Source organism: Brachycentrus maculatus, unplaced genomic scaffold, assembly GCF_059751285.1.
Source record: "Brachycentrus maculatus isolate JH-2025_06_01 unplaced genomic scaffold, ASM5975128v1 h1tg000053l, whole genome shotgun sequence".
NCBI classification, from domain to species: Eukaryota; Metazoa; Arthropoda; class Insecta; order Trichoptera; family Brachycentridae; genus Brachycentrus; species Brachycentrus maculatus.
The window spans coordinates 76,067-197,962 of NW_028280807.1; the positions used below are offsets into that span (position 1 = coordinate 76,067).

Genomic DNA, 121,896 nt, shown 5'->3' on the forward strand with positions numbered 1-121,896 from the left:
TGACGTCATTCGTAACCAATTTACGAAAACAACGTTTTTACGAAGGGGAATTTTGCAAAAGAAAAATATTGATTATATCGGCTGTTATAAACGCAAAATGAGTATTACACAATCCTTTATAGGTTAAGTATGTTAAATTAAATATTCAACCAGGGTAATAATACCCTATGGATGAAATTAGTTTCAAATCACAATTGAGATTGTATCCAAATCCTTGTTCACTAATATACGTTTCTCTACTTATTTTTTAACCTTTTTTAGCATTTCAACATAGATGAAGAAGAATATGGAAATCTGAGTATTTACATGGCTTATGACCTAGGCTATGGAAGTGATCACTAAACACACATTCATTCATTCTACCTATGATTGACAACCACACTAATTTTTTGGAAAACCTACATATATGATCAAAAACGTGACCATTTTTACACTTAATTTACATCATATATACATATATATATATATATATATATATATATATATATATATATATATATATATATATATATATATATATATATATATATATATATATATATATATATATATATATATATATATATATATATATATATATATATATATATATATATATATATATATATATATATATATATATATATATATATATATATATATATATATATATATATATATATATATATATATATATATATATATATATATATATATAAATATATATATAAATATATATATATATATATATATGTATATATGTATATATATATATAAATATATATATATATATATATATATATATATATAGGAGGTTAAAAACATTGTTAACTTTGTGGCACGGTATACTAACTTTAAACATGCAAAAAACAGAGCGTTGAGGTTGTCTACCATCTCTGCCTACCCCTGCGGTGAAGTGGCGTGATGGCTAGTTAGTAAGTTATTTACAACGTTTTGAGTGTGTCCAAATACTTGTTCACAAATCTGGATTATCTCCAATTGTAGGAGTTATAACTCCTGTAATTGGAGATAATCCAGATTTGTGAACAAGAATTTGGACACACTCAAAACGATGTAAATAAACTAACTGGGCAAATTATATATACTAATAATAAAACCCTTATCCGCACCCCAATGGTGCAACGAGGACTGTGTCATATAAACGCAGTATTATCTTGATCATTTACACATGAAGGAAAGGTGATCAGCCCTCCGCTTCAGGTACCAGTCCATGTTAATATTGAATAAATATTACAGTGAAAAAATCACTTATATTTATTTTACCCCCCTTGGGAATCGAACCCGGGACCTCCAGAACGGTAGCCGAGCATGCTGACCATTACACTACGGAGGCGGTCAAATTATAAGCTTAAATAATAATGATGAAAATGATATTTTCTGGCGTCTCTCACGTATGTGATTTTAATCCAGGATTCACTTACTAAAAAGAGATATTTTTCATATAGTTATTATTTTCTTCATCTTTGATGAGATCGAAAAAAAAATAGTATGTTAGTTAGTTACTTGCTAACTAGTATTTGATTTAGTTTGAGACCCAGTCCAATGCCTTTAGGAACACCGCGAGTAGCGTGGTACGTACCTACTCACATTGTTACGCTTTGAGCGCACAGACCAAGGTCTATACATTTAATTTTACTTTGAATAGATTTGAGTAGCATTCATTCATAGATTTAACAACTGGACCGTACATGTTACGTAAAGCTTACTTCATATACATACAACTGCAAATTAATTCCGGTTAAGTAAATTCAGAAAAAAACTAAACGTATAGTCGTAGAAAGAGAGATTGTAAAGACAAACATTGTACTAGATACAGGGTTTTCACTGCAAATTGGACGTTCAACAAAAAAGATTAGACTTTATATTATAAAGAAAGTTAGAATTGAAAAAATAAATTTTAAGTACCAAGTACTCATTTCAATTCAATTCAATTTTAATTTCAATTTATTCAATAAAAAAAATAATATATACATAACAAACAATATTCAAGGCGTACATATTAAAAGTAAAAGTAAGCAAGAAGACTTAAAGGTGTAGAAGAATCCCGCTTCGGAAAACTCCTTCGGACACATGGAACAGATCAATATCCAATGTGATATTGTTCAACATAGCGGTAGCTCTTCCTACAGGCATAACCATCGGCAGGTTGGTCCTGTGTATAGGAATGTGAAACAATCTATGCCGACGCTGTCTTAGGTAACTATCGGGAACATACAGACCAATGCTCCGGATAATTTCAGGATTATCGATCATACCGCGCAACAATCAATAAAAATGCGTAATTAAATACACATTCCTTCTAGTCTCTAAACTATTGTAGCCAAGCATACCCTGGAGAAACTGGGTCGGGTAGAGCCAAGGATAATAGCCGTACTCTCTCATGTAGAGATACCTCAAAAACTTCTTTTGGACTTTCTCTACCATAAGAGAGTACTTAAGCTCGTGTGGCCCCCAAATCATGGAGCCACTCTCGAGTCTACTTCGCACCAAGGAGTTATAAAGAGTGAGAGAGTCATGATTCCAAGTAGTATTGAAAATATTGTCTGAAAACTTGAGTACATCGCGCGCACTAAGACTGCGGGCCGCGCAGGCTTGCCAACTTGACGACTACGGTCCAAACAAAATTCTTTTTAAAAAAAAATCTGATTCTTATAAAAACCGCCCAAAACTGGCATAAAGGTATATTTTTTGTAGTACTTTTTTTGCATTTTTGGACTGAGTAGATTCTATTTAGTCCAAAATGCAAAAAAAAACATACTACAAAAATGTCCCTTACTGTGTTTTAAGTTTGGACAGCCGATATGGCCAGGACAGTACATTCATCTCTTCTTAGTGAAACCCTATTGAAATTAGAGTAATTACTACTCAGGTTGGAATGCAATGGTAGTCGGGTTATGATGAGCCAGTAAATAGTACACAGTCTACAGTCTACACCATCGAACCTACTGACCCAATCACCAACTCGAGGAATGAGAGTGAGAACATAACAACACAGCAGGCAGGACCGAATCAGCTTCTACAATAATTTTATTTCCTTTTTTTGCGTTTGAAGTGAAATTTCTTTTCCCCTAAGGTAGACAGTCGACTCCCGGGCAGACCGCTAAAGAAATGCATTGACAGCTGGGAATTGACATCGCAGGAGGCTAATATCTTTAAAAAACAGGCCACAAGGCCTACACCAAGAAGAAAAATAAGGTTTACGAAAGAAAAAAATAGATAATACGGAGACATAAGAGATGTATATATATTATTTTTTGACATCTCATCAAAGATGAAGAAGAATATGGAAGTCTGGGCATTTACGGGGCTGACGACCCTCATAGGCTGGTTCAAGTGATCACTTTACACACGTATAACATTCACCAATTCTACCCATTATTGACAACCACACTACTCAAATTCTTGGAAGAATTATATATATGAACCAATTTAGAAACCTTGTTCTTGAATCACAAGAACTTCACTACAGACATCTATTGGTGAGATGTAAAGAAGCTTTTAATTAAGCAGAAACTCTTATATTAGTATGTGAGGTCCGAATTCTGGATTATAATCACACACATGAGAAACGCCAGAAAATACCACTTTCATTTTTATTATTTAAGCTTATAATTTGACCAGATAATTTATTCACAACATTTTGAGTGTGTCCAATACTTGTGCACAAAATGGAGCTCGTTGGAGATAATCCAGATTTTGTGAACAAGTATTTGGACGCACTCAAAATGTTGTAATATGTATATGTTTAACTTTAACGTGTGGGTAATACAATAGACGTATTAATTTGAGATTTAGATATTTTGAACATATGTATATTATTTGGAAAAATAAAAAGACTCTATTTTTTTTTATCCACTCACTTTAAAAAAATCAAAAACCTAGTTACGGCAACAACGTATTGCCCTCACCAGGGTTTGTTTTATAACTAAACAGACATATAAAAGAAACAGTGAACAAATTATTGGGTTTCGACAAGAATAGGGGTCGGGGTAGTTGTGTTTTAAGTGGGGTAGGAGCGGTGAAGGGGGTAATTGTGGTTTTAGGCTGGGTTTGATTTTAGAGGAAAAATATTAAAAATGTGACTTCGACTTAAATTTATTTGATTACTGATTATATTTATGTTCTGTTTAACTGCTTTTTTATTTTTAAATCTTCCAAATTATATTTATTTTTACTTTTCATTGCTTGTGTATATGATAATTTTATTATTTATTGACTCGGCGTTAACTTTGTGGAATAAAATGATTATTTTATTAAAATTTAACACTTCAATAATCCACTTTAATGAATTTTATTTATATATACGACTAGTTTCGAAAACGACAGATGTTTTCATCTTGTGGTACAAATTAAAACTAACAAACGAAAAATATATTTAGGTGTATATATAGGTTAATAAATATAGGGAGGGGGGTTTGTATATACACCTAATATATACCTAAATATATTTTTTGTTTGTTAGTTTTAATTTGTACCAGAAGATGAAAACATCTGTCGTTTTCGAAACTAGTCGTATGTATAAATAAAACTCATTAATGTGGTATATTCAAGTGTTTAATTTTAATAAAATATGATAATTTTATTTATTTATGTTTTTGGATCATCGCTTCTCGTTTATTTTTCTAGTTCCAGTTCATCTCTGTAACCTTTATTATAAAACGCATACCTCAAACCTGTTCCGCGGATAGCGGTGTCGCCGTACATATAATACCATACAATCCGCGCGGTACAACGCGTAACCTTTCCGCGGTATTTCCAGACACCTCTCGCACTATGGTCTCCTGGCAGCCATCACCATCGGCTGCCATTATCCGCCATCGATCCATAGTGCCGGTGACGTCACTCGGACGATATATCATCGCTATGGCCTTCGGACTGCCACTTACTATGGATGCTAATCGATACGCACATGTATTTATCACATGTGAAGTGCATACCATGTGAGAACACACCTTCAGTTTAAGTTGTATTGGAAAATTGCATCGTATCTACAATTATCACAAAAAAACTAGCTGACTAACTAACCATCATCACGCCGCTTCTCCGCAGGGGTAGGCAGATGATAGAACGCCACACCAATCTTACTTTGCAAACATTCTTCGCTTCATTCACATTCATGCATTCTCGTCGATTATTCCAACTCCTGACCTGTACGCTTTAAAGTATTTGAAATATTTGATAATGCAAAGTTTTTTTTCTTCTCTAGTTGTTCTACTACCATTACAATTCGAACATCTATTTTACAACGTTTTACCGCACATTCGTCTGAGAGAAGGCATTTCGACTGCATTCAATCTACTTAAATCCATCTTATTCCCATGCTTCACTTCCAAACATTATGGTTGGAACCAGGACTCTGTTGTGTATGTCAGTTTAGCTTTTGCTGATAGTAATAATAATAAAGCCCTTATCCGCACCCCAATGGTGCATAGGGCACTGTCTCATATTAACGCAGTGTTATCTTAATCGTTTACACATGAAGGAAAGGTGATCAGCCCTCCGCTTCAGGTACCAGTCCATGGTAATATTGAATAAATATTACAGTGAAAAAATCACTTATTTAATTACCCCCCTTGGGAATCGAACCCGGGACCATTACACTACGGAGGCGGACAGAGTTGCTGATAGAGTTTGACTATCTATAACTAAATTCAGTGCACTATTCACTCTGTTCCCAGCATTCTCTCTCTCTTTTTTTTCATTATCAATTTAATCCCCAGAAAACATACTTCTCATATATATACGAAATCGTTGGGTAATATATCCAAAATAAAACAAGGTTTTTGTTGGATTGAATTCGACATTTATTTATGTATATCTTAATATTAAGATATACATAAATAAATGTAAAATTCAATCCAACAAAAACCTTGTTTTATTTTGGATATATTACCCAACAATTCAATATGGAATTCTACCAACTGTCTGCAGTTACAATAAATATACGAAATTATCTGCCAGTCCCAAAGTTTTTCCATAATATATATATATATATATATATATATATATATATATATATATATATATATATATATATATATATATATATATATACATATATATATATATATATATATATATATATATATATATATATATATATATATATATATATACATATATATATATATAAATATATATATATATATATATATATATATATATATATATATATATATATATATATATATATATTTATATTTTATATAAATATATATATATATATATATATATATATATATATATTTATATATATATATATATATATATAAATATATATATAGAAATACATATATTTATCAATATATTACACGCGTCGACCCTGAATGTCAAATGTATCAAAAAACATCTGATATTAACGCGGTTTGTAATTGATACGAAGTTTGTATATATTAACATTTAAAACCCTGCGCGAATCTGCCAAATAAAAAACATTGACAGTGTTTACAAAAAGCATACTTAAAACATATTTGAATACCTAATCGGTTTTTTACGGGTTGGATTAGGCTCGCAGAACTCTGTCCAAATACCAACGAGTTTTTTGTTTGCGTTTAACGTATAACAACACATTCAACCTTCACGATATTGACAAAACAATGTTTGGTATTTTTTGTATATACAAGGATTGTTGCCATCAAAAATAAGGGAGACAGACACTCCTTTGAACAACATCAAAATTTTTCAGTTGTGCACGTTTTCGGAATGCCCTGAAAAATACTATATCACAGCAAAAGAGGCATATTTTTAACTTAATATATACCCGCTACAGGGCAGAAAGTGTTGTTTTTGCATTTTGAAGAAAAGGTATTGTTTAATTATTTTTTAATAATAATAATAAAACCCTTATCCGCACCCAATGGTGCATAGGGCACTGCGTCATATAAACGCAGTGTTATCTTGATCGTTTACACATGAAGGAAAGGTGATCAGCCCTCCGCTTCAGGTACCAGTCCAGGGTTATATTTAATAAATATTACAGTGAAAAAATCACTTATATTTATTTTACCCCCTTTGGGAATCGAACCCGGAACCTCCATAACGGTAGCCGAGCGTGCTAACCATTACACTACGGAGGCGGACACGGAATTATTTTTTAAATAAACTAAATATTTTTCAAATGGAGAAAAAACATTCAGGTTTAGCCTAAAAAGATCTGTTGCACAGTAAAAAAGTTCTAAAAGTTGCTTGATATTTATGTTTAATACATTTTATTATATCTTTAAACTTTAAAAACAATCTCCTGAAAAATCTAGTTTTTTGATATATGACGTTGTTGAAAGGAGTGAGCGATATATTAAGGTGAGGAAATGCAATTGAGATGGTATGAGCACGAACAGAACTTGATCATGTTGTGGACCAGATAATAACTGTGGATTTACCTCGAAAGAATTCTAGAGGAAGACCAAAGAATTCATGATAACATGATAATGTTATGAGAAGTTAACGGTTAAATGATTTGGGACTCTTGCTAGAAGACATGGGTTATTATACCTGTTTATTGTTTTTTTTATATTTTGCCATGTATTAGTTTTGGTTATTTTTAAAAAATCTTTTTGGTACTTTATTATTTGTGTTCCAGTCTTGTTAACCTTAATTTCATGTCCCAAAATGAGAAATAGAAATTACTCATCGGGAATATAATATATATATATATATATATATATATATATATATATATATATATATATATATATATATATATATATATATATATATATATATATATATATATATATATATATATATATATATATATATATATATATATATATATATATATATATATATATATATATATATATATATATATATATATATATATATATATATATATATATATATATATATATATATATATATATATATATATATATATATATATATATATATATATATATATATATATATATATATATATATATATATATATATATATATATATATATATATATATATATATATATATATATATATATATATATATGACTTATGTATGTAATATATTTTGAAAAATAAAATAATAAACCAGCCAAATGCCATTGGAACATCTACCATACATGGTTTTGCCACACTGGGAGATCGCATTTCGACTGCATTCAGTCTACTTTCATCCTTTTGTCACTAACTTCACTCTTTTCTTCCATACTTTATTCTAAGTCCATATTAATATTCCATTGTTTGCAAAGCACCCATGTCTGCTAGCAAGAGTCCCATATCATTTAACCATTAACTTCTCATTATCATCAGAACCATTTGTCATCAGAAATGGCCGTAATTGCGGGAAATAAATTACGAAGACAATCGTTTGAACTTTCGAAACGGCAGATGGACCTTTTCTATGGATGCGCAGAGAACATAGTAAGCTTCTCACTTTTCAATATAGTCATTAGGTTATTGCAAAAGTGGTACAACGATCTGAAGTTAAAAGTGATTTAGTTGCTTATTCGTATAAATGAGAGGTTTTTTAGGCCCAGCATTCGTAAAGTCGCAACTTATTTTTTTCTAAATCCAGGTAACATTTTACGTGATGAAAAAACGAAAAAATGAAAAAACCGTGTTTTTCACAAAACAAGGTTTTTTCATTTAAAGAAAAGATTTTATTCGAAATAATTCTATGGTTTTAAAAAGAAAAAAGCAGTTGAAAGGTTTGGAGTTAAAAAAAATATGTAAAAATATTTATTTTTGATGCTTACCTTCCGAAAGCAGAAGTCATAAATAAACTCAAGTGGTATAAAAACAATTGTTTTCTTTAATAATTTTTTTAAATATTTATGTTTATAATTTTTTTAAATGTATATTCTAAAAAACAAAAAATATATATCCTAATAGTTTTTTTTAATTGGGCGTGAAGAGACATGTGACCGCTCCGGTGGTCATCGGAGCGATGAATGCGATTTAACGAATGATGGGCCTTAATCAAAACTTGAAATTGAACGAGCAAAAATGCAAATAGCGTTTAAAGCTAAAGCTTTAAGCAATAAATTGTCATGAATTACAAACAAAAAGCAAATTTTGTATTTGATATATCGCTCACTCCTTTCAAGAACGTCATAAATCAAAAAACATGATTTTTCAGGAGAACGTTTTTAAAGTTTGAAAATAAAATACAATGTATTAAAAATAAATATCAAGCCACTTATCGAACTTTTTACTGTGCAACAGATCTTTTATGTAAAATCTAACGGTTTTTTCTCCATTTGAAAAATATTTAGCTTATTTTAAAAAATTATTAAACAATACATTTTTTTCAAAATGCAAAACCAACACTTTCTGCCCTGTAGCAGGTAAATATTAAGTTTAAAAATATGCCTCTTTTGCTGGGATATAGTACATTTTCTGGGCATTCCGAAAACATGCACAACTCAAAATTGACGTTTTTTGATTTATGACGTTCTTGAAAAGAGTGAGCGATATGTGAGCAAAGTTTACGAATGTCATTTATTATTCCTATATACTCGTTTATTTATATAGTTTTTAATTAATTGCTTCAGCAGTCACTTGGCGATAATTTTTATCAATTTTAAATCTAAGTTTTACTTGTTAAATACCACTATTTCATTTAAACAGTGTTCGAAAATGACCATAGACTACAACAAATAGAGCTGCCAATAATTCGGCAATGACACCAACACTAAAATAACTCCATCGTTTCTGTGACGTCATTCATTGCCAACTTACGAAAATAACGTTTTTTCGAAGGCGAATTTTCCAAAAGAAAATTATAAACAAAAATATTAATTATATCGGCTGTTATAAACACTTCACGAGTCTTATACAATCCTTTATAGGTTGAGTATGTTAAATTAGATATTCCTCCCGTCTGACAAAGATCCATTATTTTGCGTTTAATACATTTGGCAGTTTCTCATTTCATCTCTGTCAACCTATGACTGGTGTATATTATATACAGTGGCGGTACTTCCCTAGAAGCCCAAAAGCCCGGCTTGCCAAACAACTCCAAATAAAAATGACTAAATCTAGACCAAATGATTAAAAATACATAATTAATGTATGACTGTTTTTCAATTATCGCTCGCTTATGATTATTAAACACTATGCATGCCATTATATGGCGATGGTACTTATTGGTGATGGTTGATATCTGGGGAAGATATTTTATTATAGTGAACATTTTCTTTATTCAAAGTTACATGTACCTTACAAAAGTTACATGTAATACATACACATAATAATACGTACTTATTTTTACAATGATTACAATACATTGTTTATATTTATAATACTTTCTGGGTGCTTACTATACTGGGAATGATATCGCTCACTCCTTTCAAGAACGTCATAAATCAAAAATCGTCAATTTTCAGTTGTGCATGTTTTCGGAATGCCCAGAAAATGTACCATATCCCAGCAAAAGCGGCATATTTTTAACTTAATATTTACCCGCTACAGGACAGAAAATGTTGTTTTTGCATTTTGAAGAAAAGGTATTGTTTAATTATTTTTTAAGCATACTTAATATTTTTCAAATGGAGTAAAAACCTTCAGGTTTTATCTAAAATGATCTGTTGCACAGTAAAAAGTTCAATAAGTGGCTTGATATTTATTTTCAAAACATCATGTTATATTTTTAAACTTTAAAAACGTTCTCCTGAAAAATCAAGTTTTTTGATTTATGACGTTCTTGAAAGGAGTGAGCGATATGAGGTGAAGAAATTATAGGTACATCATATATTCACGAATGTGAAAAATAATTCGTTTGCCTTACTGGTTAACTCTAGGCACGCCACTGATTGTATACAATGCATTTTTTCCATAGACAGATCATTTTGAAAGATATCCATAGAAGGAAACCATTATTGACATTTTCAATAGCAAAATTTTACATTACAAAAAACATCGTGGATTTATTATTATATGTTAACAGTGTGCACAAATAATATGAAAAGTCTAACTGTATTCTATCCGCCTTCATGGTGTCGTGGTTAGTGCATTTGGCAACTGTGCTGGAGGTCGCAAGTTCGAATGGTGGTAATATTAAATGATTTTTATCTTATCTCGCCAATAGATGTCTCTAGTGAAATTCTAGTGATTCAAGCACTATGTTTCGAAATTGGACCATATAACTTGAAGTTCCAAGAATTTGAGTAGTGTGGTTGTCAATCATGGTGAATTGTTGGTGAATGTTACACGTGTGTAAAGTGATCACTTAAAGCCAGGTCTTAAGTTCTGTAAATGCCCAGACTTCCATATATGTTGTCAAAAATGTATCTCTTAATTGGAGATAATCCAGATTTGTGAACATGTATTTAGACACACTCGAAACATTGTGTTATGTCAGTGCTGAAATTATTACATGATTGATATTTCATTGTCTTTGATTTCCGCCTCCGTGGTGTAATGGTCAGCGAGTTTAGCTACCGCGCTGGAGGTCCCGGGTTCGATTCCCAGGGAGGGGGAGTTAAAATAAACATTAGTAATTTTACACAGTAATATTTATTTAATATTACCCTGGACTGGATCCTGAAGCGCAAGAGTTATCACTTTGCCTTCATGTAAGTAACGTTCAAGATTAATAATAATAATAATAAAACCCTTATCCGCACCCCAATGGTGCATAGGGCACTGCGTCAAATAAATGCAGTGGATCGTTTACACATGAAGGAAAGGTGATCAGCCCTCCGCTTCAAGTACCAGTCCAGGGTAGTATTGAATAAATATTACAGCGAAAAAATCACTCATATTTATTCTTACCCCCCCTGGGAATCGAACCCGGGTCGTCCAGAACGGTAGCCGAGCGTGCTGACCATTACACTACGGAGGCGGACAAAATTACACGTTCAAGATTACACTGCGTTAATTATATCCAGTGCCCTATGCACCATTGGGTACGGATAAGGGTTATAAGTAAGTATAAAGTAGTAAGTAGGTACTAACTATTAATATCAAGCAATATCCTATTAAACACAGTTTTTACGACACATATTTTTTCAAATTTGCATTCAATTATGATTGAAATCGTTTTGTTCGCAGTGTAGGAGTTCAAATTCTGATATCGACTGCCCACCGAGATCAATTTATTACTGTTTTACATATAAATTAACAAAAAAACTAAGTACCTACCCAGTTAGATTATCAAATTTGTTCTTAACCTTCATCTGAAATAGCATGATCCCACGACGAGGTACTAACAGCGTCATCTCAGAAGTAAACACAAAATTAATACAAAAATAATCTTTTTGTACATATAACACAAAATTTTGCATGTGTCCTAACACTTGTTCACATATCGCTTACTCCTTTCAAGAACGTCATATTTTAAAAAACTTGATTGTTCAGGAGATCGTTTTCAAAGTTTAAAATATAATAAAATGTAATTAAAAATAAATATCAAGCCACTTATTGAACTTTTTACTGTGCAACAGATCTTTTAGGTAAAACCTGAAGGTTTTTTCTCCATTTGAAAAATGTTTAATAAATTAAAAAAAATAATTAAACAATACCTTTTCTTCAAAATGCAAAAACAACATTTTCTGCCCTGTAGCGGGTAAATATTAAGTTAAAAATATGCCTTTTTTGCTGGGATATAGTACATTTTCTAGGCATTTCGAAAACATGCACAACTGAAAATTGACGAATTTTGATTTATGACGTTCTTGAAAGGAGTGGGTGAAATGTGGATTATTTCCAATCAGAAGTTATTTTTACATAATTTTTTGACTTCATCTCAACATAGATGAAGAAAAATGTGGAAGTCTGGTAATAGGTTTGTTTGAAAGTGATCACTTTACACACGTGTTACATTCACCAATTCTACCCATGATTGACAACCACACTACTCAAATTCTTGGAAGTTCTATAAGTATATATGATCCAATTTTGAAACATTGTACATTAATCACTTAGGATTTCACTAGAGACATCTATTGGTTAGATGAATAAGCTATTTTATTGAGCAGAAACATTTTCATTAGTATGTGAACTCAGAATCCTGGATTATAATCACATACACGAGAAACGGTAGACTCTATCCTTTTCATTTTATTATTTTAGCTTTTAATTTGACCAGTTTATTCATTTAAATCATTTTAGTGTGTCCAAATTCTCGTTCACAAATGTGAAAAGTTGCTCCCTTAACGAGCGACATTTCGCATAACGAGTAACAGAGAAAGGACAATTCCCCTTTTACGACATTCACTTGTGAGCCGGGACTTCCGAGCCAGTCAACAAAAAATGTTTCGCTTAACGAGTAAGATTGCTGGTAACGAATTGCGCTCGTTATGAGAGGTTCCACTGTGATTGGAATTAGGAACAGAGAGAGACCGATGAAAACTTGGCATGATCAAGTATGTCAAGTGCTTGATAGTGGTCAAGTGAGGAGTCGGGATGATTGGAATGTCGCTCACTCCTTTCATGAACGTCATAACTAAAAAAAACTGTATTTTCAGGAGAACGTTTTTAAAGTTTAATAATTTTCAATTTCAATTTCAATTTATTCAATAAAAAAATAATATATACATAACAAACAATATTCAAGGCGTATATATTAAAAGTAAAAGTAAGCAAGAAGACTTAAAGGTGTAGAAGAATCCCGCTTCGGAAAACTCCTTCGGACACATGGAACAGATCAATATCCAATGTGATATTGTTCAACATAGCGGTAGCTCTTCCTACAGGCATAACCATCGGCAGGTTGGTCCTGTGTATAGGAATGTGAATAATACAATTTATGAAAAATATTTATCAAGCCAATCATTGAACTTTTTACTGTACAACAGATCTTTTTCGGTAAAACCTAAAGGTGTTTTTCTCCATTTGAAAAATATGAAGTATATTGAAAAAAATAATTAAACATAACCTTTTCTTAAAAATCCAAAAACAACACTTTCTGCCCTGTAGCGGGTAAATATTATGTTAAAAATTTGCTTCTGTTGCTGGGATATAGTACATTTTCTGGGCATTCCGAAAACATGCACAGCTGAAAATTGACGATTTTTGATTTATGACGTTCTTGAAAGGAGTGAGTGATATATGAGGAGATGTATGAATGTTGGTGAGTCAAAGATTATTTGCAAAGATAGATTGGTGAGGCGTTCTATCTCTCTGCCTACCCCTGTGAGAAAGCGAATTGATGGTTGGTTAGTTAGTTAAGTACCATAAAGTGAATGAAAAATACCTAATATGATAATCCGCGATTACCGAAGCGAAACTTTGTGACTAGTTTTTAATATCACTATTATTAATTACACATACTTTTACTTTAATTAGCTAGAATTAAAACATTTAATTTTAATGTAAATACGGTATTACAAAAGGCGACCGAATGCTGTAGAAATGCGATCTCTCAGGCTAATGTGCGGTAAAACGATGTATGATGTTCGATGATGCTAGATGTTCGAACGGTGATATAAGGAAGGAATGCAAGGCTGTGATAAGCATTATACAATAGATAAAATTAAGGAAGGTGTGTTGAGATGGTTTGGGCATGTAAATCGAATGAGTGAAGAAATAATAGTGAAACAAATTTATGAGGCGAATGTAGTTGGTTATAGAAGCAGGGGAATACCGGGAAAATCTTAGCATGATAAAGTATTCAACCCATTATAATCGTCATTAAGAAAATATTTTAGCTACTCACATTTTTTTAAATAAAAAAATACTTATAGCTATATCGTTGTACGGGGAAAACCTCGTTAATTCAATAGATGCTAAATAAATTAAATAAAATATTATATGGAAATAAAAAAAAAAATGAAAAAGAAACATGCAAGCATTACCGATGAAATTTATTTATTTATTTATTTAAACTTGTACAGAAAATAAAAAGTACATTGGCGGACTTATTGCTAAAAAGCAATATCTTCCAACCGACCAAAAACGGACCAGTGATATTGATCAAAACGTTTGATACCATATATAGCCGTTTGCAATCAGTGGGCAGATAGTACTAAATTAATTTAAAATTAAGAAGTGCGTTGAGATGGTTTGGACACGTGGAACGAACGAGTAAGGAAATAGCGACAAAACGAACTTATGACGCGAATTAAGTAAGAAAAGTCGCAGAGGAAGACAGTGAAAAGTTTTTCACTGTCTTCCTCTGTGACAGCATAATCAGGTATTTTACACACTTGAAAATGGTCAGGTAAGAAGTCGCATAATCGGCGCGTGTGTATGAGAAGTTGCACAAATCGCTCACTCCTTTCAAGAACGTCATAAATCAAAAATCGACAATTTTCAGTTGTGCATGTTTTCGGAATGCCCAGAAAATTTACTATATCCCAGCGAAAGCGGCATATTTTTAACTTAATATTTACCCACTACATGGCAGAAAGTGTTGTTTTTGCATTTTGAAGACAATGTATTGCTTCATTATTTTTTGAAATAAACTAAATATTTTTCAAATGGAGAAAAAATCTTCAGGCTTTACCTAAAAAGATCTGTTACACAGTAAAAAGTTCAATAAGTGGCTTGATATTTATTTTTAATACATTGTATTATATTTTTAAACTTTAAAAACGTTCTCCTGAAATATCAAGTTTTTTGATTTATGACGTTCTTGAAAGGAGTGGGCGAAATGCGTAAGAGGCGAAGAATATTTTCAAATACAGTGGTGAGGCGTTCTATTCTCTCTGCCTACCATGTTAAAACAATAATTTAAAAAATCTCATATCAAAACAATACAGTTTATTTAATTTTTTTATATTTTTTCTATGCAAATTGTAATCGGAGATGGCCGTTTTGTCGTTTGAGCCGAAGCTATATGTATTTCCTGTGAAGTATCACAATGGGATTTTAAAACCCGATGAAAATACAATGGGATTAAGAAGAAATAATAATATAATAGGAAAATACCATTATATTAATATTCCGACACGACGTTTTGTCATATCGGAAAAATTGACCATTTCTTAGAAATGTATTGTATTTTATAGCCAGGCATTTCAAAATTAAGAATTACATATTGTAACGTTAAATGAAATAATATTTCTAAAAGACACATGGAAAATATCAGATATTTAGGTGTTTTCAAACATCAATATTTTTATATTATTTTTTGACATCTCATCAAAGATGAAGAAGAATATGGAAGTCTGGGCATTTACGGGGCTTACGACCGTCATAGGCTGGTTTAAGTGATCACTTTACACACGTGTAACATTCACCAATTCTACCCATTATTGACAACCAATAGATGTCTCTAGTGAAGATCTAGTGATTCAAGAACAAAGTTTCTAAATTGGTTCATATATATAGAACTTCCAAGAATTTGAGTAGTGTGGTTGTCAATAATGGGTAGAATTGGTGAATGTTACACGTGTGTAAAGTGATCACTTAAACCAGCCTATGACGGTCGTAAGCCCCGTAAATGCCCAGACTTCCATATTCTTCTTCATCTTTGATGAGATGTCAAAAAATAATATAAAAATATTGATGTTTGAAAACACCTAAATATCTGATATTTTCCATGTGTCTTTTAGAAATATTATTTCATTTAACGTTACAATATGTAATTCTTAATTTTGAAATTAACTAAAACTTCTAAAAAAACACTCATAAAATCCTCGATATATACATGAGTATTAAAACACCATATTAAATTAAATGTCACCCAATATTTCAAGGTTTTAAAGGTTCCCAATTAAAGCATGGTAATAACGTATGTGATACGATCAATCCGGTAAAGGGTTGAGGAATACCTGAGATTGGTTTAAAATATTGCTACGAAAGTAAAAGTTACCTGAGAATTACGGTTTTTCAAATACAATATTATAAACACAGTAAAAGTATCACATATTTAAATATATAAAACCCTTAAGGGTTGTCACATTAAAAATAAATGTCACCTACTACTCGAGTGTTTTCATATTCAATTGAATGTCACACAATATTCAAAAGTTCCCAATGAAACTTTGACAACACTGCGATTATATGACGCAGTGCCCTATGCACCATTGGGGTGCGGATAAGGGTTTTATTATTATCATTATATTCAATAGTTCTCAATGAAACGTTGACAAATTTATACCTAAAATTGGTTTCAAAATATCACGATGAAAGTAAAAATTAAACGAGAATTAAGGTTTTTCGAATATCATGAACACGGTAAAAATATCTCATATTATAGTGAATTCAAAATTATGTTAATCTAAATATCACCAAAAAATTTATACCTATAAATTTATACAAAAAATACTTGAAAATGGTCAGATTAGGAGTCGTAACAATCGGCGGGTATTTATGAGGAGATGCATGAACGTGGAAGAGGCGAAGAATGTTTACAAAGACAGAGTGGTGTGGCGTTCTATTCTCTCTGCCTACCCCTGCGAGGAAGCGGCGTGATGGTTAGTTAGTTAGTTAGTTACCAAAAAATTCAAGGTTTCAAAAGTTCCCAATGAATGTAAAAAGTAGGATTTATATATATTAAAGTATCTCAAAGTATATTTATCTTCAATATTCTTATAATATTTTAAAGTATCATTAAAGCATTTTACAATTATCAAATTAAAATAAATGTCACCCAATATTCAAATGTTCCCAATGAAACGTCGACATATTTATACCAGATATTTGTATGATATTTCATACCTGAAATTGTTTTCAAAATATCACGATGAAAGTAAAAATTACCTGAGAATCAAGGGGTCCAAAATACCACAATCGGAGAATAATCGTGACATTTAAAGGTTTCACATGACTCACTTCACGACCAACACGAACTAAAAATCACTTCAAAACTTTTCCAAACACCAACTGATATGAACAGAAATGCGTCGCACTGACGTACAAAATTCCCAACAACGTTACAACAATACGTCGAGGTTTTCTTTAATTTACAGCGATGATTCCCACGAATATGAGGAAATTTACTGGAATTATCGGAAAACGCACTGACTGTTTGATCGATCCGCTGGCAGTCGCGATAATTTAACGTAAACTAGCGAAAGCAAAGCCGTCGACACAGCCGCACACTTTGAATATCCGCGGTCGACTGGTGACGGTTGAAAACACACTGAATACTGCATTTGCCAGTCCTAATTAAGCTCGATGCACACAGGTGTGTACAGGTAACCGTCGTCTTACGCCGGGGTTCTGTTCCGAACGCCAGTTAAATAATATCGGCGTAAAATGAACACATCGTGAATCAGCGTAAATCAAGCCGTTTACCTGTATTTCAATTATAGATTTGACATCAATTGTATGGAATAAAATGATAAATTATTATAAAAATTAAATAATTTCTTTCATTAATTGATTCGGCACTATGTGGTCTTATCTATAAATTTTTAATTTATGTTTTACCTGGTTAATAAGATTTTTTTAAAATCTATTGCGACACGTGTTCTATGCATCCCGCATTATTTTGAAACACTATATTATTTATTTAATTTAACCATGGACTGAAGCGGAGGGCTGGTCACCCTTTCTTTCTATATTAACGATCAAGATAACACTGCGTTTACATGATCCAGTGCCCTATGCACCATCGGGTGCGATAAGGGTTTGCATATTATGAAGCTATGAATTTTAGATATTAATATTTAAGTTTTCCTTAGTAATTACTAAGTAAAACATAAATTTTAAATTTATAGAGTTGTGTCCTTGGGGCGTTGAAGGATAAAGAGGGATGGGAACTGTTCCATATTTATATTTATTTAATTAAATAATAATAAACTCATAATTCACATAGAGATTACTTATAACTAGAGCGAAATCCAGAATTTGTAAAAAAAAAATTAGACACTCAAAATACTGCAAAGAATGCAGGAGAAGAGAGATTTTTTCCTCCTTTCTCCTTACATTTCAAAATACTTTTTTCTTCTCAAAACCATACATTTATTTCGAAGAAAAACTAATTATTTCACTACAAAAACGGCGTTTTAAACAAACAAAAAACTTCAATTATGTCAAATTTTACCTGGGTTCAAAGAAAATTATATTGCGGACCATCGATTATCCCGCCTTAAATAGTGATGATAAAAATAATGAATGGATTTCATAGGTGAAAATATGTCATTCGGATGAAGGCCAGTCCTAAGAATACCGAGTATGGTTTTATTTCAAAGATACGAGATTTATGAATAAAAGCCAATCGAATAATGAATCAAACTTTTCGGAATTTCTCCGCATCATAATTTTTCTATTTTATCAGCAATACTGTTTATAATATTTATCAATAATTAGACGAGTTTCGTCAATTTTATCGTGGAATTATCAGTGATATTTATCTGTCATCGATCTGCTCCAAAAATATATTGACTCATATTATATATATATATATCCGTAGCGTAATGGTCAGCACGCTCGGCTACCGTTCTGGAGGTCCCGGGTTCGATTCCCAAGGGGGGTGAAATAAATATAAGTGATTTTTTCACTGTCATATTTATTCAATATTACCCTGGACTGGGTACCTTCATGTGTCATCCATCAAGATAACACTGCGTTTATATGACGCAGTGCCCTATTCACCATTGGGGTGCATAGGGCACTGCGGATAAGGGTTAAAAATAAATAAATATATATATTTATATATATATATATATATATATATATATATATATATATATATATATATATATATATATATATAAATATATATATATATATATATATATATATATATATATATATATATATATATATATATATATATACATATATATATATATATATATATATATATATATATATATATATATATATATATATATATATATATATATATATATATATATATATATATATATATATATATATATATATATATATATATATATATATATATATATATATATATATATATATATATATATATATATATATATATATATATATATATATATATATATATATATATATATATATATATATATATATATATATATTTATATATATATATATATATATATATATATATATATATATATATATATATATATATATATATATATATATATATATATATATGTGTGTATAATATATATATATATATATATGTATTTATATATTTACTATATAATATTTATAATATATGTTTCAATAATACTAATAAACTATTTATTCTATAGAAACAATTACTTACTTACAAAAATTTCTACTATACGTTACGCTGTTCCTCTCCAATAAAGACACTAGTGTTTATATACTCTTGTGTTTGTAGAAGGACTTCATTGTTTATTGTTTGTACTTAATTAATGATAAAATTCTGATATTTTCTTAATTTAAAACAAAGTAGTTTAATATCTTGCATCTTTTTATATTAATATTCTTAAGGAGGTCATTGAAATATTTATTTCCCAAATATTTTTAATTGTGTTGGAACTGCTGGTGTTGCATTTAACAAAAAACAATTCTAAAATTATTTTGAAATATTTAGGATCCTTTTTTAGGAATCTTAAGGATAATTGAACAATTTTTATATTTTAAAATGGTTTCCACATGAAGGAATGAAGTATCCATCCCCGAACAAGACAAAGGATTTGTTAAAACCGGTTGAAAAAAATGTAATTAAAATGAAAAAGTGGTTACAAACAAGGTTTGCGCTTGATTTTTTTTTTTAAATTTGTTAATTGCAATTTATAAATAATACTGCTTTATAAAACAAGAATGAACTTTGTAAAGTATAATATTTGGAAGTCCTAACAAAAAGTTACATTTCTAATATTACCTACAATAAAAAATCCTTTTAATGCAAATCTGTTCTGTTTACTGTATTCTATCGAAATTTTAATTAAAGTTGTAACAAAACGTGACCAATCCTGTGTTAAACCATATGAAATCATTAAATCGCACCAAAACGTAACAATTTTACAAGCTAGAATTCCTGATTACTTAAAATCATTTATAATGGAAATGTAACGTTTTGGTGAAGACCTTCACATATCGGTCACTCCTTTCAAGAACATCATAAATTAAAAATCTTCAATTTTCCATTGTGCATGTTTTCGGTATGCCCAGAAATTGTACTATATCCCAGCAAAAAAGGCATTTTTTTTCTTAATACTTACCCGCTACAGGGCAAAAAGTGTTGTTTTTGCATTTTGAAGAAAAGGTATTGCTTAATTATTTTTTTGAATATGCTAAATATTTTCAACACGAGAAAAAAACCGTAAGGTTTTACCTAAAAATATCTGTTGCACAGTAAAAAGTTCAATAAGTGACTTGATATTTATTTTCAATACATTGTGTTATATTTTTAAACTTTAAAAACGTTCTCCTGAAAAATACAGTTTTTCGATTTATGGACGTTCTTGAAAGAAGTGAGCGATAAAATAAAACAAAATACAGATATTTTTGTATTACAAAAAAGCAGTCCGATGTGATGGGGCCCTAAGGTTACACATGGGCCACAATAGGTATTAAGTGGACTTAATTCTACCTGCGAGGTACCTGCAACTGCTCTACACATGCACACAAACCTAACATGTACAAATACCATTGTTGGGGTCATATATACACACACAGGTATTTTACTCAAATCCTCGCTTCTCGGGTCGCGGAGTGGCTACAGCAAGGGTCACCTGCGCTATACGCAGCAAACAGCCATCTTACTTGGAACTTTGACCCCGGTGGTGCATAGGGCACTGCGTCAAGTGATGTCAGGTGGTTTCTATATCCAAAATTTAAGGGTACTTTTCTCATTACTTTTTGACAGCTCATCAAAGATGAAGATGAATATGGAAGTCTGGGCATTTACAGGTCTGACGACCGTCATAGGCTGGTTTAAGTGATCACTTTACACACGCGTAACATTCACCAATTTTACCCATTATTGACAACCACACTACTCTTTTTTTTTTTAATTACCTAACGTCCAAGTGACACTGATATCTAGCTACGGCTTATGCAACACCGATTATCATGTCCCTACTCAGGCTTCAACTTTATAAGTTTCATAGCCTATGCCCTACTCGTGAATAGATTTGTACGGTAATTATAATATAATTTTAAATTATAATTTTGATTATAAAATAATTATAGTTTATAAATAGGACGTTTGCCTCTTGTAACAGCCTTCATTACACATAACACATTACATATTACACATACACAAATGATTGAGTAGGTACTCATAATAGGTACCCAGTATCAATATCTCCATTCGCTAGAGTTTCGTAATCACATATCTGCACTTTCTCGAGTTGTGGACCAAGTTTCGCAACAGCATAACTCCACGCGCGATATTTTTACTGCCAACAGCGCGTGTTCTCAGTCGGCTTTAAACTATGACCTCGAGTTGAAAAGTACATAGAAAAAGGCATTAATATGCCTTATTAGGTCAAATGTGCAAAGGCAAATAGCCGCAAGTTAAAAACAGTAGTTTTGAGATAAAAGAGTTCATAGTTAACTTAAAATGATGCTTTTTGCCAACACATGTCGTTCACTCCTTTCAGCAACGTCATATATATATATATATATATATATATATATATATATATATATATATATATATATATATATATATATATATATATATATATATATATATATATATATATATATATATATATATATATATATATATATATATATATATATATATATATATATATATATATATATATATATATATATATATATATATATATATATATATATATATATATATATATATATATATATATATATATATATATATATATATATATATATATATATATATATATATATATATATATATATATATATATATATATATATATATATATATATATATATATATATATATAAAGATTTCTCAGGAGATTGTTTCAAAGTTAAAAAAATAAAATAAAATGTATTAAAAATAAATATCAATCCACTTATTGAACTTTTTACTATGCAACAGATCTTTTTAGGTAAAACCTGAATGTTTTTTTACCATTTGAAATATATTAAGTATATTTAAAAAAAAATAAACGGTACCTTTTCTTCAAAATGCAAAAACAACACTTTCTGCCCCGTAGGGGGTAAATATTAAGTTAAAAATATGCCGCTTTTGCTGGGATATAGTACCTACATTTTCTGGGCATTCCAATAACATGCACTACTGAAAATTAACGATTTTTGATATATGACGTTGTTGAAAGGAGTGAGCGATGTATGCAATATGTTTTGAAATAAATAAATATAAAAATATAAATAATCGTTTACAACTTTATATGCTCTTATGTCTCTTATTCATTGTCGCTGAATTGAATAATAATACTCGTATTGTAAAATATGCTTAGTTAATTGGTATTCATAGTGCAAGGGGTTCCTTGACTTGGTAGCATCCTTTTATGGCTGAAAACTTACAAGAACAGTTGGTTCAGTAGTTGTCAACGTGTTTTTTTTACAAAAAAAAAAAATTGTAAAATAAATTATCTGTTTTTTTTTAATTGCCTAACGTCCAAGTGACTCCGAAATCTAGCTACGGCTTATGCAACACCGTTTATCATGTCCCTACTAAGGCTTTAACTTTTAAGTTTCATAGCCCATGCCTACTCGTGAGTGGATTTACTCTTCATGTTTAATAATAATAATAATAAAACCCTTATCCGCACCCCAATGGTGCATAGAGCACTGTGTCATATAAACGCAGTGTTATCTTGATCGTTTATGCATGAAGGAAAGGTGATCAGCCCTCCGCTTCAGGTACCGTCCATGGTAATTTTGAATAAATATTACAGTGAAAAAATCACTTACATTTATTTTACCCCCCTTGGGAATCGAACCCGGGACCTCCAGAACGGTAGCCGAGCGTGCTGACCATTACACTACGGAGGTGGACATGTTTAAAGTTACTATAATTTCATGTAATTCATGAGTGAAAATTCCAGGCAAAGACACTCGCTTGATCTGAAAAAATACTTTATGGAAAGATTTATATAAGTCAGTAATAGAGGCAACAGCGGTCAGTATTATGAAATAATCCATTTCGAATAGGTCAGTATTGAATACAAAACCTTTAACTGTTTATTGCGTGGATTTTAATATATGCACTTAACTTTTGACTATTATTTTTTTAACTTTGTAAGGATAAAACTATTCCATTAAAAAATAAAAATAAATTAAAAAATTTATCAAGCTGTTTTAAAATTAAATCAATATGTTAAAAATATGGACCGGCTTAAGACAAAAACTAGGTCAGTATTATAGCCACTTACCTTATAGTGTTTAGTCATATTTCATTATATTGTTTTCACTCATTTTTTTTTATATTTTCTCATTTTTTTAGTATCTCATTTGCTTATTTTAAATATCTTCCGTTAAATGTTTTTTTTTTTATATTTTGCCATGTATTAGTTTTAGTTATTTAAAAATTCTTTTTTGTAATTTTATTATTTGTGTTCCAGTCTTGTTAACCTTAATCCCATGTCCCAAAATCAGAAATAGAAATTACTCACCGGGAATATTATATATATATATGACTTATGTATGTATCATGTTTTTTATTATGTTTTGTCCGCCTCCGTAGTGTAATGGTCAGCACGCTTGGCTACCGTTCTGGAGGTCCCGGGTTCGTTTCCCAGGGGGGTTTAATAAATATAAGTGATTTTTTCACTCTAATATTTATTTAATATTACACTGGACTGGTACCTGAAGTGGAGGGCTGATCACCTTTCCTCCATGTGTAATTGATCGAGATAACACTGCGTTTATATGAAGCAGTGCCCTATGCACCATTGGGGTGCGGTAAGGGTTTTTTTTTATTATTATGTTTTATGTTTTGAAAAATAAATAAATCAATAATATTTTTATCATGCATATTTTATAATAAATCATAAAATCATACATATTTTATAATAAAACATACACAATAAATCATACATATTTTTTCTTCAATGTTTCTTGCTTTGGTGACACATTTTATAAAACTTTATAAAATAAAACCAAAACTTTGTTTTTAACCACTATTACTTTTGGTACTTTTCTCTAACCGGTTTCGGCAAGAGCCTTGTCATCTTCAGGGATGTATATGTCTATCCCTGAAGATGAAAGGTTCTTGTCGAATTCGAAAAAAATCGAAAAGTGAGTTGTTTTGCCCTCAAAATATTGCGAAAATTGATCGCTGTTTCTCCCTCACAAATTTTTGCATACTTCGAATTTTGGTTGGTTGGAATATATTGCTTTTTTAGCAATAAGCCCGCCAATGTACTTATTTTTTTCTGTACATAATGTTTAAATAAATAAATAAATTTGATTTCAAATCAAACGGCGTACAAAGTGTACAAACACTGCTTTAAACTCTTACTAAACTAGACCAAAACTTTTAGGAAATTTAAGATTTTGAGCACACATACACACTTTACCTCAAAGCTTCTAATATTTTTAAAAAAAAACATAATTTTTGATTATAAATAGTTGACGACACCTTCAAATACAAAGGTAGGTACATTGGGTAGGTATTTGGTCGTAGCGCGTGGCTAGCTGCTGGCTATAAATAATTAAACGAATCAACGCACACACAAGTTGCAGTTGGCGGGAAGCCTTGCTGCTGCGGTCGGTTCCGGCCGCCATGTTTTCGTACCGGAAGTCGACGTTTTACGAATTTGGTGCAAAAAAAAAACTGCTTAGAACTCTTAGAAAATTAAATATTTTATCGATATTTCATTTTTTTTAATGACATCTCAACTAGATGAAGAATATGAAGGCGTGAATATCATTGGCTGGTTTGAGTGACCACTGTACTGTAAAATTCACCATTCTATCAATAATAACTTAAATTTCTTATTTAAAAAAAACTACTTTTCGTTATATCATATGGTATATTTGGTGATCTGTCCTGCTTAAGAGTCGTCTTCCTTGGGGTTGGTCATGCAATGCAATGTGGGGGAGTCTGGATGGATCCATTCTCCTCACACGCGCATACCGTTGTCTCCTTCGTTGCCTTCCCCACCTAACGACATCTTCCATCTCGCATATTTCCCTTATCCTGGTGTTCCTTATTCTATCACGTAGACTCTTGCGAGATATGCTCCATAGAGTCTTCATTTCTGACACTCTTAGCGCGTTTTTGTTACTGCATTCAATCCATATCTTATAATATTAAAATGATAATAAATTAAACGCAGTATCTTTTAAAGAGGATATCTTTATTTTAACATAGTATATACATCGTAACAATACAATTAGATTAGCATAAATAATATACACAAACCACACAATTAAATGCTTAGAATTTCACATAAATAACTTACGAAGGTGGACACAGTACCATTTACATAAATACAATATCAACTAAACTTGACCAGACACGGTCACAATCACAATATCCCTATAGAGTAGCTAACTTTATTATAATACACACACAAAGTCAGTAAAATATTCAGCAAATAAATATTTACAAATTAAAATAAATTGAGCATTTTTTTATAAAGTTTGTTTGGCATACGGAAGTATTTAAAGCCTTCTACAATTCTATATAAATAAAGAGTTTGTTTGTTCAAAATCTTAATTCTTCTTAAGTTACTTAGCAATCGCCTTGAAATTTTGACACAAAGTTGCATTTATTTTATATATACACATATATTTATACATAAAATAGTAAAATAAATTTACAAGGCGAATGTGGAGCGGACATATCCCGAATAGGAGCGGAGGAAGACCACGGAAAACATGGCAAGCTCCCACATATCATTTATGCTTAGAATATAAACGCATACATCTGTTTCAAATTTAACCCTTAGTCGTCATTTATATATCAGGTCAGGAGTTTGAATAATTGGCAGGTTGAATGAATGAATGAATGAGGAGATGCACGAATGTGGAAGAGGCGAAGATTGTTCGCATTTACATAGTGGTGTGGCGTTCTATTTTCTCTGCTAGCCTCTATAGAGAACTTATATATATATATATATATATATATATATATATATATATATATATATATATATATATATATATATATCATATATAATATATATATCATATATAATATCATATATCGTAGTCATACAGGAGAAAGTGACCAAGTGCATTTTTTACAAAAACGTGATCATTGACTATTTGATATCTTACTAGCTTAATATTGCCCTGAAAAACATCCCAAAGTATTATAAACTTGGAAGTATAATATATTGACTTGGTAAAAATGACTAACTGCATTCATGTTTATTTTCTTGCCAAGCAAAAGTGACTTAAATGGCCCTCCTGAACATTTTACGTTGTGTTAGTTGGTCACTTTCTCCTGTACGACTACGATATATGAACTCTTTCTCATTCTATTCTCTCTGCCTACTCTTTCGGGAAGCGATGTGATGTTTAGTTAGTTAATTGTAATGCATATTTTAAAACTATATGGAAAACCCTGAGATGAAGATCGGCAGCAAGATCAAGATATACAAAACTTGTGTCCGACCCATCATGACGTATGGAATCCAAAGTAGAGCAGACACCGCTGCCACAAAAAACACGCTTAGAGTGTCAGAAATGAAGACTCTGAGAAGCATAACAGGCAAGAGTCTTCGAGATAGAATCAGAAATGCCAGGATCAGGGAAATATGCGAGATCGAAGATGTCGTTAGGTGGGGAAGGCAACGAAGAAGACAATGGTATGCGCATGTGAGGAGAATGGAACCATCCAGACTCCCCCACATCGCATTGTACGGCCAACCCCATGGTAGACGACTCCCGGGCAGACCACCAAAGAGATGGGCCGATAGCTGGGAATCGACGTCGCAGGAGGCGACTAATCCCTCTTAAAAACAGGCCGTAAGGCCTACAATAAGAAGAAGAAGAAGATTTCAATTTAAATAGATTTGTTTCAAAAGTAAAGTGCATGTTTATTATTTGAAATGTAAAAATAGATATTTCTCTAACAGTAACATACGTATTTCCCAAGTTTATATATATATATATATATATATACATATATGTAAGAACGAAGATGTATCGAAGAGATGGAAGGGTTATCTAAGTATGTATATAATTGTTAGCGGGAAGAAGAAAAGTCTGGTTGGTTATACAATTTTCAAACCCAGCTATAATAATAACAATAGTTTTAATTCGGGCTTGACTATGCGGTTAATGCAATACTTTGGTATAGATATAGCCATATTTTGTTTACAACTACATAGTAATTGTCTTGTCTCTGGCCAATATCTGTACCCGACGGATTCTCCAGTTCTTTGGACACGTTGCACGTGGCAACGAGGATAGCCTGGAACGACTAGTTGTGATCGGTAGTCTGGAGGGAAAGAGAGGGAGAGGAAGATCCCCCACACGATGGACCGATCAAATTAAGGCAGCAGCAGGCACCTCAGTGGTTGGAGCGCTACGTGCAGCGCAGTCAAGGGATAACTGGAGAAGAGTCATTGCTTCTGCAAGGGTCACAACCCTCAGCAATGAGGATTAAGACGGGGAAGAAACATAGTAATATAAAATAATATAAAAATAACAAAAAAATTCAAATATTAATATTGTAATACTTCAAAATTAAACTATTTGTTTATTTATTGATTTGGCGTTTAATTTGTAGAACTTCATTTTAATTTATGTATTAATTTTAAATCAAACACAGATTTTTTGAGTCTACTAAGTTGTATTTTATTAACAAAAACACATAAAAAATTATATTGTGACAATTGTTTCGCCTTGTTCGACATTCGTTTGATAATGCCCTAATAAAGGCGAAACAATTGTCATTTTATAATTTTTTATGTGTTTTTATTAATAAAATACAGCTTACAACATTTTGAGTGTGTCCAAATATTTGTTCACAAAATCTGGATTATCTCCAATTACAGGAGTTATTTTCATATTATTTTTTAACATCTCATCAAAGATGAAGAAGAATATGGAAGTCTGGGCATTTACGGGGCTGACTTAAACCAGCCTATGATGGTCGTCAGCCCCGTAAATGCCCAGACTTCCATATTCTTCTTCATCTTTGGTGAGATGTTAAAAAACAAAATACAACTTTGTAGACTCCAAAAATCTGTGTTTGATTTAAAATTAATACATAAATTAAAAGGTTTATTTGGTTGAATTCTACATTTATTTATGTATATTTTAATACGTGACGCGTTTCGTCTTCTAAGGACATTATTAAACTATACATAAATAAATGTAGCATTCAAACAAATAAACCTTGTTTCATTTTGGATATATTACCCAACAATTCAATATGGAATTCTACCAACTATCTGCAGTTACAATAAATTGAAATACTTGAAAAAGTGTGAAAGTTGCTCCCTCAACGAGTGACATTTCTCGTAATGAGTTACAGAGAAAGGCCTAGTTATTTTTTACGACGAATAACTGTGATGCTAAACCCAGAATTTGTGAACAAAGATTTGGAGACACTTAAAACATTGGAAGAAGAGACATCATATGACATTCTCAAACAATTAAATTGACAATCGCCAGGATAAGCATTTCCTAAAACAATTTACAACTAACACACATAACAGTGATGCCTCGTATCACGAACCATATATGGTATATATACAACAAAAATTCTATTCGATTATTACGTGACTCACACAACGAACCTTGCTTTATACAGCGGACTGTATGGTATTTCATCATAATACAGTGCACATATTTAATTTTTGCCCCCCTTATAAGAGACTTTCGGCTTTAACGGACTTCCCCTCCCCTCAATTAGTTTGTTATATGGAGGTTTAACTCTGTCTTTTTTATGTTACAGCACCATTTTGAATTATGTTGGGCTTATGGCAAACTCAAACAGATTCTGCAAAATAAGGAGATTCCGACATGTCTACAAAGAAAAGTGTGCGAATCCTGCATACTGCCAGTGAACACATCGCTCACTCCTTTCAAGAACGTCATAAATCAAAAATCGTCAATTTTCAGTTGTGCATGTTTTCGGAATGCCAAGAAAATGTACTATATCCCAGCAAAAGAGGAATATTTTTAACTAAATATTTACCCGCTACAGGGCAGAAAGTGTTGTTTTTGCATTTTGAAAAAAATGTATTGTATTTATATTTACATATTAAAAAAAATAAATAAACCTTATCCGCACCCCAATGGTGCATAGGGCACTGCGTCATATAAACGCAGTGTTATCTTGATCGTTTACACATGAAGGAAAGGTGATCAGCCCTCTGCTTCAGGTACCAGTCCAGGGTAATATTGAATAAATATGACAGTGAAAAAATCACTTATATTTATTTTACCCCCCTTGGGAATCGAACCTGGGCCCTCCAGAACGGTAGCCGAGCGTGCTGACCATTACACTACGGAGGCGGACAAGGATATATTTTAAATAAACTTAATATTTTTCAAATGGAGAAAAAACCTTCAGGTTTTACCTAAAAAGATCTGTTGCACAGTAAAAAGTTTAATAAGTGTTATGATATATATTTTTAATACATTGTGTTATATTTTTAAACTTTAAAAACGATCTCCTGAAAAATCAAGTTTTTTGATTTATGACGTTCTTGAAAGGAGTGAGCGACATGTGCTCTAGAGACTATGGCTCTGACAAAGAGAAATGCAGAGACGCTCATGTGCACACAGCGATCCATTGAAAGATCCATGCTTGGCCTAAGCCTGATGGATACTAAAATAAAGGTACCAGGAAAAGGACCAAAGTAGAGGATATCATGGATCGCGTGGCAAAGCTCAAATGGCAGTGGGCAGGACATATTGCAAGAGGGACCCCAAAAATTTTACGATTAAGAACAAAAGAGGTGTCAGAAGACCCCAAAAGAGATGGTCCGACGACAGGGTCGCTGTGGGGGGTAGAAACTGGCTGCAAGCAGCAACTGACCTTAGGGAATGTAAAGAAGGGGAAAAGGCATATATCCAGCAGTGGAGGGCTCATGGAGAAGAAAAAGAAGATAATATTTTATGCTAAAGAACGAATAAAACGTAGTGTTGTGAGAGAATACATTTCACATAACGAACTTGCTCCTGGAACGGATTAATACGTTATATGAGGCATCACTGTATTAAAATATTATATAAAAAAATATGGCCTCTATAAACATCTACTAAGTCTACGCTTTGAGCATTTTCAATGCAACATTTTAAGAGTATTAAGAAGAGTTGTTTGAGCAAATAAGATTCAAGTCAAAGTAATAGGTTATCTGTTACGATTGAGGAAAAACTATTTATATTCACTTACGAATCCTAAATAAACTTTTTACATTTTACGTACAATTTGAATAAGTCTATTATGTAAATATTTCTTTTTAATTTTGTGCATTTCTTTACAATATATAATTTATAAGTACTGTACACATGCACGCACGCACACAACACACATGCACACATACACACACACACACACATATATATATATATATATATATATATATATATATATATATATATATATATATATATATATAAATATACTTATAGATCCGGCGGACGTTGTTTGCGCAGGCGGGCTTTTTGGTAATAAATGTTTCTGTAAGTTATTCAAACAATATTGATGTTTTTTTTCAAAGAATATTATTGTGTATGATTGCGCCATATATGCTCAAAAAATTCATGTTTTTAAAATAATTACTCTATACCAGCGCCATCTATTGATTCCCACCGACAAACCTGCTTACGAAGAAACCTGCTTACAGCCAGGACAAGCATATATCCAAAGTCTGGAGACGATTGGGCACGTAGTTTTCAAAATAAGTGGTATCGAACATATGCACCAACTTTTTTTTATTACATTATTTTTATATGTAGATGGTAGCGCAAAATAAATCACCCTATTGGAAGATGTCATCATTTTGGCAAACGGCGTCCTACGTTTATCATATTTGACATTTGTGAACTAGACAGCTGCAGTATACAAACAGTTTTAGAGTGGCGAAAAATTAATCACCCAATTTCATTTTTGAATAACTTTTTTACATTTTTTTATTTTTACAAATATCTTTATTCGGACCTTTACAATTTTTTTCTGTTAAGTGTAAAACATGGTATCCGTCAAGTGGCCAGTGTTGATACACATTCGTGGTCGTTTTATCAATCTGTTTGTATATTGTAGCTGTTTAGTTCACAAATGTCAAATATGATTGACGTATGACACCATTTGCAAGAATTATAACATCTTATGATAGTTTATTTATTGTTTCGGCATTTACTTTGCGGTAATATATGATTTGTCTGCCTCCGTGGTGTAATGGTCAGCGTGTTTAGCTACCGTGCTGGAGGTCCCGGGTTCGATTCCCAGGGGGGGGGGTAAAAATAAATATTAGTGATTTTACACTGTAATATTTATTTAATATTACCCTGGACTGGTTCCTGAAGCGCAAGAGTGATCACCTTGCCTTCATGTAAATAATGATCAAGAAAACACTGCGTCAATTCGATGCAGTGCCCTATGCACCATTGGGTGCTGATAAGGGTTATAAGTGAGTAATAATACATGATGAAATTGTCAAAGAAAACACTTGTTTTTGTACCAATTGAGTTTATTTTATGACGACTAGTTCCGGAAGCTAATCTTCCATCTTCAGGTCTAAATGTAAACTACATTTAGACCTGAAGATGGAAGCTTAGCTTCAGAAACTAGTCGTCATAAAATAAACTGAATTGGTAAAAAAACAAGTATTTTCTTTAATAATCTAACGATAGGGTGATCAACTTTGCGTCACCCTGTATTAATCACTTGGAGCTTTTGAACGAGCAGTGTTTGCGGACGACGTATGTATGAATTGTGCCAACACTCCTACTGCTCTAATTGTTTGTGTTACATAAGATAACAACCCAACTGATCTCGCCAGTTACGATTTGACGCTTTTTATTAGAATTTATTACAAATTCTTAAATAAATGATACAATTTTATCTTTCTACATTGATTTTTTTAAATTATAATCATAATAAATAATAATAATAAAACCCTTATCCGCACCCCCATGGTGCTTAGGGCACTGCGTCATATAAACGCAGTGTTATCTTGATCATTTACACATGAAGGAAAGGTGATCAGCCCTCCGCTTCAAGTACCAGTCCAGGGTAATATTGAATAAATATTACAGTGAAAAAATCACTCATATTTATTCTTACACCCCCTGGGAATCGAACCCGGGTCCTCCAGAACGGTAGTCGAGCGTGCTGACCATTACACTACGGAGGCGGACTAATACTGGATAATCATAGTAAGACTTGTTTTTTAACACATTGTTTGCAGGAAACGCTTAAAATAATTTTTTATATACTGTTGGTAGAGAGCTGACTTCCATATTCTTCTTCATGTATTGCTGGTTCAATGCCAAAGGGCCACAATGCAAAAAAAAAAAATAAACTCTTTATTCCAAAAATGGTATCTAAATACAACATTTTGAGTGTGTCCAAATACTTGCTCACAGAATTTGAGTAGTGTGGTTGTCAATAATGGGTAGAATTGGTGAATGTTACACGTGTGTAAAGTGATCACTTAAACCAGCCTATGACGGTCGTCAGCCCCGTAAATACCCAGACTTCCATATTCTTCTTCATCTTTGATGAGATGTCAAAAATAATATGGTATCTAAATAGTGGTCAACATTTTCATGTTCGAAAAACACACCCATGATTCTGAATCAAATAGATATTTCTAACGCTAGAAACATGGGTGTCTTTTTCGAATGTGAAAATGTGTATTGCAACTGTAGACAGTTGGTAGAATTCCATATTGAATTGTTGGGTAATATATCCAAAATTAAACAGGGTTATTGGATTGAATTCTACTTTTATTTACATCTTTATGATAATATGAGACGCGTTTCATCTTATTAACCCGTAAGCTGCGGATCGCATCTATTGTCGTTTTTTATAGAAGTACCGTTGACTGCGGATCGCATGCATAGTCGTTTTTCAGCTTTACGTACTTATATCAACACCTATGGATAATTTTTTGCACTTAAATTTGGTTCGAGGCATGGATAAATTAGTTCTCTTTGATTTATTGTCATAAAATATCAAAATTATTTTAATTTAGTGTCAACTTTAACTTTAAAACATGGATTTCTCACATCAGTAAGGCAACAAATTCATTTAACCCGTAAGCTGCGGATCGCCCCTATTGTCGTTTTTTATAGAAGTACCGTTGATTGGGGATCGCATGCATAGTCGTTTTTCAACTTAACGTACTTATATCAACGCCTATGGATAATTTTTTGCACTTAAATTTGGTTCGAGGCATGGATAAATTAGTTCTCTTTGATTTATTGTCATAAAATATCAAAATTATTTTAATTTAGTGTCAACTTTATCGTGAATACTTCCGGTCGGCTCGTGCTCCGCAGATACGACAGCCGCGTCTTCTATACAGCCGCCATACTTTAGGCCGCGAGTCCGTAAATGTTAATATTTTTGTGTAAATACACCATAAAAACATAATAAGTAAAGTGCATTGTGTACTGTGAACATCTATGATGGATATCCGAAAGTTTCACTACAAAAAATAGGCAAAAATATGCATTTTTTGTCAAAAATATTGTAATGTAAAATAATCCAGCACGGGACGGAAAGTTTGACACTCGAAATCGAGCAGCTTAGAGGTTAAGACATTATCAAATACTCTTGAGTATTGATGTCTTTATAAGATGAAATGCATCACATATTATCATATATATATATATGTAGTAAATAAAAGTAGAATGCAATCCAATAACCGTGTTTAATTTTGGATGTATTACCCACCAATTAAAGTGTTGTACGATTTAGTTATCATTTTTGGAATAAAAAGTATGATTTTTTTTGCGTTGTGGCCCTTTGGCATTTAAACAGCGATATGTTTATATCATGCACCTTTCCAGCAGCTTGAATTCACCCTTGAATCTGAGCCATTGTATAAGAGTCTATGTGAAGCATTGCCTATCTGGATTTAGGTTTGATTCCGCCACCTAAATGTTTCAACATCTCCCTTCTAGCCTCTTCTACCGGGCTCTTCTCGGTAGACCCCCGGAACATGTTGGACAAATCCTTCTTTATCGATGGCCGGGAAGCTGCCATCCGGGCAGACAGACCTTGCGTTTTGTCCTCAAACAGCTCAGAGTTGAGGGTTTCTTTGGGTGTGTGCGTTGGCGAAACAGCTTGCCTCGCGAGTACGTCTCGTTTGACGTTGCTCTTGACAGTCGACAGCTTCATCCCAAATAAGCTGGACGGAGTGGTGCGCAACCTAATCGACTGTTTTCTTGTGGGAGTTTGATATTTCGGCGTAAGATTGACTCTTTTTGGAATATCGGCAACTGTTGGATGCATTACAATGTCCGATGGCCGAAATTCTTGGCTGGCAACAAACATCTTATCGTTTTCATCAAATTTGTACAGCGATTTATCACTCGAAGTGACTATACTATTAAAACTTGATAAAGAAGGTATTGTAGTATCTTCAAAAGCCAAATTAGTTGCAGCTAAGAGGTTCTTGCTGATTGTAGACTCCGGTTTTGGCAATTTTGTAAACAGGGTGTATTGCGACAGTTTTGTCGGCTTCGTGGGCGCTTGCTTGAACTTTTGGCTCTGTTTTGTGGGGTTGGGTGATTTTTTTGTCTTTTCAAATGTGGGGGAAGACGAGGTTTTGACGATGATAGGATCCGAGGTGTCGGAGTACGTGAGAGGATCATCGTTCAGCATGACCAGTTGGTTGGAGTCATCGCCGCCGGTGAAGGTGTCATTGCCGATCGGGTCCCGGGAGCATATTGGGATGGCGTTGGACCATTTTCCGTTTCTGTGAAAAAGAAAAACAGAAATTAAATAACATATTTTTACAGTTTATTCTATCAGACACTGGATAATTCAACCGTATGGATGATATTTCTATTCAATAAATGAATAACGTACAAACCTTCTTCTTTTAGAGGCTTACCGACATCATCAGACTGATGTCGGTAACGACGAAACCCGGTCGCTGGTCAAATAAAAAAGTGTAAAAGCTAAAAATATTGGTTTTAATCTAATAATAAATTAAAAATGCAATTCCATCACGAAGTGTCAGTGGATAATATAAATCTTTTAGAGGCTTGTCTGCAGGTAGGATAGTAAGACTAGGGGAAGGTAAATGTAAAAAATACATCATAAACACCCATACTAATTGAAAATAAATCTTTCTCTAAAAAATTTTGCAATTGGCGGGAATCGAATATGCAACACCAGTTTCGCAGTCGAGCATCTACCCAACTACTCTTACCCTTATTCGTACCCAATGATGCATAGGACACTGCATCATATAGAACTAGTGTTATCTTAATCTTTAAATACATGAAGAAAAAGTGATCATTCAAGTGAAAAATCACTTATATTAATTTTGACCTTCTTAGATGTCTCTCGGTATGGAAAAACTATCCGGTTAGGAGCTTGAATACATCGAAATAAAAGAGTCTCGGTATAAAACAGTCTGATAAAAGCTTTCTCAAACCATCCATAGATGGCTCCAGTGAAGTCAGACTCAAAGTATTATGTGTGTAGAAGTTACAAAAATTTGAGAACATTGCACATGTGTAAAGTGATCGTTTAACCAGCCTATGATAGGCCACAAGCCTCATAAATACCCAGACTCCCATATCCTTCTTCTATGTTATTGAGATGTCAAAATGTACATACATACGAGACTGAAACATGAGTCACATCACTTTACCTTAAGCATCGCAGCATCGGAGTGCCCCTCAGGATGAGTCCAGATTCACAAGTGAAGGAGATGGTCTCCCCGATTTTGTAATAGAACTTCACGGAAGACATTCTTCCTGATATGGTCGTGCCAGGATACGAGCAAGCTTGGATACCTTTGAAAGAAAACAGAAATATAAACATGACATTACAACAAAGGCAAAATAAAGGAATGGGTAAATGATCAAGAGTCAATTCTATGAAAATTGTAAGTTTATATTCTATTCCATTTTTTTTTCTCTTTTTTTGTGTGTATATTAGGTTAAAATGGATAAAAACAATACAAAATGTATGTAAAAAGAACTCAAGACACACGACACACAAGGTCGGTGGTCAAAGACAACACCTTTACGAACAACTAACATAGTAACTAAACTTTTGTCAACCGGATGACAATATGGCTGTAGGTCACCTTCTAATTATCGTGCGATTGCAATCGCGTCACCCGATGAACTATTCGCACCAATCAGGAAGGTAAACAAAGCGTGCCGGATGCAGGGAAGTAAGTGCACTTGACTTTCTCGGAGAGGGTCATAGTCACATGGATGAAGGTTTAGTTATCTAGGGATAAAATGATTAAACCTTATTATACCTTTGATTAAACCTCATCATTTAGATAAAATAAATACAATATCCACTCCATTCGTTGTACCAGCGAGAGCCGAGGAAAGACGCGCCGACATACGCAGAACGGCACCAGATCTACCTCTACAAGTTAGTACTGGGCTCCACAGTCCGGTCTCCTCATTATGCTATACACGCTGACAGCGTAGAGAGAGTACAACACAAGTTCCTTAGATATATTAATTTTAAACTAAATATACCCATTGTTGAGTTAGATTATAATTGTATAATAAAGCGGCTTAAACTGATAAATATTTACAACATTTTGAGTGTGTCCAAATACTCTAAAATCTGGATTATCTCCAATTACAGGAGTTATTTTCATATTATTTTTTGACATCTATCAAAGATGAAGAAGAATATGGAAGTCTGGGCATTTACGGGGCTGACGACCGTCATCGGCTGGTTTAAGTGATCACTTTACACACGTGTAATATTCACCAATTCTACCCATTATTGATAACCACACTACTCAAATTCTTGGAAGTTCTATATATGTGAACCAATTTAGAAACCTTGTTCTTGAATCACTAGAACTTCACTAGAGACATCTATTGGTGAGATGTAAAGAAGCTTTTTATTAAGCAGAAACTCTTATATTAGTATGTGAGGTCCGAATCCTGGATTATAATCACACACATGAGAAACGCCAGAAAATACCATTTTCATTTTAAAAAGCTTCTTTACATCTCACCAATAGATGTCTCTAGTGAAGTTCTAGTAATTAAAGAACAAGGTTTCTAAATTGGTTCATATATATAGAACTTCCAAGAATTTGAGTAGTGTGGTTGTCAATAATGGGTAGAATTGGTGAATGTTACACGTGTGTAAAGTGATCACTTAAACCAGCCGATGACGGTCGTCAGCCCCGTAAATGCCCAGACTTCCATATTCTTCTTCATCTTTGATAGATGTCAAAAAATAATACAATTTCCTTAGATATATTAATTTTAAACTAAATATAGTCATTGTTGAGTTAGATTATAATTGCATAATGAAGCGGCTTAAACTGATAAATCTTAGTGATAGAAGGGTAATTACTGATCTGGTTCAGTTATATAAAATTCTTAACAATTTTTTGGACAGCCCTGATCTCCTAAATCAAATAAAGCTTAGCATGCGCCAAAGAGGTACTAGGCAAAAATCTGTATTCGCAGTATTTGTACATAATGCAAACTATGCCATGTTCTCTCCGGTTCCGCGGCTTCACATGTTAGCCAATGCTTTTGAAAGTATAGATTTATTTAATATATTGTTACCCTCCTTGAAATCTGTACTTTCTTAGCATTTCTTCTCCATGTTATAATGGATAAATTTAAACGTTGTGTTTCACTCTCTCTTACTGCTCGCCGATAGTGTTTGAAGGAGATGTGTATTTACTAGTGCTTAGTACTTGTTATTTTATTTTTTTAAATTATGATTTTATGTTATAAGGTTATTTGTTACAAGACTTTTTGTTTCTCTATTAGTGAATTCATAAGTGTGTTTTTTATTTTTATATTAGATACTGTATATATGTATTATATGTATTATCTTAAAGGCTTCAGCCGTTCGATAAATAAATAAATAAATAAAAGTAAAATGCCTTCACATGAGGTAACATGAGTTCATTAACAAGAGGGATAGAGTGTTCTGGCTCACATTTAGGGGTTTCCCCGCTCCAACGGGCGTTGTCCTGGCAGGCCACGATGGGCTGGCCCTGCATCATGTGCGCCGGGTTGCAATTGAACTGCACCACGTCTCCCGCCCGGAAGGGGGCCTTGCCCAGCAGGAACCCGTTTACCGGCGGCTGCGGAGCGGGACACGACACTTCTGGAAACGGACAGCGTAACAATCATATTAATATTAGATCTGTAACACTAGGTTAGAATAATACAAGTAGGGTAGGTTGGGTTAGATTGGGTTTGTTTAGGTTAGGCTTATGTCGTGTTAGATTAGTATGCGTTTATAAAGAGTAAGGATACATTAACACAGTGTTCCGCAAACATTTTTTATTCAAGGTACACCTATCAAATTAAGAAATTTCAGAGGTGCATATGTTACCATATTATGGTAACATACTATATTTAACATATTATGTTTTATGCGAAATGTGAGCCTACTTAACTGAGCACAGGTAATCGAAATTTGGAGCAACTAATCATCACAGTACACCAGTGTCCCGTGGCACACACTTTGCAGAACAATGCATTAACACACTATGTAAAGTAGAGGGTAGGCACAAAAAACGCACTTAGAGTGTCAAAAATGAAGAGTCTAAGAAGCATATCTGGCAAGAGTCTATGAGACAGAATAAGGAACGCCAGGATAGTGGAAATATGCGAGATCGAAGATGTCATTAGGTGGGGAAGGCAAAGAAGGAGACAATGGTAAGCGCATGAGAGGAGAATAGAACCATCCAGACTCCCCACATTGACCTACATAGCCAACTCGAAGTTAGAAGAAGACAAGGTAGAATGTACAGATGGATTGATAGCTGGGAATCGACATTGCAGGAGGCTAATCCCTCTTGAAAACAAGCCACAAGTCCTACAGTAAGCAAAAGAAGAAAAAGAAGAAGAAGAAGACTAAGAATGGGAAGGTATTTCTACCCGTTCGGTCGCTTAATGCTTAAGGACGGGAAGGGTATTTTTACCATCTGCTTACAGCCTCATTTCAAAGGCAGAAAAGAAGGAATTATTAATTGTTTTTATTTGAATATTATAATATATACTAATTATGCATTGGTTACCTATGCAGGTTGGCGGGGGCGGAGACCACTCGCCGGTGGGGGAGCAGACGGTCTCGGAGGGCCCCCGGAGCCCCCAGCCGGGGGCGCAGCTGAAGGCGGCGCGGCCCCCGACCCCGCGGGACACCACCGACACGCGCGGGCGGGACTGGCTCGACCCGCCGCCCGGGATCGGGACTTCTCCGCACTCCACGCCTGAGAAAATAATGACAGATGCGACAATGATTGTGAAGTATTATCGGAAAATGAATCTAGTAGTTATGATGAGGACATACTAATACCTAAACAAATTTCAAAATTATCGATTTTACACTCTAATTTTTATTTAATATTATCCTGGACAGGTTCCTGAAGTGCAGGAGTGATCACCTTGCCTACATGTAAGTAATGATCAAGTGCCCTATGCACCATTGGGTGTGGATAAGGGCTAGAAACAACATTTTGAGTGTGTCGAGATACTTGTTCACAAAATCTGGATTATCTCCAATTACAGGAGTTATTTTCATATTATTTTTTGACATCTCATCAAAGATGAAAAAGAATATGGAATATTTTCATCTCACCAATAGATGTCTCTAGTGAAGTTCTAGTGATTCAAGAACAATGTTTCAAAATTGGTTCATATATATAGAGCTTCCAAGAATTTAAGTAGTGTGGTTGTCAATAATGGGTAGAATTGGTGAATGTTACAAGTGTGTAAGGTGATCACTTAAACCAGCATATAACGGCCGTCAGCCCCGTGAATGCCCAGACTTCCATATTCTTCTTCATCTTTGATGAGATGTCAAAAAATAGGTTAGAAACAAATTTATAATTTTGCAAAATACATAAAACACGCCCTAATTAGCCCGACAACAATGTGTTTATAAAATATTTTTAAAATGAGTTGGAAAAACCCTGAGATGAAGATCGGCAGCAAAATCAAGATCTACACAACTTGTGTCCGACCCATCATGACGTATGGAATCCAAAGTAGAGCAGACACCGCTGCCACAAAAAACGCACTTAGAGTGTCATAAATAAAGACTCTGAGAAGCATAACAGGCAAGAGTCTTCGGGATAGAATCAGAAATGCCAGGATCAGGGAAATATGCGAGATCGAAGATGTTGTTAGGTGGGGAAGGCAACGAAGGAGAATGGAACCATCCAGACTCCCCACATCGCTCTATACGCCAACCCCATGGTAGACGACTCGCGGGCAGACCACCAAAGAGATGGGTCGATAACTGGGAATCGACGTCGCAGGAGGCTAATCCCTCTTAAAAACAGGCCGCAAGGCCTATAATAATAAGAGGAAGAAGAGTTGGTCACAAAGCTCACTTTCACAGAGGGGCAGGGGGGCGCTCCAGTTGCCGCTGGGCAGGCAGAGCAGCTTGGCGGCCCCGATGAGGGCGTTCCCGTTGGCGCACGAGAAGGTCACCTCCGCGCTCAGACGCGTCGACTGGCTGCTGGATATCAGGCCTCGCCGCAGCGGCAAGGGGGGGCAGTGGACCGCTGAAATCAAATTATTTTAACTTAAATTTGACTTAAATACCACTCTGAGTTGAATCATGAATTCTCAAGATTAGCACAATGAATCTCTTATTCTTCTCCGTCTTATTCCTCATTACTGAGGGTTGTGACTCTTGTGGAAGCAATACTCTTCTCCAGTTATCCCTTGACTGTGCTGCACGTAGCGCCCCAACCACCAAGGTGCCTGCTGCTGCCTTGATTGGTCCGTTGTGTGGGGATTTTTCTCTCCCTCTCTTCCCCTCCAGGCTACCGATCACAACCAGTCGTTCCAGGCTATCCTCATTGCCAAGTGCATTGCATACATTTTTGAAAGACGTGTATGTATGTATGTACCCCTTATGTCTTCCAACCCCGAGGATTCCGGCGCCCCGGAAGGCCGCTGATGACCATTCACCGACTATACTCAGTGGAACTTCGAGACGCCGGACTGACCTAAGAGGAAGCCAAGAAGATGGCGCGTGACAGAGTGACTTGGAGACGTCTGATGTTGGCCATATGCTCCACCTAGGGAGCGAACAAGGAAAGAAGGAAGTATGTATGCACGGTTGTCGGATTCCTTTCGTGTGTTAGTTGTAATTGGATAGATGTGGAATTAGGATTCAAGAGGATGTCACCTTCTACGACGATGTCAACTTGATGGAACTGCCGCGCCGGAGTGACGCATGTGAAGAGTCCGGAGTCGTCCTGAACGGCGTGGAATATGCTGAGCCGGTACTCCAACTGGCTGTCTCTTCCCGGATCACTGGACCACCCCTCCGGATACTTCCTGCAACAAGGACACAGGATATACCCTTCCAGTTAGGACTTTCTGTGTAAGTCTTCCGGTTTTACTAAGAGATGGTACTACCGTGTATGAATTTGACACTGTTGAATAAAACAGTAGCACATGCAATACCAAATATTGCTTATAGCGGTCAGCATGCTGCTTGACAGCTTCCGATAGCATTATTGTTTCAGAGACCTGCGGTCAGGTCTTTTTGATTTTTTTTATATTTCCATTGCTTCACAAGCACTGCAAAATTAGAAATGTGTGCTTTTGTTTTTCTTCCTATTTCATTTGCCCAGGTTGGACCACAGGAATGCATCATAGGTAGTTACTATTAAAAATATCTTAAATTTGATTGATAATATGTAGCATAATTTTAAAAATCAATTGTGTTTTATCAAAACTTGGCCTTTGCAATCAATTCCTTTGAATTGAAGGCAAAAAATTAACCTTGAAATCTGAACGGATGACCAAGACCTACCTGTACTCGTGGCTGACATTCCACTTGGGGTTTCCAAACTTCCTCATCCACAGGCACTCCATGTGCAAGATGGTGCCCGGGTAGACTATGAGGCGACCATCGTTGCTCTGCGCTATGGGCCCCAGCTGATGCCGGAAGAGTATGGTCGGCGGCTTCTCCACTTCAAAGCGAATCAAAACAAATTAAAAATTAAAGAGGAAAACATTACTCCCAGTGCTTACATATGGGTTCGAGATATTCATTCCTTCATTTAAACCCTTATCCGCACCCCAATGGTGCATAGGGCACTGCATCATATAAACACGGTGTTATCTTGATCGTTAACACATGAAGGAAAGTTGATCAGCCCTCTACTTCAGGTACCAAGCCAGGGTAGTATTGAATATATATTAGAGTGAAAAAATCACTTATATTTATTTAACCCTCCCCTGAGAAACGAACCCGGGACTTCCAGAGTGGTAGCCGAGCATGCTGACCATTACACTATAGAGGCGGACAATTCACCCTAACAAAATGAATCGTGTATAAACTCCGGGTAACACAAAGAGCAATGGAGACAAGGATGCTGAACATATCCCTTAGGGTCTGAAAAACTAATGTTTGGATAAGCGGAATAGCCTACGGACTTACTGGCATAGTCATTTTCTTGGTTGAGTCCAAAGCAGGAAGGCTTCGGGCCGTCCCATTCTCCGCCCATACAATGTCGTTGGTTCGGTCCAATCATGGCGTACTTTCCTATATCCGTACACCTAGAAAAGAAAAAACTGAATAGTAAAGCAACATTGAGTGTTCCACAGGGGCTTCTGCTAGGACCTCTTATATTTCAAATTAAAAAAACGTTTTACCATCTCGAAATAGATGAAGAAGAATTTGGAAGTGTGGGTATTTAGAGGACTGTCGCAGGTTGTTGTTTTTTTTTGTTTTTTAAAAAGAAATATTTGTGTTTTTTACTATGTTTCAAAAATGCTTCAATTTCATACTATTTCTGTGAGCCTAAGCGGCTTATTATTAGAAATAGGTATGAAATTACGGTAGAGTGGGTTTGACCCGAAAAACTTAAAAATCAAGAGTCCGCATCACTAACTACGGGACTACAACATGATACTAAAGCATAGTTGTAATCCAGCCTATATCAGGCCATAAGCCCTGTAAATACCAAGACATCCACATTCATCTTTAACTACATAGGAATGTCAAAATGTAAACATAAATCCTAAGTGGAAAAATTGGACACATACAAAATATTATGTAATCTGCATGGTATTTAAATTCAATTGTTTTTTTTTGCCCTTATGGTATTTTCATTTGCCCTTATGGTCATGTGACACACTTTATCTTATACAGATGCATAGGCAGTGAGCAGTGCCCAGACCTTAGGTGACATAACATCGAGATGAAAGATGTACACAAAGATAAGTTCCAGTAATATGGTTTGAATGGGTTTTCGGCTTGAATGTAGGCGTAATATTAATATTTGATCATATACCTTGAAATTAGTATGGATCCAGCCGGAAATTCAACGACGTCTTCTTTGATTTCCAAATCGTTGTAGAAGGATACTACGTTGGGCTCGTTGTTCCTGTACGTGCAGGTGGCGTTACCCAGAAGTCCCGCTGGGATCGCATCTTCTTCCTCTAGGAAGAAAATACATATATTATTAGAAAGTATGTACATGTTTTTATCAGCTAAAGCAGGTTATCCTGCAAGGATAGTTAATCATTAGGTGTACGCATATGAAATTGCGTTTTTTTTGCTAAATTTAATTTTTTTTTTCAATATCAATGAGAAAGAACACAACATTTTGAATGTGTCCAAATACTTGTTCACAAAATCGGAATTATCTCCAATTACAGGAGTTATTTTCATATTATTTTTTGACATCTCATCAAGGATGAAGAAGTATTCGAGTAGTGTGGATGTCAATAATGGGTAGAATTGGTGAACGTTAAACATGTGTAAGTCACTTAAACCAGCCTATGACGGTCGTCAGCCCCGTAAATGTCCAGACTTCCATATTCTGCTTCATCTTTGATGAGATGTCAAAAAGTAATATGAGAGATATACATCGATCGAAATAATTCCCGTCGCTAACTACTACTTTCGCCCGTCTTTCTTGCAAAGCACGGGATCCTTGCTGGCAGTAATCCTGGTGTTTTAAAGAAACCCATTAGATATCCAATTTTTAACTTTTTAAAACCGAAGTGCTGTTCTGTCAGTCCATGTTACCAACTGTCTGCAGTTACCGCAGTTGTCCGCCTCCGCGGTGCAATGGTCAGCGTGTTTAGCTACCGTGCTAGAGGTCCCAGGTTCGATTTCCAGGGAGGGTGAAAATAAATATTAGTGATTTTACACTGTAATATTTATTCAATATTACCCTGGACTGGTTCCTGAAGCGCAAGAGTGATCACCTTGTCTTCATGTAAGTAATGATCAAGATAACACTACGTCAATTCGATGCAGTGGCCTATGCACCATTGGGTGCGGATAAGGGTTATAAGTAAGTAAGTAAGTCTGCAGCTACAATGAATAAGCCTTATCAAGTTGCGAGTCCGGACTCACCGCACGACACGCTCTTCCCCGCCCACTTGCCCGAGTCGCAGACGATCTTCCAGGTGGACTTCTCGCCCATGAAGGCCGCGATGCACCGGAAGGTCACCTCCGTGCCGTGGGGGTACCGCTGCTGGGACGTGCCGCTCGACGGAGTCCCGTCCCGGTAGATCAGCGTGCCCTGGACCCTGCGGACACCAACCAAAGGGCTCCTTAACAAAACCACAATGCTAAACAATAATCTTTTGAGTGTGTCCAAATACTTGTTGACAAAATCTGGATTATCTCCAATTACAGGAGTTACTTTCATATTAATTTTGACATCTCATCAAAGATGAAGAAGAATACATACATACTAATAAAAGAGTTTCTGCTCAATGAAAAGCTTCTTTTCATCTCACCAATAGATGTCTCTAATGAAGTTCTAGTGATTCAAGAACAACGTTTCAAAATTGGATCATATACATATATACAGAACTTATAATTATAATCCAGGATTCGGACCTCACATATTAATAAAAGAGTTTCTGGTCAATAAAAAGCTTCTTTTCGTCCCACCAATAGATGTCTCTAGTGAAGTTCTAGTGATTCAAGAACAATGTTTCAAAATTGGTTCATATATATATGGAACTTCCAAGAATTTAAGAAGTGTGGTTGTCAATAATGGGTAGAATTGGAGAATGTTACACGTGTGTAAAGTGATAACTTAAACCAGCCTATGACGGTCGTCAGCCCAGTAAATGCCCTGACTTCCATTCTTCTCCGTCTTAATCCTCATTGCTGAGGGCTGTGACCCTTGCAGAAGCAATGACTCTTCTCCAGTTATCCCTTGACTGCGCTGCACGTAGCGCTCCAACCACTGAGGTGCCTGCTGCTGACTTCCATATTCTTCTTCATCTTTGATGAGATGTATAAAAATAATATAATAATCTTCTAGTCTAGTCGAAATTTCAAGGTATCAGAGATATCAACTCACACAGCAAATGAGTAAACTTGACAGGCGTGCTCTTAAAACGTGCAAATTAAAATCAAACTATGACTAAAAATTAGCAGAGTTCTATGACAATACATTGTTTTGAGTGTGTTCAAATCTTTGTCCACATATCAGGGTTTGTCGACAGAGTTATGTATATTGACATCATACACATATATTTTATTATTAGATTAAAACCAATATTTTTAGCTTTTCCACTTTTTTTATTTGACCAGCGACCGGGTTTCGTCGTTACCGACATCATCAGACTGGTGAGAGGCTATACAAATTGTTATGTTATATATAAAAGAAGGCAGGAGTTGATAACCATGATTTGATATAATTTTATTGAGAAATTAATTTAATTTGAGTGAATTTAAGTATTGTATGAAATTAAAAATATTTTTTATAAAGGTTTTTTTTGTATTGAAAGCACGATTTTATCATCTCATCTTCATCTTCTTGCTCAATGCTGAGCGTCGTGGTCTTCTGGAATGTCAGGCACTTGGTGCACAAGTCCTCTCCATTCTTCCCGGTCCTGGGCCAACTTGATGGCAGCGTTTAGCGAGGATCCGGTTAATTCGTAAAAATTAACCGGATTAATAAAATCGTAATTAATAAAATCGTGCTTTCAATACAAAAAAAACCTTTATAAAAAATATTTTTAATATCATACAATACTTAAATTCACTCAAATTAAATTAATTTCTCAATAAAATTATATCAAATCATGGTTATCAACTCCTGCCTTTTTTTATATATAACAACAATTTGTATAGCCTCTCACCAGTCTGATGATGTCGGTAACGACGAAACCCGGTCGCTGGTCAAATAAAAAAATGTGGAAAAGCTAAAAATATTGGTTTTAATCTAATAATATATTAAAAATGCAATTCCATCACGAAGTGTCAGTGGATAATATGAATCTATACACATATATTTATGTGTATGCGTACAGTGCCTGCTTGCTAATCAGAATGTAAATAGTGCAATGGTTTGTCCGGATTAGGTAATCATTCGAATTCCTGTGTTTTGGGAAAAATTTCAGAAAAAGGGAAATTTCAGTTTACGAAAGCGATCTTTGTTTAACATTTTTATTTAGATACTGAATGAATAATTAAAAATCTTAACATTTTTATGGAGATAATGTGAGAAGAATGGAACCATTCAGACTCCCCCACATCGCACTGTACGGGCAGACCACCAAAGAGATGGATCGATAGCTGGGAATCCACATTGCAGGAGGCTAAACCCTCTTAAAAACAGGCCTCAAGGCCTACACAAAGAAGAAGAAGAAGAAGAAGAAGAAGAAGAAGAAGAAGATTTTATTATTATTTAAGCTTGAAAAATGAGATATTTTATTTAAAACTATTGAATCCAATTGATGTTCAAAGGCTAAATCACGTATTAATCTCAAAACCATCAAATCCTTAGTGTTCTGGACGACCTGTTCAGCCCAGTTGATGGCTATGCTGAAAGCTTTCACGGCTTCAGAAGGTAAAATTTGTGAAAATGGCATCAGCTGCTCGCTAGACCCGTCATCAGACTCGTGAAATCGTTCGGATTACAGCGCGTTTCAGATTATGGAGCGTTCGGATTAGCGAAATAGCACTGCATATGCGTATATGCATATTTGTTTATATATGTACGTCTCTTCTTCCAACCCCGAGGATTCCGGCGCCCCGGAAGGCCGCTGACGACCATTCACCGACTATACTCGGCGGAACTTCGAGACGCCGGACTGACCTGGGAGGAAGCCAAGGAGACGGCGCGTGACAGAGTGACTTGGAGACGGCCATATGCTCCACCTAGGGAGCGAACATGGAAAGATGAAGAAGAAGAAGAATATATGTACGAGTATGTGTGTGTGTGTGTGTGTGTGTGTGTGTGTGTGTGTACCTCAATAGAGACAAAGCATCTACCTCCATTTTGGTTTGAGCATCCCAGGGCTACCTAGTAAAAATATCAACAACGAAAAAATGGCCATGTCAAAACTTGAATGCTACGGATATAGCCATTTAAGAGGCCTTACCACAAAAGAAAAAAAATACATACATAATGATTGAAGCGCACCAACAGACTACACATCAGACCATGCGTTTTCTTACATATCAACTTGAACAATACTCAATGAATTATACCAAAAGGTGTCGAAATTGTGCTCAAATAATTCAAAGTGCCTAGTAATAGTGTAAATATATTTGTAACGAAAGCACTAGCACGGTCCCAAAAAAGATTATTGTAACGGACTCACTAGTGTGGTCCCAAAAAAGACTTGTGTTGTGGACGCATTAGCACAGTCCCTAAAAGGATAACTATAATGGACACACTAGCGCAGTTCCAAATAATAAACTGTATAACAGATACTGGAGTGGTCCCAAAAAGGTTCTTAATTACAGATGCACTAGCAGACACACTGGCAGGGTACTACAATGGACCTTTGTAACGGACGCACAAGAGCATTCCCAAAAAAGATCTATGCTAGGGACACACGTCGCGGTCCTAAAAAAGATCTTTGTTACGGATTCCAAAAAAAAACCTGTTTTTCAGAGACACTAGCGTGGTCCCGAATAGGATCTTTAATATGGACGCACTAGCGCAGTTCCAAAACACACAAGCGTGGTCTCAAAATGGATCTTTATTGTGGATGCACTATCACGGTTCCAAAAAGGACCTGTCTTACAAACACACAAGTGTGTTTGTAAGAAAATAATAAAAATCTCAGTGAGTGGTTATTTACAAATATTATTAACATTTTTGTAAAAAAAACCTTGTGTGGTTTTAAAAAGAACTTGGGTTACAGACACACCAGACAGTGAAGTCCCAAAAAGGACCTGTTTTAAAGATTTACTAGTGCGGTCGCAAAAAGAACCTGAGTAGCAGACGCACTAGACCCAAATATTGCTGCGGTGATAATATTTCAAGACTAAAATATTGCTGCAGTGGTAATATTTCAACACCCAAATATTGCTGGAGTGATACTATTTCAAGACCCAAGCATTGCTGGAGTGATGACACCTTTATACGAGTCCATGCAGTGTGTCCGTCACAATGCCAATAGCAGATATTCTAAGCTATTTACGTAATAATTACTAAAAACGTATGGACCCTACCAACTCACCGTCGGCTCTACAAGTATCGAGAATGATTTTATGATAAGAATGAAGTGATGTTTGAGCATTCGATGGCATGGCAAATGTATGGAAGATTCTGGAATTAAACACCAAACTGAAATTATGATACAATCCTTGAAGAAAGAATGCGCCAAAATATTGTACAGTGCAGGAGGAGTTTGAAAGAGATAGAGTAAGAAACCAATAGCGGAGAAAGGGAAAAAATGAAAAAGGAGTGAAAAGAATGTGCCGAAATATTAATGATAAGTTAAATATTGACCTGAGAGACCTGAGAACTGACTTGTGATGCTAACAGTGATTTTCCCCAAAGGTAAACCTTTATGCCAACAATAGAATGTCCTTTAGAGATTTTATTTATTGTTTCGGCATTAACTTTGTGGTAAGACATGTTACAATGATTAAAGAAAACACTTCGTTTTTTACCACTTGAGTTTTATTATAGACTACATGTTTCAGAAGTTAAACTTCCATCATTCAGGTCTGTATAATAATGTCTGTTATCATACAGACCTGAATGATGGAAGTTTAACTTCTGAAACATGTAGTCTATAATAAAACTCAAGTGGTAAAAAACGAAGTGTTTTCTTTAATCATTCCTTTAGAGATAGCATTAATGGGACTTCAAGTTTATAATAATATAATTACATTAAATTTTTGAGTTGGCATAGTCTAAAAATAAATATATGCGTTGAACTACAAAATTTGTACCCAAAATTGAATTATTTGTGAAGAGCCATTTTCTTAAAATACTACCTCAAGGGCGTTTTGCTATGACATTTTACGATACGTTGAAATAAAATAAATAATTGTAGGAGAATGGAACCATCCAGACTCCCCCACATCGCACTGTACTACCAATAATACCAATATATTACTTTTAAGTAAAAACCTGTAATTGGAATTACAATTTTTTTATTATTATATTTTTGGTATGTCCGCCTCCGTAGTCAGCACGCTCGGCTACCGTTCTGAAGGTCCCGGGTTCGATTCCCAAGGGGGGTAAAATAAATATAAGTGATTTTTTCACTGTAATATTTATTCAATATTACCATGGACTGGTTGGTACCTGAAGCGGAGAGCTCATCACCTTTCCTTCATGTGTAAACGATCAAGATAACACTGCGTTAATATGACACAGTGCCCTATGCACCATTGGGGTGCGGATAAGGGTTTTTTTATTTTTATTTTTATATTTTTGGTATATATATATATATATATATATATATATTCTGTTGGTTTTCCAATGAATAAATAAATAAATAAAAGACAATTTTTGACGAAAATTCATCAGCAATTTCAGCGTACATATAAGAAAAAATCTCATCACTAAAAATGGTTTGTAAATTTAAAAAAAAGATACTTGGTGCAAGGAGAGGTATATGGTATGTAAAGATAAGAAAGGTGAGGAAAGAAATATAGACCCTGGGCAGAGGTGCTTGAGAGGTGGAGATTGCCAAACAAGAGGTGCCGAGAGAGAGCGGAAAGAAAGGAAGAAGTATTATTGAAGCGTGGAGGGACCTTACCAAGGCATCGCGTTGCGGAATGGCTGGCTGCCCTTCAGGCTGACGCGCCCCGGGATGCAATCAAACAACCAACGTTTTGCAACTATCTTCACACTAGACTCTCCTCTCCGGGCGACAAATCAAAGAAGCTTCCGGACTCGCTCCCAAAGCAACCTATAGTTCATAGGAACTGCATCGGATGGATGTAGCATCAACAAAGCCATAAACAGAAATTACTTGATGCCTCATCCACTCAAATAGTTTGTAGAAACCACATTGGATGGATGCAGCATCAACAAAACCACAAATTACTTGAGGCCTCATCCACATCCATAGTTCTTCGGATGGATGTAGCATCAACAAAGCCATAAATTGTAATACTTGAACCCTCATCTACACTCATACTTAATAGAAGCTACATCGGATAGATGTAGCATCAACAAAGCTATTTGAGGTCTTATTCACGCCCAAAGTTCATAGGAACTACATCGGATGGACAGAGTAGCAACAAAACCATAAATACTTGAAGCTTCATCCAAAATAACAGTTCATAGGAACTACATCGGATGGATGTAGCACCAACAAAGCTACTTGAGGTCTTACCCACATTCATAGTTCATAGGAACTACATCGGATTACTTGAGAACAAACAAAGCCACAAATTACTTGAGATCTCATCTACATCCATAGTTCATTGGAACTAAATCAGATGGATGTAGCATCAACAAAACTATAAATTACTTAAGGCTTCATCCACAATTATAACATAATTCATAGGAACTACATCAGATGGACGTATCTCTATAAAACGTCTATGGTAGGTTTCATTACGATGACCGGAGCATTCTTTGATTTGACGTTTGTCCGGACAACAACATGGTAACGTAATAGTCTAAACATTCAAATATCCAAAGCACTATTGAACGATGCTAGCCAATTATCTTCTTATAGATTGCGAGAGAAGCGATCGGTAATAGCTTCGAAATGTTGTAAACAAATTGAGGAAACACGTTCTTCGAGTGAGATTTCAACAAGGAGACTATCTGCATATCAAACGTAGCCTAATAACAGACAGACGTTCAAAACATAATCTAATAATAGACAGACATGTAATACGTAGCTTAACAGCAGACAGATGTATAAAACGTAGTCTAATAAGAGACAGACATATAATACCTTACAGACAGACGTATAAAACATAATCTTATTAGGTTGTGTTTTACACGCCTGTTATTATAGACAAATTAACTCAATTGAAACACGTTTTTTGGGTGAGATTTCAACTAGGAAACAATCTGCATATGAAACGTAGCCTAATAACAGACATACGTTCAAAACATAACCTAAAAACGTAACCTAATAACGGACGGACATATAAAACATAATCTAATAACAGACAGACGTATAAAACATAACCTAATAACAGACATAACTTAAAACAGATAGACGTATAAAATGTAACCTAATAACAGACAGACGTATAAAACATAACCTAATAAATAACAGATAGACGTATAAAATATAACCTAATAATAGACAGACATATAAAACATACCTTAATAGGTTGTGTTTTATAAGTCTGTTATTAGAGGCAGACAGACTTAATTGAAATGTCACTCGAAGAACACATTACGCCGTAAGATAGGAAAATCCGGAGAAGAAATATGTGTTTATATATTCCACTAAGATACTGACAATATCTAAAGCAACATCGCGTTTAAATATATGTTTAAAAATAAAACAAAGCCACAAATAACAGACACTAACGAAAGCACAATGCACCAGATACAAAATAACTCAAGATGGTGTACCTAAGGGGTAGGCAGAGAGAACTGGAAGCCACACAAATCTGTCTTTGCAAACATTCTCCGCCTCTCCCACATTCATTCACTTTACACACGTGTAACATCCACCATTCTATCCATGATTGACAACCCCAATAAAAAATTTTTTGGAACTCATACATATGTCGTACGATTCTAACGTCGCTTCATTCTAGAGTAGGCAGAGAGAACAGAATGCCACACCATTCTGTATTTGCAAACAATCTTCTCCTCTTCTTCATTCATGCATCTCCTTCATACATACCCGCCGATTATTCCGACTCCTGACCTGACCACGTCCAAGTATATGAACTACTTCATCATGCCAAGTGTTCCTCGGTCTTCCTCTGCTCTTATTTCTAACTACATTTGCTTCATAATTTATTATTATTATTATTATTCTTTCTTCACTCATTCGTTCCACATACCCAAACCATCTCAACACACCTTTCTTAATTTCATCGATAATGTTTATTTTAGCCTTGTATTCTTATATTACCATTCGAACATCTATCATACCTTCTTCTTTTAACCCTTATCCGCACCCAATGTTGCATAGGGAACTGCATCAAAGCCACGCAGTGTTATCTTGATCGTTAATTTAATGAAGGCACAGTGATCAGCCCAGCGCTTCTTGTACCAGTCCAGGGTGATATTAAATAAATATGAGAATGAAAATCACCCATATTTAATTTGACCCCCCTGGGAATCATATTTATTGATCATACATCATTCACAACATTATTTATGCTTCATTTCACCATTCAAATACACCGTTTTGCTGCACATTCGTCCGAGACAACGCATTTCGACAGTCTATTCCGACACCCAGGTACTTGATGCATTACTTGAAATACTTTGCTACTCGTATCGAGTCGATAGTACAGCCGGTATCGGTCTGGCAAAGTCTGAGAATGGGTAGAAAGGGCAAGGCGGCATTGAGTGACTTTACCTAGCGGGGGGGCCGCAGTCTGTCCCCGTTGACGAAGATGTGGGATACTCCAGCTCATCAAAGTCCTCCCTCACGATGTCCGAGCCGCCTCTGAAGTTCTGGCCCTCGCGAATGTTTGAAATGTTACCTGCAAAATGGAGATAAAACCATTTATTATTAACATTTCAACCGCGTTAACTTTGTTCCTGAGAGACGCCCGTGCGCGGCGGTATTTTGTCGTTTTTTCAATGATTACTTTTATCATGTATTTAGTTAAGAAACGATTTATTTTCCTTTATAAAAATGTTCAATGGGATTCATTGTGCCTTTTTGGTACTCTATAATACACTTGTGTCATATTATTCTTGAAATATATCGTAATATAAACAAATAAGATCGTAACATAAATAAATCAAAGCATGCATTGTGTGTCACTCTTACCCACTGGCGAGAGTGAGACAGATATAGGGCATGATAATGGGGCGGACTAATTACCGACCTCAAGAAAAATCAGGGATCTGTTCTTTTATTTATCCATGTGATGTTACAAATTATTAGTCAGATATTTCAACAGATGTCATAAGGCCAAGGATTGACGTATTATTTTATCCAAAGTTCCACACCATGAAAAACTCTCCAAGTTGAACTGAGGTTCGAAACTTGGAGCAAAGTAAAAACACATATGCTTATGTCAGCCGCGTGTGGGGCATGTTTTGTGAAAACACATACGGTTATGTGAGCCGCGTGGATCCAGTTAAAAGGCGAAATAGAGGGTCGTCGTGGTATGGGCAGAAGGCGGATTGGACGGGAACCAGGACAGGCAAGGTGCTGTTCCATGCTTGATTTAAGCCCAAGGGATAAAGTAATGTGTAAGACGGAGGATATCGTGAGGTGGGGACGACAACGAAGGCCATAAGGCTGGAAGGAACATATAAACAGAATGTCAGAAGACAGACTTCCACGTATCGTCCTCCAAGGCAACCCTGAAGGACGCAGACCCCCAGGCAGACCTCCGAAAAGATGGAAAGACAGCTGGGAGTCGACATCCCAAGAGCGACATGCGGAGGCACAAACAGATCCCTAGGATCTACAAAAAGAAGAAGAAGAAGAAGGATAAAGTAAGATTTCTTGAATGTTTTTCGGAGATACTTTGTGGCACATTTTAAAAACTTAATAAAATAAAACAACTTTGTTTTGACCACTTTTTATTGGTACACTTTATCCAATCGGTTTCGACAAGAACCTTGTCATCCTCAGGGTTTATGTACTAATTCTAAAACATTGAAATACTGATATTTAATTACCCTTCCCTTGCCAAAAATCTCCACACACTCCGTACACCATATGAAAATATAATTTAAAAACCTCTTTAATGTTGTTTTTATTGTGCATTGCGTAGCGAATACGTCAACTCAATGCACAATAAAAAAAAAAATTTGGAGTTTTTTTAAATCATATTTTTGTGGTATCTTTTTTGTATTAAAATTTTATGTATTTTTTGTATTTGTATTTTATATTATGTTGTATATTGCAAAATAATTTAAAATAAAGAAAAATAAATCCAAGGTGGCATAGACTGTGTGTCACCCTGGCTTACATCACATCAGATCCACGGCTGACATTTTGTTGACCAGTCCAGTAAATTTTTTGGGTGAAATGCGTATTTTTCTTCATTGGCACCTAGATCTTTTCGAGTTACCTTCGATGGACTGGCAGGGCTCGGGGGGCCGCATGCGTATGTCGCCGAGGGAGCACTGCAGCACGGCCGGGGGCGAGTGGCCCCGCTCGCAGTGGAGCCCTACGGAAGACCCGTGCGCCGTGGTGAGGCCCGGCCGGTAACCCGCCGCATACACTCCATGGGGGACAACAGGAAGGGAACACGGGGCTGAAATATTAAATAATACAGTGAAACCTCTATCTATCGTTCCTCGAATAATCGTTTTCCCGGATGTGTCGTTTATTTCTTCTACCCCGACTTAATTTCATACTAAACTAAACCGCATCGATCGTTTCCCTATCACCATTTACTGCATTTATTGAATTAAGCTGCATATTTGATACATTTTGTCTGTTTTTTTACATTATTTCCAATTTTCTTACATTCAACGGCAACGTATGGGATAGAAACTATCGAAAGCTTGTGTAACCGATACCAGAAGCCGAAAATATACTATTGACTTTTACGAAAATAAAACAGTTAAAAAACAAAGTATTTTTTTAAATTCTATTCAGGTTCGTATTTTTTTTTAAATAAATACATTTGCATCTGAAACATCTATTCTTTTAAGAATTTTAGCCTACAAATGCAGATTGGGAGGACGGTATCTTTACTCAGTCGTATCTATTTGCGTATTGACCTCTTAATCCCGCATTCATTGTTTTCCCGAATTCGTAGTTTATTTTAATAGGTCCCTTTAAAAACGATACATAGAGGTTTAAAACCTGAAGGTTTTTTCTCCATTTGAAAAATATTTAAAAATACCATACCATGGAAAAAGATACAATTTCTTCAAAATGCAAAAACAACACTTTCTGCCCTGTAGCGGGTAAATATTAAGTTAAAAATATGCCTCTTTTGCTGGGATATAGTACATTTTCTGGGCATTCCGAAAACATGCACAACTGAAAATTGACAATTTTTGATTTATGACGTTTTTGAAAGGAGTGAGCGATATGTTTACCTGGAATGCATTCCGGCATGCTAGTGACGGCCCAGTCTCCATGCCAACATCGCAGGTTACTAGCTCCCTGGACATTGTATCTGAAAGATTTAATTTTTCAAATGGTTACTATTACTATGAGTAAAAATGTTGTAAATGTTACATTTTTTAAAACACTCTCCTTCCATTCATCATTCACTTTGTGTAATACCACTTAAAAACACTACTTCATGATTACCGGTTTCGGAATAACCATTCCATCATCAGGTCAAATGTAGACTGTGGTTATTCCAAAACCGGTAATCATGAAGTAGTGTTTTTAAGTGGTATTACACAAAGTGAATGATGAATGATAAGAAGATTCGGAATAACCACAGTCTACATTTGACCTGATGATGGAATGGTTATTCCGAAACTGGTAATCATGTCATGAAATAGTGTTTTAAAGTGGTATTACACAAAGTGAATGATGGATGATAAGGAGAGTGTTATATTACCATAGCACAAAGTTAACAATTAATTTTAACATATGTAACATTTTACCCCGCTTCACAGGAAAACTGCACCACTTGTCCATTCATCACGTCGCTGGTTTCGTTGAGCGGGACTTCGCTGTCGTCCGGACTTCCCTCCGGGGCAGACAGGCTGAAGATCCCGTTCTCCGTTACAGGAATATGACACGGCACTGAGGAATAAAATAAAACACATTATTGGAATACCTTCTCCAAGGACATTTTTATTAAAGGCGTCTCAGCTTGAGATGAAACATCTATCATTTTATTTTTTGACATCTCATCAAAGATGAAGCAGGAGCTGGTTAGTGCATATTAGACCTTGGCTTTTAGTGCATGTTGGTCCTCGGTCTACCAAATCACACGTGATTAACATTTTATGTAGTTATAAGTGTCTGCCTCCGTAGTGTAATGGTCAGAACGCTCGGCTACCGTTCTACAGGTTCCGGGTTCGATTCCCAGGGGGGGTAGAATAAATACAAGTGATTTTTTCACTAATGTTTATTCAATATTAGCCTGGACGGTACCTGAAGCGAAGGGCTGATCACCTTTCCTTCATGTGTTAACGATCAAGATAACACTGCATTTATATAATGCAGTGCCTTATGCACCATTGGGGTGCGGATAAGGATTGGAATGAAATAAGTGTGTGAATAGTGCTATGGTAGTGCTGTTTGCATGGTGGTGTAGTGATTGTCCTGAGGAAGAGACGGATACGTCTCGAAACCGGTAGACAAAAATCTCAGTGAGTGGTTATATAATAACATTACTAACATTTTTGTAAAAAAAAATATAAAAGCAGGCAAAAATGAATCACTGAGTGGCTGCAGGCAAGGTGATCTATGAGTATTGTCAACCTTTGGTGTGAGGGAATAATCAAATGTACATACATATTTCACATTGTGGTTTCATGGGTTTCCATCTTCCCCTGACGCACTTGGCCGTGGCATTGTAGCCCAGATTCAAGTCGTACCCCTTCCCGCATGCCACGCGTACAATGGTTCCTGAAAATACATCACATGTGTTAGTCGACCGTCTGAGTGCTGAGATTTTCTCTTACATGTATGCTAAAATTGCTGAATATTTTTTGCGAAAATACTCCTTAAAGTGCAATGCTCCTTAGGTGCACAAAATGCTTAAATGCTCCTTAAAGTGCAATACTCCTTAAGTGCACAAAATGCTTAAATGCTCTTTAAAGTGCAATACTCCTTAAGTGCACAAAATGCTTAAATGCTCCTTAAAGTGCAATACTCCTTAAGTGCAAAAAATGCTTAAATGCTCCTTAAAGTGCAATACTCCTTAAGTGCACAAAATGCTTAAATGCTCCTTAAAGTGCAATACTCCTTAAGTGCACAAAATGCTTAAATGCTCCTTAAAGTGCAATACTCCTTAAGTGCACAAAATGCTTAAATGCTCCTTAAAGTGCAATACTCCTTAAGTGCAAAAAATGCTTAAATGCTCCTTAAAGTGCAATACTCCTTAAGTGCACAAAATGCTTAAATGCTCCTTAAAGTGCAATACTCCTTAAGTGCACAAAATGCTTAAATGCTCCTTAAAGTGCAATACTCCTTAAGTGCACAAAATGCTTAAATGCTCCTTAAAGTGCAATACTCCTTAACCTTTTCATAGCCGCAAATAAATTACGCCGCAGTGCTCAACAGGCCAAGTATTTTTTTGAAAAAAAAAAGTTGTCTAAAGATTTTTTTTGTTGTTTTTATTGAATTATAATTTACTTACCAAATATTATATCCCGCATCGATTGTTAGAGTTTTATTCTTGAAGTTAAACCAGTTTCAAATTTTCAGGGTTGTCACACTAAGTCGCACACGCAAGTTTTTATTAAATTTAATATTAACACACAACTATTATTTATCAATGGAATATTTTAAAATAATAAGAAAAACACAAAAAAATTGAGCAAAATAAAAACCCCTGGCGTTCAAAACAATCGATTAAAATAATCAATATTTCAAGTGGTTTGAGTGGTAGCCCTAATGACATCTGTCAACTATCAGCTGAAAGTGATACCGATAAATCACTTAAAAGTATTTAAAAACTTTATAAAATATTTTGTGACAACTTCAACTGATGGCAATGTATGTTCCGTTTTTGACAGATTGTCAATATGAGTTAAAACTGCGGAGTAATACGTCATCAAAAGTACTGACGAGATATCTCGTCTCTGGCCATACGGGCACTCCGCCATTTGCCGAGATATCTCGTCTCTGGCAACCATCGGGTTAAGTGCACAAAATGCTTAAATGCTCCTTAAGTGCACAAAATTAATAATATTTCCTCAATAATTGACTGATTTTAGTATTTCTTTCTGGTATAGGCGGAGAATGTATCGTGGGTATACTGATAAAAAACATTAACTCTAAAAAAATCCCTGTTTGAATAATCCTTGTTATTTAAAGCTTTTAGCCTGAATAAAATTCTTCTTCTAACCCTTATCCGCACCCAATGGTGCATAGGGCACTGCATTGTAGTGACGCAGCGTTATCTTGATCATTAATTGCATGAAGGCAAGAAGATCAGCCTGCGCTTCTTGTACCAGTCCAGCGTGATATTAATCAATTGATTAATTAATTATAAATAAAATACTAACTTTTAAACCTTAAGTTGAATTTACTTTTAAAACCATATATATGTACATGACATTTCAAACTACTTTGTGTATTTTGCCAGTTTATCGAACGTTGAAAACTTTATAATATGCATCACTAAGTCAAAGTTGAATATTTTCGAGTTAACGTTTTTTGCCAGTACACCTGCGATACAAAATTACTCGAATAAAACAGCATTTAGTAGTATGTAAATGCACTCATGTATATAAAATAAATGGTTTTTGAGGAGAAAAAAATTGTATGATCAATATTGTTTTAAACTGGCGCGTCTTCACAAAATTTCACTATCTATAGCGCAAACATTCTAATTTCATCATCACTACTTTGAGTATAACAATCACTTAGCGCCTGCCATTTAAAGAGGCGTAGCTCGGTTGTACGTTTGTCATTCAAACAGGAGCTAGCGCATGTTTAACCTCGGCTCGTAACGTATGTCTGTGCTAAAACCTTTAGTGCATGTTGGTCTTCGGGATGGTTTGGACATGTAGAACGAATGAGTGGGAAAGAACGGTGAAACAAATCTATGAGGCGAATTTTATTGGGAAAAGAAGCAGAGGAAGACAGAAAAACATGGCACGATCAGGTATGCCAAATACTTGAAAGTGGTCAGGTTAGGAGTCGTAACAATCGGCGGGTATGTATGAGGAGAGGCATGAACGTGGAAGAGGCGAAGAATGTTTGCAAGGACAGAGTGGTGTGGCGCTCTATTCTCTCTGCCTACCCCTTCGGGGAAGCGGCGTGATGGTTAGTTAGTTAGTTAGTTAGTTTTATTGTTTTGAACTGGCTCGACAAAACTAAAAAAAAATTCACTATCTATGCGCAAACATTCTAATTTTATCATCACTACTTTGATTATATCAATCACTTGCACACAATTATATCAAGCGCCTGCCATTTAAAGAGGTGTAGCTCGGTAGTACGTTTGTCATTCAAACAGAACCTAGCGCATGTTTGACCTCGGCTCGTAACGCATGTCTGTGATGCAACCTTTAGTGCATGCTGGTCTTCGGGTCGACCAAAAATCGCATGTGTTAGACATTTTGTGTAGTTTTGAGTGTGTAAATGGTGCTATGGTGGTGAAGGGTGGTATTGTTTGCATGCTGTGGTAGTGATTGTCCTGACGAAGAGACGGGTACGTCTCGAAACCGACATAAAAATATCGGTGAGTGGTTATATACTAATATTATTAACATTTGATAAAGACATAGAAAGTAGAGTGAATGCTGGGAACAAAGTGAATGGTGCACTGAAATCAGTTATAGCAAATAAAAACCTATCAGCGGAAGCTGGCAGTGCACAACGGAGTCCTGGTTCCAACTCTGATGTATGGAAGTGAAACATGGAGTTGGCAAAAGAAGGATGAAAGTAGACTGAATGCAGTCGAAATGCGATCCCTCAGAAGAATGTGCAACAAAACGATGTATGATAGATGTGCGAATAGTGAAATAAGGAAGGAATGCAAAGCTGAGATAAGCATTATCGATAAAATTAAGAAAGGTGTGTTGAGATGGTTTGGACATGTAGAACGAATGAGTGAGGAAAGAATGGTAAAACAAATCTATGAGGCGAATTTTATTGAGAAAAGAAGCAGAGGAAGACCGAAAAAAACATGGCGCGATCAGGTATGCCAAATACTTGAAAGTGGTCAGGTTAGGAATCGTAACAATCGGCGGGTATGTATGAGGAGATGCATGAACGTGGAAGAGGCGAAGAATGTTTGCAAGGACAGAGTGGTGTGGCGCTCTATTCTCTCTGCCTACCCCTGCAGAGAAGCGGCGTGATGGTTAGTTAGTTAGTTTAAAAAAAAAATAATAAGGAGCTAGCGCATTTATATGGACTAAACCCTGCTCACCCGAGCTATAGGTGTTGTTGGGCTCCCGCCCAAACTTGACGATCTCCACATTGACGTAGGGCTCACTCGAGATGGGCTCGCAGGGCCCCTTGACCCGCCCCCCGCCCCTGCGCCCCTCGCGGGCAGAGTCCACGGGACTGGCGGAAGAGCCGATGTCGTCTCCGGAGGCGGGGCCTGAAGGCGGCTGACGCAGCTTGTCCTTGTTACTGAACAAGATATTAATTGATGATTAAATAAATGTTTGAATGGTGAAATTAGGCTGAGATAAGCATTATCCATAAAATGAAGAAAGGTGTGTTGAGATGGTTCAGGCATGCGGAAAGAGTGAGTGAGGAAAGAACGGTGAAACAAATTTATGAATATGTACAAAAAAAAACAATCTGTGCTATTGATAGGAGATATTAAAGGTAAAACTCCTAAAATAGGATGCTACAATGCTCTATTTTTGCAAAAATTCTTTGCCATTTTTGGTTGATGGTTAGTCAGACGGTTAGTTTAATTTAAAAAAGTGGTGGCATTTTAAACTAATTTCTTAGGCACACTCGGCGTTTTATACTGACCTCTTAGGCACACTCGCGGTAGTCTGATTCAGCTTCTCCGTCTTTCTGCTGGTCCTCTTCATCCTTTTGATCATCTCTTCGGTAGACACCTTGGGCAGCCCCTTGAACCTCGTCCGATTAGCTGCGCCGTCTGACCTGATCGCCTTCTTGGCGACCTGCGGCGGAGACTTGCTTTTCTCAGCGCCAGGTCCCGGATTGACCTTCAACTGAGAGTTGAGATGAAAATTTCCCGCCTTCTTTCTTACCTCAGCCTTCTCCTCCCAGCTCTTCTTCAACTCGGCCAACTTCCTGACGATGAAAGAATGAGTGGCTCCGTTCACATCTCTCTTGGATACCATCTTGCTACTGTCATCGTTGAACTGATGTACATCATCCGCTGTGTATCCGAATTGGTTTTTTGAAACGCCAATATGTTGCGCTTCATTTTCTGCGTTTGCGAAATCCGAGTCTACTTGACTGGTCCTATTTCTGGCGTCTCGTCGGGCCCTCGGGCGCAAGCCAAAAAACTGATATCCGCGTATTCTTCTTGCGTTGTTGAAATATGGTCTTCGGAATTCCGCAGATCTTTTCCTGATGTTCCTGAACACCCTGTTTAATGACGGTCGATTATCGTTGTCACGGTTGCCGCAATCGCTATCAAGAATGTCTCTTTTCTGTCTTTGGAGTGGTCCATGCATAACGTATCCAGTTCTTGCTGAATCCTTGAATTTCACGGCTTCAGGGTTGAAGATAGCGTCTGCGCTGAATCTGGCATCAGTTGTTACGGAGCTGACAGCAAGATGATCACCGAGTTCTTCCAGATGAAGCTGATGAAGGAGTTCCCGCTGGTTAGCGAGCTGTGCTGCTCGCTTCCGGAGTTGGTGGCTGTGCCTCCTCATGCGAATAGCCCGTTTCAGTCTCTTCTTGCTTATTTCGATGGACCTTCTTCTTCTGCTCCATCTCAGGCGGGGATGCTGACCGGGAGTACAGCTGGAAGATATCATATATTCACAATATTTTGAGTGTGTCCGAATCTTTGTTTGCAAATCTGGGTTAGTCCACATATATGAAGAAATATATAGAAGTCTGGATATTCATATTGACGGCTACATAAGTATACCAGTCAATTTAAAACAGAGAAATTCATCATCATAATTCACGAGGACATAATAAAATACAAGTGGAGTCGATAAACACAACTAACTTTGGAGTAAGGTCTTGCAATATATTGTCTATACCCAAATTAACTAGATGCCTGACACATATAAAATAGAACCTAGTCAAGAATACAAAATGAATGAACTAAAAAAGTGATTAGTTATATTTTAATTTTTTTTTCTTTAAAGATGCTTCTTACCATATGTTTTTTATATCCTTATTTACTGTACCTTTTATTGTGTTATATTTTAAAATTTTCTCTGTGTTTTCTTATTTGTGTTCCAGTCTTTTTAACCTTAATCCCATGTCCCAAAATGAGTAATGGAAAAATCACTCATTGGGAATATTATATATGTGACTTTTGTATGTAAAGCTATCTCGATTCTAATGCACTCTAATGGTCAGAACTAGTTTCCAATTACCTGGGCAGCTCTCTAGGGCTCCACTGTCCGCCTATGCAGGTGGCTCCGGGGGGGCCTTCAGACAAGACGTACCCCTTATCGCAGTCATACATTATTTGCTTGTTATTCACTACCTGAAACAAAGTAATACATAACATCCTAAATACAATAGAATTAGTGAAAATTCCACAGCCTATTCTACAGTCAGCTGGAGGCTGGGTGAGGACCTTTCCGACATCGGATCCGTGTTAGTTCATAAGGAACTCTCACGAGACGTGGTATCATGATAAAAGTACTGAAAGACATTGGTTAGGACACGACAAGCTAGGACACAAAATGCCGAATCCTCTTCTAGTGGAACGGATGGCCTGCTGACGACAGTCAGCAGTCTGACTTCTCCTGAGGAGTGCAACGTGGTTTCCTCCCAGCAATGAGCAAATGCTGACAAGTTTCTGATTGGCCCACACTAGATTATCCCTTCTGTTCCCAACACAGATTGAAATAAAACAATTTTTTAGCTAGAAAAAACAAATATCCACTTCTTATCTGCACCCCCGATGGAGCATAGGTCACTGCATCATATAAACAGTGTTATCTTGATCGTCAACACATGAAGGGAAGGTGATCAGCCCTCCACTGCATATACCATTCCAGGGTAGTATTGAATAAATATTAGAGTGAAAAAAAACACTTTTTTATTTGACCCTCCCTAGGGATCGAATCCGGGACCTCCAGTACTGTAGCTGAGCGTGCTGACCATTACACTACGGAGGCGGACTAAAATATTCACTTAATGATCTGTAAAACTTGTACATAAATAATTAAAATAACTTCCATCTAAAAAAAAAGTAAAAGTCTATTTTACAGTATGGAATTATTGGTTGGAATAGTACAAGTAATGCATCATTAAATCATGTTTTTTACGCCCAAAAATCTATAAAAGCCTATTAAATTTAGATGTCATGTTGCGATAGTTCCATTTTTAGAAAGGCTCTTATCTCACCTTTCTCACGTATGGTCTGTAATCGTATAGGCCCATGTTTCCCACCAGGAGGACCTTCCCGTGTTCTATGTAGCCCGGGAAGGGACAATACACTGAAACAATAAACACACAAGGTCCTTAATAAATCGATCAGGAATTCAGAGTCATCAAGGTACACCACATCTCATATTATTTATCAACTAACTAATCATCACACCACTTCACACAAAGGTAAGCAGAGAGAATAGAATGCCACACCAATCTGTACTGCAAACAATCTTCGTGTCTTCCGTATTCATCCATCTCATATATTCCAACTCCTGACCCGACCACATTCAAGCATTTGACATACTTAAACATGCCAAGTCTTCCTAAGTGTTCTTTTGCTCCTATTTCCAATTACATTTGCCTACTAAATTTACTTTATTATTCTTTCTTCACTCATTCGTTCCATATGCCCAAACCATTCCAACACACCTTTATTAAATTTTATCGATAATGCTTATCTCAGCCTCGCATTCTTTCCTTACATCACCATTGGAACATTTACCATACATGGTTTTGCCGCACTGAGAGATCGCATTTTGACTGCATTTCGGTCTACTTTCATCCTACTTTTGCCAATTCCATGCTTCACTTCCATACATTAGGGTAAAATTACTACATATTTTAAAAAGTATTTATTTAATACATCGATGTTCAAAGAGAACCGCCTATAATTTAAAAAATAAACAGGTTGGAAGCAGTGATCCAAAGTTTGGAAAATCCTACAATACCAAAGATAACACCAAAGGAAAGAGACAAAATTGATCCTGCCCAATATGCATATGTTGCAAGATGGACCCCACAAGGTGGACCTCAAAATTTTTTAAATGCAGACCTCGGGATAGTAAAAAAGGCATCGGAAGACCTAAAAAAAAATGGTCCGATAACAAAGCCACTGTGCTGGGTAGAAACTGGCTGCAAGCACCAACAGACCAAAAAAAAGGAAGGAATTGGATTTGGAAGAGGCCTATACCCAGCAGTGGAAGACAGAAGGCTAAAAAAGGAGATAAATAATCCATATGCATTTGTGAAGACATGATTGGAAGAAGAATTAAGGCAAGGTCGAAATAGTGGCACTTTAAGAAAAGGGTGAAATTGAATACCTTCCTGGCAGATGGGCATCTCTCCCGTCCAGTTCCCAAATGAGCAGAGCAACAGCTCCGGACCTTTTAGCGTGAAGCCGTCTTTGCAGTGGAATCTAGCCCTCATTCCGTGTTCAGTTTTAGGAGCCACCACCATGCCATTTTTCGGGGGTTTCGGAAGCCGCTTACATCTGGAAATAGACTCGATATTATAACACAACTTTGTTTATTAATTGATTTACTAATTTTTCAACTGTTCATTCACTGTCACACAGTCTGTGATACCTTCAATGAAGCCCACCGCGCCTTTGGCACACAGTCTGTGACACCTTCATAAATACACACCACACCTTTGGCATTCAGTCTGTGACACCTTCTATAAAGTCCATTGGGTGTTTGGCACACAGTCTAAGACATGTTTAATAAAACCCACTGCGCCTTTGATAAACCCACCGCTGACACACAGTCAATGACACCTTTGAAAAGGGTAGAATTACAAAATAATAAATATAATGGATAAATTTAAATATTGTGTTTCACTCTATCTCACTGCTCGCTGATAGTGTGTGAAGGAGACACGTATTTACCAGTGCTTTTAAAAAAAACCGTTATCCGCACCCCAATGGTGCATAGGGCACTGCTTCATATGAACACAGTGTTATCTTGATCGTTTACACACGAAGGAAAGGTGATCAGCCCTCCGCTTCAGGTACCAGTCCAGGGTAATATTGAATAAATATTACAGTGAAAAAATCACTTATATTTATTTGACCCCCCTGGGAATCGAACCCGGGACCTCCAGAACGGTAGCCGAGCGTGCTGACCATTACACTACAGAGGCGGACAAAAATTTGTTATTTTATTTAGACTTTTTGTTTCTCTATTAGTGTATTCATTAATGCATTTTTATATTAGAGACTGTATATATGTATAATGTTAAAAGCTTTAGCCGTTCAATAAATAAATAAATAATTGATCAAATACCTGGCAGGTTGACATTTGGGTATTTGCGTCCAGGTCCCGTTGTTGCACGTTACTGCTGGATTGTTGGATAAAAACTCGTAGTTTTTTTCGCAAATCACTATAAGAGCTTCTCCTAGAAAAATTATAAAAACAATTTTAATTATATTTAATAAATAAAATCACCACGATGATCTGATAGTGATGTAAGAGAGTTGACGATGAAAATTTGAAATTTTGTTTACCGTGGTGTACCATGCTTGATGAGCCGACCACTTGTGTAGTGGGTGCAGCGGAAGGGAGCGTCTCATTAGTGTCCTGGGTCACATTGTTTGGTACCAAGAGCACCCTGCCTTGCGTCACGTGAGGTACCACGCACGGAGCTGCAAACACATTAAAACAAATCAATCTATCGATCATCTGATACAGAAGCATCTAGGCTTCTTGACATACCTCTATTGCAAAGCAAATTTATTTTTTGAGATAAAAAATGAAAATTATTAGAAAATGTGAAACAAAAATGAATCTCAACATTTTGAGAGTGTCTTAAAAATACTTGTTCACAAATCTGGATTATCTCCAATTGTAGGAGTTATTTTTTTAGAATTTTTTGACATCTCAACATGGATAAAGAAGAATATGGAAGTCTGGGCATTTACGGGGCTTACCACCATCATAGGCGGGTTTAAGTGATCACTTTACACATGTGTAACATTAACCAATTCTACCCATTATTGACATACAAATAACCTCAAAAACCAAATACAAAGGACCTCGCATGTAAATAAAAGAGTTTCTGCTCAATAAAAAAGCTTCTTCATCTCACCAATAGATGTCTTTAGTGGAACCCTGGTGATTCAAGTACAATGTTTCGAAATTGGATCATATATAATATTTAGAACTTCCAAGAATTCGAGTTGTGTGGTTTGAAGAAGAAGAAGAATATACAGGACCAATCTGCCGATGGTTATGCCTGTAGGAAGAGCTACCGCTATGCTGAACAATATCACTGTTCCATGTGTCTGAGGGGGTATTCAGAAGCGAGATTCTCCTTCAACTTAAATTAATTAATTAAACCATATCCGCTCTCTAGGTGAAGCGTATGGAGTCCACAAACTGTCTCCAGGCTTTTCTGTCGGCTGCCAGCTCCCTTGCATGCTCCCAAGTCAGATCCGCGTCCCGAAGTTCTGACGAGAACTGCCGACGAATTGTCAGCAGTGGTCGTCCTGGGCGGCGCGAACCTGATGCCTTGTAAAAGAGACAAGCTTGATAGCGGCTCACAGGAGGCATGCGGAGTACATGGCCAAGCCAACTGAATCGCCTTTTCTTGACGACAGTTGTGACCAAGATTTGCTGCGTCCTACGCGTTATCTCTTCACTCCTCACAAAGTCAAACCACCGCACGCCTAAAATTCTCCGCAGACACCTATTCTCAATGCTTAGTACACGGCTGCTCTGGGCCCTTGTAAGGTGCCATGTTACACAGCCGTATAAGAGAACAGAAGCAAAGCAAGACTTTAACAAGAGTCTTAATAAGGGGCAGAGACTGTCTCACCTAGGCACTTGGGCAGCGGGTACCTCCACGTGCCGTCCAGCTGGCAGACAGTGCTGGAGTTGCCCTCCATCCGCATTCCGTCGTGGCAGCGGAATATGATGGAAGCGCCCAGACCGGTTCCCGCCTCAATGTTCTCCAGCCACCCGTTGAACAGCCTTCCCGGATGACCGCAGTTGATCTCTGCAAATTATCATTGGTTAATAAGTACATTCGCAACGCTCAATGTACTCAAATCCTCAAAATAACCAGTCCAATTAAAAGCGTCATAAGAATTGAAAATCAAGGTTTTATGCGTCTCTCTGTATGTAAAATAATCCAATAAGGATCTTGTATATATTTAAAGGGTTTTTCGTGCTAAGTGGAGACAAGTACGAGCTATTGCATGCATACTTGATCATGCCAAGTTTTTCTCGGTCTTCCTTCGCTCTTTTTCCAGCTACATTTGCCTCATAAATTTGTTTTACTGTTCATTCCTCACTCAATCGTTCCACATGTCCAAACTATCTCAACACACCTTTCTTCATTTTATTGATAATGCTTTTCTCAGCTTTGCATTCCTTCCTTATTTTACTATTCGAACATCTATCATACATGGTTTTGCCGCACTGAGAGATTACATTTCGACTGCATTCAGTCTATTTTCATCCTTCTTTTGCCAACTCCATGCTTCACTTCCATAGATTAGGGTTAGAACAAGGACTCTGTTGAATACTGCCAGTTTTGCTTTCAGGGAAAGGTTTTTATTTGCTGTCATTGATTTCAATGTACCATCCACTCTCCTTTCTATATTTTTATCAGGAATATGAATAGTCAGAGTGATTAGGAATACCTTTGCAGACGGGTTGCTGTCCGCTCCACTTCTTGTCCGCCCCGCAGCGCCTCGTGTTGTCCCCGAGCAGGCGGTAGCCGTACTTGCACTCGTAGCTCACGATGGAGTTGTACGCGCACGACGTGAACACGGCGCGCCCGTGCCGCGGCGCGTCCGGCGTGGGGCACTGCACGGCCGTCACCACTGTCACAGTCCAACCGTACTTACAGTCAACCAATGTCAACACTCTCCACCAGCCATAGCACACTCAAGTAAAGGAATATATCAACCTCATACAGGAGAAAATGACCAAGTGCATTTTTTACAAAAATGTGATTATTGACTATTTGAGATCTTATATATTAAACCATATCCGCTTCCTAGGTGGAATCCCCTTGCATCCTCCCAAGTCAGATCCGCGTCCCGAAGTTCTGACGAGAACTGCCGACGAATTGTCAGCAGTGGTCGTCCTGGGCGGCGCGAACTTGATGCCTTGTAAAAGAGGCAAGCTTGATGGCGGCTCTCGGGAGGCATGCGGAGTACATGGCCAAGCCAACTGAATCGCCTTTTCTTGACGACAGTTGTGACCAAGATTTGCTGCGTCCTACGCCTTATCTCTTCATTCCTCACAATAGCTAGTAATATCTGATATTTGAATTCTTACTAGCTTATAATGTTGACTTGGAAAAATCCCAAAGCGATTTTAAACTTGTAAGTATAATATATTGACTTGTTAAAAATGACTAACTGCATTGATGTTTATTTTCTTGCCAAGCAAAAGTGACTTAAATGTCCCTCCTGAACATCTTACGTTTTGTTAGTTGGTCACTTTCTCCTGTACGACTGCGATACGTCTATCGTGGAGTAAGGAACATTCTTTATTGGGATACATATTGTGATATCTTTGATTTATTACATGCCAATATAAAGGAATTGTGATGTAGAAATTTTAGTAAAGAAAGTCTCCAAATTATCTCTCATATTAAATCTCTCTTATATTATTTTATTTATTGTTTCGGCATTAACTTTGTGGTAAGACATGTTACAATGATTAAAGAAAACACTTCGTTTTTTACCACTTGAGTTTTATTATAGACTACATGTTTCAGAAGTTAAACTTCCATCATTCAGGTCTGTATAATAACTAAAATATAAAATATAAAATTGTTCTGTAAAAAAGGAGAGGGGAAAGTAAGGGGAAGGGGTTAGTCAAGGAACGGAGTGTGAAAACAAAGGAAAAATGGAAAGCAATGGCGAAGAATTTTGAAACAATATATTATTTAATAAATTATTATTAGAATTCAGGTTATTTTGTATTTCTAAATTTTCAAGATAATTCATAATTTGGCCTTTATATGGAACAAGGTGTAATAATTTTAATTTATGAGAGTGAAATGAGTGATTAGTATCTATTATATGATTTGCAAATTCCGAAAAATAATTACTAACAAGACCGCTATGATGTTCTTTAATTCTAATCTTTAAATTTCTCACAGTTTGGCCAATATATTTTTTATCATAATCTCCACACGAAACCCGACTAACCCCTTCCCCTCTCCTTTTTTACAGAACGATTTTATATTTTATATTTTAGTTACTATACAGACCTGAATGATGGAAGTTTAACTTCTGAAACATGTAGTCTATAATAAAACTCAAGTGGTAAAAAACGAGGTGTTTTCTTTAATCATTGTAACTCTCTTATATTGTTTTATTGTTCAAAAGAAGGTTTATAAAAATAAAACAGATATTTCAAGGGTGAATGTTTATTAGGACTATAATAAATACTGAACAAGTAGTTAATTGAAACATAGGAATATTAGAATACATTTTAATATTGAAGAAAAATCTAGAAGTAAAACATGCATTTTAGAGCTAAAACAGTTTAATATCTACAACATTCTAGTACTATTTTTGACTGTTCATCAAACATGCAACACATTTGAGACATAACCTCAAAATACATACACACTGCTGAACCAATTTCAATACTTTTTTTTTAAGTAATGGCAGTGAAATTCCATGATAATTGATGATATGACTGTTAAAATTAACTTAAAAAATTAACAGACTGATTGTCAAATGAAAATTTTTTTCAATTTTTTTGTAAATGAAACTGGTTTTGAAAAAAATAAGTGCCTAAACACACACCTGTGGAATAAAATATTACCAAAATGGCTGCCTTGATTTTTCACACAGAATTACACATTTTTAATTATTAATCAAAGATATTGCTGCACTTCACAAATAGGATCTTTTCACAAATTGGAGATAATATATCGAATATTAAAAGATTTCATTTTCTCTTATGCTGAAAGAATAAAATTTTAGTTTTCAATAATATTTTTCCCTTTAAAAAATAAGTAAATAAATAGGTACGAAACGGCTTGTCTTTAGGTGGTTTTAAAAATGGCGGCACAATCGTTGCCTTGTCTTTGGATAGTTTTGAAAATGGCGGCACAATAGTTGCTTTGTCTTTGGATAGTTTTAAAAATGGCAGCACAATCATAGCCTCCTGCTTTGTCTTTAGATGGTTTTAAAAATGAATTTTACATATAGTCCATTGTTTGATTCGACATCGGTTAAACACGATTCGTCAATATCCAATTCGAACCCCCCCCCCACTCCTTTCATCCTACAAGTATATAAGTTGATTCGATTCCAGGTCTAATTTTAATGTACGTTTAACCTCGGCTCGTAACGCATGTCTGTATTGAAAACTATAGTGCATGTTGGTCTTCGGGTCGACCAAAAATCGCATGTGTTAGACACTTTGTGTAGTTTTGAGTGTGTAAATGGTGCTGTGGTGGTGAAGGGTAGTATTGTTTGCATGCTGTGTTAGTGATTGTCCTGACGAAGAGACGGGTACGTCTCGAAACCGGTAGACGTAAAAATCTCGGTGAGTGGTTATATACTAATTTTATTAACATTTTTGTAAAAAAATAAATAAGTACAACCATTGTGTTATCTTTAGATGGTTTTAAAAAATAGCGACACAATTGTTCACTCACCACTTTCGACTTGTTGAGACTATCAACCGAGAGAGATGGTTAACTGCTCTCACAAAAGCAGGTAGGTACTCATTATTTAGTATAGTAAATTAAACACAACGACTGCTATGTCACGGATTTTGTAGGATTTATAGGCAATTTAAGACATTCATATTTTAGAGGCATTTAGAAAATCATTTAACATTGTACAAAAACAAACATATTTAAACTATTGTACTTTTGTACTATTTGTACTGTTTTTTTCAAATATTCAAATGTGAAAGACCCTATTGTGTATTGAATGTTTAGGTTAGGTTAGGTCAGATTGGGTCAGTTCAAGTAAGGTAAGGTTGTAGTGTAATTTGTCTTTAAACTATTGCAAATTTGAATGATTTTAATGTGACCATTTTTCAAAATTAAACTAAGAAAGGAATGAAAGGTTTAGCCACTTTATGATATGTGACTGTTTTTTTTTTGTGTCAAAGAAACCTTAGTCAGAGTTTGATGATAATCCGTTGATTTTTTTCCTATAAACTATACATAAAGACTCTAATTGAGGGATCCACTAAGACGAAAAAAGAAAAATAAGTAAGTACAGGCAAAGATTCTAAGTACTAATCTACTTCTACTTATTACAACTACTTCTATCACTCCGTTTCCCTGCAGAGGTAGGCAGAGAGGATGGAACACCGCATTGTTTATTCTTACATACACTCCTAGCTTCCTCTACATCCATTCAACTATTCATACTATTACATAGATTTTTGACTTGACCAGATTTTAATTATGGATTTGGTTACGCAAACTCTTTTTTGGCCTTCCCCATTCTGTTTTCCCATTTGCATTTGCCAAATACACTTTCTTGTCATCCATTCCCTCCGCACGTACAAACCACCTCACTTTTTCTAATCTCTTCAATTATCGTTACATTCCTTGTTCATATCATCATTTGTTTTTCTGTCATACATTCATTTTTCACATATCCGTCAAACATATCGCATTTCACTCTGGTTTCATCCTTCTCTTGGCAATTTCATCTCTTGCTTCCATACATGAATGTTGGCACAAGCACTCCGTTATGTACTGCCAGTATGATGCCTTGGATGATCGTAATATAATCAAAACTATGGTATATGTATAATATATTATACTTTTTGACAAATTTGTGAAAGGTAAGTTAAAGGGGCAAAAAGAGTACCTTCGGAGGTGGTAAGATGGATAACATCTTCATTCTTAATACTGCCGTATATCGGTGTTCCACACATTCGTCAGAGGGCTCCCATTTCGACGGCGTCAACTGTCTAGTGTGTCTACGATAAGTCTCTACTCCAATACGCAAGTCAACATTACCAAAGCAGTTACTTTTTAAACGATCCGAGCTTCAAGACAAAAGCGTTCTCTAGAGAGCATGAAAGCGAGTGATGTGCTTCGTGAATAAGAAATAGTTTACTGTGACATTAGAATCTTTCGATTAAGAAGTGCACTGGTGCATTGAGAGTGCATTAAATAGAATAATCAGTGAGACATCTAATATTGTAATTCCGGCATTGAATTTGTAGGTTAAGTTAATTGAAGCGATCCGTCGGGTCCCGGAGGTGAGACTAATTTTCTCGGTTCACGATTTGTTCGATAAGACAACCCATCTCTCATGCTCCTCCATTTTGTAATGCAGCACAAAAAAAGGAAGACACAAATTTGGTCAATCAACACGGAACTGCCAGGAACTCTGCATCGGCAAATCTGGCAAACGTTCTGTTATCTTGGAACACAACATAAGCAAATCTAGCAGATGTTCCGTTGCTTTAAACACAACATTAGCAAATTTGGCAGACGTTCTGTTACCACGGAACAAAACGCAAGCAAATCTGGCAGACGTTCCGTTATCTTGGAACACAACATAAGCAAATCTGGCAGATGTTTTGTTATCTAGGAACATAATGCAAGCAAATCTGCCAATTGTTTTGTTATCTTGGAACGAAACGTAAGCATATTTGGCAGATGTTCTGTTATTTTGGAACAAAACGCAAGCAAATTTGGCAGATGTTTTGTTATCTAGGAACATAACGCAAGCAAATCTGCTATGTGTTTTGTTATCTTAGAACAAATCATAAGCAAATCCGGCAGATATTATGTTACCTAGGGACATAACACAAGCAAATCTGCTGTGTGTTTTGTTATCTTAGAACAAAACATAAGCGAATCCAGCAGATGTTATGTCATCTAATAACATAACACAAGCAAATCTGCTAGATGTTTTGTCATCTCGGAACAAAACAAAAAGCAAATCTGGAAGATATTCTGTTTCCTTGGAACAAAACGTAAGCAAATCTGGCAGATGCTCTGTTACCTTGCATCAAAACATTAGCAAATCTGGCAGATCCATTGGCATACAGTGCATCAGCAAATCTGACAAAGCCAACTCTTGGAGAGTTACTGTTGCGTTCTCACAAAAACACTTTATTCTTGGCAGATTTGCTGATGCATCCAACCGTCCAGAAGGCAATCTGACGGATTTTCAGACACCTTCAATATGATTTGCAAAAAAAAACTGCACAATTATTACAGGGACACATCTAATTTATAAGAAAAAGCATGCAACATTTGAAGAGATATAATTGATTAGTATATTTAGAATGACAGTACATGACTTGATAGTAGTAAATTGAGATTAATTTAATTGAAACAATGAATTTTTACTAATCTAACACATTCATGGAAAGATCCATCCTTGGTTTAAGCCTGAGAGATAAAGTAAGAAATGAAGATATCAGGAACAGAACCAAAATAGTGGATATCATGGACCCCGTGGCATGACTCTAGTGGCAATGGGCGGGACATATTGCAAGACAAGATGGATCTCAAAATTTTTTGAGATGGAGACCTTGGGAGAGTAAAAGAGGTGTTGGAAAACCTCAAAAAAGATGGTCTGACGACATAGCAGCTGTGGGGGGTAGAAACTAGCTGGAAACAGCAACTGACCGAAGTGAATGGAAGGATACAGAAAAGGCCTATATCCAGCAGTGCAGGATAGAAGGCTAGAGAAGAAGAATCTAACACATTGATGGTTAAGTATGCCAATCGCGTATTGTGCGCTTGATGTGTTAATTATTAGGTCCAAAATTGGCATGTTCAGTCACATGGGCATTCATAGATAGCCCCACATGCTGAAGACATATTCTCGGGCGTGAATTGGGAGCTATTAATATTATTACTTGATGGGATATCGGTAGTCAATGCAACAATGCTCTTGTTGTCATTCTGAGTAACATGTCATGAGGATAGCCTGGAACGACTGGTTGTGATCGGTAGCCTGGAGGGGAAGAGAATCCTCACACGAATGCACCGATCAAGTTAAGGCAGCAGCAGGCACCTAGGTGGTTGAAGAGCTTCGTGCAGCGCAGTCAAGGGATAACTCGAGAAGAGTCATTGCTTTCGCAAGGGTCACAACCCTCAGTAAAGAGGAGTAAGACAGAGAAGAGAGGAATTTGAAGCGGAGCAGCTGATCATAATCAAGATAACACTGCGTTTATATGATGCAGTGCCCTATGCACCATTGGGGTGTGGGTAAGGGCTTTGAATAAGAATAGACTGATAAAATGCAGTAAATTTTGACTAATTCTTTTGTAGATGTAACTAATTTTTTTGTAGTATTATCAGTTAGCAAGTCTAGCTTTGAGTTTCTGTCTATTTGTATACTAACATATTAGATTTTGTCTAGTTTAAGTGGTTGTGTGTGTCTACTTACGGACACAGGTGGGCAGCTCGTTGGGCGCCCAGTTGCCGTCGGGCTGGCAGAAGCGCTCGGCCTTCCCGACGAGCTCGAAGCCCGCGCCGCAGTGCAGCGCCGCCCGGCACCCGAACGTGTGGCACTCGGCCGTCACCCAGCCGTGAGGCAGCTCCCCGGGCGGGCCGCACGAGCGCGCTGCAAGTGCATAAAGTGCTTATTGCAATAGAATAAAGTAGAACATCATGGTTATACAATTGGGATAGATACACAACATTTTGAGTGTGTCCAAATACTTGTTCACAAAATATGGACTATCTCCAATTACAGGAGTTATTTTCATATTATTTTTTGACTTCTCATCAAAGATGAAAATCCTTCTTCATCTCACCAATAGATGTCTCTAATGAAGTTCTAGTGACACAAGAACAATGTTTCAAAATTGGTTCATATATATAGAACTTCCAAGAATTTGAGTAGTGTGGTTGTCAATAATGGGTAGAATTGGTGAATGTTACACGTGTGTAAAGTGATCACTTAAACCAGCCTATGACGGTCGTCAGCCCCGTAAATGCCCAGACTTCCATATCCTTCTTCATCTTTGATTAGATGTCAAAAAATAATGGGATAGATACAGTGTCAGCTGGAATGGGGAGACTGAAGGTAGGATGGAGTGGATATTGTAAGGAATGTGAGTATGTTAGTGACACATTGGTGACAGCAACATAGCCACAAGTGTGTGCATACTTGCATAGTCTGGCAAGTGGATTTTAGAAACCAGTCACTCACGGGGGCATGTATGACTAGATGTATGGATGTGAAGGAGGCGAGGAGTGTATGTCAGGATAGAAGAGTGTGGCGTTCCATCCTCTATGCCTACCCGTGCGGGGAAACGGCGTGATGGTAGTAGTAGTAGTAGTCACTCACTTAGAGCTGCCTAGTGATACTTGCGGTCAGGGGGACCTGACATGACAAACACCGAAGAAAAGGAAATAGTAAAGAGAGGCGTTCCGACTCACGCTCGCAAGTGATGTCCGGCCCGTACCAGGAGGCCTGTCCCTCGATGGCCAGGCACTTGGCGCGCGGGAAGCCGTTGGTCACGTAGCCCGTGTGGCAGTGGTACTGGATGGTGGCGTCCAGGTCGAAGGTGGCCTGCTCCGGCAGCGCCGAGTGCCGCGCGTGCTCGATGTGCGGCGGCGTCAGGCAGTATACTGGAACATAGACAGATGTCCGGTGAGATAGATGACCGATATGAGGTGATACTAGAGGGAGAGATGCCTGGTGAGAGAGATGACCGAGATGAGGTGGTGCTAGAGAGAGAGAGATGACCTATATGAGGTGGTGCTGGAGAGAGAGATGCCTAGTGAGAGATATAACCGAGACGAGGTGGTACTAGAGGGAGAGATGCCTGGTGAGAGAGATGACCTATATTTATTTGTATAATTTTTTATTTATTTATTTATTTTATAGATACAAACATTTTTTTTACTATACGTATTACGGCTCTTTAGGCATGGCCTGTGTTGAGCCGAAATACTTACATGTTAATACAATTTTTTTTAAAATTTTTTATTTTAATTTTTTTATTATTAGATTATATACATTACATACAATAGGTACAAAAACAATTGACAGTATAAAGGTTTTACAATTAAATAATTACACATGGACTTCAATTCACTTCCTACCTTGTCCCTTTCAACGAGAAGCAACCATCGACGGACACTGTTTTTAAAAACATGATCACTACTAGAATTCTTAATGGTTATGAGGTGGTACTAGAGGGAGAGATGCCTGGTGAGAGAGATGACCAATATGAGATGGTACTAGAGGGAGAGATGCCTGGTGAGAGAAATGATCAAGATTATCTAGTGCTGGAGAGAGAGATGCCTGGTGAGAGATATGACCGAGATGAGGTGGTGCTAGAGAGAGAGATGACCGTTATGAGGTGGTGCTGAAGAGAGAGATGCCTGGTGAGAGAGATGGCTTTCCTTTTTAGATGGGAGTTGCATTTATTTTGTGTATTAGCCATGTAAGGCCCATTTTTGTGCCCAAACCAGGTAGCATTGTATGTATTTTTGCAAATGGATCACTTGAAGATACTTGAGATGTCACAACAGACTCACTGTTTTGCTTGCAAGCCGGCGGCTGTCCTGCCCACTGCCCGTCGGCTTGGCAGTTCCTGCTCTGCAGCCCGACCACGTGGTATCCATGGGGACAGGAATACACAGCCCTGTTTAAAATAAAACCAATCAATTTTAAACAAACAAACATCATGAATTGTATAAAGATCTCTGAACAATGAGCAAAGGACTCAATGTGACCATAAAATATTATTTTATGAATTAATTTTTAAATCAAACACAGATTTTTTGAGTCTACTAAGGAACACCAGGATAAGGGAAATATGTGAGATTAAAGATGTCGTTAGGTGGAGGAGTCAACTATGAAAATGATGGTAACTGTTTTGGAAGGATGGCAGCATTTGTATTCTCAAACGGTAGGTACATAAATTTGGTTTATTTATTGATCTGGCATTTAATTTGTAGAACTCCATCGTAATTTATGTATTAATTTTAAAATCAAACACACAATTTTTTGAGTCTACTAAGTTTTATTTCATTAAAAAAAACACGTAAAAAATTAATGTTGTGACAATTGTTTCGCCTAGTTATGGCATTTTTCAAACGAACTAGGCGAAACAATTGTCACGATATTTATTTTTTATGTGTTTTTTCTTCAAATAAAATAACACTTAGTAGACTCAAAAAATCTGTGTTTGATTTAAAAATTAATACATAAATTAAAATGGAGTTCTACAAATTAAACGCCAAATCAATAAAAAAAAAATAATGTTTACAGGGTGGCGCAAAAATAATCACCCTATCGGAAGAAATTATAATTCTCGCAAATGGCGTCGTACGTCAATCATATTTGACATTTGTGAACTAGACGGCCATACAAACTGATTTAGGGTGGCGCAAAATTCATCATCCGATTTTGTTTTTTAATAACTTTTTTACTAAATAAAAAAAAAAGATTTTGAGTGATGAAAATCATAATATGAAGCTTTACAATTTTTTCTGTAACGTGGAAAATATGATATCCGTCAAGTAGCTGCCGCCAGTGTTGATACGCGTCAGTGCCCGTTTGATCAATCTGTTTGTATACCGCAGCTGTCTAGTTCACAAATGTCCAATGTGATCGATATGTGACGCCGTTTGCAAAAATTATAACATCTTCCGACAGGGTGATTAGTTTTGCGCCACATGTATGTTTGTGTGTGTGGGTACACGACTTACTTGTCACCAAAAAGTCGTCCCGAAACTGTGACGTCACCAAGCTCGGGCTTATCCAATTCCGGACATTCACGATCTGTAAAAAATTAAATTATATAAACAATATAAATATTATATAAACAAAGATTAAGAAGAACATGGAAGTCTGGGCATTTAAGCCAGGCTTATCGCTCACTCCTTTCAACAACGTCATATATCAAAAATAGTCAATTTTCAGCTGTGCATGTTTTCGGAATGCCCAGAAAATGTACTATATCCCAGTAAAAGCGGCATATTTTTGACTTAATATTTACCCGCTACAGAGCAGAAAGTGTTGTTTTTGCACTGTTAAGAAAAGGTATTGTTTAATTATTTTTTTAAATATACTAAATATTTTTCAAATGGAGAAAAAAACATTCCGGTTTTACGTAAAAAGATCTGTAGCACAATAAAAAGTTCAATAAGTGGGTTGATATTTATTTTTAATACATTTTTTATACTTTTTAACTTTAAAAACGATCTCCTGAAAAATCAAGTTTTTTGATGTATGACGTTGTTGAAAGGAGTGAGCGACATATTGAGTTATTTTTTATATTTTTATCAAGGTATAGGGCATTAGTAACGCATTAACGGTATTAACGCATTATTAATTATTTTTCAACAAAACATTACTGAAACGGCTATCTATATTAATGTTTTTTATCAAGGCATATAGCTAAATGTAGGTAAATTCAGACATATAGTATTTACCTATATTTAATATATTTTAATATTTAATAGTAAGGTATATTTTAAAAATTGACTTATTTTTATATTTTTATCAAGGTATAAGGCATTTTTAACGCATTAACGGAATAAACGCATTATTAATCATTTTCAATGAAATACTAATTAAACGGCTATCTATATTAATGTATTTTTATCAAGGTATATAGGTAAATATAGACATATTTACCTATATTTAATATATTTTAATATTTATAAAAAGGTATAAGGCTATCTATAGAAATGTATTTTTATCAAGGTATGTAGGTAAATATAGACATATTTACCCATATTTAATATATTTTTATATTTTTAAAAAGGTATAAGGCTATCTATATAAATGTATTTTTATCAAGGTATATAGGTAAATATAGACATATTTACCTATATTTAATATATTTTTTAAAAGGTATAAGGCTATCTATATAAATGTATTTTTATCAAGGTATACAGGTAAATATAGACATATTTACCTTTATTTAATATATTTTTAAAAAGGTATAAGGCTATCTATATTAATGAATTTTTATCAAGGTATATGGGTAAATATAGACATAATTACCTATATTTAATATATTTTTATCAAGGTATAAGGCTATCTATAAAATGTATTTTTATCAAGGTATATAGGTAAATATAGACATATTTACCAATATTTAATATATTTTTAAAAAGGTATAAGGCTATCTATATTAATGTATTTTTATCAAGGTATATAGGTAAATATAGACATATTTACCTATATTTAATATATTTTTTATCAAGGTATAAGGCTATCTATATCAATGTATTTTTATCAAGGTATATAGGTAAATATAGACATATTTACCTATATTTAATATATTTTTTATCAAGGTATAAGGCTATCTATATCAATGTATTTTTATCAAGGTATATAGGTAAATATAGACATATTTACCTATATTTAATATATTTTTATCAAGGTATATAGGTATATATAGACATATTTACCTATATTTTTATATTTTTAAAAAGGAATAAGGCTATCTATATAAATGTATTTTTATCAAGGTATATAGGTAAATATAGACATATTTACCTATATTTAATATATTTTTTATCAAGGTATAAGGCTATCTATATCAATGTATTTTTATCAAAGTATATAGGTAAATATAGACATATTTACCTATATTTAATATATTTTTTATCAAGGTATAAGGCTATCTATATCAATGTATTTTTATCAAGGTATATAGGTAAATATAGACATATTTACCTATATTTAATATATTTTTATCAAGGTATATAGGTATATATAGACATATTTACCTATATTTTTATATTTTTAAAAAGGAATAAGGCTATCTATATAAATGTATTTTTATCAAGGTATATAGGTAAATATAGACATATTTACCTATATTTAATATATTTTTTATCAAGGTATAAGGCTATCTATATCAATGTATTTTTATCAAGGTATATAGGTAAATATAGACATATTTACCTATATTTAATATATTTTTATCAAGGTATAAGGCTATCTATATCAATGTATTTTTATCAAGGTATATAGGTATATATAGACATATTTACCTATATTTTTATATTTTTAAAAAGGAATAAGGCTATCTATATAAATGTATTTTTATCAAGGTATATAGGTAAATATAGACATATTTACCTATATTTAATATATTTTTATCAAGGTATAAGGCTATCTATAAAAATGTATTTTTATCAAGGTATATAGGTAAATATAGACATATTTACCTATATTTAATATATTTTTAAAAAGGTATAAGGCTATCTATATTAATGTATTTTTATCAAGGTATATGGGTAAATATAGACATATTTACCTGTATTTAATATATTTTTATCAAGGTATAAGGCTATCTATATTTTTTTCTATTATCATTTTTAACGCACTTTTAATCATTTTTCGACGAAACGTTAATTCCTGAATACGATTAGCAAAATAAATCTACGCATAATTGGCCATTAAAAATAGCAAGGAATCCGAAAGAAGCGTAGGATTTCGAGATAAAATAATAGTGGGATCGAAAAATGGCCTTTCATTACGGCTGTGAAAATAATAATGTTGGAAAATGAGATTTACGGCGGCCATATTTCTTTATTTCCCGCCCTCGCCTCGCTACGAGTTTTCTGCAAAATAAATCAAACTAAATACACAAGAAAATGGCACGTACACCGAATTTACAACGTTTAAGCAAAAACTTGTATTGCATTTTAAAAATTGTGTACACAAAGCATTGTTAACTTGGTTGTACAGTTTAATAGATTTATATTATCCACTGACACTTCGTGATGGAATTGCTTTTTAATATATTATTAGATTAAAACCAATATTTATGTATTTTTTTTATTTTTAGATTAAAACCAATATTTTTATATTTATTACGTGCTCTCAATACAAATAAAAAATACAAAAAAAACCTGTATAAAAATATTATTAATATCATACAATACTTAAATTCACTCAAATTAAATTAATTTCTCAACAAAATTATATCAAATCATGGTTATAAACTCCTGTCTTGTTTTATATATAACATAACAATTTGTATAGCCTCCCACCAGTCTGATGATGTCGGTAACGACGAAACCCGGTCGCTGGTCAAATAAAAATATAGTGGAAAAGCTAAAAATATTGGTTTTAATCTAATAATATATTGGTTGTACAGTGATATAACACTCTTTATCGTTCATCGTTCACTTTGTGTAATACCACTTAAAGTTTTAAGTGGTATTACCACTTAAATTTTTAGTGGTATTACCACTAAATTTTTAATTGGTATTACCATTTAATTTGAAAGTGGTATTACCATTGACTTTTTAAGTGGTATTGCCATTTAAATTTTTAAGTGGTATTACCACTTTAAAAACTTTTCAAGTGGCATTTTGAGTGTGTTCAAACACTTGTTCTCAAATTTGGGTTTTCTCCACTCAAGAGTTATTATTAAATTTTGTCATCTCAATTTAGATGAAGGTCTGTATATCTACAGGGCTTATGACCTGTTGTAGACTGATTAAGTGATCACTTTACACACGTAAATTATAAGGTACATAAAAAAAATGTCTTCAGGCGTTTTCCAGTATGTAAAAATAATCCGGGGTTCGGATCTTGCATACATCTAAAAAGAGTCACTCTAATAATAATAAAAAAAGAGTAAATGCAATAATGGATCTTTTTCAGACGTGAGGAATATCTAATTTAGCATTTTCAACCTATAAAGGATTGTATTAGACTCGTGAAGTGTTTATAACACCCGATATAATTAATATTTTCATTCATCATTTTCTTTTGGAAAATTCGCCTTCCAAAAAACGTTATTTTCGTAAGTTGGCAATGAATGACGTAACAGAAACGATGGAGTCATTTTAACGTTAGTGTCATTGCTAAATTATTGGCGGCTCTATTTGTTGATGTCTATGGTCCACCCTCCCACCCCCCTCTCCCCTCATATATGTATAACACAAATGGTAGTGTAGTGGTAAAAAAACAATCCATACTACTACTATTATAGTTCTATAAACCATATACAATAACCAAGGCCGACTAGAGACCTTGTACAATAACCATATGACGTCATAAAACGTTCGATGACGGAAATTTGATGACGTATGCGAACGCACGTTTTTCGTTTTATTCAAATATCTAAAGTTTAAGCTTTAATATCTCCCTTAGTTCCCTACAGATTTCAATAAGAATGTTACCGATAGTCTTGTAATTTTCCATATTAATTTATTAGCCAATAATCCAACATCGTGACAAAGTCCTCGTAAGCGGAGTTGGGCCATTATTTCAGCACGCCAAGTAGCGCAATAAAAGGTATAAAAAAGCGATCGTTCCCGAAATAATTGTTCCTGAATATCCTTCTGAATGTATTCTGCGAATTTCTAAAAATATTTTCTATCTAGACTCGTATCAAGTTTCATACAATGGTTTTATTATACAGTAGCGAGCAGTGAAATGTTTCCGACTGAAAATATCTTTTTTTTTTTAAATAATATATTATTTATTGTGATTTCTCGATAACTTTCAGTCAACATTATTACACAACACTGATTAAAGATGATCACTAAATAGGCAAAAAAGTGCCTATTTAGTGATTAAAAAATATTTTGTGATAATTTTATTTAATTATGAAAAAATTAGGTTAGATTTTGAATATTTACAAACAGAAATGAAAAACGCTCCTATAAATTAAAAAACCACATATTTCACAGTGTTTTTCAAAATATTTTTTTTATATTTATCGCTCACTCCTTTCAACAACGTCATATATCAAAAACCTTCCATTTTCAGTTGTGCATGTTTTCGGAATGCCCAGAAAATGTCCCAGCAAAAGCGGCATATTTTTAACTTAATATTTACCCGCTACAGGGCAGAAAGTGTTGTTTTTGCATTTTGAAGAAAAAGAAAAAAGGTATTGTTTTTTTTTAATATTCTAAATATTTTTCAAATGGAGAAAAATCATTCAGGTTTTACTTAAAAAGATCTGTTGTTGAAAGGAGTAACCGATATTTATATATACACACACACACACACACATATACATATATATATATATATATATATATATATATATATATATATATATATATATATATATATATATATATATATATATATATATTACCTGGCTTGATGCAGGACATGCCACATGCTCCATCGCAGAGGCATTTCTTCTTTTTACTCTTGCAGTCCTCGTCTGATGAGCATTTGCGCAGGCATTTTTGTCCCTGGAAATAAATTGTCAGAATCACACATATGCCCCGATATTAGTTGCCTAATCACACATATGTGTTCCGGTATTAGTTCCCCAATTACACATATATTATGGTGCCAATTACCTTATTACAAACATGTTCCGGTATCAATTCCCCAAATTTTCCGGTATTAGTTCCCCAATCACACATGTTCTGGTGTCAATTACCTAATCACACATATATTCCGGTATAAATTACCTTTTTACACATATGTTTCGGTATAAATTACCTAATCACACATATCGCTCACTCCTTTCAAGAACGTCGTAAATCAAAAATCGTTCATTTTTAGTTGTACATGTTTTCGGAATGCCCAGAAAATGTACTTTATCCCAGCAAAAGAGGTACATTTTAAACTTAATATTTACCCGCTACAGGGCAGAAAATGTTGTTTTTGCATTTTGAAGAAAAGGTATTGTTTAATTATTTTTTAAAAATATAATAAATATTTTTCAAATGGAGAATAAACCCTCAGGTTTTACCTAAAAAGATCTGTTGCACAGTAAAAAGTGGCTTGATATTTATTTTTAATACATTGTGTTATATTTTTAAACTTTAAAAACGTTCTCCTGAAAAATCCAGTTTTTTTGATTTATGACGTTCTTGAAAGGAGTGAGCGATATGCCCTACTTCCAAAATATATTCCTCTTGCACCTAAATAGGAGTATTTCTACGTATACTATACACTCCATGGTGTAGATAAAATAGAATATAATATAGAAATAACCCAACATAAAAATAACCTTAAAAAAAACATGTAAAATTTCCGAATACGAATAGTGTTCCATAGCAGAAACAGTTTGGCAAACCCTACCACAGACTTTATACGAGTACGTATGTATCAAAGTAACCCACTTCGTCGCTCCTGATGATCGCAGACCACCAGACAACCTGGAGAGGCTTGTCTCCACCTTTGGCCACGAAGGTCAGAGAGCTAGAGGAAGATTTCCAATCCGATACACCGACCAGATGAAAGAGATCACATTGCGGGAGTTCTAAAGGCTGCACAATGCAGGGGCCAATGGCGGAGTGTTGTTTTAGGTTCCAGAAGAAGCCAGCCGGGGAGTCAAGATCCCCAGCAATGAGGGAAGAAGAAGATCAAAGTTACACAAAGACAGATAAGGACAGATTGCACGTACCAGCAGCGTGGCCTGCTCCTCGTCTCTAGGGCAGAGCACGGACGGCGAGTTCCTGGGGTTCTTGTACACCCTGCCGTCGTCGTCCGCCTCCTGCGCGCCTCCACCGGGACTCGAAGACGTGTCCTCCCAGTCGTCGTCGTCGTCGGGCGCCTCCGTCGCGGCGAGGGCTGGACACAGAGGACAAACGTCATATCAGCAGTGGCTTGGTGGGTCTGGTAACAGTGGCTTACTGGGATCTGACAGGATTAGCTTAGTGGATCTGGCAAAAGTGACTCAGTCAATCTGGTAAGGGTGGCTTTGTGTATCTGGCAAGAGTGGTTTAGTGGATCTGGCAAAAATGGCTTGCTGGTCAGAACAAAACAGAAAAACAATAAATGTAGTAAAGAATTACTCATTTTAAATTTTAAATAAAACTATTTACTAGTTTCAAACGACCAATTCTCCCATCGAGAGGTGATTCTAATTTTGGAATCACTTTTAAGATATTTATCTTTCATTCATTTTCAAACCATTATCCGCACCCATGGTGCATAGGGCACTGCATCATATAAACGCAGTGTTATCTTGATCGTTAATACACGAAGAAAAGGTGATCTGCCCTCCGCTTCAGGTACCAGTCCAGGGTAATACTGAATAAATATTAGAGTGAAGAAATCATTTATATTTATTTGATCCCCTGGGAATCGAACCCGGGACCTCCGGAACGGTAGCCGAGCGTGCTTACAAAGTGTAAAGACACTACGGAGGCGGAAAAATATCTTAGTGGACATAAAAATAAAATTTCATTTAAACTGACCTAAATTGGCTAGAAAAATGTTGAATCCGACGGTGAAAATCCTTAAAAGTCGATAGCACGAATTTGCATAGAATTTTCATTTAAGTTAGGGTCTTTCCGCACTGGGGACGGTCACGCGACTCGAGCTTTCACAGCGCAGATTATACCCATTAACTGTACTCGCAAGCGCGCGGGGCAAACAATACACGCTGTTTACTGGACATAACTTCTATCATTAGACAGCGCAGCGATCAGCCAGCCAGAGCTTAGGGCAATATTTATGGCTCTACGTTTCGACTGCATCCAATTACTGAACGCAATCTTGTACAGTGTCGTTCCGAGCAATGAATGTTACAAGAAAATAAACACTTGAGTTTATTTTATTTTTTTTATTTTTATTTTTTATTTTATTTAAACTTCATGTACAGAAAATAAAAAGTACATTGGCGGGCTTATTGCTAAAAAGCAATATCTTCCAACCGACCAAAAACGGACTAGTGATATTGATCAAAACGTTTGATACCATATAAGTATAGCTGTTTGCAATCAGAGGGTAGATAGTACTTGAACATTTAAAAAAACATAAATTACAAATTGACATTAAAAAAAAACATAAATTACCAAAAGACGATAATAAGGAGGGCAAAGGAAGAAGGGAGTTTAGGGAAGGAGGTAGAGGGAAAAACTAAGGGAGGAGGTTTGATGGACAGTTAGGATTCTAATGACAGATAGTAATGTCTCGGACGTTTTTAAAAGTTAATACATATTATTGTCTGATGTAATAGATTTTATCAAAAAACTAAAAAACAAAAAGATGAAAATGAAAAAAAAAAATAATAATTACAAAAAAGTATTCTGGGATTCTAATGATAAATAGGTAGAATCAGGTAGCAAGTAAAAGGAAGAGAAGAGGGGTCAGGGGAGGAGGAGATGGACAGTTAGGGTTCTAAGGTAAGATAATGATGTTTCAGGCGTTTTTTGAAGTTTATTTTATCTCAGCTTTGCATTCCTTCCTTATTTGGTGAGATGTAAAGAATCTTTTTATTAAGCAGAAACTCTTATATTATCTCTAGTGAAGTTCTAGTGATTCAAGAACAAGGTTTCTAAATTGGTTCATATATTTCATTTTCATTCATTCAAACCCTTATCCGCACCCCAATGGTGCATAGGACACTGCATCATATAAACGCAGTGTTATCTTGATCATTAACACATGAAGGAAAGGTGATCAGCCCTCCGGTTCAGTTACCAGTCCAGGGTTATATTGAATAAATATTAGAGTGAAAAAATCACTTATATTTATTCATATATATACAACCTCATAAATCATACATATACCTTCCTTATTTCGCTATTCGAACATCTATCATACATCGTTTTGTCGCACATTCTTCTGAGAGATTGCATTTCGACCGCATTCAGTCAAATAAGGAAGGAATGCAAAGCTGAGATAAGCATTATCGATAAATTTAAGAAAGGTGTATTGAGACGGTTTGGACATGTATAACGAATGAGTGAGGAAAGAACGGTAAAACAAATTTATGAGGCGAATGTATTTGGAAAAAGGAGTAGAGGAAGACCGAGATGAACATGGCACGATCAGATATGTCAAATACTTGAAAGTGGTCAGGTTAGGCGTCGTAACAATCGGCGGGTATATATGAGGAGATACATGAACGTGGATGAGGCGAAGAATGTTTGCAAAGACAGAGTGGTGTGTCGTTCTATTCTCTCTGCCTACTCCTGCGGAGAAGCGGCGTGATGGTTAGTTAGTTAGTTAATTAGAATTTATTTTATTATAACGACTAGTTTCGAGAAGCATAGCTTCCATCTTCATGTCTAAATATAAACATTCAGTTTATATTTATGTCCGCCTACGTAGTGTAATAGTCAGCACGCTCGGCTACCGTTCTGGAGGTCCCGGGTTTGAAACTCAAGGTGGAGGGTCATCATTCAATATTATCCTGGACTGGTACCTGAAGCGGAAGGCTTTCCCTCACGTGTTAGCGATCAAGGTAACACCGCGTTTATATGATGCGTGCCATATGCACCACTAGGGTGCAGATAAGGGTGGGAAAAAAGCAACGAAGAAGACAATGGTAACTGAATTGGAAGGATGGCATGTACAAAATTTTGAGTGTGTCCAAATACTTGTTCACAAATCTGGATTAACTCCAATTAGGAGTTATTTTTAACAGTATTTTTTGGTGCATAACCATTGGGATGCGGGTAAGGGTTTGATTTTGATGATTATATAATGTAGTGCCCTATGAACCATCGGGTGCTGATGAAGGGTTGGTTGAAATCCAATACCTATGTACGTTTTGTCGTTTCTTATTCTATCTCGAAGACTCTTGCTCAGTATGCTTCTTGGTCTTCATTTCTGACACTCTAAGCGCGTTTTTCAAATAGATCCCAAGAAGAGCAAAATCTTTGATTGAGCTCAAAAGATATCATATCAAATATTAATTTGTGATATAACTAATAAACAAAAGATTTTTAAAAACTTTTTACGAAAATACAACAAAAAAAGGTTTGTTTCAATTAATCTGTTCGACACTGTATATCTCACTACTCGAGGGGTCAAGAAATAGTAGGCTGGATAAGAAATAGGAAAGTATTCAGAATGTAAATGATATGTCGCTCACTCCTTTCAAGAACGTAATAAATCAAAAATCGTCAATTTTCAGTTGTGCATGTTTTCGGAATGCTCAGAAAATGTACTATATCCCAGCAAAAGCCGCATATTTTTAACTTAATATTTACCCGCTACAGGGCAGAAAGTGTTGTTTTTGCATTTTGAAAAAAAGGTATTGTTTAATTTTTTTTTTATATACTTAATATTTTTCAAATGGAGAAAAAACCTTCAGGTTTTACATAAAAAGATCTGTTGCACAGTAAAAAGTTCAATAAGTGGCTTGATATTTATTTTAAATACATTGTATTATATTTTAATAATAATAATAATAATAAAACCCTTATACGCACCCCAATGGTGCATAGGGCACTGCTTCATATAAATGCAGTGTTATCTTGATCGTTTTACACATGAAGGAAAGGTGATCAGCCCTCCGCTTCAGGTACCAGTCCAGGGGTAATATTGAATAAATATTACAGTGAAAAAATCACTTATATTTATTTGCCCCCCCCCTTGGGAATCGAACCCGGGACCTCCAGAACGGTAGCCGAGCGTGCTGACCATTACACTACGGAGGCGAACAGTATTATATTTTAAAACTCTAAAAGCGTTCTCCTGAAAAATCAAGTTTTTTTATTTGTGACGTTCTTGAAAGGAGTGAGCGATGTCTCTGATTTGGGTCTAAGGGGGTTTCTAAACTAAGTACGGCCACTCGGCGGTCGACACGAACCTCGCACGCAACGTCACGAGTGAGCAAATTCTCTAACATCACGCACCGCACTCCGTGTGTAAATATTAATTCGCTGTTTTGTCTTCATACGATTTTTTTTTCACTTTTCATATGTAGCTACTTGTAAATACTAACGGCAACAGTACTCCAAATGTTTGCTTGTCGTACAACTTGTATTATTCACGGGTTTAAAAAAAAAGTTAGTTCCCTTAGAAAATATTCCTTGCCAATAGGCACATAATAATGTACAAGAACTTATAGCATATTTAGTTTATTCACAATCTTCTTCTTCATCTTCTTGCTCAATGCTGAGCGTCGTGGTCTTCTGGAATGTCAGGCACTTGGTGCACAAGTCCTCTCCATTCTTCCCGGTCCTGGGCCAACTTGATGGCTGCGTTTAGCGAGGATCCGGTTAATTCCTTTATTTGGTCTGTCCATCTTGTTGGAGATCGTCCTCTTGCCCGCTTGCCTTCAACTGTACCTGTTACTACCAGTTTTTCAAGACTCTTCTCGTTCTTTCTGGCGATATGCCCAAAGTAGGACAGAATCCTTATTATTCACAATATTTTTAGTTAATTTGTTGCAAATAAATAGTCAGTAAAACCCTTATCTGCACCCAAATGGTGCATAGGGCACTGCGTCATATAACGCAGTGTTATCTTGATCGTTTATACATGAAGGAAAGGTGATGATCAGCCCTCCGGTTCAGGTACCAGTCCAGGATAATATTGAATAAATATTAGAGTGAAAAAATCACTTATAATTCATTCGACCCTCCACCTTGGGTTTCAAACCCGGGACCTCCAGAACGGTAGCCGAGCGTGCTGACTATTACACTACGTAGGCGGACATAAATATAAACAGAATGTTTATATTTAGACCTGAAGATGGCAGCTATGCTTCTCGAAACTAGTCGTTATAATAAAATATATTCTAATTAACTAACTAACTAACCATCACGCCGCTTCTCCGCAGGGGTAGGCAGAGAGAATAGAATGACACACCACTCTGTCTTTGCAAACATTCTTCGCCTCTTCCACGTTCATGCATCTCCTCATACATACCCGCCGATTGTTACGACTCCTAACCTGACCACTTTCAAGTATTTGGCATATCTGATCGTGCCATGTTTTTCTTTGTGCCTTATCACCTCATGTCACCTTATCTGCACCCAAATGGTGCATAGGGCACTGCGTCATATAACGCAGTGTTATCTTCATCGTTTACACATGAAGGAAAGGTGATCAGCCCTCCGGTTCAGGTACCAGTCCAGGGTAATATTGAATAAATAAATAAACTGGTCAAATTAAAAGCTAAAATAATAAAATGAAAAGGATATTTTCTAGCGTTTCTCATGGATGTGATTTCCATCCAGGATTCGGATCTCACATACAAATATAAGAATAAAAAAGCTTCTTCATCTCGCCGATAGATGTGGTGAAAATTCTAGTGATTCTTGTACAATGTTTCGAATTTGGATCATATATACAGAACCGAGAATTTGAGAAGTGTGGTTGTCAATCATGGGTATAATTGACGAATGTTACACGTGTGTAAAGTGATAACTTAGACCAGCATATGACGGTCGTAAGCCCAATGCCCAGACTTCCATATTCTTCTTCGTCTTTGTTAAGATGTCAAAAAACATTTGGTTTATATCCATCAATCAAGATCCGTCGCATAGCTCATTTATTTGTCTTGACGAATACGTCTTGTCACATTTTCTAAATGAGAAACCATCAAATCCGATAGATTTCAATTTCAATTTAAATTTATTTAAAATATATATATATATATATATACATAACAAACAATATTCAAGGCGTATATATTAAAAGTAAGCAAGAAGACTTAAAGGTGTAGAAGAATCCCGCTTCGGAAAACTCCTTCGGACACATGGAACAGATCAATATCCAATGTGATATTGTTCAACATAGCGGTAGCTCTTCCTACAGGCATAACCATCGGCAGGTTGGTCCTGTGTATAGGAATGTGAAACAATCTATGCCGACGCTGTCTTAGGTAACTATCGGGAACATACAGACCGATGCTCCGGATAATTTCAGGATTATCGATCATACCGCGCAACAATCGATAAAAATGCGTAATTAAATACACATTCCTTCTAGTCTCTAAACTATTGTAGCCAAGCATACCCTGGAGGAACTGGGTCGGGTAGAGCCAAGGATAATACCCGTACTCTCTCATGTAGAGATAACTCAAAAACTTCTTTTGGACTTTCTCTACCATAAGAGAGTACTTAAGCTCGTGTGGCCCCCAAATCATCGAGCCACTCTCGAGTCTACTTATCCTAATGTCCCATTGCCTCATCAATTTGTGTCAACTGTAAACATGTATTATTTTGGACAAAACAACAGGAATTTTGCGACAAGCGAAAAATGTAAAATTATACAGTAACTATTCTGTTATATTTCCGCTTTTCCAGGATTTTCCATACGTGTGTTATGTATAATGAAACAATGAATGCATTCTTGAAGTATTATTTAGAGGTAAAATGATATTTGATCAAGCTAAGATATAAATGCGGATTGTGTTGAACAAAAAACAGGATTTTAAGAGAGGAAAAATATAAAATTATACGATGATTCCTGTTCGAATTTTGTAATGAAGGATTTTCCTTACATTTTCATATTTAAAGGATTCTACAGTTCACTATTCGCTCACTCCTTTCAAGAACGTCATAAATAAAAAAACTTGATTTTTCAGTAGAACGTTTTTAAAGTTTAACAATATAATACAATGTATTAAAAATAAATATAAGCCTTTTTTGAACTTTTTACTGTGCAACAGATCTTTTTAGGTAAAACCTGAAGGTTTTTTCTCCATTTGAAAAATATTTAGTTTATTTTTAAAGAAATAATTAAACAATACCTTTTCTTCAAAATGCAAAAACAACACTTTCTGCCCTGTAGCGGGTACACATTAAGTTAAAAATATGCTTCTTTTGCTGGAATATAGTACATTTTCTGGGCATTCCGAAAACATGCACAACTGAAAATTGGCTATTTTTGATTATGACGTTCTTGAAAGCAGTGAGCGTATTGTCCGAAGATTATTCGAGAATTAAGCAAAGATTTATGTGGATTGTTTTGAACAAAAAACAGGAGAAAAATATCGATTTGACTTCTGTTAGAATTTCGCCATCGAAGATTTTTCTCACATTTGCATATTTAACGGAATGTCGAATGAAAAAGTTTACAATTTTTCCAAGATAATTTGAGAATGGGACTAAGATTAATTGTGGATTATTTACAACAAAAACCAGGATTTTAAGAGACATTAATATCAAATTCTACCATGATTTCTGTTAGAATTTCGCTATAAAGGATTCATTTTCCTTGCCTGTGTTATGTGGAATGAAAAAATAGGGGTTGGTTGAAGCTGGAATGAAAGAGTTCACAATTTTCCTGAGATTATTTGAGATGGAGATTATTTACAACAAAAACCAGGATTTTAAGAGACATTAATATCAAATTCTACCATGATTTCTGTTAGAATTTCGCTATAAAGGATTCATTTTCCTTGCCTGTGTTATGTGGAATGAAAAAATAGGATTTGGTGGAAGCTGGAATGAAAGAGTTCACAATTTTCCTAAGATTATTTGAGATGGAGCTAAGATTTAAATGTAGATTATTTTGAACAATATAAAATGCTGGGAACAGAGTGAATGGTGCACTAAAATCAGTTTTAGCAAATAAAAATCTATCAGCGGAAGCTAAACTGGCAGTACACAATGGAGTTCTGGTTCCAACCCTTATGTATGGAAGCGAAGCATGGAGTTGGCAAAAGAAGGATGAAAGCAGACTGAATGTAGTCGAAATGCGATCTCTCGGAAGAATGTGCGACAAAACGATGTATGATAGATATGCGAATAGTGAAATGAGGAAGGAATGCAAAGCTGAGATAAGCATTATCGATAAAATTAAGAAAGGTGTGTCGAGATGGTTTGGACATGTGGAGCGTATGAGTGAAGAAAGAACGGTTAAATAAATTTATGAGGCGAATGTAGTTGGAAAAAGAAGCAGAGGACGACCGAGGAAAACTTGGCACAATCAGGTATGTCAAATACTTGAAAGCGGCCGGGTCAGGAGTCGTAATAATCGTCGGGTATGTATGAGGAGATGCACGAATGTAGAAGAGGCAAAGAATGTTTGCAAAGACAGAGTGGTGTGGCGTTCGATTCTCTCTGCCTACCCCTGCGGGGAAGCGGCGTGATGGTTAGTTAGTTAGTTAGTTTTTATTTTCAACAAAAAACAGGATTTTAAGGGAGAAAAACGTCAATTTATACTATGACTTCTGTTACAATTTCGTTATCGAAAATTTTTCTTACATTTGCATATTTAAAGGGAGGTTGATGAAAGGGTTCATAATTTTTTTAAGATAATTCTAGAATAGGGCTAAGATTATAGTGAACTGTCGATTATAAACGAAAAACCAGGATTTAATGCGAGATAAATACCAAATTCTACTAAGATTTCTGTTGGAATTTCGCTATAAAAGATTTATTTTTCTTATCTGTGTTATGTGCAATGAAAAAAAAGGGTTGATGGAAGGTCGAGTACAAAAGTTTACAATTTTCCGAAGATCATTTGAGAATGGACCTAAGATTGAATTGTCGATTATTTTGAAGAAAAAAAACAGGATTGTCCGAGAGTAAAATAAAAATTTATACTATGACTTCTGTTACAATTTCGCTATCGAAGATTTCCCTCACATTTGCATATTTAAAGGGAGGTCGAATGAAAGGGTTCACAATTTTTCGAAGATCATTCGAGAATAGGGCTAAGAGTATAGTGAACTGTCGATTATAAACGAAATACCAGGATTTAAACAAGAGAAAAATATCAATTTATACAAGGGTAGGATTTTCCTTACGTTTTCATATTTAAAAGATTGGTGGGAGGTGAAAATGAAATAGTTCATAATTTTTTTAAAGATAATTTGAGAATGGAGCTAAGATTATAGCGAACTGTCGATTATAAACGATAAACCAGGATTTAAACAAGAGAAAATATCAATTTTTACAGGGGTAAGATTTTCCTAACATTTTCACATTTAAAGTATTGGTGGGAGTTCAAATGAAAGCGTTCACGAGTAATTGAAGATGTTTTTTGAATGGAGCTTAGATTATGGCGAAAAGACGATTGTTATCAATGAAAAATCAAGATTTAAAAGAGAGAAAAAATATCAATTAATACCATGACTTCAGTTAGAATTTCGCTATCAAGGATTTCCCTTACCCGTGTGATGATGCAGGATGAAGAACGAAACCACAAAGACCGCGAGGTACTTCATCTCGGCCGTTCGATTCACCGCTCTCTGTGCTGGCGTCTAGCTGGCCTAGCTGGCCCAACGTGTCGCGCGCGGGTCTCGAGCGAGTGTTCACCACTTCAGGCGACAGTTCGCCATGTTTTGGGCACCCTTTGACGTTTCGGAAAACAGAAGAGCCGCGCGCAGATCCAGTCAGCTCCGGCCGCCCGCGCGCCGTTCCGCCACTCACTACCGCCCGCCGCGGGGCGCGCGCAGGAAGAACGCAAGCTCGGCCAGTGCGGAGAGGAACTTTTGAGAGAAGAGAGGGATGGCGAGCTACAGAACAAGCGTCGTCTCTTTCTAACCTTGTCATAATCCCGACAATCCGCCAGCCCCTCGATTTACGTCGGTTTTACGTAAAAAAAATATTTTCCAATACATGGGATATATTAACCCGATGGTTGCCAGAGACGAGATATCTCGGCAAATGGCGGAGTGCCCGTATGGCCAGAGACGAGATATCTCGTCAGTACTTTTGATGACGTATTACTCCGCAGTTTTAACTCATATTGACAATCTGTCAAAAACGGAACATACATTGCCATCAGTTGAAGTTGTCACAAAATATTTTATAAAGTTTTTAAATACTTTTAAGTGATTTATCGGTATCACTTTCAGCTGACAGTTGACAGATGTCATTAGGGCTACCACTCAAACCACTTGAAATATTGATTATTTTAATCGATTGTTTTGAACGCCAGGGGTTTTTATTTTGCTCAATTTTTTTGTGTTTTTCTTATTATTTTAAAATATTCCATTGATAAATAATAGTTGTGTGTTAATATTAAATTTAATAAAAACTTGCGTGTGCGACTTAGTGTGACAACCCTGAAAATTTGAAACTGGTTTAACTTCAAGAATAAAACTCTAACAATCGATGCGGGATATAATATTTGGTAAGTAAATTATAATTCAATAAAAACAACAAAAAAAAAATCTTTAGACACCTTTTTTTTTAAAAAAAATACTTGGCCTGTTGAGCACTGCGGCGTAATTTATTTGCGGCTATGAAAAGGTTAATATGTCAAAAGACACAAAAAATAGTGTCTAAGTGACAGAAGCTAGTTCGAATGAGAGTAAACAGCCCAAAGTGACCCAAAATTTCTGTATGAATAGAGAGATGATGGGTTGTAGAACATACTTTACATCTTTCTAACCTTGTCATGATCCCAACCATCCGTCATGCCCTCGATTTACGTCGGTATTACGATAAAGAAAAAGCATTAAAATTTTCCAAAATATGGGGCATTAAAATAAAGGGACTCGTACATATTATCGGTGCCTACAAGCCACGATTAAGGGTATGCTACCTCGAGTGCCCTAGCCACTGCTGCTATTCATCTATCTCTTCTAACCATTCCTATTACATTTCATCTCAAATGTAGCAGTAACGTCCTCCACCGGTATTATATTATGTATGAGTTTTCTTGTTAAAAAAAAAAGGATCTACTGAAAACCTGTTTTTATGACTCATCAATTGCTTGAAACAATTTAAAAACAACAACAAAAAACTCATAGAAATAGAAAAAAATATTACGCAATAGAGTATTTGAAATAAAGCAAAAAATTACGACAAATGTGGATTTTTAAATATATGTCTTAAGTTTTTAAGATTTTTTTAAAGCGTCTAAAATATGGATATTTCAAATGAAATAAAAAAGGGCATGCTCGCGTACTTTTAGTAATACAATAAAATTTTAGCGTTCATATAAAACAATAATTTTCCATAGACTATCAAAAAGATCAAGGCATATGAAAATTACATAAAATATGTATAACGAAGTAGACGAGATTTGAGGGTATATTTTACTTACGAAGCGTAAATCGAAGCGTCGCGTATCGAGGTGACGCAAATCGAAACATTTGAGAACAAATTCACTCAACACACGCACGTGTCTTTTTTGCATCTCTTTTCATATGCGCCGGTTTGTATTAGCGAAACAAGGACAGAGATATCTCACGGAAACATAGTGCTAAGCTTGGAGCGCCTGTTCACTACTGCCCTGGCTATTCCGATATCTGCACATATTGTACATAGATTAAGAAAATTATTATTTCGCGTAGATGCAAAATCAAGAGAAAGTCATCAGACCAAAGCGCAGACGAAAGTGACAGTTAGATAGTGAAGTGATACTTAAATGCGCAATGAATAATTTTCTTTTCATTAGGTAGGTCCCTAAATCATCCCCGTTTTCCTTAGGTACTTGATACCATAAATTTATATTATACAGTATTTTTCATGTGTGATTTTTTCACTATAATATTTATTCGATATTACTCTGAACTGGTACCTGAAGCGGAGGGCTGATCACTTTTCCTTCATGTATTGATGATCAAGATAACACTACGTTTATTTGATGTAGTGCCCTATGCACCATTATGGTGAGGATAAGGGTTTGAAGAAATATTTTTCAACACATATTTTTATGATTTTCAAAAAGTCGCAATTTCTCCCATTTTTCGTAAGGGAGTTTTTGATTTTCAAAATTTTCCTACATAATATCCGCAGTTATCTTTTGATATACTCTAGAACAGTGTTTCCCAACCTTATGTGTACCATGCCCCACTTCAACGATTCGAAAATCTCCACGCCCGGCGGGGGGCTCTCAAAATTTTAATCAGCATACAAATTGCTTCATATTATTTGATGAAGAAGAATATGGAAGTCTGTGCATTTATGGGGCTGACGACCGTCATAGGCTGGTTTAAGTGATCACTTTACATTTTTTTTCTGTAATTGGAGATAATCCAGATTTTGTGAACACTATTTGGACACACTCAAAATGTTGCAAATTGCTCAAATAAAAAAATGCATGTTTATAATATATGCTAAAATTATTATTTAATTTTCAAAAATAAATAATATATATTATATTGCCACTGGAAAGTAAAAAAGTGCGATCCTTGTGCTCGATGTGAGCTGCAAAAAGTTTTATGTGGGCTGCTAATTTGGAAAATGCGTTTTTCGACAAAAATGCAGCAAATATTCATTATTTGCGCATTCCCCCCAAGACATTTGAATTACACCCCGATGGGGCGCACGCCCCATCTTGGGAAACACTGATCTAGAACATATCAAGTTATCTTCTGATATCGCTCACTCCTTTCAAGAACGTCATAAATCAAAAAACTTGATTTTTCAGGAGAACGTTTTTAAGGTTTAAAAATATAATACAATGTATTAAAAATAAATATCAAGCCACTTATTGAACTTTTTAATGTGCAACAGATCTTTTTAGGTAAAACCTGAAGGTTTTTTCCATTTGAAAAATATTAAGTATATTTTAAAAAATAATAAAACAATACCTTTTCTTCAAAATGCAAAAACAGCATTTTCTGCCCTGTAGCAGGTAAATATTAAGTTAAAAATATGCCGCTTTTGCTGGGATATAGTAAATTTTTTGGGCATTCCGAAAACGTGCACAACTGAAAATTGACGATTTTTGATTTATGACGTTCTTGAAAGGAGTGAGCGATATACTCTATAATATCCACACTTTTCTTCTAAACCCTACAATATCTTCAGAATTCTTCTGATAAATCCTAACACATCCCCAGTTTTCTTCTGAAAAGCTAAGTAACACCCTGGGTTTTCTTTCAATAAATCCTGAAATATCCTCAGCATTCTTCTGATACACCCTAGATTATCTCCAATTTTCTTCTGATAAATCCTATACTATCCTCATCTTGATACATCATAAAATATCCTCAGTTTTCTTCTGATAGACCTTACAATATCCCCAAGTTTCTTCTTATAAACCCTACAGTATATCGCTCACTCCTTTCTAGAACGTCATAAATCAAAAAACTTGATTTTTCAGGAGAACGTTTTTAAAGTTTAAAAATATAATACAATGTATTAAAAATAAATATCAAGCCACATATTGAACTTTTTAATGTGCAACAGATCTTTTTAGGTAAAACCTGAAGGTTTTTTCTCCATTTGAAAAATATTTAGTATATTTAAAATAATAATTAAACAATACCCTTTCTTCAAAAAGCAAAAACATCACTTTGTGCCCTGTAGATGGTAAATATTGAGTTAAAAATATGCCACTTTTGCTGGGATATAGTAAATTTTTTGGGCATTCCGAAAACATGCACAACTGAAAATTGACGATTTTTGATTTATGACGTTCTTGAAAGGAGTGAGCGACATCCCCAATTTTCCTTGATAAATCCTACAATATTCCCAGTATAAGGCATACAAGCCGCTATAACTAATATATATTCCTATTTTCTTTTGTCAATCATGAATATTTTCCACTTTTTTTAATAAGGTTTACAGTTTCTCATTATTTTCTATTAAGACATTCAGTTTTTCAAATTCACTAGAATTACTCCAACAATACCACATTTTCTTAGGATAATTTTATTTTTAATTTATTTTATTTTATTTTATTTGGGATTTTTACAGCCAAAACAATATATTATACAACATTAATTAACAAAACTATGGCCATTTAAAAAAATCCTCCGATAATGCTATTCTTATGAAAGTTATGTTGGTTGGGGTGAGTGTGTGTGTGTGTGTGTGTGTGTGTGTGTGTAGTACCTATTCCATGTCAACATACAATAACAATAATAATCCCAATAACAGCAAAAAAGTTTATAAAATCACTATTTTCTTCCAAGATCGCCATTATTCATCAATTTTCCTAATAATTTTGCCTTTTTCATTTGCATAAATCCTAATTTTTAAAACAAAAAAAGTGATGAAGAAGACAAGTAAAAAAAGGGTATGATATTCATAAAAATAAAACACGAAATTGAGAATTATAAAAAAGTTTAATCGAATATAGCTACAAATAATTATTTCAATTTATCAGGAATGAACTATTGCTATGTTTGGCAAATGAATCAACATTTAATTACATTAGTTTTATAATAATAGATTGGTAGTGTAATGGCAAAGGGGTATATATGTAAAAAATTTCATTTTCTAAGTTTGTTCCACAAAATGTCTAAAATAGTGTATTCCATAATCTGGCAAAAGGATATAGCTGTAGTTGCAATACTTATTTAGTTTTATTGAGGCATGTACATATAAAAATACATAAAACAAATCAGTTATTTAATTTTAAAAGTTTGTTTTTGCTCCCCAGTAAAATTTGGTCTGAGACAAATATACCCCTTTGCCTTTACACTACCGAGATAATCTAAATATAAATTTATATAAAAAAAAGCATTACATACAGAATTTTGAGGATTTTTAACCATTTTATTGTTCAGATGAACTCAAGTGGTAAAAAACAGGTGTTTTTTACCACTTGAGTGTTAAAAACTTAACTTTTTCTTTTACAGTTTCATCATGTCTTACCACAAAGTAAATGCCGAAACAATATATCGTCTTCATACAGGAGAAAGTGACCAAGTGCATTTTTTACAAAAACGTGATCATTGACTATTTTATATCTTACTAGTTTAATATTGCTCTGAAAAAATCCCAAAGGATTTTAAACTTGGAAGTATAATATATTGACTTATTAAAAATGACTAACTGCATTGATGTTTATTTTGTTGCCAAGCAAAAGTGACTTAAATGGCCCTCCTGAACATTTTACGCTTTGTTAGTTGGTCACTTTGTCCTGTACGACTACCATATAAATGTTTATAAAAAAAGCATCACATACGGAATTTTAAGGATTTTTAACCATTTTATTGTTGAGATGAACTCAAGTGATAAAAAAACCGGTGTTTTTCTTTAATAATATAATAATGTCTTAACACAAAGTAAATGCCGTTATTTTTTTTTTAAATATAGGTATGTTGTAATGGTGTATGTTGCTACGGGGAAGTCGGTGATCACTTTCACATGGTGACATATGTCGGAGTGGTCTCCACTCCGCAGTTGTTGTTCTTGGCGGACATCAGGATGTAGCCATCATTGCCCCAGTAGTTGGACCAGGAGTTCTTGACCAGCCAGTAATCTTCTCCGTTGATGGTGCCGTAGCCCACGGCCAGCACAGCGTGGTCCAGCTCCTCCAGCTTGTTGTGACTATCAAGAAAGAAAAAGAGAGAAAGATCAAACTCATGTGTCGGGTTGTGGTCCCGTGGTTATATCAAAAGGATTTAAATAATTAATGATCAAGATGACACTGCATTACAGCGATGCATTGCCCTATGCACCATTAGGCATGGACGAGTGTCACAAGAAGTACTTTCATGTCAAAATGAGGCGGTCATCAGATGCACAGAGGGGTGACCAATGTTAGCCCAGGGGGCCGGCCTAGCTGGAAGTTAAGTGTACTCACCATTTGGGCTCGTAGTACACTCCGTTTGAATAGAAGCTGAATGTCTTTTGAGATGCGTCAATGGCAACAGAGATCGGTCCATGTTTAAAAATGGCAAGCTGAAAACAAAAAAAAACAATTTGTAAAATTTCAAACATTTAACATTAACTAACAAACTAACTAACTAACCATCACGCCGCACAGGGGTAGGCAGAGAGAATAGAACGCCACACCACTCTGTCTTTGCAAACATTCTTAGCCTCTTCCACGTTCATGCATCTCCTCATACATACCCGCCGATTGTTACGACTCCTAACCTGACCACTTTCAAGTATTTGGCATACCTGATCGTGCCATGTTTTTCACGGTCTTCCTCTGCTCTTTTTTTCACTTACATTCGCCTCATAAATTTGTTTTACCGTTCTTTCCTCACTCATTCATTAACATTATATATTATTAATTGATTTGGCCTTAACTCTGTGGAATGACATGTTAATTTATTTATTTAAACTTCATGTACAAAAAAGAAATATGTACATTGGCGGGAAATATGGCTAAAAAGCAATGTCTTCCAACCAACAACAAAAAAGACTGATATAGGTTAAAACTTTTGATACCATATATGGCTAATTAAAATTAAACTTTGTTTTATAATCACTATACATATTTTAAATAATAAAATAATAGAACCCTTATCCGCACCCCAATGGTGCATAGGGCACTGCTTCATATAAAGGCAGTGTTATCTCGATCGATTACACATGAAGGAAAGGTGATCAGCCCTCCACTTCAGGTACCAGTCCAGTGTAATATTGAATAAATATTAGAGTGAAAAAATCACTTATATTTATTGAACCCCCCTGGGAATCGAACCCGGGACCTCCAGAACGGTAGGCGAGCATGCTGACCATTACACTATGGAGGCGGACATATACCATATATAGCTAGTTAAAATTAAACTTTGTTTTAAAATCACTATAAATATTTAATTAAAATGTCTACCGGTTTTCAAGCTAACCACTTCCTTATTAATATTTATAGTGAAATATTTATAATGATTTTAAAACAAAGTTACATTTTAATTATAAAATGGAAAATCATAAAGTTAGTGCTTCAAATATAAACCATATAGAGCTGTTTGCAATCAGAGGGTAGTTAGCACTTGAACATTTTATTAACCTTTTAAACGCGTTAACTTTGTTCCTAAGAGACGCTCGTGCGCGGCTGTATTTCGCCGTTTTTTAAATTATTACTTTTATCATGTATTTAGTTATGAAACGATTTATTTTCCTAAACAAAAACGTTCAATGGGATTCATTGTGCCTTTTTGGTACTCTACAATACACGTGTGTCACATTATTCTTGAAATATATCGTACTATAAACAAATTAGATCGTAACATAAATAAATCAAAGCACGCATCGTGTGTCACTCTTACCCACTGGCGATGCGTAGCGTCGAGAGTGAGACAGATATAGGGCAAGATTATGGCGCGGACTAATTACCGACCGCAAGAAAAATCAGGGATCTGTTGTTTTATTTATCCTTGTGATGTTACAAATTATTAGTCAGATATTTCAACAGATGTCATAAGGCCGAGGATTGACGTATTATTTTATCCAAAGTTCCACACCATGAAAAAATCCCTCCAAGTTGAACTGAGGTTCGAAACTTGGACCAAAGTGAAAACACAAACGCTTATGTCAGCCGCGTATGGGGCATGTCTTGTAAAAACACAAACGGTTATGCGAGCTGCGTGGATCCGGTTAAATATGCATGGTAAAAATATTAATAAAATAATCCACCTCCGTAGGTCAGCATGCTCGGTTACCATTTTGGAGGTCCCGGGTTCCATTCCCAGGGGAGGGTCAAATAAATATAAGTTATTATCTCACTCTAATATTTATTCAATATTACCCTTGACTGGTACCTGAAGCGGAGGGCTGATCACCTTTCCTTCATATGTTAACGATCAAGATAACACTGCATTTATATGATGCAGTGCCTTATGCACCATTGGGGTGCGGATAAGGGTTTGAAGAAGAAATATTCATGAAAATTACAAATTGATGATAGTAAGAAAGGCAAAGGAAGAAGGGAGATTTGGATAGGAGATATAGGGAAAAGCTAAGGAATGAGGTTTGATGGACAGTTAGGGTTCTAATGATAGATAGTAATGGCAGATATACATATATAGACGTGGGTGGAGTAATAACTCATGCCAAGTTGTCTCTGCTCCTCTTCTTCTCCGTCTTATTCCATATTACTGAGGGTTGTGACCCTTGTGGAAGCAATACTTTTCTCCAGTTATCCCTTGACTGCGCTGCACGTAGCACTCCAACTACCGAGGCGCCTGCTGCTGCCTTAACTTCTTCAGTCCATCGTGTGGGGACCATCCTCTCCCTCTCTTCCCCTCCAAGCTATCTTCATTGTCACGCGCAACTTGTCCAAAGAGCTGGAGAATCCGTTGTGTACAGACACTGGCCAGAGTCAAGCCATCCGAGTGTAACTCCTGACTAATGGACTCGTTGGTGCGTCTAGCTGTCCAATTACAAGCCCATTTACAAATATGTAAATGTCTCTAGTACTGACTTTGTGGATGCTGGGAATGGAGTGACGGGAAAAGCTTACCCTGAGTGCGTCTCGGTCGTTTGCGGTCACGTTGACGTAGCCCGTGATGGGAGCGTGCAGAGTCACATTATCCACATGGCAATATCCATCCTGCAAATAGTTGAACATCAAAATACTTGTTCAAATTGCACTCCCGCTTTTACATGACTATGTAGTTGAAATTACTATTTTAGGAGTATAATAAGTATGTTGCTCACTCCTTTCGACAACGTCATAAATAAAAAATCGTCAATTTTCAGTAGTGCATGTTTTCGGAATGCCCAGAAAATATTCTACTTCCCAGCAAAAGCGGCATATTTTTAACTTAATATTTACCCGCTACAGGGCAGAAAGTGTTGTTTTTGCATTTTGAAGAAAAGGTATTGTTTAATTATTTTTTTAAATTAACTAAATATTTTTCAAATGGAGAAAAAACCTTCAGGTTTTACCTAAAAAGATCTGTTGCATAGCAAAAAGTTCAATAAGTTTCTTGATATTTATTTTCAATATATTTAATTATATTCTTAAACTTATTGAGAGATTTTTTTGTGAATTCTCACCTGCCCCAAGTATCCGCCATACTCATCCTCAAGGGGAACGCCTCCGTGCTTCATGATCCACTGGTAGGAGCGGAAGTCCTCGCCCCCGTCGCAGCCATTGTTGCCGTACCTGCAGAAGGATACCTTCGATTGCTATGTGAAGCACACACGTAATACAACAACGTCCCAACATAGAGTTCTGAAAAGGCTTACTTTACTTTACTTTGTGTATGGCTCTGGCTTCTTCTTCATTCATATGGGTTGTATCTAATAATCCCATAGGATTAGGCAATGAAAAATTTGGATAAGGCAAGACAGCCTGAAAGCGTACATACCCCCAAGAGCAGTCAATGAGCGCCTGCTGGCTGAGCCTCTTCAGATGGCCCCCGTTGTGAAGGAACAGGGCCCCCTCGATGGCTCCGATCGTCCCAAACGACCAACACGAACCGCATACCGATTGATCTAGAAATATGCATAACACACCTCTGTCAAACATACTTCTTCCTCTATACAAATCTCACTCCTTTCAACAACGTCAAATATCAAAAATCGTCAATTTATAGTTGTGCATATTTTTGGAATGCCCATAAAATGTACTATATCCCAGCAAAAGCGGCATATTTTTAATTTAATATTTACCCGCTACAGGGCAGAAAGTGTTCTTTTTGCATCATGAAGAAAAGGTATTGTTTAATTATTTCTTTAAATAAACTAAATAAATATTTTTAAAATGGAGAAAAAACCTACAGGTTTTACCTAAAAAGATCTGTTGCATAGTAAAAAGTTCAATAAGTGGCTTGATATTTATTTTTAATACATTTTATTATATTTTTAAACATTAAAAACAATCTCCTGAAAAATCTAGTTTTTTTATATATGACGTTGTTGAAAGGAGTGAGCGACATGTCAAAACATAGTACAGTCCATCTAGTGGAGATCTCCCTCTTCCTTTAATTACCCGCGACTTCTTCAGTCAATTCAGCATTACAATAATATATATCTATGAGTTTTACTTTACAAACTTAGATTGGCAGTGACAGGGATATTGAAAGCTTTTAAATGTAAATTCACAATAAAATCGGGATACAATTTTGAGTCACATTTTCAATAAATTACGCAACTAAGTTAAAAATGCTTTGCAAGAGGTCTGTGGGAAAGCCTAGATGCTTCTGTATCAGATCTGGGAATGCGGTGGGACAGCTATCAATATTCTTTGTTTTGAATATTGAAAGCATTAACTTTGTGAATCATATTGAAATATTATTTTAAGAAATAAAAATACTGTTGCCCTATTCAGGGTTTAATTTGTATCTATATATTAAAGAGTCATAAACTAAACCCTGAAGAGGGCAACAGGTTGTTGCCGAAACTAGTTGGTTAATAAAAATGTGAATGGATCAAAAAACAAAGTATTTTTATTTCTTAAAACAATATTTCAATATCGCCTCTCTTAAAATAATATTTCGTCCGCCTCCGTAGTGTAATGGTCAGCACGCTCGGCTACCGTTCTGGAGGTCCCAGGTTCGATTCTCAAGTGGGGTAAAATAAATATAAGTGATTTTTTCACTGTAATATTTATTCAATATTACCACGGACTGGTACCTGAAGCGGAGGGCTGATCACCTTTCCTTCATGTGTAAACGATCAAGATAACACTGCGTTTATATAACACAGTGCCCTATGCACCACTGGGGTGCGGATAAGGGTTGAATATAAAAAAATAATATTTCAATATTCTTCTTCATCCACATTGAGATGTCTACAAAGTTGACTGGATTTAGTTATTCACCTTTTACGGGCGTGACGGCCCCCTGTAGCCTCCAGTCCCAGTCGGCGGGCAGCTTGCTGGCCATGTCGGCGCTGTGCTGGCGGGTGTAGGGGAAGGGCGCGGCCCCGTTGTGGCGCGTGGTGAACTGGCGCCCGCGCAGGGCCGCGCTCTCCGCCTCCGTGCGGTCCGCCAGATGGTTCACGGTGAGCGTGTAGCCGAGGTTAGCGCGGTTCAACGAGTGGACATATCTAGACAAATAAATTCAATAATCTATCAATCTCCAAGATTAATGGGCAAAATGTGCAAATCAAATCAAAATGGGCAAATTATTAGTCAGATATTTCAACAGATGTCATAAAGCCAAGGATTGACATATTATTTTATTCAAAGCTCCACACCATGAAAAAATCCCTCCAAGTTGAACTGAGGTTCGAAACTTGGAGCAAAGTAAAAACACATACGCTTATGTCAGCCGCGTATGGGGCATGTTTTATGAAAACACATACGGTTATGCGAGCCACGTGGATCCGGTTAGTTAAGTTTTTTTTTATTTTTTGGTGCTCATTATTCTGTATTTGTATAATATAGTATTGTATTTTCAGGCGAAGAGACGATTCGCGGTGAACAGACCCAGAAGTGGAGGTTGGTGGAGAAGTTTGGAGATAAGATCAACAAATAAATTCAATAATTAATTATCTCCAAGATTAAAGGACCAAAATGGGCCTAGCGTAAAAGAGATTTAACCCTTTCCGGTCCCGTGTTGAATGTCATTCGACATCAACTTTATTCCGGTGAGTCCTATGATTTTTATGACCCCTAGAATGTGTAACTTTCTACCTGAGAATGATACAAAAGGTTTGTTTTGGGGGCTGGCTCGGTGCCCGTCACTCGGATGTCCGGCTACCGGCGTCAGTTACACTCGACCCGTGCGCATGTCAGTAACAGTGATGACGATTCCATCCACAATAGCCCACGTGTATGGAAAAATGTTACGCTCAACGAAAAATTCCTGGAGGTAGGAAAGAAACCCGATACATTTGCGTCACTTGCGAGAGGAAGCCCGGCCTTTGCATCGGTGACTGTTTTCACCGATATCATACATTAGATGTCTATAAAATGTGATAATAAGAGACAAGATTGTATACATTCAAAATAAAAATAAATTTTTAACACAAGTGTAGTTTTATTGAAAAAAAACCTGATGTATTGTTTTACCCTATACTGGTGTAAATCTATTGTGGATCAGTGGGATTTTTATTTTTTTATTTTTATGGACCAAAAAGGGTTAAAGTTTTCCAATTGTGTGTAATTATTATTATTACATTTTTTCCTTTATTTTAAATTCTTTTGCATTTCGCAATATACATATCGCTCACTCCTTTCAAGAACGTCATAAATCAAAAAACTTGATTTTTCAGGAGAATGTTTTCAAAGTTTAAAAATATAATGCAATGTATTTAAAATAAATATCAAGCCACTTTTAAAACTTTTTACTGTGCAACAGATCTTTTGAGATGAAATCTGAAGGTTTTTTCTCCATTTGAAAAATATTTATTATATTTAGAAAAAATAATTAAACAATACCTTTTCTTCAAAATGCAAAAACAACACATTCTGCCCTGTAGCGAGTAATTATTATGTTTAAAATATGCCGCTTTTGCTGGGATATAGTACATTTTCTAGAAATTCCGAAAACATTTGATTTATGACGTTCTTGAAAGGAGTGAGCGATATTATAATTACAAGTACATAATACTATATTATATTAATACAAAAAAGATCCCACAAAGGCATGGCCTGTGTGTGGGTATACATTTATTTTACTACTACTTTGACCGTCAGTCCATTTGATCTTCACATTTGTTTGAAAATGCCATAACTAGGCGAAACAATTGTCACAATATTAATTTTTATGTGTTATTTAACAATAAAAAAAATTTAATAGACTCAAAAAAAATCTGTGTTTGATTTAACAATATATAATAAAAATATAATAAAACCCTTATCCGCATCCCAATGGTGCATAAGGCACTGCGTCATATAAACGCAGTGTTATCTTGATCGTTTACACATGAAGGAAAGGTGATCAGCCCTCCGCTTCAGGTACCAGTCCAGGGTAATATTGAATAAATATGACAGTGAAAAAATCACTTATATTTATTTTACCCCCCTTGGGAATCGAACCCGGGACCTCCAGAACGGTAGCCGAGCGTGCTGACCATTACACTACGAAGGCGGACATAACAATTAATACATAAAACAATTATTGATTTAACAATTAACACATTAAAAAAGTAATCTTATTAACACATTGTAGTCGGGCGCTTCCAACAATTGACTCTAGTCTATAGCGGACGTTTTTCGCGATTAGCGCAAAAATATATCGCTTTCTTAAAATTGACACAATTTCTAAACCAAATAATGTTTTCGATTGAAATTGATCATCAAAAATAAATTATAATCATAATTTTTAATTAAGTATTCCGTATTTCACAATTTTAGAAGCATTGTAAACTCTAAAAAATAGTTTTCCCCTCCGAGGTATCATTCCCTATACAATGCTAATATATTCAAATAATAAAATACCAAACAGTAAACAAAACAGTGCGAGCGGTATGAGAAATAGTCCAATATGTGAAATGGCTCAAACTAAACTTGAGATTGAGATCGCATAAAAACTCGCGACATACAAGCGACACACTAGCCAATCCGGTCAAGACATCTCAAATAACGTCAACAGACTGTCGCCTAGCACCCAGGTAGCAGATTACCCTTCAACGCGTTTTATTTCACTCTGATTACAAACCCGTATATTGCCGTTTCCCGCCGATAACCGACAGTCGTCAAAAACGGCATTTGCCGTGTCCCGCAGTTGACCGACAGTCCGCGAAAAACGGGAAACGCCGTGTCCCGCCGACAATGTGTTAATACCATTACTTTGTATAAAAATTAATAAATTTAAACGACCTCAAATTCTGTCTGAATATTTCTTGTCTTTGCGTGTGCTCCAAATGTCCTTTGTAGTCCTTCTTGTGCTTATTCTTGAATCTGAAGGCAGAAGTTGTCACACCATTAAAATCTTATATTTCTTTTTTCATACATTTCAGACGTTGAACACATTTTTACGGCAGTGGACGGGATTTGATAATTATTTACACAAAGTTAAGACCTTAACAAAAAAATTGGTATATAATATTCATATAAAAACATTGGATAATTCCTTCTTTCTGACTTTGAAATGAGGCCGGCGCAGAAGGTAAAAATACCCTTCACGTCCTTAAGCATCAATCGACCCAAGTGTGATATAAACTTATATACGTACCGAGAAAATTCATCTTCCACATGATCTGTGTTGGTCGGGTAGACAAACTCTCTGACGGGATTGAAAGTATAGAGGTGTTTGTCGCCCGGACCCGGAAACCCGACACACTTCATATCTGAAATGAAAAACAGCATCGGGTAACATCTCAACATAGACCAAAAAGCCATTTGGCCGGGAGTGTGGAAGCCTGTGTATTTGCACATTTCTGAAGGACCTAGAACGGACGTAGAAAAAACCTTCAGGTTTTACCTAAAAAGATCTGTTGCATAGTAAAAAGTTCAATAAGTGGCTTGATATTTATTTGTAATACATTGTACTATATTTTTAAACTTTAAAAACGTTCTTCTGAAAAATCAAGTTTTTTGATTTTTGACGTTCTTGAAAGGAGTGAGCCAAATGTGAAAAATACATCACAAACACCCAGACCAATTGAAAATAAATATTTCATGAAATTATTTTGCACTTGGCGGGAATCAAACCTGCGACGCCAGTTTCTCAGTTAAGTGTCTACCCAACTACGCTACGGAGTCTGTCTTAAAATTAATATCACCACTGCCAGTACTTTAATCAGCAAAGAGCATTGCATCATCAGCAGACAATAGGGGACAGACAGTCAGGTCCTTAATATTTGAACCTTCCAGCTCTTTCATGCAATGCAGATGACATTACACATCCCTGTTTAACATCGTTACTCAAGGGAGGTTTGAATAAACAGGCCGAGTACTCACTGGCATCAAGGGAGAATATTTCCTTAGGTATATCGTCCACGCTGTACTCTTCATAGTCCAAATAGTAGTGGTCGTAGTGGGAGCCCAGAAGAGAGTTGAATCCTCGCATTTCGTACCTGCAAAGACACACACATCAATAAGGACACCATAAAATAACTCTGAGATTTATATTATATACTGATTTCGTATTAACTTTGTGGATTGACATGATAATGAACAAAACCTCTTTTTCATCAATACAGATTGTATTTTCACCTTTTGATGAGGAAATCTGTCTATCTCGAAACTAACTGTGTATGCATTATTACATTATATTAATAAAATAAAAAAGTGGTACCATACAAGTGTTGTCTTTTAATATTTAAATAACTTAATTATGATGAAATGTATTGAAAATAAATATCAAGCCACTTATTGAACTTTTTACTTTGCAACATATCTTTTTGGGTAAAACCTGAATGTTTTTTCTCCATTTGAAAAATATTTAGTATATATAAAAAAATAATTAAACAATACCTTTTCTTCAAAATGCAAAATCAACACTTTCTGCCCTGTAGCGGGTAAATATTAAGTTAAAAATATGCCGCTTTTGCTGGGATATATGTAGTACATTTTCTGGGCATTCCGAAAACATGCACAACTGAAAATTGAGGATTTTCGATATATGACGTTCTCGAAAGGAGTGAGCGATATGTATAAGTGTGTATATGCAAGTGTATGTGTGAAGTTTGTATATGTATTTATGTGTGTACATAAATACAAACATTGTTCTTTATACTTTCATTGAATGATTACTTTAAGAACCTGATGACAAATTGCTTCATTAGCAGTTTATTAGGACTTTTTTGTCTATTTTTTTTATATTTATTATTAATTTAAGACAGATTCCCCATACGATGGACCAATCAAGTTAAGGCAGCAGCAGGCACCTCGGTGGTTGGGGCGCTACGTGCAGCGCAGTCAAGGGATAGCTGGAGAAGAGTCATTGCTTCCACAAGGGTCACAACAAGACGGAGAAGACAAAAAAAAAGATATTTCAAATGTTAGAAGATACACACCTGACCGGGATAGGAAGGGAGTCTGAGATGGCTCCGGAGGGCCTCCTGTACTTGATCCAGATGCTGTACTTGTTGATCTTATCTCCAAACTTCTCCACCAACCTCCACTTCTGGGTCTGTTCACCACGGATCGTCTCTTCGCCTGAAAACACAATACTAAATTATACAAATACAGAATAATGAGCACCAAAAAATAAATAAAAAAAACTTAATTAACCGGATCCACGCGGCTCGCATAACCGTATGTGTTTTCACAAAACATGCCCCATACACGGCTGACATAAGCGTTTGTGTTTTTACATTGCTCCAAGTTTCGAACCTCAGTTCAACTTGGAGGGATTTTGTCATGGTGTGGAACTTTGGATAAAATAATACGTGAATCCTTGGCCTTATGACATCAGTTGAATATCTGACTTATAATTTGTAACATCACAAGGATAAATAAAAGAACAGATCCCTGATTTTTCTTGAGGTCGATAATTAGTCCGCGCCATAATCATGCCCTATATCTGTCTCACTCTCGACGCTACGCATCGCCAGTGGGTAAGAGTGACACACGATGCGTGCTTTGATTTATTTATGTTACGATCTTATTTGTTTTTATTACAATATATTTCAAGAATAATGTGACACAAGTGTATTATAGAGTACCAAAAAGGCACAATGAATCCCATTGAACGTTTTTGTTTAGGAAAATAAATAGTTTCTTAACTAAATACCTGATAAAAGTAATCATTTAAAAAACGGCGAAATACTGCCGCGCACGGGCGTCTCTCAGGAACAAAGTTAACGCGGTTAAAAGGTTACTGACTAACAATGTCAATGAAAACTATACTTTTCAATTATTTATGTTTATTTTTTAATAATTTATTATTTATTTTATAATATATAATCCCAAAAGTCTTAGTAGTCAAAGGGTGAAAAGTAAAGGACAAAAAATCACAATATTTCTAAAATACAAGCAAGGCCCACGCTTGCAAGGAGTGTGTTGAGGTCTCACCAGTGTTTTATGCATTCATTTTAAATTAAACACAGATTTTATGAGTCTACTAAGTTAACTTAGTAGAAATGCTAAGTGTAAGTTAACTTAGTTAAAATGGAGTTCTACAAATTAAATGCTAAATCAATAAATAATCTTACCAGTGTACTCAAATCCAGTGAGATCGGGCAGGATGGACTGGACTTCCACCGAATTCTCCTGGCTGCCGTTGACCTGGAGGCAGGTCTGCACGTTCATCTGCTGCTCCGTGGTGACCGGGGCGACCTTGATGCTGGAGCCGAAGCCTCCCACGGCCCCGGAAGACAGCTGGTACGTCTTCACCATCCCGCCGTAGTAGTCGATGCGGGAAACCCCGTGAGACTTGTCAAACCTGTTTGCGCGATTTTATTAATTCAATTGCGTTATAGATAAAATTGTAGAGGATAGTTGAAGATCATCAAAGAAGCAAACCAATCGTCACACAGATCGTAACCCATAAAAAAGTATGTAAGTTCACAATGGAGTCATGATTTTTTTTTAAACCCTTATCCGCACCCAATGGTGCATAGGGCACTGCATCATATAAACGCAGTGTTATCTTGATCGTTTACGCATGAAGGAAAGGTAATCAGCCCTCCGCTTCAGGTACCAGTCCAGGGTAATATTGAATAAACACAACAGTGAAAAAAATCAGTTATATTTATTTTACCCCCCTTGGGAATCGAACCCGGGACCTACAGATCGGTAGCAGAGCGTGCTGACCATTACACTACGGAGGCGGACAAAATGTATGGAAGTGAAGCATGAATTTGGAAAAAAAAGGATGAAAGTAGACTGAATGCAGTAAAAATGTGATCTCTCAGTGCGGCAAAACAAAAACAATGCATAAAACTGGCAGTACACAATGCAGTCCTGGTACCAACTCTAATGTATAGAAGTGAAGCATGTAGTTAGCAAAAGAAGGATGGAAGTAGACTGAATGCAGTTGGATGCGATATCTCAGTGCGGCAAAACCATGTATGATAGATGGTCCAATGGTGATAAAAGGAAAAAATGCAAGGCTGAGATAAACATTATCGATAAAATTAAGGAAGGTGAGTTTAGATGATGGTTTGGACATGTGAATCGAATGAGTGAAGAAAAAATAGTAAAACAGATTTATGAAGCAAATATGGTTGGTAATAGAAGCAGATGAAGACCAAGAAAAATTTAAGTATTTCAAACACTTGAAAGTTGTCAGTTCAGGAGTCGGAATAATCGGCGGGTATGTATGAGGACTAGTATGAATGTGGAAGAGGCGTAAATTGTTTGTACAGACTGTTCTTTTCTCTCTGGCTACTCCTGCAGCGAGCGGCATAATGGTTCGTTAGAAATATTTTTTTTTTATGTTTGAAACTTTATCGTTAACAGGTCATAAGCCCTGTAAACGCCCACACCTCTGTTTTGCCATCGTAAAAGACTGTATTATCTATGTTGAGATATCAATAAAAATATTGAAAAATGCCTTTATAATGAATTTTTTAATCTTGTAAACAGGTCACAAGCCCAGACCTCCATATTGCCATCTCTATAAACATCTTTATCTTCGTTGAGATTTTAATAAAAAAAAAACAGGAAAAATGCCATATGAATTTTTGAAACCCGCTCGTACTGTATCAATTGAAGAACGCTGCGTCAACATTTCGTAAATTATCTGCGTAGCAATAAATAAATCAGAAAAATGTGTAAACATTTAGTTCATAGGTCAGAAGCCAAATGATAAGAAAATTCGTTCTAGTAAGAACTATGTTGTATAAATATATGTATCTACTACTACTAAACACATTGGTACAGTTAAAACCTAGATATAACGGACCTCTATATATCATTTTTTGACATCTCATCAAATATGAAGAAGAATATGGAAGTCTGGGTATTTACGGGGCTTACGACCGTCATAGGCTGGTTTAAGTGATCACTTTACACACGTGTAACATTCACCAATTCTACCCATTATTGACAACCACACTACTCAAATTCTTGGAAGTTCTATACATATGAACTAATTTAGAAACCTTGTTCATGAATCACTAAAACTTCACTAGAGACATCTATTGGTGAGATGTAAAGGACCTCTATACAACGAACTTTGGATATAACAGACAAAAATCCCATCAAATATATATATTTTTAAATGTCCTGTTAATATTGCACATGCTTAAATTTAAGTCCACCTACATAGTGTAATGGTCAGCACGCTCGGCTAACCTACTGGAAGTCCCGGGTTCAATTCCCAGGGGGAGGTCAAATAAATATAAGTGATTTTTCACTCTAATATTTATTCAACAGGGCTGGTACCTGAAGCGGAGGGCTTTACATCACCTTTCTTCCTACATGTGTTAACGATCAAGATAACACTGCGTTTGTATGATGCAGATCCCTATGCACCATCGGGTGCGGAAAAGGGTTAAAAAAATACAATTTAAGCGTCACCGCAAGTAAACAATTTTTCATATTATTACAGTAATTCACATAACGAACAAAAAAAAGTGAAAAAGTTGCACCCTTAACAAGCGAAATCAAGTCAAGTCCAAGGCAAGTCCGTTTTTCATGACATTCACTTGTGAGCCGGGACTTCTGTGCCAGTTAAAACAAAACAAAATCGCATTATGAGTAAGATTCCGGAATGAATTACGCTCGTTACGAGAGGTTCCACCGGATTTTCAACCGAATTTTATATAACGGACTTTCAGCTTTAACCTTTCCCCTCTGGTGCTAAAATAAAAATGTGCGTCCCAGTGTTGGGTAGTCACTACACAATAAAAAATTTGCGATTTTAAATCGGAAAAATACAGACATCCATAGCTAATCCCCTTAATTATAAATGAAGTAAAAAATTATAATAATTAAGATTCATTTGCTAAAAAAACATTAAAAAACCCTCTGGCAAAGCTCACGGAACAAGCATAGATCCACTCTTGTCTGAAGCCCAAAAGCTACTGCCGCTAGCCCACTGGCTGCTAACCGGAGAACATTGAGCTTTGAGCTCCTCACGCTTGCACAGTGCAAATATGCAAGAGTGAGATGCGAATATAGTGTCACGGTTTCCGCACACTCTTCACGCGCTGTTTTTACGCAAATTTGTTTCCGATATTCACAAAATACTTCCGATGTACCCAATAAATTCTGATTATTATTCTTCTTCATCTTCTTGCTCAATGCTGAGCGTCGTGGTCTTCTGGAATGTCAGGCACTTGGTGCACAAGTCCTCTCCATTCTTCCCGGTCCTGGGCCAACTTGATGGCAGCGTTTAGCGAGGATCCGGTTAATTCCTTTATTTGGTCTGTCCATCTTGTTGGAGACCGTCCTCTTGCCCGCTTGCCTTCAACTGTACCTGTTACTACCAGTTTTTCAAGACTCTTCTCGTTCTTTCTGGCGATATGCCCAAAGTAGGACAGAATCCTTTTCCTGCAAGTCGTGGAGAGTCTTTCTGTCACTGACAGTTCGCGGAGAATGGAGACGTTTGTGCGTCTTGCAGTCCAAGGAATGCGCAGCATCCTCCTCCAGCACCACATTTCAAACACATCCAGCATATGTCTTTCCTTTTTCCTCAGTGTCCATGTTTCCACTACATACAGCGCAATGGAGAATACAAGAGATTTCACTAGACGGGTTTTCGTTTTCCTCAGTATGGACCGATTTTTCCATATCTTCGCCAGACTAGACATTGCTGATTTTGCCATTCCAATTCTTCTCCGGATTTCTGCTTCACAGCCTCCATCTTTAGAAATGAGTGCACCTAAATAGATAAAGTCGTCGACTTCTTCATAATCCCTTAAAGAATTGTTCCTTATCAGGGTGCTGAATCGGTCGATGACAAGAACCTTGGTTTTACTTTTGTTTATTTGCAGTCCTAAATGCTGGCTTTCTATTTCGACTCTATGGAGGAGTTCAGCCATTTCGTCCTCATTGTTGGCTATTAGCGTTGTGTCGTCTGCGAACCTTATATTGGAGATCTTTTTGCCCCCTACTGATACGCCACCTTCCCACCCGTCTAGTACTTTCCTCATTATATATTCTCCATATATATTGAAGAGATCAGGAGACAGTATACACCCTTGTCTCACGCCTTTTTGTACTTGAAATGACTCTGAGAGGAAATTATCAACTCTTACCGATGCCAAATTTTGTACGTATAAGTTGTGAATAAGAACTATCAACTGTCTCGGTACACCCATTGCTTCCAAAACCTTCCACAGGCAATTCCAATTCACGCAGTCAAAAGCCTTTGTATAATCAATAAAGCAAAGTACGACCGGAACCTTGAACTCCCGACTTTTCTCGATTATTTGTCTTATGTTCAAGATTTGCTCACGTGTACCCTTGCCTTTGACGAATCCAGCTTGTTCAATTGAATTGATTATTATTAATATTATTTAAATAAATGCGTAAATATGTTATGGAGGAATACCTAAAATCTTAGCCTTGTATTTATTATATTTATAGAGATATTATGGTTATTAGAAGCAATGTGTACAAGGTACACCACACCGGAAAAGGAGGGTTAATGAGGCGTCCATTCTTTCCCCCCAATTAGTCTGTTATATCGAGGTTTTACTGTATTATTTGTAAAGTCGGCCATTTTGATTGAATACCTAATACAGATATGAATTATCAAGGTTTGCGGACATTTAATAAATATTACAAGACTAGAAAAACAAAAGGAATGAGTAATGGAGACTTTGCAGTAATTAATTCAAAATGATAAGAGTTTATTAGTTGGTTGACTGACCAACGAGAGATAAATCTATTGTGATCTTGAATATTTGTTTGCATATTGTAAGCAAAGTGCGGAATATGATCAAATAGACCCAAATTATTTCTGACGTTAGCTAAAATTATCAACAGATTTTAGTGTGGCGTTCTATTCTCTTTGCCTACTCCTGCGTGATGTTAATTAACTTTTTTTTAGCGAAAATTCAAACATTTTAATTCATCAATTTATTGTTTTAAATATTATTAATATTTAAAGCGTGGTTATATATATAAAACCCTTATCCGCACCCAAATGGAGCATAGGGCACTGTGTCATATAAACGCAGTGTTATCTTGATCGTTTATACATGAAGGAAAGGTGATCAGCCCTCCGCTTCAGGCACCAGTCCAGGGTAATTTTGAATAAATATTACAGTGAAAAAATCACTAATATTTATTTTACCCCCCTTGGGAATCGAACCCGGGACCTCCAGAACGGTAGCCGAGCGTGCTGACCATTACACTACGGAGGCGGACTAGCGTGGTTGGTCATTTTTAATTTTAAATTTTGTATTTTACTTTTACTTATATTTTTCCTTTTATATTTTATGTTAGGAGGCTGTACTTTTTCATAAAAGTTTGCTTGGCTAGCGTTATCCTCTTTTTTATGTCTAATAGGGCACTCAATTAGACATAGCACCTTTCTTAGCAACATCTTCGAAGGAAGAATCTTGGGAAAACGAACAAGAGGCCGCCCAAGAACTTCATACTTCCAGGATTTGAAGCGGCTCATGGACGTCTCCTCCTATTCGCAGCTCAAGAGGATGGCGACTGACAGAGACAAGTGGCTGACACAACAAGGCGCTGCCTTTAGAAGATGATGATGATTTTATGTTACATTTTCAAAATTTATTTATTTATTATAAGCTGTATCCAAAACCGCGTTTCTGCGGCTCGGTCTGGTTAAAAGGAAAAGAAAAGAAATTTTACTGTCCATATAAATGTCCCAGCTATGCACTGCCATTTTTAAAAAATTAACTCAATTCAATCGAAGATTGTGACGGGAACTCGCATGTGAAAGAAGGTGTCAATTTAAGGATAGACATATATACAACTTCCCAAATTCGGAAAGTGTGGTTGTCAATCATGGGTAGAATGGCGTATGGTGAATAAAGTGATCTTTTAAATCAGCCTATGGCAAGTTGTAAGCCCTGTAAATACCCAGACTTTCATATTCATTAACTGATTCGGCAGTCATTTCGAGGTAATATCTATCTATTCTTAACTTAAGTTTTACTTTGTAAATTCCACTATTTCTAAAAATCTATTTATTGTACATTTCGCATTCCACATTCCACTATTTCGTAAATCCATTATACATTCCACATATTTCTATACATTCCGCATAATAAAAATGATGCACAATGCATAGAAATACGTGTCACAATAGATTTGAAGAAATGCATAATGGTATTCGATCTCTCAGAAGCGCGATCTCTCAGAAATGCGATCTCTCAGAAGAATGTGCGACAAAACGATGTATGATAGATGTGCGAATAGTGAAATAAGGAAGGAATGCAAAGCTGAGATAAGCATTATCGATAAAATTAAGAAAGGCGTGTTGAGACGGTTTGGACATGCGGAACGAATGAGTGACGAAAGAACGGTAAAACAAATTTACGAGGCGAATGTTAGCGGGAAAAGAAGCAGAGGAAGACCGAGAAAAACATGGCACGATCAGGTATGCCAAATACTTGAAAGTGGTCAGGTTAGGAGTCGTAACAATCGGCGGGTATGTATGAGGAGATGCATGAACGTGGAAGAGGCGAAGAATGTTTGCAAGCACAGAGTGGTGCGGCGCTCTATTCTCTCTGCCTACCCCTGCGGGGAAGCGGCGTGATGGTTAGTTAGTTAGTTAGTCATAATGGTATTTATCACGTAAAACTTCCTTATCCTCTTTCATCTATGTAGAGATGTCAATATTTTTTATTTAAAAAAAATATATATATATATATAAACTATGTATTACCACACCATTTTTGTCCACCTTCGTAGTGTAATGGTCAGCACGCTCGGCTACCGTTCTGGAGGTCCTGGGTTCGATTCCCAAGGGGGGGTAAAATAAATATAAGTGATTTTTTCACTGTAATATTTATTTAATATTACCCTGGACTGGTACCTGAAGCGGAGGGCTGATCACCTTTCCTTCATGTGTAAACGATCAAAATAACACTGCGTTTATATAACGCAGTGCCCTATGCACCATTGGGTGCGGATAAGGGTTTTTTTTTATTATATTTATGTATTACCATGTTAGTATTCGGCTCAACACAGGCCATGCCTAAAGAGCCGTAATACGTATAATAAATGTGTATATGAAATGAATATGTATATTGAATGTATCTATGTATTATGAAAAAAAAATAAAAAAAAATAAAAATAAAATAAAATCAAATATATATATATATATATATATATATATATATATATATATATATATATATATATAAATAGCTCCTACATGGACCTATCCAGATTTGTGAACAAAGATTTGGACATTGTATTTGAACATCATAAACTTGGAATTTCTTATTTGGTTCAATCAACTTTAGTTATATGTTTTAATAAATATTTATCAACATACCAAGTATAGAACGGCTCCTTGAGTTCTGCATATGGAATGGACAAGATGCCTTTTACAGTATAAACGTCGTTCCATTTTGGAGGCTCTTTGATTGGGTCTGAAATTTTAAGAAAATTAGCACTTATAATTATAAAATTGTAGATTACAATCCCTTAACAAATCTTTTGTGAGAAACACTTAAAAGCGTCTTTTACATACTGTTGGTGGAGAGCGGGAGACGCTTATAAGCGTTACATTTGCTTACTTTTGGTAGAGCGCCAGAGATGCCAAAACACATTGTACAGATCGGAATAAGGTTTGTGGTTTCTTGTGATAAGTATACTAATGAGGGTCGGGGTTGATGAAAAAACTGCCTGACAACAATGTGTTAAGAGCACCGTGGTGCATAGGGCACTGCATTATATCGATACAGCATTATCTTTGTGTTATTGATCATTAATTACATGCTGGACCAAGATGACAATGTACTTATTTGGTATTTTATTTATTGTTTCGGCATTAACTTTGTGGTAAGACATGTTACAATAATTAAAGAAAACACTTTGTTTTTTACCACTTGAGTAAAAAACAAAGTGTTTTCTTTAATTATTGTACTTATTTGGCATTGAATTTGTGAAATAACACGATGATTTAAATGTAAAAATAAAACACCTGTAAGACCTACGGGCGATTATCCACTACCCGGAATTTGACCGTCCGGCAGTCCGGTTTTGAAAAATGAAAACGACTAAGACAATTTAGCGTGATGGAATTTACGCGCAATGTGTTCACGCACCGATCCGAAAAAAGATGGACAAAAGAACAACCCAATCCAAGCCAATCGTCGTTTTAAAACGATAACTGACGTACCGGACGGTAAAATTCTTTGAAATTCCGTGTAGTGGACAAACGCCCTAAGACCACTTTTTTAAGTTTATTAATGTAAACAAGACTAGTTTCGAGAACTAAATATCTTTATTACTTTTTCATTTCCTCATCACAAATTAAAGAAGCTAAGTAAGCAGGATTTATCTGAAAGGCGAATTTGTGGCATCACAAATTCTCTCCTTATGAAAATTCTACGATGGCAGACATCTTTGTTCTATCTAATAATGCTATTATATATATCGTACAGGAGAAAGCGACCAACTAACAAAACGTAAAATGTTCAGGAGGGCCATTTAAGTCACTTTTGCTTGGCAACAAAATAAACATCAATGCATTTAGTCATTTTTAACAAGTCAATATGTTATACTTTCAAGTTTAAAATTGCTTTGGGATTTTTTCAGGGCAATATTAAGCTAGTAAGGCATCAAATAGTCAATAATCACGTTTTTGTAAAAAATGCACTTGGTCACTTTCTCTTGTATGACTACGATATGATGAATAGAATTATCGAAAATTATTTACGGTTCTAACGAAATATCTTTTAAAATAGATTTTATTGCAATTTTATTGACAAATTTTCAAAATGCAAAAAAAACAATTTGTTTTACAGCACCCAAAGGTAGAATAAGCTAATATTATTGATAATATTTCAACATCACACTTACAGATTAAAAAAAAAAACAATACCATAAAAGAGTTTGAAAAATATACTAAAATGTTAATTTTTTTTTTGGATTTCAAATATAATATTAACACAATTAATATTAGAAGTACAAAAATATTATACTATATTAATATAAAAAAGATCCCACAAAGGAATGGCCTGTGTGTGGGTATACATTTTTTATTTTAGGTTATAATAAAGGGTAATGGCAAAAATACACCTGATATAAAAAATATAAATAGATTTAAATTGCTAATAAAAACTACAAATATTTGATTTGAACAGAAACAAAGAATGAATAATTTAAAAAGAAGCATGTTAATAATAAATATGTACTACGTGAGTTGTACTACATAAGTTCAAAAGAAGAAGCTACTTATAGTTGTAGATCTATTTTTTTAATAAATAATTGCGGCAAAATTTTAAATCTAAATAAATTTAGATAATTAGTGTCTAATCATATAGTCTTTGTGGAAAGAATTAAACATAATGAATTAATGATAAGGTATAATAATAATAATAAACCGATATTATCATGCTTGAGTTTCAAAACATTTAAAGGGATTGAATCATTACCTGAAATTGTTAATCCTGTTAGAAGGAAAATAGAAAATAAGTGTATTAACATGGTGTCGACAGTGTAGGTATCACTTAATTAAATTAAAATCCGCGTTTTAAGACGTCTGCTGCTCTCAAACGACGCAGCAATAATGAGAGTTTTTTTTCTCTGAATCGATAACGAGGCTTCTGAAATATTTGCCAATAACAATTATTTCAAGCAGCGCGGGTAATCGTTATCTAGAAAAAAATACAGAAATATTGACAAACGGATCGAATGACATTGACAGCGGGTCGTTTGAAAAAAGAAACGGTAGGTTTTTTATTATTTATTTTTGTTATTAGGCTATTGAGTGACACATTTTTTAAAAA

At 35.4% G+C, this 121,896-nt stretch overlaps 3 protein-coding genes across 3 annotated transcripts in view; all 3 read right to left on the reverse strand.

Annotated features, from left to right (window-relative positions):
* Positions 1-17,949, reverse strand: part of LOC148311988 (uncharacterized) — a gene marked incomplete at its 3' end in the record, with an annotated part of 21,515 nt that extends 3,566 nt beyond the window's left edge. Inside the window, exon 1 of the mRNA XM_088277983.1 lies at positions 17,587-17,949. The remainder of the gene's footprint in view (positions 1-17,586) is intronic.
* A 14,799-nt stretch (positions 17,950-32,748) lies between these two features.
* On the reverse strand, positions 32,749-95,014 carry LOC148311989 (sushi, von Willebrand factor type A, EGF and pentraxin domain-containing protein 1-like). Its single transcript, XM_088277970.1, has 31 exons — positions 94,751-95,014; positions 85,347-85,513; positions 84,078-84,180; positions 78,706-78,778; positions 77,530-77,636; positions 76,423-76,614; positions 75,425-75,601; positions 68,711-68,893; positions 67,882-68,061; positions 66,572-66,709; positions 66,351-66,462; positions 65,388-65,557; positions 64,261-64,352; positions 63,279-63,391; positions 61,720-62,688; positions 61,160-61,365; positions 57,571-57,684; positions 56,712-56,853; positions 56,190-56,269; positions 55,208-55,393; positions 53,530-53,656; positions 45,158-45,333; positions 44,085-44,232; positions 43,229-43,347; positions 42,599-42,758; positions 41,966-42,117; positions 41,160-41,333; positions 39,843-40,034; positions 38,753-38,923; positions 36,459-36,603; positions 32,749-35,552 (listed from the first exon to the last, which is right to left on the reverse strand). The coding sequence occupies exons 1-31, from the start codon at positions 94,803-94,805 to the stop codon at positions 34,700-34,702; spliced, it is 5,976 nt and encodes a 1,991-aa protein (XP_088134096.1). The 5' UTR covers positions 94,806-95,014; the 3' UTR covers positions 32,749-34,699.
* Positions 95,015-99,589: 4,575 nt separating this feature from the next.
* Positions 99,590-121,678, reverse strand: LOC148311990 (digestive cysteine proteinase 1-like). The gene is made up of 13 exons (XM_088277971.1): positions 121,543-121,678; positions 119,436-119,532; positions 112,219-112,448; positions 111,079-111,220; positions 110,021-110,136; positions 109,293-109,407; positions 108,938-109,018; positions 105,992-106,218; positions 104,538-104,664; positions 104,224-104,332; positions 103,685-103,774; positions 101,075-101,172; positions 99,590-100,818 (listed from the first exon to the last, which is right to left on the reverse strand). The coding sequence occupies exons 1-13, from the start codon at positions 121,592-121,594 to the stop codon at positions 100,632-100,634; spliced, it is 1,671 nt and encodes a 556-aa protein (XP_088134097.1). The 5' UTR covers positions 121,595-121,678; the 3' UTR covers positions 99,590-100,631.
* Positions 121,679-121,896: the final 218 nt, after the last annotated feature.

What these genes read in the sequence shown, in the direction of transcription:
- LOC148311989 (XM_088277970.1), bottom strand. Translation starts at nt 94,805, where the DNA reads ATGAAGTACCTCGCGGTCTTTGTGGTTTCGTTCTTCATCCTGCATCAT. An exon ending in GAAACCACAATGTGAAATAT is followed by an intron (nt 56,854 to 57,570) that starts GTATGTACATTT and finishes TTTATTCCTCAG; the next exon opens with TGCCGTGTCATATTCCTGTA. An exon ending in GGGGAAGAGCGTGTCGTGCG is followed by an intron (nt 44,233 to 45,157) that starts GTGAGTCCGGAC and finishes TTTTCTTCCTAG; the next exon opens with AGGAAGAAGATGCGATCCCA.
- LOC148311990 (XM_088277971.1), bottom strand. Translation starts at nt 121,594, where the DNA reads ATGTTAATACACTTATTTTCTATTTTCCTTCTAACAGGATTAACAATT. An exon ending in GGCCGTCACGCCCGTAAAAG is followed by an intron (nt 104,665 to 105,991) that starts GTGAATAACTAA and finishes GCATATTTCTAG; the next exon opens with ATCAATCGGTATGCGGTTCG. An exon ending in GTGTACTACGAGCCCAAATG is followed by an intron (nt 100,819 to 101,074) that starts GTGAGTACACTT and finishes CTTTCTTGATAG; the next exon opens with TCACAACAAGCTGGAGGAGC.